Source organism: Mobula hypostoma, chromosome 30, assembly GCF_963921235.1.
Source record: "Mobula hypostoma chromosome 30, sMobHyp1.1, whole genome shotgun sequence".
NCBI classification, from domain to species: Eukaryota; Metazoa; Chordata; class Chondrichthyes; order Myliobatiformes; family Myliobatidae; genus Mobula; species Mobula hypostoma.
Window position 1 is genome coordinate 5,719,123 of NC_086126.1, and position 140,820 is coordinate 5,859,942.

A 140,820-nucleotide genomic window follows, 5' to 3' on the forward strand; every position below is an offset into this window, starting at 1 on the left:
GGTGGGTGGGGGGGGGGAGCAGGCCTATGGGGTGCAGGGTGGTGAAAACAGTTAATCAAGTGGACAGAACCGAGGCCAGAGACTAGGGGATACAGTACACACCCTTACAGAAGGACATCTCCCCCTCCCCTCCTTCCCTTCCCCTCTCTCCCTCCTTCCCTCCCCCTCCCCTTCCCCTCTCTCCCTCCTTCCCTCCCCCTTCCCTTCCCCTCTCCCCTTCCCCTCTCTCCCTCCTTCCCTCCCCCTCCCCCCTCCTTCCCTTCCCCTCTCTCCCTCCTTCCCTCCCCTCTCCCCTTCCCTTCCCCTCTCTCCCTCCTTCCCTCCCCTTCCCTTCCCCTCTCCCCTTCCCTCTCCCTCCTTCCTCCCCTTCCCTTCCCCTCTCTCCCTCCTTCCCTTCCCTCGCTCTCCCCCTCCTTCCCTTCCCTCACCCTCCCTTCCCTCTTCCTCACCCCTCCTTCCCTCCCCCTCCCCCCTCCTTCCTTTCCCCCTCTCCCTCCTTCCCTCCCCCTTCCCTTCCCCTCTCTCCCTCCTTCCCTCCCCCTTCCCTTCCCCTCTCCCCTTCCCCTCCCCTCTCCCTCCTTCCTCCCCCTTCCCTTCCCCTCTCTCCCTCCTTCCCTTCCCTCACCCTCCCCCTCTCCCTCCCTTCCCTCTTCCTCACCCCTCCTTCCCTCCCCCTCCCCCTCCTTCCTTTCCCCCTCTCCCTCCTTCCCTCCCCCTTCCCTTCCCCTCTCTCCCTCCTTCCCTCCCCCTCTCTCCCTCCTTCCCTTCCCTCTCTCCCTCCTTCCCTCCCCCTCCCCCCTTCCCCTCTCTGCCTCCTTCCCTCCCCCTCCCCTTCCCCTCTCTCCCTCCTTCCCCTTCCCTTCCCCTCTCTCCCTCCTTCCCTCCCCCTCCCCCCTTCCCCTCTCTCCCTCCTTCCCTCCCCCTTCCCTTCCCCTCTCCTCTCCCTCCTTCCTCCCCTTCCCTTCCCCTCTCTCCCGCCTTCCCTCCCCCTCCTTCCCTTCCCTCGCTCTCCCCTCCTTCCCTTCCCTCACCCTCCCCCTCTCCCTCCCTTCCCTCTTCCTCACCCCTCCTTCCCTCCCCCTCCTTCCCTTCCCTTGCCCTCCCCTCTCCCTCCCTTCCCTCTTCCTCGCCCCTCCTTCCCTTCCCTTTTCCCCCTCCTTCCCTTCCCTTCCCTTCCCACCCCCTCCCCTTCCTTCCTCACCCCTCCTTCCCTTCCCCTTTCCCCCTCCTTCCCTTCCCTCGCCCTCCCCCTCTCCCTCCCTACCCTCCCCCTCCCACCTCCTTCCCTTCCCTCACCCTCCCCTCTTCCTCACCCCTCCTTCCCCCAACTCCTTCCCTCACCCTCCCTTCCCTTGCCCTCTCCCTCCCTTCCCTCATCCTCCCCTCTCCTTCTTTTCCCTCCCCCTCCCTCCCCTCCCTCCCTCACCCCTCCTTCCCTTTCCCTTTCCCCCTCCTTCCCTTCCCTCACCCTCCCCTCTTCCTCACCCCTCCTTCCCTCCCCTCTCCTTCCCTCACCCTCCCTTCCCTCGCCCTCTCCCTCCCTTCCCTCGTCCTCCTCTCTCCTTCCTTTCCCTCACCGTCACCCTCCCTCCCCTCTCCCTCCTTTCCCTCCCCCTCCCCCTCCCTCCCCTCACCCTTCCCCTCCCTCCCTTCCCTCTTCCTCACCCCTCCTTCCCTTCCCCTTTCCTCCTCTTTCCCTTCCCTCACCCTCCCCCTCTCCCTCCCCCTCCCACCTCCTTCCCTTCCCTCGCCCTCCCCCTTTCTGTGCCCCCCATTTCCATTGCTCCTGCTACCCCCTCCCCACCACCTCCCTCTTTCCCTCAGCAACAGAGAACACACACACTCATTGGGGTGACAGATGTCTCGGTTTCTTTCCTACACACACACTCCCTCTCTACCCCTTCCCCGCTCCTCCTTCCCCCCTCTTCCCTCTCCCCCGCCGTGTGACCAAAGCCCCAATTCCACCCGCTGCCCAGAGGTGGAAGGTCCGTGCGGGAATACAGACTCGGAACAGGATGAGGGATTGTGTCTGGGTTCCTGCCCCTGAGGCAGGTGTAGGCGGTTCCCGCAGATGCTCCAAGGAGATGTCGACGTGGCAGAGGAAGAAACTGTCTGGGGTGGGGTGAGGGGGGTGAAGAATTGAGACGACTATTTTCCCGTCCAATAATACTTCAACCTGCAGAGGCAACGGCAAATGGGATTACTTGGAGCTTTTAAAATGAATGGGCTGGGCATCAGGAGGGAAATTACTTCAAAGTGGTGGGGAATGGGATTATGTGAGGGGGGCTAGCATCGAGCCGATGGGCTGAAAGGCCTTGATCACCAGGCTGAATCTGTCACTCCGGCTGCCTCCCGGAAGCGGGACGGGGTGTGTGACGTGTCTCCGATCCGCAGGAAAGCCAGAGACTGTGATCAGCATTAACCCTGCAGCCCAGATTACCAGCCTAGCCAGGAGCCAGGCCTGAGGAGATCATCTGTGCACTGCTCAACCGGGCGATTATTCCTGCTGAGACGGGGTTGGGCAGCCTGAGATAATCTCACAAAACCCACATCCTGTCCGGGTAGTCAGATTTCTCCACTGCCCCTGGGTCCTGGGTAATTTACAATCTCTTCCTTTTTTTCCTCTTCCTTCTCTCTCCCCACTCTGCACCTCTCCCCCACTTCTCTCCGTCTCCATTTGTGTGTGAGTGTATGTTTGTGTCTATCAGTCTCCCTCTCTTCTCTCCCTCCTCTCTCCCCTTCTCTCTTTCTATCCATCTTCTTTTTCCCTCCTCTCTCCTCCGCTCCCACTTTCCCTGCCTCTGTGTGTGTCTCTCTCTCTGTTCCCCTGTGTGTGTCTCTCTCTGCATGTGTCTGTCTCCCTCTGTGTATGTCTGTCTCTCTATGTATCCCTGTGTGTGTTTCTGTATCTGTGTCTCTCTGTGTCTGTCTCCCTGCATGTGTGTATGATTCTGTGTGTGTGTGTCTCTCTCTCTCTCTCTGTACCTGTGTGTGTCTCTCTCTCTGCGTGTCTGTCTCCCTCTGTGTGTCTGTCTCTGTCTGTCTCCCTTTGTGTGTGTGTCTATCTCTCTATGTGTGTCTCTGTGTGTGTTTATGTATCTGTGTCTCTCTGTGTCTGTCTCTCTGCATGTGTCTGTCTCCCTCTGTGTATGTCTGTCTCTCTATGTATCCCTGTGTGTGTTTCTGTATCTGTGTCTCTCTGTGTCTGTCTCCCTGCATGTGTGTATGATTCTGTGTGTGTGTGTGTCTCTCTCTCTCTGTACCTCTGTGTGTGTGTCTCTCTCTGCGTGTCTGTCTCCCTCTGTGTGTCTGTCTCTGTCTCTCTGTCTCCCTTTGTGTGTGTGTCTATCTCTCTATGTGTGTCTCTGTGTGTGTTTATGTATCTGTGTCTCTGTGTCTGTCTCTCTGCATGTCTGTCTCCCTCTGTGTATGTCTGTCTCTCTGTGTCTCCCTTTGTGTGTGTCTATCTGTGTGTGTGTGTTTCTGTATCTGTGTCTCTCTGTGTCTGTCTCTGCATGTGTGTATGATTCTGTCTGTGTCTCTCTCTGTATCTGTGTGTGTGTCTCTCTCTCTCTCTCTCTCTCTCTCTCTCTCTCAATTTCAGTTCATCCTGTCAGTCTCCACCTCTTCCCCCCTCACTCCCCTTGTCCAATGGTCTAAGATTCCTTTCCCACCGGGACCCCTCTCCCCTTCCCCCGGCTCCCCTCTGCCAGCGCCGCCTGTGACTCTCTCGGAGGCTGCTGACGAGTCTGGACGTTCTGTGCTGAGAGATTTGGAGTGGGACAGGCTGCTCCTGACAAGAGAGAGTTTGACCAGCTCCCCCACATACCAACTGCGTCATGTTTTCTGTCCTCCACACACAGAGAGGAGAGTTCTCAGCAATTAACGCCCGGGTCTTGATCAGATTAAATTTAACTATTGCAGGGCGTGGTGTGCATTGGGCGGGAACGGTTTCCGAAAGACTCCGGTTAGTTCAAAACACCTCACTGGGACACACACGGGCGGGTCTCAGACAGAGACACACCGACAATCACTAGGGGGACCGGTCTCACCCACACACGCGTGTACAGACACGCTCTCACTGGGAGATGGGTCTCTCACACACACACACACCCACCCCTTCACAGGGGGATGGGTCACAAACACAGATGCTCACTAGAGACAGGACACACACACACACAAATATAGAAAAGCCCAGCACAGAAGCAGGCCCTTCGGCCCATCTAGTCCGTGCCCAACCATTTAAACTCCCTACTCCCACGGTGATGGCACTGGGCGCAGGGAATGGGAGATTGTGTTGCAGTTGTACAGGTCGTCGCTGGTGAGGCGATTACAGGCAGCCGATTAACCTGCTAGCTGGTCTTTGGACTGTGGGAGGAAACCGGGTCACCCGGAGGAAACCCGCGCGGGAGCACGTGGAAATTCCTCAGAGGCGGCGGCCGGGGGAAGTGAACACGGGTCGCCGGTACCGCAAGGCGTCGTGCTCGACCGTGCCACTGGGACTAGAGGGCCGGAGTTAGAGGGGGAGGTGGGCCAGCCTAGGCCCTCGATTCCTCAGGACTCTGGAGAGTGAGGAAGAGGCGTTCAGAATTGAGCGAGTCTCAGGTGGAGTGGGGGGGGGGGTCGTAGTTTTTTCCCCGGAGGGGCAAGGGAGACCAAAGCTGGGGGGGGGGGCGTGGGCTGAGGACGGGAGGGGAGAGATGATGGCGTCTCAGATGAAATACTTAGTTGTCTACACCCTGATCGCAGTACGCACTGCCTGGCGTGACCGGCAGGACTGAGCGATGTTTTTGCACGGCGGCTGATGTGTGTCGAATGCAGTGTGAGACTTGCACACTTACTCGTGAGTGTGCGTGTGCGTGCTGTCACTAGCTAGTGTGACTTGCCCCCGGGCCGCTGTACAACACGGTGCGGTGTGTGTGAGACGTGTGCACCAGATTTCTCTGCACGCTTTGCTCACTCCGGGGCGACTGAGTTTTGCCGGCTGTGCACCGCAGGAGGGATCTCGCACGGGCTGGTGTGTTGGCGTGCAAGTTTCTGCGTGAGATTTGCACACTCAGGTGTGTGCTTTTCACGTGTGTGTGTGTGTGTGGGGGGGGGGAAGCGCTTTGCAGACACTCGGGGCGTGTGCTTTGCATATTCATGTGTGTGTGTGTGGGGGGAGATTTGCACGCCGGGCCTGTGCTGTGGTTTGCATAATATATACGTGAGGTTTGCACGCTCGGGTGGCCGCCGTGCGCTTGTCTGGGTGCGAGATTTGCACACTAGGGGAGCGCTGCCGTCTCGGCCCGGCGTGAGATTTGCACAGTTGAGTGTGTGTGTGCGTGAAGTTTGCACGCCGGCCACTTGTCCTCCTTGGTATGCACGGAGGGAGAGCGGTGTGCAGTTCGGCCGGCGGGGGGAGTCTGCGGTCCGCGGCTCGGCGCCGGGGCGAGCTTCTGCGCGGCGGCTCGCTGCTCTGCTCGGATCCTCCAGCAGGCTTCCGCTTCCTCTGCGTGTGAGAAGCCGGAACCCGTCGCCTGTGGCCCCGGGACTGGAGCGGCCGCCATGGCCGAGAGGCCCCACCGCTCAGCGGCGGGCGCCGCGCCCAGACCCGTGCACATGAACCTGTTCGCCACCTGGGAGATCGACCGCTCCTCGCCCAGCTGCGTGCCCAGGTAGGGTGGAGGGCGTCCCGTCCCGTCCGGTCCCGTCCGTCCGTCCCCTTCGCTCCGCAGTCCCCGCCTGCACACCTCCCCTCTCCTTCCCTCTATCCCTCCCGTCTCCCTCTCCTTCTTTCTATCCCTTCCCTCTATCCCTCCCCGTCTCCCTCTCCTTCCCTCTATCCCTCCTGTCTCCCCTCTATCCCTCCCCATCTCCCCCTTCTCTCTATCCCTCCCGTCTCCCCCTCCTTTTCTCTATCCCTCCCCGTCTCCCCCTTCTCTCTATCCCTCCTGTCTCCCCTCTATCCCTCCCCATCTCCCCCTTCCCTCTATCCCTCCCGTCTCCCTCTCCTTCCCTCTATCCCTCCCCATCTCCCCCTTCTCTCTATCCCTCCCCGTCTCCCTCTCCTTCTCTCTATCCCTCCCGTCTCCCTCTCCTTCTCTCTATCCCTCCTGTCTCCCCTCTATCCCTCCCCATCTCCCCCTTCTCTCTATCCCTCCCCGTCTCCCCCTCCTTTTCTCTATCCCTCCCCGTCTCCCCCTTCTCTCTATCCCTCCCCGTCTCCCCCCTCTGTCCACCCCCTCTCTCTGTCCATCCCTCTTTGTATCTCCTGTCTGTGTTCAGCTCTCCTCTCTCTCTCTCTCTGTCACCTTCTATCTCTCTTACCCGTCTCCCTCTCTGTCTTTCTCTTAACTGCCTCGCTCACTCCGTCCCTTTCTCTTTCCTCATCTCTCTTTCCCTCCGTCTCTCGCTCTCTCTCTGTCACTCTCCCCCATTCTGTCTCTTTCTGGCGCACCATCTTTCTCATCTGTCTCACTGCCTCTTTCACCCCTTCTCTTTCTTTCTATCTATCGGTTTCTCCCTCCCTCTGTGTGTCTGTGTGTGTGTGTCTCTTTCTCACTCTGTCTGTTTCTCTGTGTGTGTGTCTCTCTGTCTCTGCGCGTGTCTCTTTCTCTGTGCCTGTCACCCTGTCTCGCTGTCTATCTGTCCCTGTGCCTGACTCCCCCCCCTTTAACCCCCCTCCCCAAGACCTGAACCAGTTTATTGTCGATGATTTTCAGTACGTTGCGAAATTTGTCGTTTTTGTGACGGCAGTACAGTGCGTGACGTAAAAACTATAAATTACAACACAAGTATACACACTGTATGTAAAATACGGAGTTAAATAAATAAATAGAGCAGAAAAAGGTAAAAAAAATAGTGAGGTCATGTTCACGGGGTCAACGTCCATCCAGAAACGGGATGGCGGAGGGGAAGAAGCTGATCCTGAAACGTTTAAGCGGTTCCTGTCTCGGGTACTGGACGCTTGGAGACCGCACTTGGGAGTTTCGGCCGCCCTGTTGTAGGAAGGATGATCTCGGAGTGGAAAGGACGCTGAAAAGATTCGCCAGCACCTCGCGAGGACCTGAGTTATAGGGGGAGACTGGGACTTTGTTGGAGCGTACGAGACGGAGGGGTTGTTAAAAGGAGCTGAGAGGTGCATAGGCAGGGTGTTTTCGAACTGGAAGGAATGTGTTTATGTAGAGAGGGGGAGATTTAATTTAAAGACCCGAGTTGAGTGTATCATTTGTGTCAGTGATCGAGACAGTCCGAGGATGTGCGAGGGGAGGCGGGGGGGGGGGGTTCTAAAGCCGGTGTGGTGTGTCTACGGCTTACTAACCCTAGCCCGGACGTTGTCGGACCGTGGGAGGAAACCGGAGCACCCGGAGGGAACCCACGCGGAAACCCAGACTCTCACAGGCAGCGGCGGGAATCGAACCCGGGTGGCCTGCGCCGTAAACCGTCGTGCTGACCGCTAGGCTACCGTGCCGCGGAGGAGAGTCGTGAGCGGGGACATGTGGTTGCGAGAGTCTTTTGTGGGGGGGGGGGTGGTGAACATTTAGGTTGGAAACGCCTTTGCGCCTCTGGAATCCGCCGCTCCCCCCCCCCCGTGTGAGTGAAGTGGGGGTCCGAATCACCAGGTGTATATCAGGTGCAGGTTGGTAAATATCGGAAGACCGGGGGGTAACGGGGCGAGGCTGGGGGGGGGTGGGTATAGAGGCCAGACACGATCCCGCTGGGCGGTGGGATAGTCTCGAGAGGCTGAGTGGCCTGTTACTATTTCCTAGCGCACGGCCGGGGTGAAGTGCAGGAGTGGCCCGCGCTTCTCCCGGCTGCCAGAGGGGGGCGCTGCGGACGCAGGTACTTCCCTCTTTATCTCTCAGTGTTACCTCTCACAAAGTCGGTGACGGGGCGGGAGTTTGTCAAAGTTTCTGTAATGCTTTTGTATCCACTGTGCAGGGGGTGGGGGGCTGGCCCCGGGAGCAGCTTCAGCACAGACCTGTTGGCTGGCCGAAACCCCTGTTTCCACCTCTCAGGCCGGCAAGGTCGGGTTGGACTTTGAGAGGTGGAGCCAGGTATAGTAAACAACATTTACAAAGATAATTCAAACTGGGGGTTCCCGCCCTGTTTTATGCAGCGGACCCCAAATTAGAAAGTCCTGCCCTAAGGCGTCGGGGCAGAATTAGGCCGCTCGGCCCGTCGAGTCCGTTCCGCCAGATTTATTTTCCCTCTCGACCCCATTCTCCTGCCTTCTCTCCGTGACTTTTGGGCCGGATTTGGCCTCTTGCGCGGTGAGATTCCGCAGGCAGACGCGATCTCGGTTAGGTTGTTGCCTGCGTTGGTGTGCCGGGAGCGGGGGTGGGGGGGCCCCCCCGCAGCCGACGCGGGGAGGGAGCGTTTGCGGATGCGTTCAAAGGCGGACCCCGGCCTTTGCCTCCTCTCCGGATGCGTCCCGGCTCGGGACGGGAACCGCTCTGCCCGAGACCGCGAGGAACCGCAGAGAGTCGTGGGCACAGCTCAGCTCGTCATGGAAACCAGCCTCCCCTCCGTGACTCTGTCTACACTCCTCACTGCATCAGTAAAGCAGCCAGGATAATCAAAGCCCCCCCCCCAGACATTCTCCCTTCTCTCCCTCCCGTCGGGCAGGAGATACAAAAGCCTGAAAGCTCGTCCCACCAGGCTCAGGGATGGCTTCAGCGCCGACATTGTCAGACTCTTGTATGATAAGGTAGATTCTTGACCTCACAATCTACCTCGTTCTGATCTTCCACTTTATCGTTTACCTGCGGTGCACTCTCTCTGTTGCTGTGACACGTTATTCTGCATTCTGTTATTCTTTTACCTTGTTCGACCTCAATGCATCGTGTAATGATCTGGTCTGCGTGGACAGTGTGCAAGACAAGCTTTACCGCCGTATCTCGGTACCTGTGGCAATATTAAACCAATCCCAATTCACTCCTGTCTTCACCCGTTGTGGACGCGTAAAGGAAACACGGATGGTAGTTTGCCTCCCGGGTGCCCAGGGTTCGGGATGTTTCTGGACGTGTCCACAGTATCCTGCAATGGGAGGGAGAACAGCCGGAGGTCATGGTACATATTGGTACCAACGACATGGGAAGAAAAAGGGAGGAGGTCCTGAAAACAGACTACAGGGAGTTAGGAAGGAAGCAGAGAAGCAGGACCTCTAGGGTAGTAATCTCGGGGTTGCTGCCCGTGCCACGCGACAGTGAGTATAGGAATAGAATGAGGGGGAGGATAAATGTGTGGCTGAGGGATTGGAGCAGGGGGGCAGGGATTCAGATTTCTGGATCATTGGGACCTCTTCTGGGGCAGGTGTGACCTGTACAAAAAGGGACACAAGCAAAATGCTGGAGGAACTCAGCAGGCCAGGCAGCAACCATGGAAAAAGGATTGACATTTCGGGCCCAGACCCTTCGGCAGGACTGGAGAAAAAAGGATGAGGAGTAGATTTAAAAGGTGGGGGGGGGGAGAGAGAAACACAAGGTTATGGGTGCAACCGGGAGGGGGACGGATCGAGTGAAGAGCTGGGAAGTTGATTGGCGAAAGGGATCCCAGGCTGGGGGGGGGGGGTGGTCTGATAGGTGGGGACAGAAGGCCATGGAAGAACGAAAAGGGGTGGGGGAGCACCAGAGGGGGGCGATGGGCAGGCAAGGGGATAAGGTGAGAGAAAGAAAAGGGGATGGGACTGGTGACGGAGACGATGCCCAGGGGAGGGGGGCCATCACCAGAAGTTTGAGAAGTCAATCTTCATGCCATCAGGTTGGAGGCTACCCAGACGGAATATAAGGTGTTGTTCCTCCAACCTGAGTGTGGCCTCATCCCGACAATGGAGGAGGCATATCGGAACGGGAACGGGAAGTGGAATTAAAACGGGGGTGGCTACTGGGTGACCCCGTGCGTTCTGGCGGACGGAGCCTAGCTGCTCGGCGAGGCGGTCTCCCAGTCCACGCCGGGTCTCGCCGATATACAGGAGGCCACACCGGGAGCACCGGACGCAGGAGGTGACCCCCAACAGACCCACAGGTGAAGAGTCGCCTCACCTGGAAGGACTGCTTGGGGGCCCTGAATGGGTGTTGAGGGAGGAGGTGTGGGGGCAGGTGTAGCACTTGTTCCGCTTGCGAGGGTAAAAGGGAGGGGTTACACTTGAATCCGAGGGGAACCAATATTCTTGCGGGCAGAGCTGTCGGGAGTGGTTTAAACTAATCTGGCAGGGGGTCGGGAACCAGGATGACAGAGCTGAGGTTGACAAGTCGATGATGGACGTAACGTGAACGTAAGGAAGGACAAGCCAGTGATCGGTTACAAATGCAGACAGAGCAAAGAGCTGAATTGTACCACAGAGGCAAAATTCAAAAGGTCAAGGAATGCAGGATTGAATGTGCATCGGAATATCGTGGACAAACTCGTGCAGTTAGAGATGGGTCGGTGTGACATCACTGAGCCGTGGGTGAAAGGAGACCGTAGTTGGCAGCTTAACATCAAAGGATCTGCTGTGTATTGAAAGGACAGATTGGAAGGCATGGGCAGTGCTGTGGCTCTGTTGGTGAGAGATAGAATTATATCTTTAGAGGGAGGTGACAGAGGGTCAGAGGGTGTCGAATCTTTGTGGGTGGAGTTAAGAAACTGCAAGTGCGCTGGGGCCGGCTGCTGGCGCCGGACCCGGGAGCGGAGGTTCCCGGGTTCGCACCCAGTCACGTCCGCTCCCGAGCTCGCTTTCCATCCGTGCCGGGTTTGAGTGTCGAGATCGCAGCTCGGCCTCGTTAAATAAAAGGGAGAAATACTGCGAAAGTGTCTGTGCGGGGAGTGTCGCGCCACACGGTCTCTCTCTCTCGCTCCGCGCCTTGTGAAGGCCAGGAAAAGGACATCATCACGGACGCATGCGCACGCAAAAAAAGGAGAAGAAACTGCAAATGTAAAAAAAATACAGGAATCATATATAGGCCTCCAAATAGTAGCCAAGATGTGGAGTTGAGATTGCAAAGGGAGCTGGAAAAGGCATGTGATAAAGGTAATGACACAATTGTAACGGGGGACTTCAACGTGCAAGGGGATTGGGAAAATCAGGTTGGTGTCAGATTGCAAGAGAGGGAATTTGTTGAATGCTTTATACTTTATTGTCGCCAAACAATTGATACTAGAATGTACAATCATCACAGTGATATTTGATTCTGCGCTTCCCGCTCCCTGGAGAACAAACTGATAGTAAATATTAAAAATTTAAATTATAAATCATAAATAGAAAATATAAAAATGGAAAGTAAGGTAGTGTAAAAAAAACCGAGAGGCAGGTCCGGATATTTGGAGGGTACGGCCCAGATCCGGGTCAGGATCCATTCAGCAGTCTTATCACAGTTGGAAAGAAGCTGTTCCCAGATCTGGCCGTACGAGTCTTCGAGCTCCTGAGCCTTCTCCCGGAGGGAAGAGGGACGAAAAGTGTGTTGGCTGGGTGGGTCGTGTCCTTGATTATCCTGGCAGCACTGCTCCGACAGAGTGCGGTGTAAAGTGAGTCCACGGACGGAAGATTGGTTTGTGTGATGTGCTGCGCCGTGTTCACGATCTTCTGCAGCTTCTTCCGGTCTTGGACAGGACAACTTCCGTACCAGGTTGTGATGCACCCTAGAAGAATGCTTTCTACGGTGCATCTATAAAAATTAGTGAGGGTTTTAGGGGACAGGCCAAATTTCTTTAGTTTTCTCTGGAAGTAAAGGCGCTGGTGGGCCTTCTTGGCAGTGGAACTCTGCTTGGTTGGACCAAGTCAGGTCATTTGTGATATTGACCCCGAGGAACTTAAAGCTTTTGACCTGTTCCACTTGCGCACCACCGATGTAAATTTCTTCTGAAGTCAACAACCAATTCCAATGCCTACGAGATGGCTTTTTAGAGCCACTTGTGCTTGAGTCTACTAGGGAAAAGGCTATCTTAGACTGGGTGTTGTGTAATAACCCAGATCTTATTAGGGAGGCAGTGATCAGAATATGATTGAATTCATAGTGTATAAGTCACATGTGTCAGCATCGCAATGGAGTAAAGGGAATTACAGAGACATGAGAGAGGAGCTTGCCCAGGTGAATTGGAGGAGGGGACTGGTGGGGTAACGGCTAAAGTTTCTGGGAATAGTTCACAAGACATGGGATAGATATGCCCCACAGAGGAGGAAGTTCTCAAATGGCAGGGGCAGGCAACCGTAGCTGACAAGGGAAGTTAACGACTGCATAAAAGCCAAGGAAAGGGCATATAAGGTAGCAACAGTGAGTGGGAAATTGAATAATTAGGAAGCGTTTAAAGTCCAGTAAAAGGTAACTAAAAGAGAGCTATGAGAAGGGAAAAGATGAACTGTGAGGGCAAACAATAATATAAAGCAGGATACCAAAAGTTTTTTTCAGTTGTATAAAGGGTAAAAGAGAGCTGAGAGTTGATATTGAACCACTGGAAAATGATGCTGGTGAGGTAGTAATGGGGGACAAAGAAATGGCAAATGAACTTAATGGGTATTTTGCATCAGTCTTCACTGTGGAAGACACTAGCAGTGTGCCAGAGGTCCGTGAGCATCAGGGAGCAGGAGTGAGTGCCATTGCTATTACAAAGGAAAAAGTGCCAGGCAAACTGAAACGTTTTGAACTGGATAACTCATCTGGATCAGATGGACTACATCCCAGAGCCCTGAGAGAGGTTGCTGAAGAGATAACGATGCATTGGTCATAATCTCTCAAGAATCACTTGATTCTGACATGGTCCCAGAGGACTGGAAGATTATAAATGTCCCTCCACTCTTTAAGAAGGGAGGAAAAGAGAGGACACGATAGGCCAGTTAGCCTAATCTCAGTGGTTGGGAAAGTGTTGGAGTCCATTATTAAGGATGAAGTTTCGAGGTACTTGGAGACTAATGACAAAATAAGTCAAAGTCAGCCTGGTTTCTGTAAAGGGAAATTTTGCCTGACAGATCTGTTAGAGTTCTTCGAGGAAGTAACAAGCAGGGTGGACAAGGGAGAGGCAGTGGATATCATTCAATTGGATTTTCAGAAGGCATTTGATAAAGTGCCACGCACGAGGTTGCTTAACAAGATAAAATCCGATGGCGTTACAGGAAGGAAACTGGCACGGAGAGCGGGACGGCTAACAGGCAGGAGGCAGCGAGTGGGAATAAAAGGGACAATTTCTGGTCGGCTGCCCGTGACTAGTGGTGTTCCTCTGGGGTCAGTATTGGGGCCGCCACTTTTCACACTGTTTGTCAATGATTTAGATAATGGAATTCGTGGCTTTGTGGCAAAGTCTGCAGATGATAGGAAGATGGGTGAAGGAGTAGGTGGTGCTGAGGAAGCGATGTGATTGCAGCCGGACTTGGACAAATCAGAAGAATGGGCCAAAAAAAGAGGCAGATGGAATGCAGTGTTGGGAAATGTATGATAATGCATTTTAAAGGAACAATAGTGTGGAGTATTATCTAAATGGGGAGAAGGTTCAAACATCAGAGGTGCAGGGGGAGTTGGGAGCTCTCATGCAAGACTCCCAGGAGGTTAATTTACAGGTTGAGTCTGTGATAAAGAAGGCAAATCTGACATTTATTTCAAGGGGAGTAGAAACTAAAAGCACTATAAGACACTAGTCAGGCCTCTCTTGGAGTGTTGTCAACAGTTTTGGGCCCCAGATCTCAGAACGGATGTGTTGTCGTTGGAGAGAGTCCAGAGGAGATTCACAAGGATGATTCCAGGGGATGAAGGGGTCAACATATGAGGAGTGTTTGGCAGCTTTGTGTCTGTTCTCACTGGAATTTAGAAGAACGTGGGGGGATCTCATTGAAACCTACCGAATGTTGAAAGGACTAGCTAGGGTGGATGTGGAGAGGATGTTTCCTGTGGTGGGGGTATCCAGGACTAGAGGGCACAGACTCAGATTTGAGGGGTGACCCGTTAGAACAAAGAGGATTTTTTTTTTGGCTAGAGAGTAGTGAATCTGTGGAATGCTCTGCCACAGACTGCAGTGGAGGCCAAGTCCGAGGGTGTATTTAAGGTAGAAGTTGATCGTTCCCTGATCGGTCGGGATATCAAAGTACAGGACGAGAACGCGGGTGTATGGGGATGAGTGGGATCCGGGATCAGCCGTGATGGAATGGCAGAGCAGACTAGATGGGCTGAATGGCCTAATTCTGCTCCTATGTCTGACGATCTTGTGGTCTAAGCCCTCTCTCAGTGCCCTCTCGCGCGCCCCTCCCTCCCCACTGCTCCCTCTTCACCCTCTCCTCCCCCAGCACAGTGGGGGGGGGTGGAGAACAGCACTGCCCAGCTGGGGGGGCTGGCAGCTCTGGGTTTGCCCCACCCCCCCTCCCCGGTGGATGCCGGGGTGGCGCGGAAGGTTCTGGGGCCCGCGGGGATCGGGGAGCAAGGGGCCGCCCCTCCGGGGAGGACAAACACAGGATCAGTGGTAAACAAGTCGTTAGCTGAGGAGGGAAGCTCCCCGCGGAGTTGCCCTGTGTTCAAGTAAACACGCTGGCAGCAAACGCTGAGGGAGGGGGAGGGGGCGGGGAGCGCGTCCGTGGAGTGAGTTCCACCGCAGGGCGGAGGGGGTTTCGCCCGCCAAGCGGGGAGCCGGCCGCGGCTTGTCAGCGAGTTGTTGTCCCCCCGAGCTCGTGGGAGGTGGCAGAGTGCGCGAGGGGAAGGGGGGGCTGTAACGTGGGGGGAGAGATTGGAGGAGCCGAGGTCGCGGGAGGAGGGGAAGGAAGCCGGCGAAGTGAGAGGGGGAGGGAGGGGTTGCGAGGAGAGAGACGCCGGGGGTGGGGGGGGAGGGAAGAGGAGGTGAGGTTGTGGGGAGAGAGGGGAATGAGGGGGACAGAGGTCAGGGCGTGAGGCGTCACAGGAGGAGAGGATGTGGGGAGGGGGAGAGGGGAAGGGAGGACTCCGGAGGGAGAGGAGAGAAGAGAGAATGCAGAAGAGGGAGGGTCATGGGGGGAGAAGTTTATTTAAGCTATTCCTGTTTGCCTCCCAGATGAGCTATACCTGCCCCGAAGAGGGCGGGAGGGGTCTCGGCTGCTGTCTGTCGTGCAGCTCTCGCGTCTCCCTGCCCGAGGTGGACGGATTTGGGGACATCACGGGAGAGTGGCGTCGCACAGACCGGGCACGAGGGGCCGAGCGGCCTCCCCCTTTCAGCGTCTCCGCGCAGAGGAACGCGCACGCACTGTGATTGGGTGGGGGGGGAGGGGGTGGGCCGGGAGAGGCGAGCGTGCAGGGTGTTTGCTGTGGGACTGGGACGGGAGGGGGGAGGCAGTGAAACGGGATGGTTGGAGGGCGGGAGGGGTGACTGCAGACAGACCCCTGCCTCTCTCCGGGTGCGGAGCCTGTGAGGGACGGCATGGCGGCGGGCGCGGCGGGTAAGGCTGCTGGTTCCACGGCGCCAGGAACCCCAGTTCCGTCGATGTGCGTGTGTAGACCGTAAGACGAAGGAGCCTAATTGGGCCTCCTCTGTCCGCACTCCTCTCTGCCTCGATAAACCACCCACCCCAGACACTCTCCCTTCTCCCCTCTCCCGTCGGGCGGAAGATACAGGAGCCTGAAAGCTCGCCCCGCCAGGCTCGAGGACAGCGTCTAAAACCCCTGCTGTAAGAACAAAGTAAATTTATTATCAAAGTGACCGTAGACAATCCTGAGGTTCATTTTCTTGCGGGCATACTCAATAAATCTTTAAACGGAACCAAGTGCAGGAGGCAACAAACTCTGCAAAGAAAGAAATAATAAGAATAAATAAATAAGCATTAACTACCGAGAGCACGAGATGAACAGTCCTCAGAAGTGAGTCCAGAGGTTGTGGGAACTTTTTGAGTGAAGTTATCCCCTCTGGTTCAGGAGCCTGATGGCTGAGGGGGCAGTAACTGTTCCTGACCCTGGTGGTGCGAGTCCTGAGGCTCCTGGGCCTTTTTTACTGACGGCAGGAGCGGGAAGAGAGCACGGCCTGGGTGGCGGGTCCCTGACGATGGAGGCTGCTCTCTTGCAACATCGCTCCATGTAGATGTGTTGAATGGTTGGGGAGGTTTTCACCCATGGTGGACTGAGCTGTGTCCATTTCGTTTTGTAGGAGTTTCTGTTCAAGGGCAGTCAGAGGATTGAACGGTTCCCTACTTTGATAAATTGACCGCGTTCTGATTCTGCACCTTATTGTCTACCTGCACTGCACTTTCTCTGTCGTCGTTGAACTTTATTCTGCATTGTTATTATTTTACCTTGTTCTACCTCAATGCACTGCGTAATGATCTGATCTGTACGAACAACCAATTCAAGTCAAGTTGTTATACACATGTAACTGCTTAGTGTGCCCCCTAGTGGTCACAGTCTGTATATGCAGCTCAGTGTGCCCCCTAGTGGTCACAGCCTGTATATGCAACTCAGTGTGCCCCCTAGTGGTCACAGTCTGTATATGCAGTTGCTCAGTGTGCCCCCTAGTGGTCACAGTCTGTATATGCAGTTGCTCAGTGTGCTCCCTATTGGTCACAGTGTGTATATCAAAGTTGCTGGTGAATGCAGCAGGCCAGGCAGCATCTCTAGGAAGAGGTACAGTCGATGTTTCGGGCCGAGACCCTTCGTCAGGGCTAACGAAGTGACTAACCAGTGGTCACAGTGTGTAAATGCAGTTGTTCAGTGTGTCCCCTGGTGGCACAGTGTGTATATACAGTTCGTAAACACAACATGATCTGCTGATGCTGGGGTCAAAGCGACACTCACAACACGCTGGAGGAACTCAGCAGGTCGGGCAGCATCTGTGGAAAAGATCGGTCGACCTTTCGGGCCGGAACCCTTCGTCAGGACTGTAGAGGGAGGGGGTGGAGGTCCTATAAAGAAGGTGGGGGGAGGGTGGGAAGGAGAAGGCTGGTAGGTTCCAGGTGAAAAACCAGTAAAGGGAAAGATAAGGGGTGGGAGAGGGGAGGCAGGGAGGGGATCGGCAGGAAAGGTGAAGAAGGAATAGGGGAAAACACAAAGGGGAGTAGAAGGAGGTGGAACCATGAGGGAGGTGATAGGCAGCTGGGGGACGGGGCAGAGTGAAATAGGGATAGGGGAAGGGAGGGGGAGGGAATTACCGGAAGTTGGAGAATTCTGTGTTCATACCAAGGGGCTGGAGACTACCTAGACGGTATATGAGGTGTTGCTCCTCCAACCTGAGTTTAGCCTCATCATGGCAGTAAAGGAGGCCATGTATGGACATATCTGAATGGGAATGGGAAGGAGAGTTGAAGTGGGGTGGCTACAGTGTGCCCCCTAGTGGTCACAGTATGTATATACACCTCGTCCCACCCCGTTACTTTTAAAAATGTCATCCCCTTCTCTCAATTCCTCCGTCTCTGCCACATCTGCTCTCAGGATGAGGCTTTTCGTTCTAGAACGAAGGAGATGTCCTCCTTTCTTAAAGAAAGGGGCTTCCCTTCCTCCACCAACAACAGCACCCTCAACTGCATCTCTTCCCTTTCACACACGGCTGCTCTTAATCCATCCTACCAGGGATTGGATTCCTCTTGTCCTCACCTACCACCCCACCAGACTCCAAGTCCAGCACATAATTCTCCAAAACTTTTGCCACCTCCAACGGGATCCCACTACCAAGCACATCTTTCCCTCCCCCTGCCCCAGCTTTCCGCAGGAATCGCTCCCTGTGTGACTCCCTCGTCCATTTGTCCCTCCCCACTGGTCTCCCTCCTGGCACTTACCCTTGTAAGCGGAACAAGTGCTACACCTGCCCCTACACCTCCTCCCTCACTACCAATCAGGGCCCCAGACAGTCCTTCCAGGTGAGGCGACACTTCACCTGTGAGTCTGTTGGGGTCATAAACTGTGTCCGGTGCTCCCGGTGTGGCCTCCTGTACTTTGGTGAGACCTGACGTAAATTGGGAGACCGTTTCACCGAGCACCTACACTCCGTCCGCCAGAGCAAGCGGGATCTCCCAGCGGCCACACATTTTAATTCCACTTCCCATTCCCATTCCGACATGTCCATCCATAGCCTCCTCCACTGTCGCGATGAGGCCACACTTAGGTTGGAGGAACAAAACCTTATTCCATTTGGGTAGCCTCCAACCTGACGGCATGAACATCGATTTCTCAAACTTCTAGAAAAGCTCCCCACACCCCTTCACCATTCCCCATTCCCCTTTCCCTCTCTCACCTTATCTCCCTGCCTGCCCATTGCCTCCCTCTGGTGCTCCCCCCCCACTTTTCTTTCTTCCATGGCCTCCTGTCCCTTTCACCAATCAACTTCCCAGCTCGTTACTTCATCCCTCCCCTTCCCGGTTTCACCCATTACCTGGTGTTTCTCTCTCCCCTCCCCGCACCTTGTAAAGCTACTCATCTTTTTTTTTAACCTCCAATCGCAGAGGAAAAGGGTCTAAAGGGTCTCGGCCCGAAGCGTCGACTGTATTTTGTTTCACAGACGCTGCCTGGCCTGCTGAGTTCCTCCAGCATTTTGTGAGTGTGTGTGTTGCTCGGATTTCCAGCATCTGCAGGTTTTCCTCGTTATTTAGTTATACGAACATTGACTTCTCAAACTTCCGCTAATGCCCCACCTCCCCCTCGTACCCCATCCGTTATTTATTTATATACACACATTCTTTCTCTCTCTCTCTCTCCTTTTTCTCCCTCTGTCCCTCTCACTATACCCCTTGCCCATCCTCTGGGTTCCCCCCCCCTTTTCCTTCCCCCTGGGCCTCCTGTCCCATGATCCTCTTGTATCCCCTTTGCCAATCACCTGTCCAGCTCTTGGCTCCATCCCTCCCCCTCCTGTCTTCTCCTATCATTTCGGATCTCCCCCTCCCCCTCCCACTTTCAAATCTCTTACTAGCTCTTCCTTCCGTTAGTCCTGACGAAGGGTCTCGGCCCGAAACGTCGACTGTACCTCTTCCTAGAGATGCTGCCTGGCCTGCTGCGTTCACCAGCAACTTTGATGTGTGTTGCTTGAATTTCCAGCATCTGCAGAATTCCTGTTGTTTGTATATGCAGTTGTTCACTGTGCCTCCTAGTGGTCACAGTGTGCAAATGCAGTTGTTCACTGTGCCTCCTAGTGGTCACAGTGTGCAAATGCAGTTGTTCAACGTGTCCTGTATTTCAAAGTTCAAAGTAAGTTTATTATGAAAGTACATGTAAGACCTTAAGACATTGAAGCAGAATTTGGCCATTTGGCCCATCGAGTCTGCTCCACCATTCGAACTTGACTGATCCTTCTGGTCCTTTTCTCCCCCCTTAGCCCCACTCCCCAACCCTTTCCCCGTAACCTTTGATGCTGTGTCCAAACAAGAACCGATCAAGCTCTGCCTTAAATACACCCAATGACCTGGCCTCCGCAGCTGCCTGTGGTAACAAATTCCACAAATTCACCACCCTTAAAGAAATTTCCCCCACATCGGTTTTAAATGGACACCCCTCTATCCTGAGGCTGTGCCCTCTTGTCCTAGACTCCCCCACCATGGGAAACATCCCTTCTACATCTACTCTGTTGAGGCCTTTCAACATTCGAAAGGTTTCATTGAGGTCTTCCCTTCTCCTCCTAAATTCCAGCGAGTACAGACATTCCTCATATGATCACCCTTTCATTCTCAGAACCATCCTTGTGAACCTCCTCTGAACCCTCTCCAGTGCCGGCACATCTTACGTGAGGGGCCCAAAACCTGTTCAGAATACTCAAGGTGAGGCCTCACCAGTGTCTTATAAAGCCTCAGCATCACATCCTTGCTCTTGTATTCTCGACCTCTTGAAATAAATGCCAACATTGCATTTGCCTTCCTCACCACTGACTCTACCTGCAAGTTAACCCGAGGCGTTCTCCACAAGGACTCTCAAGTCATAGAACATGGAAACTTAGAAAACCTACAGCACAATACAGGCCCTTTGGCCTACAAAACTGTGCCAAACATGTCCTTAACTTAGAAGTTACCTAGGGTTACCCATAGCCCTCTATTTTTCTAAGCTCCATGTACCTGTCCAGGAGTCTCTTAAAAGACCCTATCATATCCACCTCCACCACCGTCACCGGCAGCCCATTCCACACACTCACCACTCTCTGCATAAAATAACTTAACCCTGACATCTCCTCTGTACCTACTTCCCAGCACCTTAAAACTCTGCCCTCTCATGCTAGCCATTTCAGCCCTGGGAAAAAGCCTCTGACTATCCACACGATCAATGCCTCTCATCATCTTGTACACCGCTATCAGGTCACCTCTCATCCTCCGTCGCTCCAAGGAGAAAAGGCCGAGTTCACTCAACCTATTCTCAGAAGGCATGCTCCCCAATCCAGACAACATCCTTGTAAATCTCCTCTGCACCCTTTCTATGGTTTCCACAACCTTCCTGTAGTGAGGAAACCAGAACTGAGCACAGTACTCCAAGTGGGGTCTGACCAGGGTCCTTTATAGCTGCAACATTACCTCTCAGCTCTTAAACTCAATCCCACGATTGATGAAGGCCAATGCACCGTATGCCTTCTTAACCATAGAGTCAACCTGCTCAGCAGCTTTGAGTGTCCAATGGACCCGGACCCCAAGATCCCTCTGATCCTCCACACTGCCAAGAGTCTTACCATTAATACTATATTCTGCCATCATATTTGACCTACCAAAATGAACCAGCTCACACTTATCTGGGTTGAACTTCATCTGCTACTTCTCAGCCCAGTTCTGCATCTTATCAATGTCCCACTGTAACCTCTGACAGCCCTCCACACTATCCACAACACCCCCAACCTTTGTGTCATCTGCAAATTCACTAACCCATCCCTCCACTTCCTCATCCAGGTCATTTATAAACATCACGAAGAGAAGGAGTTCCAGAACAGATCCCTGAGGCACACCACTGGTCACTGACCACCATGCAGAATATGACCCGTCTACAACCACTCTTTGCCTTCTGTGGGCAAGCCAGTTCTGGATCCACAAAGCAATGTCCCCTTGGATCCTATGCCTCCTTACTTTCTCAATAAGCCTTGCATGGGGTACCTTATCAAATGCCTTGCTGAAATCCATATACACTACATCTACTGCTTTACCTTCATCAATGTGTTTAGTCACATCCTCAAAAAATTCAATCAGGTTCGTAAGGCATGACCTGCCTTTGACAAAGCCATGCCGACTATTCCTAATCATATTATGCCTCTCCAAATGTTCATAAATCCTGCCTCTCAGGATCTTCTCCATCAACTTACCAACCACTGAACTAAAACTCACTGGTCTATAATTTCCTGGGCTATCTCTACTCCCTTTCTTGAATAAAGGAACAACATCCGCAACCCTCCAATCCTCTGGAACCTCTCCAGTCCCCATGACAATGCAAAGATCATTGCCAGAGGCTCAGCAATCTCCTCCCTCGCCTCCCACAGTAGCCTGGGGTACATCCCGTCCAGTCCCGGTGACTTATCCAATTTGATGCTTTCCAGCACATTCCCTTTCGTAATATCTACGTGCTTAAGCTTTTTAGTCCACTGTAAGATATCCCTACAACTGGCAAGATCCTTTTCCGTATTGATTACTGAAGCAAAGTATCATTAAGTACCTCTGCTATCTCCTCTGGTTCCATACACACTTTTCCACTGTCGCACTTGATTGGTCCTATTCTCTCACGTCTTATCCTCCTGCTCTTCACATACTTGTAGAATGCCTTGGGGTTTTCCTTAATCCTGTCCGCCAAGGCCTTCTCATGGCCCTTTCTGGCTCTCCTAATTTCATTCTTAAGCTCCTTCCTGCTAGCCTTATAATCTTCTAGATCTCTATAATTACCTAGTTTTTTGAACCTTTCGTAAACTTTTCTTTTCTTCTTGACTAGATTTCCAACAGCCTTTGTACACCACAGTTCCTGTACCTACCATCCTTTCCCTGTCTCATTGGAAAGTACCTATGCAGAACGCCACACAAATACCCCCTGAACATTTGCCATATTTCTGCCTCACATTTCCCTGAGAACATCTGTTCCCAATTTATGCTTCCAAGTTCTTGCCTGATAGCCTCATATTTCCCCTTACTCCAATTAAATGCTTTCCCAGCTTGTCTGTTCCTATCCCTCTCCAATGCTATGGTAAAGGAGATAGAATTGTGATCACTATCTCCAAACTGCCCTCCCACTGAGAGATCTGACACCTGACCAGGTTCATTTCCCAATATCAGATGAAGTACAGCCTCTCCTCTTGTAGGCTTATCTACATATTGTGTCAAGAAACCTTCCTGAACACACCTAACATACTCCACTCCATCTAAACCCCTCGCTCTAGGGAGATACCAATCGATATTTGGGAAATTCAAATCTCCCACCACAACAACCCTGTTATTATTACGCCTTTCCAGAATCTGTCTTCTATCTGCTTCTCGATGTCCCTGTTACTATCAGGTGGTCTATAAAAAAACACCCAGTAGAGTTATTGACCCCTTCCTGTTTCTAACTTCCACCCACAGAGACTCCGTAGACAATCCCTCCATGACTTCCTCCTTTTCTGCAGCCGTGACGCTGTCTCTGATCAACAGTGCCACATCCGCACCCCTGGGCATCTCAGATGTTTGGATTTCCTCCTTGTTTAGAAAATAGTCTGCGCATTTATTTCTTCTACCAAAGTGCATGACCATGCATTTTCCAACGTTGTTTTTCCTTTGCCACTTTCTTGCCCGTTCTCCTAATCTGTCTAAATCCTTCTGCATCCTACCTGTTTCCTCAACGCTACCTGCCCCTCCACCAATCTTCAGATAAACTTGGCAACAAAGCCGTCTATTCCATCATCTAAATCATTGATCTATGGCATAAAAAGAAGTGGTCCCAACACTGACCCCTATGGAACACCACTCGTCACTGGCAGCCAACCAGACAAGGATCCTTTTATTCCCACTCGCTGCCTCCTACCAATCAGCCAATGCTCTAACCATGCCAGTAACTTTCCTGTAATACCATGGGCTCTTAACTTGGTAGGCAGCCTCATGTGTGGCACCTTGTCAAAGGCTTTCTGAAAGTCCAAATATACAACGTCTACCGCATCCCCTTTATCTATCCTACTTGTAATCTCCTCAAAGAATTCCAACAGGTTGGTCAGGCAAGATTTTCCCTTAAGGAAACCATGCTGGCTTTGTACGATCCTGTCCTGTGTCACCAAGTTCTCTATCACCTCATCCTTACCAATTGACTCCAACATCTTCCTCATGCCTCTCCACAATCTCTACCGCTACCTCTTTCAGAACTCCAGGGCGCAGTTCATCTGGTCGGGGTGAATTATATACCCTTCAGTCTTCCAGCTTTTTGAGCACCTTCTCCCTTGTAATAGTAACTGCACCCACTTCTCTCACACCCTTCAGCATCTGGCACACTGCTAGTGTCTTCCACTGATGCAAAAATACTCATTTAGTTCATCTGTTATCTCCTTGTCCCCCGTTATTATTTCTCCGGCATTATTTTCTAGCGGTCCTGTATCCACTCTCATCTCTGTTTTTTTCCATACTTGAAAAAGCTTTAACTGTCCACTTTGATATTGTTTGCGAGCTCGCTTTCATATTCCATCTTTTCCCTCCTAATGATTCTTCTAGTTGCTCTCTGTAGGTTTTTCGAAAGCTTCCCAATCCTCTGTCTTATCACTAATTTTTGCTTTGTTGTGTGCCCCCTCTTTTGCTTTTGCATTAGCTTTGACTTCCCTTGTCAGCTGCAGTTGTACTATTTTGCAATTTGAGTATTTCTTTGTTTCGGGAATTCGTCTGTCCTGCACCTTCCTCGTTTTCCCCCAGAAACTCACCCCATTGCTGTCATCCCTGCCAGCATCTCCTTCCAATTCACTTTGGACAACTCCTCTCTCATACCACTGCAATTTCCTTTCCTCCACCAAGATATTGCAGGATAAACTGCAAGATTGCAGCTTAATGTGAAAAAGACTAAGGAGCTGGTGATAGACCTGAGGAGAGCTAAGGTACCGGTGACCCCTGTTTTCATCCAGAGGGTCAGTGTGGACATGGTGGAGGATTACAAATACCTGGGGATACGAATTGACAATAAACTAGACTGGTCAAAGAACACTGAGGCTGTCTACAAGAAGGGTCAGAGCCGTCTCTATTTCCTGAGGAGACTGAGGTCCTTTAACATCTGCCGGACGATGCTGAGGATGTTCTACGAGTCTGTAGTGGCCAGTGCGATTATGTTTGCTGTTGTGTACTGGGGCAGCAGGCTGAGGGTAGCAGACACCAACAGAATCAACAAACTCATTCGTAAGGCCAGTGATGTTGTGGGGATGGAAATGGACTCTCTGACGGTGGTGTCTGAAAAGAGGATGCTGTCTAAGTTGCATGCCATCTTGGACAATGTCTCCCATCCACTACATAATGTACTGGGTGGGCACAGGAGTACATTCAGCCAGAGACTCATTCCACCGAGATGCAGCACAGAGCGTAATAGGAAGTCATTCCTGCCTGTGGCCATCAAACTTTACAACTCCTTCCTTGGAGGGTCAGACACCCTGAGCCAATAGGCTGGTCCTGGACTTATTTCATAACTTACTGGCATAATTTACATATTACTATTTAACTATTTATGGTTCTATTACTACTTATTATTTCTGGAGCAACTGCAACAAAAACCAATTTCCCCCGGGATTAATGAAGTATGACTATGACTATATTGCTGGGTCAGACCTTCCTTTCTCCCTATCAAATTTCAAGCTGAACTCAACCATATTACCAAGTACAGCCCTGTGATTTGTTTCCTTGCATTCGGTTACATTTGTATGATTCTGGAACGCTCTAGCGCTGCATTATTTGAATAGGGTCTTCCTCAGTGGCGGACTCTTATCTGCGAAATTGAGTGGAAAGTTTCTTATCTATGTGTATATATGTAAAAAGAAAGTTGCCCCACATTGGGCGCCATCTTCTTCCTCTCCCTTTTTCTCCTTCTGTTTTCCTTCACTTTGTGGACCTCTATCGCTGTCTGTTTTTAATTTTCATTGTGCTATTGGTGCTTAATATGAGGACGGCGAACCCAGACGTTTCGTGCCTTTGCCCTGACTTCCAAAAGAACCCTGGAGTTAGAACATCAGAATCCAACAGTAGGAATCCAAAGAGCTGCAGCCTGTCTGACTTATGGTCCTAATGAAGGGAATTGGGGCAAAAAGTCCAGCATGGACATGATAGGCCGAAGGGCCTGTTTCTGTGCTGTTTACAACTGCACCTTCTACATTTCACTCTAGTCCCCTTTCTCACTCTCCTAGACACTTGGGGGGCGGGGGAGAGGGAAGGAGCACAAGATGGCAGGTGATAGGTGAGCGGGAAGGTTGGCTGAAGCGAGAAGCTGGGAGGTGATAGGTGGAAAAGGTAAAGGCCTGAAGGAGGAGGAATTTGATTGGAGAATAGAGTGGACCGTGGGGTGGGGGGGAGGGAGCGGAAGAGGAGGGGAACCAGAGGGAAGTGATGGGCCGGTGAGGAGAAGGGAAGAGGTGAGAGAGGGAACCAGTTTGATACATAGATTGATATACTTTATTGATCCTGAGGGAAATTAGGTTTCGTTGGGTAAAGGGGTAAAGGAAGAGGAGATTGAAGATGAAGAGGGGTAAATGGCTAAAGGAAGAGGAGAAGAACAGGGAGAAATTACCGTAATTGCTTTTGCTCCCCCTCTCTCTATTTCAATTTTATACCCTCCAGTAACTTCTGCCACTTAACCCAACATCCCCCTCACCTGGTCTCGCCTGTCATCTTCTAGAATCTAGCTTCTGCTCCTTCCCCTTCTTCCTCCTTCATATCCTGGCTTCTTCCCTCTTCCTTTCCCGTGTTGATGAAGAGTCTCGGCCCGAAACATCGTCTTTATTCATTGCCATGGATGCTTCCGGGCCTGCTGAGTTCCGCCAGCGTTTTGTGTGTGTGTGTGTGTGTGTGTGTGTGTGTGTGTGAGAGTGTGTGAGTGTGGCCGAACTCCCCAACTATCATCCCCTCCTCCTTCCCTCTCTCCCACGGTCCACTCTTCCCCTCCTATCAGATTCCTTCTTCCTCGGCCCCTTTACCTTTTCCGCTATCACCTCCCAGCTTCTTACTCCATCCCTTCTCCCACCTACCCGGCTTCACCTATCGTCTGCCATCTTGTCCTCCTCCTCCTCACCCCACCTTCTTATTCTGGCCTCTTTCCCCCATTCCTTTCCGGCCCTGAGGAAGGGTCTCGGCCTAAAACGTCGACTGTTTATTCCCCTCCACAGGTGCTGCCCGACCTGCTGAGTTCCTCCAGCATTTTGTGTGTGTGTGTGTATTTCCAGCGTTGGCACAATCTCTTGTGTCACCCTCAGGGTATCAGTTTGCCGAATCGCCAATTTTGGTTGCCTTCATCGACACTCATTTTTAAAATCCCGCGTTTATTTCGACAATTGTGTTTAATTCCCAGCTGTCATGGTGGGATTGGGATTCGTAACCTGGACTGTTAGCCTGGGGTAATTATCACCGCGCACGCCGCCCTGCGCCTAATTGAACCCCCCCCCGAACCCTAATGAGTGACCACGTTCGATGGGGTGGGTATTGAGGGGAGAGTGATTCTGAAGTAGGCCGTTTCTCCTGTCGCTGCAGGGAAACCGAGGTTTGGCTGGTCTGCTCTTTCCGTCGATAAGCTGATCCTCGGGTCTCCATTCACGTCTATCTTCTAGCGCCGGCGCCCCGGTTTCGATTTCCCGCCGCGGCCGCGGCCTCCCCATAACCGCGCGGGTTTCCTCCGGGTTTGGGTCCGCGGGCCGTGCTGCGCTAGTGGCGAGGGTGCGAGCTCTCTACGGGTGGCGGCGGGGACTGAGCCCGAAACGCGGGACCATGCTGCGGGAACGTCCAGCAGCTCCCTCACTCTCCCGTCTTTCTCCCCCCTCCCTCCCTCTCGCTCAGATTGTTCAGTCTGACCCTGAAGAAGCTGCTGGTGTTGAAGGAGTTGGACAAAGACCTCAGTTCGGTGGTGATCGCTGTAAAGCTGCAGGTGAGGCCCTCCGCCGACGGAAACGTCTCTCCGCGTCCACTCTTATCAATATGCGGTCCGTCAGCCTCCGCGTTAAATACCCCCCAGGACCTGGCCGCCACAGATACACCACCGTCAGCCTCAAGAAATCCCTCCTCACCTCCGTTCCAAATCCTTCTATTCAGAGACGGTGCCCTCTCCCGCTATCGGAAACATCCTCTCCACGTTCTCTCTGTCTTTGCCCTTACAATGCTCGATAAGTTTCAGTGAGGCTCCCCCCACCCAGCAAAAAACTCCAGCGAGTGCAGCCCCTCAAACGTTAACCCTTTCATTCCCAGCAGCATTCTCGCGAACCTCCTCTCCCAACGCCAGCACCCGCTTCCTCAGATAAAGGGGCCCAGAACTGCTCTCAGTTCCCCAAGTGCGGTCTGACCGACGCCCCGCCATCACACCCTTGCCTTTGTGTCTTCTCGTCCTCTCGAGATGAATGCTAACATTGCTTTTGCCTCCCTCCCCTGCCCACTCAACCTTCAGGGAAACCTGCGCGAGGAATCCCAAGTCTCCGTGCGCCTCGATTTTTGAATTTTCTCCCCGTTTGGAAAATAGTCTTTGCTTTTCTTCCTCATACAAAGGGCATGACCGTTCACTTCCCGACACTGTAATCCGCCTGTCACTTCTTTGCCCATTCTTCTAACCTGTCCAAATCCTTCTGCAGACCCCGCTGCTTCCTCGACTCTATACCTGACCCTTTACTTACCTTCGTATCGTCCACAAAGTTAACATACAGAGCGGGAAGTTGTGGTCCCAACTCTCCTGTCGGTCACCGGCGGCCGGCCTGAAAGGCTGGAGGCCTTGTACGCCAGGCAGGGTTGAGAGAGATGGGCCTGTAGAGATTGTATCTGCTGTCTTCCCCCTCCCCGTTAACCCCACCCCCCCCGCCTCTCTCCCGGACTGCAGGGTTCCAAGAGGGTGCTGCGATCGAACGAGATCCCGCTACTGGCCAGCAGTATGACGGAGACGGATCTGCAGCTGACCTTCTCCCTCCAGGTAGCCGTGGCAACCCTCCCCCTTGGCCGCGAGGCCTCTGGTGGAGGGCCGGGTGCGGGGGCGGGCGGGGAGGGGGGTAGGCGGTGGAGACTCTAATCCAGCTGTTCTGCTGTGGGGCGGCGGGAGACGTCCATGGCCTCCACGGTGGGGGGAGTGCAGAGCCGGACCCTGGGGGTGGGGGCTCACGGTGTTGCTGGAGGGGGATTGGGGGAGGGGGAGGAGATGGGGAGAGGCGAGGGCAGAGAGCTGGGTGGGAGGAGGAGAAGAGGAGGGGGACGGGGTAGATTAAAGGAGGGTGGGGGGGACGAAGGATTCGATGGGTGGGTCGGAGGTTAGGGGTCAGCTGGGAGAGGAGGAGGATGGAGACGGAAGGGCGGGGTTAAGGAGGGAGGAGAGTGGGGTGACGGAAGTGGGCCAGAAGCAAGAGTTATATTAGCGGTCGGGGTGGGGAGGAGGGGGAAGAAGGATGAGGGGTGGAATGAGATGGGTGGGTTACCCACTGAAAGAGTGGGGCTCTCAGGTCCAGAGGTGTCGGGTGGAGTGGGACGGGTGCTGACGTACTGGTGTTTCCCTGAACCCCTCCCCTCCCCTCGCCCTCACAGTACCCGCACTTCCTGAAGCGCGACGCCAACAAGCTCCAGATCATGTTGCAACGCCGGAAGAGGTACAAGAACCGCACAATCCTCGGCTACAAGACGCTGGCCGTGGGGCTGATCAATATGGCTGAGGTGAGGCCCGCGGATCCCTCCCCCCCCCCGGCAACAGGCCCCTCGGACTCCCCCCTCCCCCCCGGCAACAGGCCCCGCGGACCTCGCCCCCCCGGCAACGCGCCCCGCGGATCCCTCCCCCCGGCAACAACAGGCCCCTTAGGCTCCCCTCCCCACCCCTGGCAACAGGCCCTGCGGACCCCTCTCCCCCGGCAACAGGCCCTGCGGACCCCTCTCCCACGGCAACGGGCCCCGCGGGCCCCTCCCTCCGGCAATGGGCCCCTCGGACTCCCCCCTCCCCCCCCGGCAACAGGCACCGCGGATCCCTCCCCCCGGCAACGGGCCCCTCGGACTCCCCCCCCCCGGCAACAGGCCCCGCGGACCCCTCCCCCCCCGGCAACGGGCCCTGCGGATCCCTCCCCCCCGGCAACAGGCCCCTCGGACTCCCCCCTCCCCTGCAACAACAGGCCCCTTAGGCTCCCCTCCCCCCACCGGCAACAGGCCCCTCGGACTCCCCCCCCCCGGCAACAGGCCCCGCGGACCCCTCCCCCTGGCAACAACAGGCCCCTTAGGCTCCCCTCCCCACCCCTGGCAACAGGCCCTGCGGACCCCTCCCCCCCGGCAACGGGCCCCGCGGACCCCTCCCTCCGGCAATGGGCCCCCACCGGCAACAGGCCCTGCGGACCCCTCCCTCCCGGCAATGGGCCTTACGAACACCCCCAGCAACAGGCCCTCGGACCACCACCCCACAACAGGCCCCACTCTAGGACCGCCGATTCCCTCTAGATTCCAAGATCGATTCTCTCAATCCCGTCCAATTTCCACCCTCCCCAATTCCCCCCCCCGCGGTCATTTGGGACGTTCCCTGGGGGCAGCGTGGGTGTGAATGGGTTGGGGGCGGGGCATTAATTGGGCTTCAGGGTTGCGGTCAAAGTCTCCCGCTGACCGGTGAAGAATCCCGTATTCGCTCCGCCTCTGTAACACGCTGTTGTCCCAGTCGGGTGGCGGTTCGCACGGTCGCCTTGCAGCGCCGACGGTCGGGGTTCAAATCCCACAGCTGCTGGTAACGAGCTCGCGCTGTGACATCAGACTAGGATGGTGGGGCCCATCTGTAGCGTATCAGTTAGTGCCACGCTGTTACAGCTCGGGGCGTCAGAGTTCAGAGTTCAAATTCCCGCCACTGCCTGTAAGGAGTTTGTACGTTCTCCCCGTGACCGCGTGGGATTCCTCCGGGTGCTCCGGTTTCCTCCCACAGTCCAAAGACGTACTGGTTGGTAGGTTAATTGGTCATAGTAAACTGTCCTGTGATTGGACTAGGGATTGCCGGGCGCTGCAGCTCGAAAGGCCAGAAGGGCCTGTTCCATGTGGTATCTAGTAAATAAATAAAACTAGTTCTGACTTTAAGATCCTTGTGCTCCGGTTCGAATCCTTACCTGGACGTCCAGCCCTCTATCTCTGTAGGTAAACCCACGGGAATTTCTGCTCCAGTTTGTCAAAATACTCGGAGAGCAGTGTCCACCCCCCCTCAATCCCCGGGATTTCCGCCCCTCCCACACTCCGATCCCTTGAAATCTCTGCCCCCCCGATCGCACCCTCTTCAAAATCCCCTGTGATCTCTCTGACCCCTCCCTTTGGAAATCCCATAGGATCTCTGACCCCCCCCTCCAAATCCCACAGGATCTCTGACCCCCCCCTCCAAAATCCCCTGTAATCTCTCTGACCCCCCCCTCCAAATCCCATAGGATCTCTGACCCCCCCTCCAAAATCCCCTGTAATCTCTCTGACCCCCCCCTCCAAATCCCACAGGATCTCTGACCCCTCCCTTTGGAAATCCCACAGGATCTCTGACCCCCCCCTCCAAAATCCCCTGTGATCTCTCTGACCCCTCCCTTCGGAAATCGCACTGAATCTCTGATCCCCCCCCTCCAAAATCCCCTGTGATCTCTCTGACCCCTCCCTTTGGAAATCCCATTGGATCTCTGAACAACCCCCCCAAAATCCCACAGATCTCGGAACCCCCTCCAGAACCCCTGAGACATCTGACCCCTACCTTTGTCCTCTTCCCTGATCAGCCAGGATTTCTGTTCCTTGCCCTAATGCTCCAGGATCTCTTCCACCACCCCCCCCCGCCAAATCCCCAGAAATGTCTACCCATTCCCCACTCGCATCCCTGGGATATCTGCCCCTCTATCTGCAAGATTGCTGCCCCACACTTGAGATTCCCGGGATCTGTGCACCCCTCCTTCAAAATCCTCTGGGATCTCTGTTCCCCATGTGACCTCTGAACTCCTTACCCTTCAGTTCCCAGGGATCGCTGTCAAACTCCCCCAATTTTCCCCAGGATTTGCACCGCCAGCACCCCTCCCAATCTCTGGGATCTCTGCCCCCAGGTGAAAAAAAATCGAAAGTCCTTCCACTCCCCTACCCCCAGCAGACTTTGCGTTCCTTCAGACCCCAGCGTCTGCTGTCTTTGTGTGTCTCTCTGTCACACGGCCCGGAGTTTTGTTTGTTAATGCTGGGCGGGGGTTCTGCCGTGGTTCGGGTGACATATATCCAGCACCGACTTGCCCCTTGACCTTTGCACTGTTCCCAGGTCATGCAGCACCCCAGCGAGGGAGGCCAGGTACTTGGTCTCCACAGCAACATCAAGGAAGCCTCGGTTCTGGTGGCCGAGGTGAGGATTTACTCTCTGTCCAGCCAGCCCATTGACCACGAGACCCCCAAACTGAAGCTGTCAGGTGAGGCCATTCATTTCCTTCCTTCCTACCCCCTCCCTCCACCCCTTCACTCTGGGACACCCCTGTCTGAAAGGGAGTGGGTTCAACTGGAATTGAGCAGAAGGTTGGGGGGGGGGTGATATTTTCAGGGAGGTTCAAAGCTCAAAAAAGTAAATTTATTATTAAAGTACATATGTGTTGTGTTGGCCTCTTGTCAGTCAGAGTTAACCTAGCTGTCTAGGTACGCAAAAAGTCAGGGCAGTACGGTACGGAGAGCGAGCTGTTGCCCATGTAGCGGGCTCCCCCTCTCCAGGCATCCGATCAGCCCAAAGCACCGACGTGGTTTGGCACCAGGAGTCGCCCAGTCAGCATTGAACTCGGTGTAGGACCGCCTTACGGACTCCAGCTCCGAATTTTTCCCTCGAGGGTTTACTCCGGAAGCCTCCCTCGCGAGTGTGTGTCACTGCAAGGCAGCGGAGGTTTGAGATCAGAGATTTTGCTTCTCCTGGATGAGCTGCCAGCCACGGCAGGAGAGCCCCGTCATGTACGTCACCATCTACAACCCCGAGATTCGTTTTCTTGAGGGCATCCACAGTAAATACAAAGAGACCAGATAATAATTCAATATTATTCGCTACGAGAAGTGCTCTGACAGCAGTTGAGAATGAGACGGTAAACAGAGAGTTAAGCATTTACATCCTTGCAGGTGGATGAAAATATTGTGGGCATGGACATAGTCTGCGTGCTCTCTTGTACCACTCCACAAATTAGTCTTACTGCAAACCCCATTCAGAAGCGCATCTTCCTTAAGTACGGGGACCAAACCTGGATGCAAATTCCAGATATGGCTTCACGTAATTGCAGGGACACATGGATTCTTTCAGGAAGCACATTCTCAATAACAACTCCATGTGCAAAAAAAAAAGCTCCCCCTTCATTTCCCCTCCCGATTTTCATTCTCAATAACCCGCAATTCAAAGTTCAAAGTGAATTTTATTATCGAAGTACGAATATGTCACCCTCGGTGTTCCCTCTAATTTGTGAGAAAAAATCTTATGCCGTGCAGTTTTTTTGGTCCGGTGACAACAACGTGCGCGCACTGGATTTTTAAGTGGAAGAGCTATTCCACTTTAAACGAGCAAGCGGTTTTTGCTTCTCTGGAATTGGACCGTAGCGGATGGATAATTTCTTCAATAAAAACAATATAAGTAAGCCATTTCCAAACTCTGCAGACAAAATGTGGCAAGCTCCATGTTGTCAACACTGTCCGCACCGGAAACCGGAAAAGGAAATGTGATTGTGTACGATCGTGAAATATACTGAACAGGCCGGCGAGGGAGAGGGTGACACGCTGTTGGGCGCAATTTAAGTTCCCTTGTGCGCGCGTTCACGCACATCGTAGAGGGGGCATATGTTACCATATACAACCTTGAGATTCATTTTCTTGTGGGCGTACTCAATAAATCTATAGAATAGTAACTGTAAACAGGATCAGTGAAAGATCAGACAGAGTACAGAAGGCAACAGACTGTGCAAATGCAAGTATAAATAAATAACAATAAATGATGAGAACATGAGATGAAAAGTCCCTGAAAGTGAGATCATTGATTGTGGGAACAGTTCAATGTTGGCGTGAGTGAAGTTATCCCCTCTGATTCAGGAGCCTGAAAGATAGTAACAGTCCCTGAACCTGGTGGTGGGAGTCCTGAGGCTCCTGTACCATCTTCCTGATGGCAGCAACGAGAAGAGAGCATGGTCTGGGAGGTGGGGGTCCCTGATGATGGATGCTGCCTTCCTGCGACAGTGTTTCGTGTAGACGTGCTCAATGGTGGGGAGGGCTTTACCCGTGATGGACAGGGCCGTATCCACTACCTTTTGTGGGATTTTGAGGAGGGGAGAGAGCAGGGGGAGTGGGGCTGAAAGAAGAGTTCTTTTAAAGAGCTATCCCTGGTTCGATGGACTGAATGGCCTCTCTCTTGCTGTGAGCTTTGATGGTAACGAGGAACCAGTTTTGTTCCAGAGAGAGACTGGGAACAGAAACGCTTGCGTGAGATGTAAGTTTGCAGAAAGTGCTTGTTGTGGTTGACAGGATTGGGTTTTATCTGCTACAGATCGGTCCCCGGACATCGACAATTACTCGGAGGATGAAGACGACAGCTTCTCCTCAGAACAGGAAGTCAGTGATGACCCGATCCACGGCCAGGTAACTCCCGAAAACTACGTCAGCAGTGTTTGCAGTTGAATGCCTGAATTATGACCTGGGTGTGGGTCACACACACTGACCCTCATGGCGGGACGGACACACACACACACACACACACACTGACCCTCACTGGGGGACGGTCCCACACACACTGACCCTCACTGGGGGACGGTCCCACACACACTGACCCTCACTGGGGGACGGTCCCACACACACACTGACCCTCACTGGGGGACGGTCCCACACACACTGACCCTCACTGGGGGATGGTCACACACACACACACACACTGACCCTCACTGGGGGACGGTCCCACACACACACTGACCCTTACTGGGGGACGGTCCCACACACACTGACCCTCACTGGGGGATGGTCCCACACACACACACACACTGACCCTCACTGGGGGATGGTCACACACACACACACACACACACACACACACACACTGACCCTCACTGGGGGAACGGTCCCACACACACACACTGACCCTCACTGGGGGACAGTCCCACACACACACTGACCCTCACTGGGGGACGGTCCCACACACACACACACACACACACTGACCCTCACTGGGGGACGGTCCCACCCACACTGACCCTCACTGGGGGACGGTCCCACACACACACACACACACTGACCCTCACTGGGGGACGGTCCCACCCACACTGACCCTCACTGGGGGACGGTCCCACACACACACACACACACTGACCCTCACTGGGGGACGGTCCCACACACACACACACACTGACCCTCACTGGGGGACGGTCTCTGTCTCTCTCCCTCTCAGTTTCACTTACACGCAACTACGCACACACTATAACAAATAAAATTGATTCTGATTAACTGGACCAGCAGTTAATCAGGGCAGCCACTTATCTGAGACATCTCTTAAAGAAAAGCAGTCGAGAAATTAGCTGAGGTTCCGTTTGTTTAATTGCAACGCTATGCTGCTTAATTGAGATGGGATACTGTAGCCAAACAGTTTTTAACTCAAGTCAGTCATGTGCACTTGTGTGGGCGTTAGACACTACACCGTGCTTGCAGTGAACAGTTTTTAAACAGTGTTAGTTGCATGAGTTTGTGTTCAAGAAGCAGTGATTTTTGTTACTGATAGCTGTTGAGAAATAAGCATTCAGAACTCTTTTGCTCACTGCGGTTTCAAGCGTTCAGGCTTGGAGACGGTAGAAACAGCCCGGAGTGAAAATGAAACCATTTCGCTACTTAAACAAGTTAGGAACTACGAAGAATTTGAAGGTATCGGCAACCGCCTTGAATGTTGCAATGAAAATGAAGATTTGGGGGATGCAGTCATCAGTAGCATTGTATGAAGTCAGCCCATTATCTGCACCCAGTGTCTGTATTGGTTTTGCTCATTTGCAATCAATCAATAGAACACAACATCATTTGCTGAATTCCTCTGCCGATAACTGTTAGGAACTAATACACAGTTTATTGTGCTGTCGTAGTATAGGTAGTGTTCTAATTTAATCTGTATTTCATTTGAATACATATTTACCTAGTTAAACTGTAGTTTGAGGTTTTTAAATGTATTTTTAACTATTTCCATGAAAATTCGGCTAATTGGGACAGCGCTTAATTGGGCCAACTTGTACTGGTCCTGACGAGTCTCATTGAACCGGAATCGACTGTACTGGTATTTTATAATCGTTACACGACCGTGGCTCTCGCACGCACACGCACACTGACTGCCCTTGTCCTCGGCAGGATATATTTTTCGAAGACGAGGACATCACGAAACGCAAGAAGCCAAGGAGGAAGCTGCCGAACTCTTCCGGCATCTCCCGCGCGGGAATGAGCAACGTGAGTGGAGCCGTGTGCTTTGGCCGCCGGGCCCTGTGGTCTGGGCGTTGGTCGGGGCCGGCCCTGACATTCGTGCGAGGGGGAGGGCCCTTGGGCCAGAATCCCGGGGCCCCGTTCGGTCTGAGGAGGTGAAGATGGGTTTTTGGGGGCGGGTGTGTTCCTGGCTGTGAGCCTGTTTTGAAACGTGTATGGGTGTCGGGGAAAAGGAGGGGAATCCTATTTGCAGGCTGAGAATAAACGGGGAAGACATAAAACAATTAAACTTAGGAAGCTGGGTGACATCAGATGGCAGGTGCGACTTGGACATCAAAAGAAGAATAGGGATGGCAAAAGACACCTTTACGAGAATGAAGGGTATACTGACCAATACTAAACTAGGCATGACAACCTACCTCAGAGTACTGAAATGTTACGTTTATCCAGTTATGTTATGTGGCTCAGAATGTTGGACAATATCTAGTAACATGAGGAAACGAATTGAAGCAGCAGAGATGTGGTTTTTGAGGAGGATGCAAAGAATATCATGGACGGAACGAATATCTAACGAGGATGTCATGAACAGAGCAAGCACAAAAAGAGAAATAATGTATGAGATCATGAAAAGACAACGTAACTTCATTGGACATGAGATTAGGAAAGAGGAGTTAGAATGCACGGTAATTATGGGAAAGATTGTTAAGGGAAGAAAGCAAGAGGAAGACAAATGATGATGGAGACAGCAGCCAGAGAACTGGAAATGAATACCAATGAATCGATTCACTTGACCCGAAACAGGAGTGTGTTTGCATGGCAGTCAAAGCTCAAACTGGGCACGGCACCCGATGATGATGACCATGAGGGCACGGGTGATGGACCTTTCTTGAGGGCGAGGCGATTATTTAAAAAAAAACCCTCTCTCACGGCCTCCTCTACTGCCTCAATGAGGCCACACTCAGGTTGGAGGAGCAACACCTTGTATTCCGTCTGGGTAGCCTCCAACCTGATGGCATGAACATCGACTTCTCTAACTTCCGGTAGCTTTCCCCCCCGTTTTCCCCTTTTCAATTCAGTATCAGGTCTAATATCACTGGCATACGTTGTGAAATTTGTTGCCTTTGTTTCTGCAGTACGATGTGATCCATGAAAATAGAGAAAAATATGAATTGCAGTAAGAATATATTAAATAGTTAAATTAAGTCAGTAGTGCAAAAATAGAAATAAAAATGCAGTGAGATAGTGTTCATGGGTTCAATGTCCATTCAGAAGTCGGATGGCTGAGGGAAGATGCTATTCCTGAATCGTTGAGTGTGTGTCTTCAGGCTCCTGTACCTCCTCCCTGATGGTAGCAATGAGAAGAGGGCACGTCCTGGGTGGTGAGGGTCCTTAATGATGGACGCTGCCTTTTTGAGGCATCGCTCCTTGACGATGTCCTGGATACTACGGAGGCCGGAGCCCATGATGGAGCTGATAAAGTTTACAACTCTCTGCAGCTTATTTCGATCCTGTGCAGTAGCCCCCACCTCTCTCCCCATTCCACCCCCATACCAGATGGTGATGCAGACAGCTAGAATGCTCTCAATGGTACATCTGTAGGAATTTGTCAGTGTCCTTGGTGACAAACCAAATTTGATTCCCCGTTCTGGTTACCCTCTTTTCTTACCCCTCACCTGCCCATCACCTCCCTCTGGTTCCCTTCGCCTTCCCTTTCTCCCATGGTCCACTCTCCCCTCCTAAGGTAATTTTGAACACATTGATGAATGAATTAGTAATTATGGACTTCCTTGAGGGAAAAAAGTTGAGTCCTGAAGCTTATCTACAGTACTGTGCAAAAGTTTTAGGTATATGTAAAGAAAACTTCTGTGAAGTGAAGATGCTTTCAAAAATAATGAAAGTTTCTAAACTATCAAAAAAGAGCTGAAAAGTTTGAAAAAAGAACACTGAATTAAATTAATATTTGGTGCGACCACCCTTTGCCTTTAAAATGTTTGGAGGACGATTTAGGCGCTGGGCCAGGTTGAGAAGGTCAGAGTGTTGGGGCCCGAGGCGAGGGCAGGTCTGTTTGGCTTGCTGCTCCGCGAGGCTAACTCGACTCTGCGCGGAACTGAGGATCTGTGCACGGTCTTTCTTTTGTAGACTTGAATTCTGAACACTCTTTGCTCGTCTTCAATGTACGCACGATGTGTGTTTGTCTTTTCTCTCTGCACGTTGGGTGTTTGATGGTTTTTCTCTGTTTTTTTTTAATGGTTTCTTTGTGGCCATCCGTAAGGAAACAGATCTTAAGGTTGTATAAAGTATACGTACTTTGATACTGAATGTACTTCGAACTTTGAAAATCAGCTGGTAGGTTGACTGTACATCCACTCTTTTCCATAAATGCTGCCTGGCCTGCTGAGTTCAAACATAGAAAACCTACAGTAATATACAGCCCCTTCATCCCACAAAGCTGTGCCAAACATGTCCTCTCTTTAGAAATTACCGAGGGTTACCCGAGCCCTCTATGTTTCTAAGCTCCATGTACCTGTCCAGGAGTCTCTTAAAAGACCCTATCGTATCCACCTCCACCGCCGTCGCTGGCAGCCCATTCCACGCACTCACCACTCTCTGCATAAAAAAACTTACCCCTGACATTTCCTCTGTACCTAATTCCAAGCGCCTTAAAATTATGCCCTCTCGTGCTAGCCATTTCAGCCCTGGGGAAAAGCTTCTGACTGTCCACATGATCAATGCCTCTCATCGTGTTATACACCTCTATCAGGTCACCTCTCATCCTCCGTCGCTCCAAGGAGAAAAGGCCGAGTTCACTCAACCTATTCTCATAAGGCATGCTCCCCAATCCAGGCAACGTCCTTGTAAATCTCCGCTGCACCCTTTCTATGGTTTCCGCATCCTTCCTGTAGTGAGGCGACCAGAACTGAGCACAGTACTCCAAGTGGGGTCTGACCAGGGTCCTATATAACTGCAACATTACCTCTCGGCTCCTAAACTCAATTCCACTATTGATGAAGGCCAATGCACCGTATGCCTTCTTAGCCACAGAGTCAACCTGTGCAGCAGCTTTGAGTGTCCTATGGACTCAGACCCCAAGATCCCTCTGATCCTCCACACTGCCAAGAGTCTTACCATTAATACTATATTCTTCCACTTGCATATTTGACCTACCAAAATGAACCACCTCACACTTATCTGGGTTGAACTTCATCTGCCACTTCTCTGCCCAGTTTTGCATCCTGTCGATGCCCCGTTGTAACCTCTGACATAGTATAGTCATTCAGCACAGAAAACAGGGACCTTTACCAATATGGGTCCATCTTTGGACTGTGGGAGGAAAGCAGAGCACCTGGAGGAAACCCGCACGGTCACGGGGAGAACGTACAAACTCCTTTCAGATGGTGATGGGGATTGAACCCGGGTCACTGGTACTATAACTGCTATGCTCTATATTAAGCCTCTGTTGATACCTTATGGGGTGGCGTGGTAGCTTAGGGGGTTAGCACGACGCTTTACAGTACAGGCGACCCGGGTTCAATTCCCACAGCTGCCTGTAAGGAGTTTGTAGGTTCCTTCGCGTGGATTTCCTCCGGGTGCTCTGGTTTCCTCCCACAGTACAGAAACGTACCGGTCGGTCGGGAAATTGGTCATTTAAGTCGCTCCCTACGCGACTCCCTTGTCCATTCGTCCCCCCCATCCCTCCCCACTGATCTCCCTCCTGGCACTTATCCGTGTAAGCGGAACAAGTGCTACACATGCCCTTACACTTCCTCCCTCACCACCATTCAGGGCCCCAAACAGTCCTTCCAGGTGAGGCGACACTTCACCTGTGAGTCGGCTGGGGTGATATACTGCATCCGGTGCTCCCGATGTGGCCTTTTATATATCGGCGAGACCCGACGCAGACTGGGAGACCGCTTTGCTGAACATCTACGCTCTGTCCGCCAGAGAAAGCAGGATCTCCCAGTGGCCACACATTTTAATTCCACATCCCATTCCCATTCTGACATGTCTATCCACGGCCTCCTCTACTGTAAAGATGAAGCCACACTCAGGTTGGAGGAACAACACGTTATATTCCGTCTGGGTAGCCTCCAACCTGATGGCATGAACATCGACTTCTCTAACTTCCGCTAATGCCCCACCTCCCCCTCGTACCCCATCTGCTATTTATTTTTATACACACATTCTTTCTCTCACTCTCCTTTTTCTCCCTCTGTCCCTCTGAATATACCCCTTGCCCATCCTCTGGGTCCCCCCCCACTCCTTGTCTTTCTTACCGGACCTCCTGTCCCATGATCCTCTCGTATCCCTTTTGCCAATCACCTGTCCAGCTCTTGGCTCCATCCCTCCCCCTCCTGTCTTCTCCTATCATTTTGGATCTCCCCCTCCCCCTCCAACTTTCAAATCTCTTACTCACTCTTCCTTCAGTTAGTCCTGACGAAGGGTCTCGGCCCGAAACGTCGACTGCGCCTCTTCCTAGAGATGCTGCCTGGCCTGCTGCGTTCACCAGCAACTTTGATGTGTGTTGCTTGAATTTCCAGCATCTGCAGAATTCCTGTTGTTTGCGCATTTAAGTCATTATTGTGTACAGTTTTGGTCACCGAATTATAGGAAAGATGTCAACAAAATAGAGAGAGTACAGAGAAGATTACTAGAATGTTACCTGGGTTTCATCACCTGAGTTACAGAGCAAGGTTGAAAGGGAGTTGGGTCTTTATTCTTTGGAGCATAGAAGGTTGAGGGGGGACTTGATAGAGGTGTTTAAAATTATCAGGGGGATTGATAGAGTTGACGTGGATAGGCTTTTTCCATTGAGAGTGGGGGAGATTCAAACAAGAGGACATGAGTTGAGAGTTAAAGGGCAAAAGTTTAGGGGTAACATGAGGGGGAACTTCTTTACTCAGAGAGTGGTAGCTGTGTGGAACGAGCTTCCAGGTTGTTCTTTTGTCTTCATAGTGTAGTTTTCGCCAGGATACTGACTCAACAGCAGTTGGACTACCTTCTTCTCCTTCTGACTTTTAATGGCGACTGGCGGTCGAGCTTACAGGCGCACTCCTGCCACCAACTGGTCTGGAGTGTGGTGTGGAGCAGGGGTCCCCAACCTTGTTCGCACTGCGGACCGGTTTAATATTGACAATATTCTTGCGGACCGGTCGACCCAGAGAGGGTGGGGTGGCGGGGGGGTAGGGTTGCCAACGGGCAAAAGTAGCAGTCCAATACGTTGTGTTTACTCCGAGAAAGACTACAAAGATCACGAAGCCTTGCGCGGGCACCAGTGTGCATGCGTGTACGTGCCGATTTTTTTGTACAAATCGTTCTTGGCGATTCTATTCGGGCGGGATGGGGTGTTAATGCTATCGGAATATATATCGGTGATAAGTGGCTGGTACACTCAATTTCCTTTCCAAAAGGGTTTATCTAACAAATTTAATAATAAACACACAGCGCATATTTTCCTCGCATGAATATAGTGATAAGTCAATTATCAGGGGAGCTTGAAGTAAGTGTTGAACGAACTTCCTGTAGAAGTGGTAGAGGCAGGTTCGATATTATCATTTAAAGAAAAACTGGACATGGATGACGCGCGGGTAGTGACCTCGCGTGCGTTCAAGCTTAACAGTGCGTGACGGGGAATGAGGAAAGGTGCAGCTGACCCCTATCGCCAAATCATCTCGTTTCCTCGCGGCCCGGTACCACACGCTTGGTGGTTGGGGACCGCTGGTGTAGAGAGCTGGGAAATAAAACCTTACTCCTTTTTTTTCCAAGTGAAAACTCATCTCTTGACATTCAGTGGCGTCACCATCGCTGAATCCCCTACTATCGACAATGGGGTGACCATTGACAAGAAACTGAACTGGTCCGGCCATATAAGCCCCGTGGCTACCAGAGCAGGTCAAAGGTTAGGAATCCTGCGGGGTGTGACTCACCCCCTGACTCCCTCCAAGTCACTCACCATCCGGACTTGGAAACATAATCACCGTTCCTTCATTGTCATCGGGTCAAAGTCGCGGACTCCCCTCCCTAACAGCTCTGCGGTTCCAAGAAGGCGTCTCATCACCCACCTACCCAAGGGCAACTAGGGATGGGCAGTAAATACTGCCGACGCCCACGTCCCATAAATGAATGGAAAACGAGAAACTAAATTACCCTGAAAAGCCCTATAGATTTAAAATAAAAAGACAATATTGCGAATTAAATTAAAGTCACTTCCACGACTTAGTAAAGTTTTTAAGTAGAACCATAGAACATTACAGCACAGAAACAGGCCTTTTGGCCCTTCTTGGCAGTGCTGAACCATTTTTCTGCCTAGTCCCACTGACCTGCACCTGGACCATATCCCTCCATACACCTCCCATCCATGTACCTGTCCAAGTTTTTCTTAAATGTTAAAAGTGACCCTGCATTTATCACTTCATCTGACAGCTCTGATCCCTGTGGCACACCACTAGTCACAGGCCTCCACTCAGAGAAGCAATTCTCTACCACCACTCTCTGGCTTCTTCCATTGAGCCAATGTCTGATCCAATTTACTACCTCTCCTTGTATACCTATCGACTGAATCTTCCTAACTAACCTCCCATGCAGGACCTTGTCAAAGGCCTTACTGAAATCCATGTAGACAACATCCACTGCCTTCCCTTCATCCACTTTCCTGGTAACCTCCTCGAAAAACTCCAATAGATTGGTTAAACATGACCTACCACGCACAAAGCCATGTTGACTCTCCCTAATAAGCTATAAGTCTTTTATATTTGTAATTAATTTAGATCACTTTGTAGAGATCTGTTTTCACTTCGTCTTTATCTGTGGATCAGTATAAAAAAAAAGTCGAATTAAATCCATTGTGATTCAATGTTGTAAAAAAGTAAAACTTGAAAACTTCCAGGGGAGGGGGTGAATATTTTTTTACAGGCACTGTATGTATTTTTGATAATTTTTTGTGTTAATCACCTGGTGCTGACAGCCATTGTTGGCAGAATTTCAGATGGTGATGAGAGGGCGTACAGGAGCAAGATGTATCAGCTAGCTGAGTGGTGTCCCATGGAGGGATCAGAAGTGGAGAGAGTGAGCAACTTCAAGTTCCTGGGTGTCAGTATCTCTAAGGATCTAACGTGGGCCCAACATATCGATGCAGCAACAGCGAAGGCAAGACAGCGGCTATATTTCCTTAGGAGGTTGGGGAGATTTGGTTTGTCACCAAAGACGCTTGCAAATTTCTACTGATGTCCCATGGAAAGCATTCTAACTGGCTGTATCACTGTCTGGTATGGGGGCAGGGGGCTACTGCTCAGGATTGAAGTCAGCTGCAGAGAGTTGTAAACTCAGTCAGCTCTATCATGGGCACCAGCCTCCGTAGTATCCAGGACATCTTCAAGGAGCGATGCCTCAGAAAGGCAGCGTCCGTCATTAAGAACCCCCATCACCCAGGACGTGCCCTCTTCTCATTGCTACCATCAGGGGGGAGGTACAGGAGCCTGAAGATACACACTCAGCGATTCAGGAACAGCTTCTTCCCCTCTGCCATCTGATTCCTGGATGGACACTGAACCCATGATCACTACCTCACTACTGTTTTATTTCTGTTTTTTCACTACTTTCTTAATTTATATATCTATACCTTAATTTTTTTTCCTATTATCATGTATTTCATTGTACTGCTGTCGTAAAGACGACAAATTTCGCAACATATGCCGGTGATATTAAACCTGGTGCCTTGCTCAAGGACACAACACGTTCCCTCGGCTGGGGCTCGAACTCACGACCTTCAGGTCGCTAGTCCAATGCCTTAACCACTTGGCCACGTGCCCACGTCCACCTCTTTTATAATAATCACTATTAAAGCAGAGGTTGAAAGGTTCTTGATTAGCGAGGTTCTCCTCGCTGTCCTTACTAATGGAGAACCTGTCGACCTCTGCTTGAAGTACCCCCGATGAGGAAATTGGGGCACGCAGAGGGGTCACAGCGAGAACGCGTGGTCCCCGGGCGCGCGGCGCCGGAGGACGCAATTGAGTCCGGAGGAACTGTTGGAGCTTTGAGGCAGCGTAGCGACGGGATTTCACCACCGTGTCGCTCCATGCTCGCCCGGAAGGTCATACGTTGAAGGCGAGGGGGGGTAGGTTCTACGGGGACGGTGAGGGGTAAGTTTTTTTTAACTCAGAGTGTGGTGGATGTCTGCTGTGGTGGTAGAGTCAAATACATTAGAGGCTTCTAAGAGACGTTTGGATGGGCATGTGGATGTGAGGAAGATGGAGGGATATGGACATGGTGTAGGTAGGAGGGTTTAGCGTTTGGGCGTCATTGATGCTGGGATAGCACAACATTGTGGGCCGAATGGCCTGCTCCTGTGCTGTACTCTTCTGATGGGGTCAACTTAACCGTTTTAACGTTTCTTCTCTCAGCAGCAAAATATTAAGCAGAAGTTTGTGGCGTTGCTCAAGAGATTCAGAGTCTCTGACGAGGTGAGTGTCCGCCATCGTCTTGGTTTTCCCCACGAAAAATAAGGGGGGGCCCAATTGTAAGGTGACTTTGGAGGAAGGTACAGGAGGGACGACAGAGGTAGGGGTTTTACGCAGAGGGTTCAGGGTGCGTGCGACTCCCTGCCAGGGCTGGTGGTTGAGGCAGATACATTGGAGAACCTTAAGATGGATGATAGAAAAATGGAGGTCTACGTGGGAGGGAATGGTGAGGTTGATCTTGGGGCAGGGTAAAAGATCGACACAACATCCTGAGCTGAGGAGCCTGTACTGTGCTCTAGTAAGTTATAGGAGCAGAATTAGGCCATTTGGCCCATCGAGTCCTCTCCGCCATTCCATCATGGCTGATCCATTTCCCCTCTCAGCCCCAATCTCCTGCCTTCTCCCCCCGACCAGTCAAGAATCTATTAACCTCTGCTTCAATACACCCATTGACTCGGCCTCTGCGGCCGCCTGTGGTAACGAATCCCACAGATTCACCGCTCTCTGGCTAAAGAAATTCCTCCACATCTCCGTTCTAAAAGGACGACCCCTCTATTCTGAGGCTGTGTCCCCTGGTCGTAGACTCTCCCACCACAGCAAACATCCTCTCCACATCCACTCTATCGAGGCCTTTCAGCGTTCGATGGGTTTCAGTGGGATCACCCCTCGTTCTTCTGAATTCTGGTGAGTGCAGGCCCAGAGCCATCAAATGTTCCTCATATGACAAGCTTTTCAATCCTGATATCCTTTTTGTGAACTTCCTTTGAACCCTGTCCAATGTCAGCACATCCTTTCGTAGATGAGGGGCCCATAGCTGCTCACAATACTCCTGGTGAGGCCTCACCATTGCTTTACAACGCCTCAACATTACATCCTTGCTTTTGTTTTCTAGTCCTCTCGAAATGAATGCTAACATGGCATTTGCCTTCTATCTACTTTCAGCCTAGTCTGATAACCCAGGTCTGGAGCCCCCTCCCACAGCTGGCCCTCTCGGTTAGGCTGCATGCCAGGCCTAGTTTGGATGACGCATTTGTCCTCTCTGTCTCTCTCTCTCTCCCCCTCCGTCAGGTGCTCGCTCTGGAGAACGTGTCCACGGAGCAGATCCAGGAGGTGGAGGAGGACCTGGACCTCTTGTACGACAGCCTGGAACTGTATAACCCAAGCGACAGCGGCCCCGAGATGGAGGAGACGGAAAGCGTCCTCAGCACCCCTAAGCCCAAACTAAAGTACGTGTGGCCGCCCGCCCCGCCCAGCGTCGGACCTGACCCCAGCAATCTGGAGATGCTGGGCGTAGATTAAATCAGCCTTATTTGTCACACGGACACGGGAACACACAGTGAACTGCATCGTTCGCGCCGATGACCGACGCAGTCCGAGGATGTGCTGGGGGGAGGGTCAGCCCACAAGTGTCGCCAACGTAGCGTCCCCACGACTTATTAACCCTCACCTGTACGTCTTTGTAAAGTGGGAGGAAACCGGAGCTCACCCAGAGGAAACCCACGGGGAGAGCGTGCAAACTCCGCCCAGGCAGGGGCGGGAATTGAACCCGGGTTGCCGGCGCTGCAACGCGTCACGCTGGCCGCCGTGCTGCCGTGCTGCCCAACTCTTACTTGCAGATTCGATTTGGCTGCCTGGATCCCGGAGGTGACCAGGCCTCCTTGAGGCCTGTTACCATGGAAACGAGCAGGCCCGTTCCTGAGGGAATGGGCAGGCCTGCGCCCGTGGAACAGAGGAGGGGGAGGGAGGCAGTCTTGGGGAAACTGACCTGGATCTCGGCACCTCCTCCCCGGGTGCCGAGAGGGCCTCCTTGACACAATTACAGGAAATCAACAGGTCTCTTCGTAATCTACCTTCTCTTGTATGGCGATGGTTTGGGCTCAAACTCGAATTGTTCCCAGTATGGCTTGATTCACTTCCTGTGTCTGCTGCTCAGTCCATGGCCCCCGTTGGCCCCGAGATAAGAACTTAAAACATAGGAACAGAATTAGGCCATTTGGCCCATCGAGTCTGCTCCACCATTTCATCATGGCTGATCCATTTTCCTTCCCAGCCCCCAGTCTCCTGCCTTCTCCCCGTATCCCTTCATGCCCTGACCAATCAAGAATCTATTAACCTCCACAGCCGCCTGTGGCAAAGAATTCCACAGATTCACCTCTCTCTGGCTAGAGAGATTCCACCTAATTTCCGTTCTAAAAGGACGCCCCTCTATTCTGAGGCTGTGTCCTCTGGTCTTAGATTCCCCCACCATAGGAAACATCCTCTCCACATCCACTCTATCAAGATCTTTCACCATTCAATAGCTTTCAATGAGGTCACCCCTCATTCTTCTGAATTCTAGTGACTACAGGCCCAGAGTCATCAAACACCCCTCACAAGCCATTCAATTCTGGAATCATTTTTGTGAATCTCCTTTGAACCCTCTCCAGTTTCAGCACATCCATTTTAAGATAGGGAGGGGGGAGGGAGTGTCGACTCAGACCATGAGAGGCCTGTGTTTTCATGCCTTACGAGGCGCAGATTGGAAGTCTGTGTGGGGCGCCACTCCTCACACAGACACCAGAGCAATGTGTGGTTAAGTGCCTTGCTTAAGGACACAAACACGCTGCCACAGCGGAGGCTCGAACTAGCGACCTTCAGATCACTAGACGAACGCCTTAATCACTTGGCCACGTGCCCAACACACGTTTTAAGATGAGTGGCCCAAAACTGCTCACAGTACTCCAAGTGAGGCCTTATAAAGCCTCAACATTACATCCTTGCTTTTATATTCGAAATGAAATGAATGCTAACATTGCATTGGCCTTCCTCACCGCAGACTCAGCCTGCAAACTAACCTTTAGGGAATCCTGTACAAGTAATCCCAAGCCCCTGCACGCCTCTTTTTTTTTGTATTTTCTCTCCATTTAGAAAATAGTAGTATGTTTTTATTTCTTCCACCAAAGTGCATGACCATACACTTCCGGAAACCGTATTCCATCTGCCATTCCTTTGCCCGTTCTCCTAATCTGTGTAAGTCCTTCTGTAGCCTCTCTACTTCCTCAAAACTGCCTGCCCCTTCCACCTATCTTCATAGCTGATTTCTCTTTCCTCACTCGTGAAAATTGGATTTTGTTTTTTGTGGCGGCTGTGCAGTGCAATGTAGAAAATTACGACAGTGCTCCACAGAAGCCTTGGGCACCCGAGCTATATATACGTACGTGTGGGTGTGTGCGTGCGCGCGCTTAAGATGCTTGATTCTGACTCCCTCTCTCGCTCGCTCTCTTGGCCTTTCCTCCTCACACTCACTCTTTATCTCCTTCCTTCCGAACTGTAGACCCTTTTTCGAGGGGATGTCCCAGTCCAGCTCCCAGACCGAGTTCGGCAGCCTGAACAGCAAAGGCAGCCTGGGCAAGGAGCTCGCCAGCCCGGTAAGTGTTGACAGACTCCGAAGGCTGGGGTGTGGGGGGGTCCCGGTGCTGTGGCTTGTCCCGACTAATAACGACTCCTTTTCCTTTCCATCCCGGGGCTCCCCCTCGCCCCGCCACCGCCAGCCGGAGGCGGCGCCCAGTGAGAAGCTCAGAACATCCCGCGGCAAGCTCACGGACGACGCGGCCTCAGAGTCCGAGATCCCGGTAAAGTACTGGGTCTCCCAGCCGAGAGCTCGGGTCTCCCTTTCCCTGGGGCTAGCGGGCGAGCCCATTCCGCAGGAATCGTAATCCCTGCCAGGGTTTGCACTGCCGCGCACGGTTGTGGGGGGAGGTGCAGGGTTTGCGGGAGGGGGCGGCGAGGAGGGAGCGCTCCGCTCTAGGAGCGGTGAGGAGGGAATGCCGCAGTGTGGGAGGGGCGGAGGGAAGGGAGCGCCGTGCCGTGGGAGGGGCAGCGAGGGGGGTACGCAGCACAATAGGGTGGGGGTGGGTGTTGTTGAAAGATTATATCAATGCCAGGGGTATTTTAATTGCAAGCTGCAAATAATGTGTTTTATGAAGTCCAGAATACTGCATTCATTTCATTTTCATTTTAAAATCTTTTTATTAATCATCATTGAAAATCAACAACAAAAAAAACATTAAAATAATCAAGTCAACGTATCAATATGTATAATAAGAGTTAAACTATCAACCAAGCTAAACTGTATAGTAATGTATTTCTGTGATAATATAATTATTTGGATAAATTTTTGTGTGTATAAAAATTGGGCCAGGAAGGAGGGATTGCCATCCTCTGGGAAGAACAATGAGGAGGGTTTGCCTCACTCTGAGTTACAAATCCCTCTGCCTCTCAAATGCATTTGTAAGTCCCCACAGACAAGTAGAGAGCTTACCTCTGCGTGCCAGGCAACAGTGGTTTCGGAGCTAACGTTGCCTGGAGCAATTAGTTTGATCGTTATATCAAAGCCAGAACTGAGATCGTGTCCCACAGCTGAATGGTGTTCAGGACTGGAGATTGTTCATTGTCATTCAGAGGTTTCAAAGGTACATTTAGTGTCAGAGAAATGTATACAATATGCATCCTGAAATGCTTTTTCTTTGCAAACATCCACAAAAACAGAGGGGTGCACCCAAAGAATGATTGACAGTTAAATGTTGGAACCCTAAAGTTCCCCCTCCCCCGCTCCCCTCCCTCCCGCGTGTAAGTGGCAGCAAGCAACGATCCCCCCCCACCCCCACCGGCAAAAAAAAGCATCGACACCCGCCACCGAGCACTTAAGTGTGAGCAAAGCAACGGAAAAGACACAGACTTGCAATTATCCAAAGACTACCCGTTTCACCCGGTATTCGACATACCACAGGCTCTCTCTCTCCCTAATAAAGGAGAAAGAGATGTCCCTGTTTCACAGCGAGATCAGAATCAGATTTAATATCTCTGACATGTTGTAAAATTTCTTGTTTTTGCGGCGGCAGTACAGTTAAATACACAAAAGAACTATAAATTTCTTTAAGAAATGTATTGGACTCCGCTTAATTGGGACACATCTGAACTTTCATTTGCAAGTTTCATTTGGGACTGAAATTTCATGGAAATACTTAAGGTATATATAAAAAAAACTACTGTTTAACTGAGTAACAAATTATCTATTTAAATAAACTACAGAACAAATTAAAACACAACCTATACTATATAGTTTTTATACTTTATTGTCACCAAACAATTGATACTAGAACGTACAATCATCACAGCGATATTTGATTCTGCGCTTCCCGCTCCCTGGATTACAAATCGATAGTAGATATTAAAAATTTAAATTATAAATCATAAATAGAAAATAGAGAAATGGAAAGTAAGGTAGTGCAAAAAAACTGAGAGGCAGGTCTGGATATTTGGAGGGTACGGCCCAGATCCGGGTTAGGATCCGTTCAGCAGTCTTATCACTGTTGGAAAGAAACTGTTCCCAAATCTGGCTCCTGAGCCTTCTCCCGGAGGGAAGAGGGACGAAAAGTGTGTTGGCTGGGTGGGTTGTGTCCTTGATTATCCTGGCAGCACTGCTCCGACAGCGTGCAGTGTAAAGTGAGTCCACGGACGGAAGATTGGTTTGTGTGATGTGCTTCGCCATGTTCACGATCTTCTGCAGCTTCTTCCGGTCTTGGACAGGACAACTTCCATATTACTACAGTGCTATAAATCTGGGTATTAGTTCCTAATAGTTATTGACAGAAGATTTCGTACAGTGTATGCTAACATGTTCTTTTGATTGACTCTAAATGACCAAAATCAGTGCAGGCACCTAGTGAAGATAATGGACTGCCTACATACAATTTTTTTGACGATTGAATCCTCCAAATCTTCATTTCCATTGTAACATTTAAGATGATGGTCGATGCCTTCAAATTCCTCATAGTTCCTAACTTGTTGAAGTAGTGAAGTTGTTCCATTCCCACTCCTGGCCGTATCTGGCATCTCGAAGCCCGAATGCTTGAGCCCGCAGTGAGCAGAAGAGTTCGGAATTCTCTTTCTGCTGGCTTCTCGCAAACTTTCAGTGACAAAAATCGCCGCTTTTTGAGCACAAACACGCCCAGCCGACGCTGTTTTAAAAACTGTTCCCTCTAACTACGGCGTAGTACTTAATGGCCACACAAGCCTGACACTGGTTAGAAATAGTGATGCTCGGTGCAGGAGACTATCTGTCACTATAGATATCTGAACTCAGCGGCCACTCGTTAATGCAAACATCTCATCAGCCAATCACGTGGCGGCGACTTAACACATCAAAGCATGCAGTCACTGTCAAGAGGTTCAGTTGTTCAGACCAAACACCAGAATGGGCGGGTGGGGGGGGGAAGAAATGTGATCCAAGTGAACGGTGAATGATTGTTGGCGCCAGATGGGGTGGTTTGAGTATCTCGGGAACTGCTCACCTCCTGGGATTTTTACGCACAGCAGTCTCCAGAGCAGGGGTTCCCAAGCTTGGGGTACATGGACCCCTCGGTTAATGGCATAAAAAAAGTTGGGAATTCCTGCTCTATAGAGTTTACAGAGAACGGTGCGAGAAACGAAAAACGTCCAGTTAGCGGCAGTTCTGTGGGTGAAAACGCCGTGTTAACGAGAGAGGTCAGAGGTGAACGGCCAGACTGGTTCAAGCTGACAGGAAGATGACAGTAACTCAAATAACCACTCGTTACAACAGTGGTGTGCGGAAGAGCATCTCTGAACGCACAACACGTCGAACCGTGAAGTGGACGGGCTACAGCAGCTGAAGACCACAAATGTACACTCAATGGCCACTTTATGAGGTACAGGAGGTCACTGATAAAGTGGCCGCTGGGTGTTGATAGACTTGAAGCAAGAGAAACTCTCTTCTAGGTGGCTAGGTAGCAGCAGGACTGAAGGTCTGAGGTGTGAGGGTAAAGTACTGGTGCTTGGGGCAGAGGACGAAGGACGCTGAGGGGCTTTGGAGAGAAGTGGCTCAGGTGCAAGTATGATTATGAAGACGCGCAGTCCTCTTTTATTGTCATTTAGTAATGCATGCGTTAAGAAATGATACAATATTCCTCCAGTGTGATAACACAGAACACAGGACAGACCAAGACTGAAAAAACTGACAAAACCACTTAATTATAACATATAGTTACAACAGTGCAACAATACCATAACTTGATGAAGAAGTCCGTGAGCACGGTAAAGTTCAAAGTCTCTCAAATGTCCCACATCTCACGCAGACGGGAGAAGGAAGAAAAACTCTCCCTGCCATGCCGACTCTGGGTCATCCGAAAACTTCGAGCTCTGATCAGCTCTCCGACACCGAGTACCGAGCGCCATCTCTATCCAAGTGATTCGACCTCCTTCTCTGTCGCCAAAAGCAGGCAAGGCCGGGGATTTTGAGGCCTACCCTCTGAAAGATTCCCAACCACGCAGTAAGGACAGCAGCGAACGAGCGTTTCAGAAATTTCTCCAGATGTTCCTCTGTGCTTTCACGTCCATTCTCCATCAAATCAGAATTGTCCACGGCCCCTATTTAACAAATATGATATCATTTTCCACCGGAGGGCTGCGCACGCGTAGGCGTGCTGCCATCTTCTCCTCCCGCCTTTCCCAATATGCCCCTTAATTGGGACAGGAGACTTGCTGAACAGTTTCTAACTTAGAGCGAGCAGTTTTTAAATAGCGTCAGTAGCGTGTGTTAGTGTTTTTTAAAAAAAGCAGCGATCTTTGTCACTGATAGTTGACGGGAAATAAGAAGTACTACAATTTGGAACTGTTCTGCTCACTGTGGTTTCAAGCACTCAGGCTTGGAGATGCCAGAAACGGCCGGGAGTGAAAATGAAACAATTTCACTACTTCAACAAGTTGGGAACTACGAAGAATTTGAAGGTAGCAGCAATCATCTTGAATTTGCAATGAAAATGAAGATTTGGAGGATGAAATGGTCAGAAGCATTGTATGAAGATTATCTGCAGGAGGTGTCTGTGCTGAATTTATTCATTTGCAATCAAAATAACATGGCAGCATATGTTGAATTCCTCCTTCAATAAGTATCAGGAACTAATGCACAATTTTATAGTACTGTAGTAGTATAGGTAGTGTTCTAATATGTTCTATAGTTCATTTAAATACATAATATGTTACTCAGTTATAAAGGTAGTTTGCCCCTTTTTTTAAAATACTTTTAACTATTTCCATGAAAATATAGTGAACTGGGATCGCTGCTTAATTGGGCCGATATCTACTTGTCCCGATTCAAAGTTTCAAAGTGTGTTGATGATCAAAGAAGACATAAATTATACACCTTTGAGATTTGCAGGCAATCTTAAAGCAATTTATAGTTGTTTTTTACTGATACGTATTGTGTTGTACCACTGCTGCAAGGGCAACAAACTTCAGGACATAGGCCAGTGATATTAAACCTCAGGGTTGTATTTGGTGACATGGATACGTACTTTGATAAATTTACTTTGAACTTTGATGTCATGGCCATACCAATGGGGAGCATCTCACTGGTTCTTTCCCATTACACCGAAGGTTCATCTCGGGTCTGTTGTTGCCCTAGTCTGAGTACTCTTGTATATCCTCGGCCCCATACTGTAGTGGACACAAAGGGGAGAGTCTCTGGCACCCAGTAGATTGTTTGTTTGATTGTCTCTCCCTTCCCTGGGCCCTTTCTCCCTCTGCCCTCTGTGTGCTCGTGTTGGGATTTTCAGCGTGGAGTCTTTGGGGTGAAAGTCTGTTTTAACCCCCTGTTGAATTGTTGCCACAGGAATTGACGGAGCAGGAGGCGTTTGGGGAGCTCATCTCGACGGGGTCGAATTCCGATAGGTCCAAACCACTCGCGAAGAGCAGCAAATCCGAGAGTCAGACCTTTGCTTCTCCCAGGTGATTGGTCGCTCTGTCGGCACTGCCCAGTAACTGGCCTTACTGCCCACTCAGACTGACCCTCACTGGGGGATGGTCCCACACTCACACTGACCCTCACTGGGGGACGGTTCCACACACTCAGACTGACCCTCACTGGGGGACGGTCCCACACTCACACTGACCCTCACTGGGGACAGTCCCACATATACACACACACACACACTGACCCTCACTGGGGGACGGTCCCACACACACACTGACCCTCACTGGGGGACAGTCCCACACTCACACTGACCCTCACTGGGGACAGTCCCACATATACACACACACACACACTGACCCTCACTGGGGGACGGTCCCACACACACACTGACCCTCACTGGGGGACAGTCCCACACTCACACTGACCCTCACTGGGGACAGTCCCACATATACACACACACACACACTGACCCTCACTGGGGGACAGTCCTACACTCAGACTGACCCTCACTGGGGACAGTCACACACACACACACACACACACACACTGACCCTCACTGGGAGTGGGGACACACACACACACACACACACACACACACACACGCGCGCACCCCCTCACTGGGGGACGGTCCCACACTCACACTGACCCTCACTGGGGGACGGTCCCACACTCACACTGACCCTCACTGGGGACAGTCACACACACACACACACACACACACACTGACCCTCACTGGGAGTGGGGACACACACACACACACACACACACACACACACACGCGCGCGCACCCCCTCACTGGGGGATGGTCTCACACACTGACCCTCACTGGGGGACAGTCCCACACTCACACTGACCCTCACTGGGGGACGGTCCCACACTCACACTGACCCTCACTGGGGACAGTCACACACACACACACACACACACACTGACCCTCACTGGGAGTGGGGACACACACACACACACACACACACACACGCGCGCGCACCCCCTCACTGGGGGATGGTCTCACACACTGACCCTCACTGGGGGACGGTCCCACACACACACTGACCCTCACTGGGGGACGGTTCCACACACACACACTTACCCTCACTGGGGGACGGTCCCACACACACACTGACCCTCACTGGGGGACGGTCACACACACACTGACCCTCACTGAGGGACAGTCCCACAGACACACTGACCCTCATTGAGGGATGGTCCCACACACTGACCCTCACTGGGGGACAGTCCCACACACACACACACACACACACACACTCACACTGACCCTCACTGGGGGATGGTCCCACAGACACACTGACCCTCACTGGAGGACAGTCCCACACACACTGACCCTCACTGGGGGACGGTCACACACACACACTCTGACCCTCACTGGGGGACGGTCACACACACACTGACTCTGGGGGTGGGTCCTGCATGCCTGCGCGTGCACACGCGCCCCCGGGAAGTCGTTGACGCTGTGACCTGTGTTTTCAGTAAAGCCGATGCCAGCCACACTCCGAAGCACAGGCGGACTCCACTGAAGGATCGGCAGGTGACCCGGGCGCAGAACGAGCGGGCGAACAGCTCGGACAGTGAGAGGTCGCCAGAGCTCAGCATCCAGGTGAGGGAGCAGGCAGTTTCCGTCTTTCCCGGCGCGTGACCCCCGACCCGCCGAGTCTCACATTCCTGATGTGGTGTGCGGTTCCTTCGCCAGGTCCCTCGCAAAGTGGTTTACGACCAGCTGAACCAAATCCTGTCGGCGTCGGAGAGCAGCGTGCCGGAGACGGTCGTCATGGTGAGCACGGTGGACTGGCAGGGGCAGGTAGGCATCACCGGCGCCCGAGTGGAGGTACTTATTGAAAGCAGACCAGTACCCCCCTAACCTGGGGTACCAGAGTGTGTGTCTCCCTCCTCCCCCTCTCCCTCCCCCTCCCCCTCTCCCACCTTACCGTCTCCCCTCTCCCCTCTCCCCACTCCCCTCTCCCTACTCTCTCCCCTCTCCCCCTCTCCCTACTCTCTCCCCTCCCCCTCCCCTCTCCCTCTCCCCCTCTCCCCCTCCCCTCTCCCCCTCCCCTCTCCCCCTCTCCCCTCCCCTCTCCCCCTCCCTCCTCCCCCTCTCCCTCCCCCTCCCCCTCTCCCACCTTACCCTCTCCCCTCTCCCCCTCTCCCCACTCCCCTCTCCCTACTCTCTCCCCTCTCCCCCTCTCCCTACTCTCTCCCCTCCCCCTCCCCTCTCCCCCTCTCCTCTCCCCTTCCCCCCTCCCCTCTCCCCCTCCCCTCTCCCCCTCCCTCCTCCCCTCTCCCTCCCCCTCCCCCTCTCCCACCTTACCCTCTCCCCTCTCCCCTCTCCCCCTCTCTCCACTCCCCTCTCCCTACTCTCTCCCCTCTCCCCCTCTCCCTACTCTCTCCCCTCCCCCTCCCCCTCTCCATCCCCCTCTCCCCCTCTCCCATCCTCCCCTCTCCTTTCACCCCTCCCCCTCTTCCCTCTCCCCTCTGCCCTCTCATTCTCTCACCCTCTCCCTACCTCTCTCATTAACACTCACCCTTGCACTCCTCCCCTTTCCCTCTCTCGCCTCTTGCCCTCCCCCTCTCCCCTACCCCTCCCCCTCTATCGCCCTTCCCCTTTCCCTCTCCCTCTCGTTAACTCGCCCTCTCTCTCTCTGCACAGTACGTCTCCGAGCTGCTGCTGGAACAGAAGAGGGCCGTGGTCTGCACCTGCTCCATGATAGAGATTCAGACATCACTGTCAGCCATCCTCACCAGGATACAGCGCTAGTGAGTGTCCCCCCGAGTGACCTCCCTGTCTCCCCCGCATGATCTCCCTGACTCCCCCACGTGACCTCCCTGTCCCCCCGTGTGACCTCCCTGTCCCCCCGAGTGACCTCCCTGTCTCCCCCCCGAGTGACCTCCCTGTCTCCCCCCCGTGTGACCTCCCTGACTCCCCCACGTGACCTCCCTGACTCCCCCACGTGACCTCCCTGTCCCCCCGTGTGACCTCCCTGTCCCCCCCGAGTGACCTCCCTGTCTCCCCCCCGTGTGACCTCCCTGACTCCCCCCCGTGTGACCTCCCTGACTCCCCCCCGTGTGACCTCCCTGACTCCCCCACGTAACCTCCCTGTCTCCCCTCGTCTGACCTCCCTGTCCCCCCGTCTGACCTCCCTGTCCCCCCGTCTGACCTCCCTGTCCCCCCCGTGTGACCTCCCTGTCTCCCCTGTGTGACCTCCCTGTCCCCCCCGAGTGACCTCCCTGTCTCCTCCATCTGACCTCCCTGTCTCCCCCGTGTGACCTCCCTGTCACCCCAGCGTGACCTCCCTTTCTCCCCCGCGTGACCTCCCTGTCCCCCCCGCGCGCCGTGAGACGGTGGGTTCGATCCTCAGCCCGGGGGAACAGTGACCCTGGGATCCGTCCCAACGTTCGCAGTGCGGGGCTCCAGGTGGGAAACGATCCGTGTTTGATCCACTGGGCTTCTGATCCGGAGCTCTGAGGGAGGGGCTGTACTCTTTGAGGGAGCTCCACTCCTTTGAAGAGGCGGCACTGAGGGAGCTTGACCCTGCCAGAGGGGAAGCATTGAGGGAGCTCCACTCTGTCAAAGAGGTAGTGAGGGAGCTGCACTCCATTAGAAAGAGCAGGATTGAGGGAGCTCCATTGTGTCAGCATTGAGGGAGCTCTGCTCTGCCAGAGGGGCAGGATTGAGGGAGCTGCACCCGCTCAAAGGAATAGTGAGGGAGCTCCACCCTGCCAGAGGGGCAGGATTGAGGGAGTTCCTTCCTCTCAAAGGGGTAGTGAGGAAGCTCCACTCTGTCAAGGGCAGGATTGAGGGAGTTCCATCCTCTCAAAGGGATAGTGAGGGAGCTCCACCCTGCCAGAGGGGCAGGATCGAGGGTGCTCCACCCTGCCAGAGGGGCAGGATCGAGGGAGCTCCACCCTGTCAGAGGGGCAGGATCGAGGGAGCTGCACCCGTTCAAAGGGATAGTGAGGGAGCTCCACCCTGTCAGAGGGGCAGGATCGAGGGAGCTGCACCCGTTCAAAGGGATAGTGAGGGAGCTCCACCCTGTCAGAGGGGCAGGTTTGAGGGAGCCTCCACCCTTTCGAAGTGGCAGGACTGAGGGAGCTCCATGATGTCTGCAGTACAGCAGTGAGGGAGCTTCAAAGTGCTGGGCAGGAGTGAGGGATCTCCACTCTGTCAGAGGGCCAACCATGAGGGAGCTTTGCAGCGACAAAGGAAGGGGCTGCTGCCTTTTGTGCAAGGCCTTAAACGCGGACCTGCCCCTACGACTCGGGCGGCCGCTGAGATCCTTTGGGGTTGGGTTTGGGGTACGGCCGCAGCCTCGCTCTCCTGACCCCCCACCGTGCCCGCGTTCCTTTCCGCCAGCTGCAACTGTAACGCGCCAATGCCGCGGCCGGTGAAGGTAGCCGCCATCGGCGGGCAGAGTTACCTGGCCGCCATCCTGCGGTTCTTCGTGGAGCAGCTCGCGAACAAGACGTCGGACTGGCTCGGTTACCTGCGCATCCTGGTGGTCCCGCTGGGTGAGTGTCGCCCTCCGCCGCGGTGCGGGGGTGGGGTGGAGCGGGGTGGTGGCCGTTTTTGTCGGCGTCGCTGGCGAGGGACTGTATCGCTTTACGCTGCGGCGCTGGTGACCCGCTTTCAATTCCCGCCACTGCCTGTGAAGAGTTTGCACGTGCTCCCCCGTGACCGCTTGGGTTTCCCCTGGGGCGGGGGTGTGGCTCCAGCTCCCCCCCACCGTCCCAAAGACCTACAGGTTAGGGTTAATGAGTTGCAACAGGCCCTTCAGCCCATCTAGTCCATACCCAACTGTTATTCTGCCTAGTCCCACCACCATACATGGACCATAGCCCTCCAGGTCCCTCCCAGCAATGTACCTATCCAAACTTTTCTTAACTCACATCCACCGCTTCCTCTGTCAGCTCGTTCCACACCCTCACCACCCTCCGAGTGAAGGAGGTCCCCCTCACCTTCCCCTTAAAACTTTCACCTTTCACCCTCAATCTCTCCCTCAACGTTGCAAAAAACGAAGGAGCTGGTTGTGGACCACAGGAGGGACGGAGACAGGCTCACCCCGATTGACATGGACGGATCTGGGGTTGAGAGGGTGGAACAGCTTTAAGTTCCCCGGCATCCACATCACCGAGGACCTCACGTGGTCTGTACACACCGGCTGTGGGGTGAAGAAGGCACAACAGCGCCTCTTTTACCTCAGATTGTTGAAGAAGTTTGGTATGGGCCCCCAAATCTGCAGGGACACAGTTGAGAGCTTCTTGACTGGCTGCATCACTGCCTGGTTTGGGAACTGTACCTCCCTCAATCGCAGGACTCTGCAGAGAGTGGTGCGGATAGCCCAGAACATCTGTAGGTGTGAACTTCCCATGATTCAGGACATTTACAATGACAGGTGTGTAAAAAGGGCCCGAAGGATCATTGGGGACCCGAGTCACCCCAACCACAAACTGTTCCAGCTGCTACCATCCGGGAAACGGTACCGCAGCATAAAAGCCAGGACCAACAGGCTCCGGGACAGCTTCTTCCACCAGGCCATCAGACTGATTAATTCACGCTGACACAACTGTATTTCTGTGCTATATTGACTGGCCTGCTGTTCATACTCTTCATTATAAGTTACCATAAATTGCACATTTAGACGGTGACCTAACGTACAAATTTTTACTCCTCATGTATATGAAGGATGCGAGTAATAAAGTCAGATCATTTCAATCCAGCCCATGACCTCTAATAAGGCCGTAAGATCTAGGAGCAGAATTAGAGGACAACGTGATGCCCAGTGCACGGGGTGGAAGGGGGCAAGTGGTCTACTAACTATTGGAGCCTCCTCCATATTTCCACCTTTATTCTCCCCCTTCCAGGATTTCACCCTGTTGCCAAGTACCTAGCATCACTGGACAGCAAGTACAACACCCTCTTCCTGGACGCCGCGTGGACTGAACTGTTCAGCAAGATGGAGCCGCCCAGTACCGGTAAGACAGGGCAGCCGGGGTTGGCGGGGGGGGGGGGGGGCGCGCGCGAGGTGAGCCAGCTAGGGGATTAATCAGAATCAGGTTTCTAATTCCATTGTTTAAAAAGGGCTCTAAGAGTGAACCTAGCAATTATCGGCCTGTGAGTTTGACGTCAGTGGTGGGTAAGTTGATGGAAAGTATTCCTAGGGATGGTATATATAATCATCTGGATAGACAGGGTCCGATTAGGAACAGCCAACATGGATTTGTGCGTGGAAGGTCACGTTTGACAAATCTTATTGAATTTTTTGATGAGGTTACTAGGAAAGTTGACGAGGGTAAAGCGGTGGATGTTGTCTATATGGACTTCAGTAAGGCCTTTGACAAGGTCCCACACGGAAGGTTGGTTAGGAAGGTTCAATCGTTAGGTATTAATACTGAAGTAGTAAAATGGATTCAGCAGTGGCTGGATGGGAGACGCCAGAGAGTAGTGGTGGATAACTGTGTGTCAGATTGGAGGCCGGTGACTAGTGGTGTGCCTCAGGGATCTGTACTGGGTCCAATGTTGTTTGTCAGATATATTAATGATCTTGATAATTGGGTGGTAAATTGGATTAGTAAGTATGCTGATGATACGAAGGTGGAGTTGTGGATAATAAAGTAGGTTTTCAAAGCTTGCAGAGAGATTTAGTGAAGATTTGATAGATGTATACAGAACTATGAGGGGTATAGATAGGGTAAATGCAAGCAGGCTTTTTCCACTGAGGTTTGATGGGACTTCAACCAGAGGTCATGGGTTAAGGGTGAAAGGTGGGAGGTTTAAGGGGAACATGAGGGGAAACTTCTTCACTCAGAGGATGGAACGAGCTGCCAGCACAAGTGGTGGATGTGAGCTCAATTTCAATGTTGAAGAGAAGTTTGGATAGGTACGTGGATGGGAGGGGTATGGTCCCGGTGTGGGTCGAATGATTAAGTGATTCAGCACGGACTAAACGGGTCAAATTGTGCTGTACTTTTCTATGACTGATATACACTCATTGGCCACTTTATCCACTTTATCAGGTAACACACACAAAATGCTGGAGGAACTCAGCAGGTCAGGCAGCAGCTGTGGAAATGAATAAACAGTTTTGGGCCGAGTCCCTTCCTCAGGACTGGAAAGGAAGGGGCGGGGAGACAACAGAATAAAAAGGTGGTGGGGGGAGGAGGAGGCTAGCTGGAAGGTGACGGGTGAAGCCAGGGAGGTGGAAAAGGTCAAGGGTTGGAGAGGAAGGAATCTGATAGGAGAATAGGGTTGACTTTATTATCTACCTCCAGTAGCAGATAAAGTAGCTACTGAGTGTATGTTCGTGGTCTTCTGCTGTAGCCCGTCCACTTCACGGATTGATATGTCTTCAGAGATGCTCTTCTGCACGCTACTGTTGTAACGGGTGGTTATTTGAGTTACTGTCGCTTTCCTGTCAGCTTGAACCAGTCTGACCATCCTCCTCTGACCTCTCTCATTAACAAGGCGTTTTCGTCTGCAGAACTGCCACTCACTGGATGGTTTTAAAAAAAGTTTTTCTGCCCTGTTCTCTCCAAACTCTAGAGCAGGGGTTCCCAACTTGGGGTCTGCAGACCACTGGGTTAATGGTAGGGGTCCATCTCATTAAAAAAAAGTTTGGGAACCTCTGCTCCTGTCTGAAAAGAGGGTGCTGTCCAAGTTGCATGCCATCTTGGACAATGTCTCCCATCCACTACATAATGTACTGGGTGGGCACAGGAGTACATTCAGCCAGAGACTCATTCCACCGAGATGCAGCACAGAGCGTCATAGGAAGTCATTCCTGCCTGTGGCCATCAAACTTTACAACTCCTCCCTTGGAGGGTCAGACACCCTGAGCCAATAGGCTGGTTTCCATCTGGCATAATTTGCATATTATTATTTAATTATTTATGGTTTTATATTGCTATATTTATACTCTATTCTTGGTTGGTGCAACTGTAACGGAACTCAGTTTCCCTCGGGATCAATAAAGTATGTCTGTCTGTCTGTCTGTCAAAGACTGTTGTGCGTGAAAATCGCCCAGAGATCAACAGTTTCTGAGATACTCAAACCACCCCATCTGGCACCAACAATCGTTCCACAGTCAAAGTCACTCCGATCACGTTTCTTCCCCCCCATTCTGATATTTGGTCTGAACAACAACTGAACCTCTTGACCGAGTCTGCATACTTTGATGCATTGAGTTGCTGCCACGTGATTGGCTGATTAGAGATTTGCATTAACGAGCGGGTGTATCTGTTAAAGTGCCTACTGAGTGTTTCATGAAATTAGTTACTGTGTGGCAGCAGTACTGTGCAAGGCATAAAATACACTATGAAATACATATAAAAAGAGAAATAGTGCAAGTGAGGTAAGTCACACAAAGTGCTGGAGGAACTCAGCAGGTCAGGCAGCTTCTATAAAAATGAATAAGAGCCGACATTTTGGGCCGAGATCCTTCATCGGGGCTGAGGAGGAAGGCGGTTGGTGCCGGAACGGAAAAATGGGGGCGAGGGGAAGGAGGCTAGCTGGAAGGTGAGAGGTGAAGCCTGGCGGGTGGGGAAGGTCACGGGCTGGAGAAGGAGGAATCGGACGGGAGAGGAGAGCGGACCGTGGGAGAAAGGGTAGGAGGAGGGACACCAGGGGGAGGTGATGGGCCGGTGGGAAAAGGTAAGAGGCCAGACTGGGGAATAGAAGAAGAGGGGAGGTGGTCTCCCAGCCCTTTACTTTTCCGACTCACATGTTACCTTCTGGAGACCACCATGGTGCTGCCCTTGCCTACATCTCCTCCGTTTCCCAAACGTCCACGCTCACCCCATTTTCCACCATCTTAACAGTGACCAACTTCCCCTCGTCCTTCCCTCCACAACTTCTGCCACCTCCAAAGGGATCATACTGCCAGACGTATCTTTACCTTCCCCCCTCCACCCACTCCGCTTTCCTACCCCACCCCTAAGTTTCACCAATCGCCTTCTAGCTCGTCCCCCTCCCCCTCCCCTCCACCTTTTTATTCTGGCGTCTCTCCCCCCCCCCTTCCGCGATGATGGAGCACGGTCGCTCCTTTGTGAGTCCACGTTGGCCCGTCCCGCCCCGCTGACGGCTTGCTGTCTGCTCTGACGCCCCGCAGATCCGTTGGACGTGGTCGGGCGGGTCACGCAGTACATATCCGGCGCGCAGGTGTCTCACCAGCTCCCGATCGCCGAGGCCATGCTGACCTGCAAGCACAAGAGGTAATCGGGCACTCGCATAGGCGGGGGGGGGCACGGTCTCGGAACGGAGTGACGTCCCTCTGGAACGGAGCTGAGCGGGAATTTCTTTAGCCGGGGGTGTTGTATCGGTGGAGGCCAAGTAGGATATATTTAAAGCAGAGGTCGATAGGTTCTTGAGGGTGACGGGGGGGGGAAGGCAAGAAACTGGGGTGGAGGGGAATAATAAATCAGCCATGATGGAATGGCGGGGTACACTCAATGGGCTGAATGGCCTAATTCTGCTCCTCTGTGGGTGAGTGAGTGTTGGTTGGTGTGGCTTCCTGTCCTCTAACAAACTTCCCCTTTCCCTTCTCAGTCACGAAGATGATTCCTATCAGAAGTTCATTCCCTTTATTGGCGTGAGTACATCGTCACCTGACTATTGCTGATTTAACGGTTTGTGCTACGTAACCAAACACGGCCTCCCTCTCTCACCCTCGTCTCTCACACTCGGCCATTCTCACGTGCATAATCCTCCCACTCCCCTCCCCCTCAGCCTCGAACCCCTCCCCCCTCCGCCTCGAACCCCTCCCCCTCCCCCTCCGCCTCGAACCCCTCCCTTCAGCCTCGAACCCTTCCTCCCTCCGCCTCGAACCCCTCCCTTCAGCCTTGAACCCCTCCCCCCCTCCGCCTCGAACCCCTCCCTTCAGCCTTGAACCCCTCCCCCTTTGCCTCAAACCCCTCCGCCTCGAACCCCCATCCCCTCCTCCTCCATCTCAAACCCCTCCCCTCAGCCTCGAACCCCTCCCCCTCTGCCTCGAACCACTCCCCCTCCCCCTCCACCTCGAACCCCTCCCCCCTCTCCCCTCAAACTCCTCCCCCTCGACCCCCCCCTGTGCTCCCCCGCTTCCCTCCCGCGCTCTCCCTCCTGAAGGATGAAAGTCCGTGTTAATTTATGATATTGTTGATCCTGCAGGTGGTGAAAGTTGGAATTATTGAGCCCTGTCCCTCCGCCGCAGGTACGGATATCTCTGGGTCAGCCGATACCTGAACTTGCCAGTGTCGTCCTGCCTGCATCTCTGCCAACCCTCCCACCCCACTCCTTGCCTTTCTCTCTCTCCCCCTCCCTCCATTGCTTCCCTGCTCCCTCTCACCTTCAATTTCCCTCACCCTCCCTCCCCTCCCTCTCTGTGCCCCTCTCCTCCTCCCCCACCCTCTCTGTATGAAGAGGGGTGTTGGTGAAAGTAAAGGCGTGTATAATTAAGTCGGGTTGGCAGAGTTTAGGAGGGATTCGTGGCCAAATGGGACCAACTCGGGTTGGAATCTGGGTCAGCATTGATGATTTGGGCCGAATGGCCTGCTTCAAGCTTTTGTTTGTCACAAGCGCGCATGGGAACGCAGGGTGAAATGCATCGTTTGCATCAGTGACCGGCAAGTGTCGCCGTGCCCCCGGTGCTAACGTAGAACGCCCGCCATCCGCTAACCCTAGCCCCTACGCCTTTGGACTGTGGGAGGAAACCCACGCGGTCACAGGCTGCTTCCAGAGCAGGAGGTCACGCTTTTTTGTTCGTGCCTTAATTCTCTCTCTCTGTCTCTCCCCCCCGTTGCAGTGACAGCCGCCGAGCCGGAGGACGCAGCGTCGGCCGCGAGTTTCGTCCCCTCCACCTCCCCTCCCCACAGCGCGAGCTCTGCTCACGTCAAAGAGGCGCTGTCCACGCCCCCCTCCTCCCCGTCCATGAGCGGCGGCCTCTCGTCCACGAGGTGAGTGCGGGTGGCGGTGGGTGGGGCCCGGGCGGTGACCGGCACTGTCCTGGGGGCGGAAGGGCTAAAACGTGCGGGGGGGGGGGTTTTGGCGGCTCTGGTGGGGGAGATCTGATTCTGGTTCCTGTGTCTTGCGCAGCCCGGGCGGCAGCGGCGGGGAGGCCATGGGCCTGCAGGTGGACTACTGGCTCTCGCAGTCGGTGGAGCGGCGGAAGGAGGGCGAGAAGCGGGACACCAACGCCAAGAACACGCTGAAGAGCGCCTTCCGCTCGGTGCAGGTCAGCCGGCTGCCGAACGGCGGGGAGGTCACCCCCTCCGTCACCATGTCCATGACGGTGGTCACCAAAGAGAAGAACAAGAAAGGTGAGGGGGGCAGGAGCGAAGGGGTGTGTGTGGGGGGAGCGCGCGGGTAGTGAGGCCGATGGGAACAGGCCCAGTGGGACCTCTGAGCCCTGGGCTAGAGTGTCTGAAGTCGGAGCGGAGGAGAGGCAGACTGTCCATCTAAACCGAGAGCGAGGTTTGATTGATCTAAGCGGCAGGCCGATTGGATAGGTCGGGTACGTGGCAGCAGGGTCCAGGCCCAGAGTGTATCGATACGACAGGGCCCGGGGTCCTAGCGCGGGGAGCGGCCCGACGTATGGGCGATTTAAACACCGGGCTCCGGATGGGTTGAAAAGGCGGAGGCGAGGGTCGGGCCTGTTCTGCGCGATACTTACTCAGCTCTGCGCTGTACTGAGGCTGCGGCCTACTCCAGGCTTCGTGTCTGAAGGCTCACTTTCGTTCTAAATGCTATTTGCTTTTATTGTTTGCACGATTTTGCCGGTGGCCAAGTGGTTAAGGCATTGGACTAGCTACCCGAAGGTCGTGAGTTTGAGCCCCAGCCGAGGGAACGTGTTGTGTCCTTGAGCAAGGCACTTAATCACACATTGCTCTGCGACAACACCGGTGCCAAGCTGTATGGGTCCTAATGCCCTTCCCTTGGACAACATCGGTGTCGTGGAGAGGGGAGACTTGCAGCATGGGCAACTGCTGGTCTTCCATACAACCTTGCCCAGGCCTGCGCCCTGGAGAGTGAAGACTTTCCAGGCGCAGATCCGTGGTCTCGCAAGAGTAACGGATGCCTTAATTCCTCTCGCTGCACATTGGGTGTTTGACAGTCTTTTTCAAAATGGGTTCTTTTGAGTTTCTTTATTCTGTGGCTGCCCTGTAAGGAGACGAACCTCAAGGTTGTATAATGCATAAATACTTTGATAATAAATGTGCATTGAACTATCTGACCTCGTGCCTTGTGCTCCGTACCCCCATGTGCAAAAGCTCGGTCTCCAGTGAGAATTGCCTGCTTGGAGAGCTGATATCAGCCATTAATGGACCTCAACTGGTTGAAACGCCATCAACTTAGATTGAGGAGCGCCCTGTAGTTCAAAGTTTATCATCAGAGTATACAGGCCTGAGATTTGCTTCATCGACCCGCACCCAGACCTTGGCCCTCCACACCCGTCCCATCTGTGTACTGTACTGATCGAAACTTCTCTTAAATATTACAATTCAGCCTCTGGAAAAACTTTCCCCTCTGGTTTCCCATAAATATTTCACCTTTCACCCTAAACCTCTCGATCTAATCTCACCAAGCCAACATGTTGTCACCCTATCTATCTCCCTCGATTTTCGTACGCGGCCATCGAATCTGCGCTCCACGTCCTATAAATCAGATCCTCGAGTTCCGGCAACATCCTTGTAAATTTTCCCTGTGCTCTTTCAACCTTGTTTACACCTTCCCTGTAGGTAGGTGACCAGAACTGCACACAATAGTCCAAATTAGGCCTTGTCTGGCACAACTTCATCGTAACACCCCATCTCCTGTACTGGGTGCCCTGATTTACGAAGAGCAATGTGCCGAGAGCTCTCTTTACGCCCCTACCTGCCCGTGATGCCACTTGCAAGGAGTTACGGACCCGTATTCCCGGTCCCTGTCGCGCTCTTCGGAGCCCTGCCATTCAAAGATTCAAAGTGCATTTATTATCAAAGTATACAGCACTGAGGTTCGTCTTCTCTACAGACAGCCACGAAACAAAGAGAAAAAACCCACGAAAAGCATTCAGAGAGAAACATCAGACACACTCCTGCGCGCACAAAAAAAATCAGACAAATGACATTGAAAAAAAGAGAGAGAGAAAGACAGAACACATGTAACCCTGAGGTTTGGCTAGCGGCTTCATTTAGGGGAAGACAGCCTCTGGCCCGGCCAGACTTCTGAGAAATCTTGTTTGGGTGGATGCTACGTGATGAGTTCCCCTGTTACAAATCAGTACCCCGAAATAACAAACGGTACACGATATGCAATTAAACGATTGAGCTTTATAGTTCTTAACTTGACTGTAGGGTTGGTAAAGAAAAAGGGCCCATTGTCATGAAACAGTCTAACGTGTAACATTGGACTCGTGCTTTTCCCGTCTGTTCGTTCTCCATCGATTTCGTCCCCCCCTCAGGCGTTGACTCCTGACCCCATTCCACATCCATTCCGTCCTGCAGACTATGACTTCCCCTGTTCTGGCATCTTCTCCCTCCGTCTTCCGGCGAACAAAAGCCCGCAAAACCTTCGCTCGGGCGCACAAGAAAGGAAAGTGCCTCCCCCTCATTGGACGCCGCACATTCCAAAGCCCCCCGGTTATCCCTGGTCGTAACCCAAACACTGCTGCTACAGAGAAACCATCACATTAGCCGGTCGTTACACGTAAAGCGCCAATCCACAAAGGGAGTCCAGGCGTGTTCGGTTTCAGCTCGATCTAGCGCTGTGTCGTCCGTGAACTTCTCTGGCGCAATTCTCTGTAAACTCAAGGGACTGCTGTGGGCGAAATTCCCGGAAGATCAGCCGTTTCTGAGATACTCAAGCCACCCCATCTGGCACCAGCAATCATTCCACGGTCAGAGTCACTTGGATCACGTTTCTTCTCCCATTCGGATGTTCAATCTGAACCTCTTGACCGTGCCAGCGTGCTTTTAAGCATCGAGTTGCCGCCACGTGATTGGCTGGGTGGATATTTGCATTATCGGGTGTACCCAATAGCGTGGATACTCAGTGTAGATGGGAGAGAGGAAGTAAGGTTCAGTGTTGATGGACGGCATAGAGGTGATGGGCCGAAGGGGCTCTGCTGTACAATGCTGAGTCAATGATGGATTCAAATATAACAGGAGGTCATTTGGCCCACTGAATCCATACTAGCACGTAGAGTGGGGGGTGAAGCATACAGCCTCGTGGTGCTCCTGTTCTTGTTAATTATTGCTAATTATCTATCCTTGCACTGCTGCCATCAGGTAGAAGGTACAAGAGCCTCAGGACTCACACCACCAGGTTCAAGAGCAGTTACTACCCCTCAACCACCAGGCTTCTGAACAAAAGGGGTTAACTACATTCGCAACACACTGGAGGAACTCAGCAGGTCGGGCAGCATCCGTGGAGACGAACAGTCAACGGTCTTGGCCCGAAACATTGACTGACCGTTTCCACAGATGCTGCCCCACCTGCTGAGTTCTTCCATCGTATTGTGAGTGTTGCGTTGACCCCAGCATCTGCAGAGTATTTTGTGTTAACTACATTCGCTTGCCCCATCCATTGAGACGTTCCCACAACCAATGGTTTCACTTCAAGGACTCTCTATCTCATTATCTTATGTTCTCGTTATTCATTGCTGTTTATTAATATTTGCGTCTGCACGGTATATTGTCTCCTGCGTTCTGGCTCATCTTTCATCGATCCTGTTTACAGTTCCTATTCTATAGATTTGCTGAGTGTGTCCGCAGGAAAATGAATCTCAGGGTTGTATGTGGTGACATATACATAACTTTGGTAATAAGATTTACTTTGAACTTTGAGTTGAGGACGGCTGGCGCTTGTTTAAACCGCAAGGCAGAAGAGTGGGGAGGGACGGAGAGGCTCGGGAGAGCAGAGTGGGTTTAACTGTTCCTCGTCTGCAGTGCCGACGATATTCCTGAGCAAGAGACCAAAGGAGAAGGAGGTGGACTCGAAGAGCCAGGTCATCGAGGGCATCAGCCGCTTGATCTGCTCGGCGAAACCGCAGCAGCATAGCACGTTGAAAGGTCAGTCGGCGTGGCGGGGGGTGAGGTTTGGCTGCGCGAGTCTCCCATTGCCTAACCCCGCGTGACGTGTGTGTGTGTGTGTGTGTGGCGGGGAACGGGCACTGTGAACCAGATCTGGTTAGGGCGTCGCCAAAAGTTCTCAAAACCTTCAGGAGCGCGAGGCAGGAAGGCAACCCCTCCAGCCCGGTGGCCCAGAGTGGATCTTCTGAATTCCGACAGCCCTCAGGACTGGAAAAGCTACCACCACCCTCTGGTTCCCCCTCTCCCCCAGGTTCCACTCTCCTCTCCAATCAAATTCCTCCTCCTTCAGCTCTCTACCTCTTCCACCTATCACCTCCCAGCTTCTTACTCCATCCCACCCACCCACGTGCCCCCTCACCCGAGACCTTCCAGCTTGCATCCTTTCACCTTTCCCCACCCCACCACCACACCTTTTTCTGGCTTCCAGCACGCCCCCACCGCTTCCTTTCCAGTCACGACGTTTCCATGGGAATCCTGATGACCTGCTGAGTTCCTCCAGTATTTTGTGTGTGGTATGCTACAAAGAAAGAAAAAAAAAGATTGTTTTTGTCACACGTACATCGAAACGTACAGTGGGATGCATCGTTTGCGTCAAACCAGATTAGCAAAGCAAGTGGGGGGGGGGGGAAATGCCACCATGCTTTCTTAGAAACATAGGAACATAGACAAATAGGTGCAGGAGTAGGCCATTCGGCCCTTCGAGCCTGCACCGCCATTCAGTATGATCATGGCTGATCATCCAACTTAGAACCCTGTACCTGCCTTCTCTCCATACCCCCTGATCCCCGTAGCCACAAGGGCCATATCTAACTCCCTCTTAAATATAGCCAATGAACTGGCCTCAGCTGTTTCCTGTGGCAGAGAATTCCACAGATTCACCACTCTCTGTGTGAAGAAGTTTTTCCTCATCTCGGTCCTAAAAGTCTTCCCCTTTATCCTCAAACTGTGACCCCTCGTTCTGGACTTCCCCAACATCGGGAACAACCTTCCTGCGTCTAGCCTGTCCAATCCCTTTAGAATTTTATATATTTCAATAAGATCCCCCCTCAATCTTCTAAATTCCAGAGAGTATAAACCTAGTCGATCCAGTCTTTTAATCTTTTAATGTGGATAAATATTCATGACAGATGCAATTTAATGTGGATAAATATTCATGGCAGATGCAATCTAATGTGGATAAATGTGAAGTTATCCACTTCGGTGGCAAAAATAGGAAAACAGATTATTATCTGAATGGTGGCCGATTAGGAAAAGGGGAGGTGCAACGAGACCTGGGTGTCATTATACACCAGTCATCGAAAGTGGGCATGCAGGTACAGCAGGCGGTGAAAAAGGCGAATGGTATGCTGGCATTTATAGCGAGAGGATTCGAGTACAGGAGCAGGGAGGTACTACTGCAGTTGTACAAGGCCTTGGTGAGACCACACCTGGAGTATTGTGTGCAGTTTTGGTCCCCTAATCTGAGGAAAGACATCTTTGCCATAGAGGGAGTACAAAGAAGGTTCACCAGATTGATTCCTGGGATGGCAGGTCTTTCATATGAAGAAAGACTGGATGAATTGGGCTTGTACTCGTTGGAATTTAGAAGATTGAGGGGGGATCTGATTGAAACGTATAAGATCCTAAAGGGATTGGACAGGCTAGATGCAGGAAGATTGTTCCCAATGTTGGGGAAGTCCAGAACGAGGGGTCACAGTTTGAGGATAGAGGGGAAGCCTTTTAGGACCGAGATTAGGAAAAACTTCTTCACACAGAGAGTGGTGAATCTGTGGAATTCTCTGCCACAGGAAACTGTTGAGGCCAGTTCATTGACTATGTTTAAGAGGGAGTTAGATATGGCCCTTGTGGCTACAGGGGTCAGGGGGTATGGAGGGAAGGCTGGGGCAGGGTTCTGAGTTGGATGATCAGCCATGATCATAATAAATGGCGGTGCAGGCTCGAAGGGCTGAATAGCCTACTCCTGCACCTATTTTCTATGTTTCTATGTTTCTTCATATGAAAGTCCTGCCATCCCAGGAATCAATCTGGTGAACCTTCTTTGTACTCCCTCTATGGCAAGAATGTCTTTCCTCAGATTAGGGGACCAAAACTGCACACAATACTCCAGGTGTGGTCTCACCAAGGCCTCGTACAACTGCAGTAGTACCTCCCTGCTCCTGTACTCGAATCCTCTCGCTATAAATGCCAGCATACCATTCGCCTTTTTCACCGCCTGCTGTACCTACATGCCCACTTTCAATGACTGGTGTATAATGACACCCAGGTCTTGTTGCACCTCCCCTTTTCCGAATCGGCCATCATTCAGTGGCATTTGCGTGCTGGGCCCGGGATAAATTACTCTGAGGTGTTCACACCGAGGAATTTAAAGTTGCTGACCCTCCCCACCTCTGGTTCCCCCCCCTCCCCCGATGAGGACTGGCTCACACACCTCCGGTTTCCTCCTCGAGCTCCTTGGTCTTGAGGCGTAGGCCATTCAGCCTATCAAGTCTGCTCCGCATTGAGTCGAGAGGTTGCTGCTCCACGAGCCCCATGATTTTGGACAGCCTGGGGATTCCTGCCCCCTTTGCGCCGATGGCCACGTCTTCAGCTGCCAGGCTGGCCGAGTTCTGGAATTCCCTCCCCTTCCCCACTCCCGTCCTTCCGAAGGCATCCCTCCTTGACTTGTGCTCGTGCGTCCTGGCATCTCCTCCTGCAGTTCAGCTGCACCGAACAGCACAGCCCAGCACAGGCCCTTCGGCCCACAATGTTGTGCCAACCTTTAAACCTGCTTGTCAGAGCAATCTAACCCTTCCCTCCTCCATGACCCTCCATTTTACCATCATCTTGTTTCTATCTAAGAGGCTCTTAAATGTCCCTAATGTATCTGCCTCGACCACCACCCGTGGCAGGACGTCCCACACACTCACCATGCTGTGTGTTTGTGGAAAAAGAACTGACAACCCCGCCCCCCCATACTTTCCTCTAATCACTTTAAAATAATTAGATTTTTTTTTAGATTATGAGAACACTCAGTCCTCTTTTATTGTCATTTAGAAATGCATACATGCATTAAGAAATGATACAATGTTTCTCCGGGGTGATATCACAGAAAGCAGGACAGACCAAAGACTAACACTGACAGAACCACATAATTATAACATATAGTTACAGCAGTGCAAAGCAATACCATAATTTGATAAAGAACAAACCATGGGCACGGTAAAAAAAAAGTCCCAAAGTCCCCGAGTCGATCGACTCCCAAGTCCCCGATAGCAGGCGGCAAAAGGGAGAAACTCCCTGCCATAAACCTCCAGGCACCGTCAACTTGCTGATGCCTTGGAAGCAGTCGACCCCAGCTGACCCTGAGTCCATCCGTCCGAAAACCCTGAGCTTCCGACCAGCCCCTCCGATACAGCCTCCCGAGCGCCATCCTCTGCCGAATGACCTCTCCCCGGCCGCTGAAACACGCCAAAGCCGAGGATTTCGAGGCCTTCAGCTCCGGAGATTCCGGTTACCGCACAGTAATTATCGTTTTTTAAAAAATTCATTCATGGGAGGTGGGCATCGCCAGCTAAGCCAGCGTTTATTGCCCGTCCCTAGATGCCCCTCGAGAAGGTGGTGTTGAGCTGCCTTCTTGAACCATTGCAGACCCGGTAGCTACACCTTAAAATTCTGCCCCATATTAGCCATTTCCGCACTGGGGGAAAAATCTCTGGCTGTCTGCTCGATCTCTGCCTCTTATCACTTTCCTCTCTTCCCCCCCCCCCATCTTCCTTCACTCCAAGGAGAAAAGCCCCAGCTCGCTCAACCTCTCCTTGTAGGGCGTGCTCTGTAATTCAGGCAGCATCCTGGTGAATCTCCTCTGCCCTTCCACATCCTTCCCGTAATGAGGGGACCAATTCTTAAAACAAGGAGTGCAAAAATAGAAATTTAAAAAGTGGTGAGGTAGTGTTCATGGGTTCAATGTCCATTTAAAAATCTGATGGCAGAGGGGAAGAAGCTGTTTCTGAATCATTGAGTGTGAATCATTGATGGTAGCAATGAGAACAGGGGACGTCCTGGGTGGTGGGGGGACCTTAATGATGGACGCTGCCTTTCTCCTTGAAGATGGCCTGGATACTACGGCGGCCAAGTGCCCATGATGGATCTGACTGAGTTTACAACAATAAGTGTGGCCTAATCAGAGTTTTATAGACCTGCAACATTACCTGGCGGCTCCTGAATTCAGTCCTGGACTAGTGCCCGCGGGTCTGGTGTTCTCGATTATTTATTGCTAATCCATTTATCGTTAGGCACAATCTGTTCTCTCCTGTGCCCTATTCTGTCGTGGTTATTATTCCTGAGATGTATTGTGTGTGCTCATAAGAAAATTAATCTTACGGTAGCCTATAGTGAGGTATGTAACTTTAATAATACAGTTTGCGCCGGACTTTGAACTTTTAATGAAGGCCAGCACACCATTCGCCTCCTCAACCACCAGCGCGGTAACTTTGAAGGATCTGCTAATCTGTTCTATTTCTGATAAATCAGGGAGGGAAGTTAGTGAATTATCTGTGCTCTCTGTTTTTTGCAGTCTCCATCGACGGGCTGGATTGGAACGACGTTAAATTTTTCCAGCTGGCGGCCCAGTGGCCGACTCACGTGAAGCACTTCCCCATCGGACTGTTCTGCTACAGCAAGCCCGGCTGCTAGCTCACCGCGGAGGGGACGTTTGCACGGGTGCTCTCGGGGGCCGGGAGGGGCCCGGCGTCCGCCAGGGAGGACGCCTCGGGAGCGGGAACCAGAGCCGATGTTAAAGCTGCCCCACGCCTCTTCCCCTAAACCCTTCCCCTCGGTTTCTGAAAGGAATGTCGCAGGAGGCCAGCTGTGTAATGGTAGCGTGTCTGTGTGTCGGTCTGTGTCGGTGATCTCCACGTTCCGTGTGTGTGTGTGTGTGTGGTTGTCCCGTCAGTGGTGCTGGTCTACACGTCCGTGTCTGTGATCTGTGGTTGGCCCGTCCCTGCCTGTAGTCGCCCGATCTGTTTGGCCCACCTAAACTCTGGACGCCTTGCAGATGTAGCCGGGAAGGTACAAGCAGGGACCCCCTCCCCATTCCGTTCTCTCTCTTGTCGTTGGGATGCTACGAGGGCCGTCCTAGCTCCAGACGCCACAGATCAAGGGTCTGAGGATTAAAGTTTAGCTTAATAGGAGCGCCCGGTGGGAATTTGCGTGCAAAAACGCTCTACGCGCCGCGGCGGGATTTGAACCCGGCTCGCTTGCGCGTCACTGTGCCGCCCTTAGAGGGGCCTTGCCCTCCCCCCCTCCCCTCCCCCTCCCCCCATCCCCCTCCCCCTCCCCCTCCCCCCTCCCCCTCCACACTGCCTCAGCCGCCGCCAGACCCAGTTTCTTCAAAACTCAAGAGCACCTGGGACGCTTCAATCCTCCTTGCTGTCACTGGGAGGGCGTGACGGGACAGTGTAGAGCGGGGGTTGCCCACCATTTTATGCATGGACCGCTCATATTACCGTTCAGCAAGGGATCGGTGGCGCCCCCCCCCCACCCCACCCCACCCCGGTGCGGAGGGAGCTCTGCCCCGTGTCCAACCTGGGCTGCCCCTTCCTTCTCAGCGCTGCAGGGCCGGAGGAGTGCCGAGGGAGCTCCGTGCGCGTCTCCACGCGAGCTCGTCCCGCGCGTCGGGTGGGGGGGGGGGTGGGGGGCGGTGGGCTTCGCTTCTGGGTGGACGCGCGCCGTCGTTGCCCTTCGGAGTGCGTGACAGGGTGAGCTGCGTCCTGCGTGTTAAGATGTTTAAAAGACGAGGTCCGCGTGTGCGAGGCGGGTTGCGTGCTGGGAGATCGAGGGCAGCCGTCCGGAGGACGGAGAACAAATATCGAGGAGAGGGGAGAGCAAATTCTGAGCCACGATCGGTCCCGGGCCGCGGTCGGTCCTCTCAAAGCCCTCCACGCCCACTCCCCGTCGTACGTCCACAAAAAGTCTTGTGTTGCAAGCTGGTGTTTTGCCCCGTGTTGTAAATAGTGAGTCTTGTGTCCTGGTTGTTTTCGAAACTTCGTGCCCCGTGAGCGGCGGAACCCACGCGTCAGACGGAGATAGGGGGAAGCGCGGGGCGTTGATGGTGGGCCGCAGGGTCACTGGAGAGGCTACCCAAAAGCATCAGCTGGGCCGAAGTGCGGGAGGTACTCAGCAGGCCAGACAGCACCGACGGACGTTTCGGACCCAGATCCTTCCCATCAGGACCGGAAAAGGAATTGGGGGTCGGACCGGGAGAAGCCCAGGTTTGGGGTATCTGCAGAATCTCTTGTGTTAGTTTTAGGCAACTAGTGCGCAGTGGAAGAAGACTAGGTAGCAGTAATCGGGTCGAGTGTGATGTTCTCCGAAAGGGGGGTTGTCCGTTGGTGGGACTTCAGGTAGAGGCCGATATTCTGAGGGGTTTCCATTCCTCACAGTAACCCTCCCTTCACCACTTGACGGTCGCTACGTGAGTTAACCCGGGATGTCGGGGTCCCTTAACAGAGAACGCCTCAGCGTGAACTTTGTTCAACAGGGCGGGGGGAGGCTGATGCGGGCACAGTCGCCACGCGGTCCTTGACGGGGCGGGGTCGGGGTCCAGTGGCCTGGGGTGCAAGACGACCGGGGAGCCGCCCTCCGCCAGCCCCACCGTTGCGGTCTGGAACCTCCCCCTTGACCTTCCCGCGGGCCGCTCCCGCCTCGACGAGCCACTTGCGGCCGTGCGGTCCGATGTCGCCGCCGCCCGGTCCCGTGTGTCCGTGAGAGCTGGTTCGGCCGCGGTGGAGGCGGGGTGGGGGGCCACTATAGGGCGTGAACATCCACAGACTCGATTCCTCAAGTTTATACTCAGCTGCAAAACTGCCAAACGAAACAACATTCCTCCGGGCCCGGGGGTTGGGGGGACACAACACCGTGCGCATAGCTCGCACACGGAGTGGTATCACAACAAATGAATTAACAAATGCTGAAATATATTGCAGGAGGTTGACATTTAGTATAATGCTGCCGGTGCTTCATAGGCGATGAGACCAGGGTGGTGGCAGGGAAAGAAGTCTTGTTCTAAGGGATGATGTTTAACTCTTTGGAGGGATGGGGGGGGGGGTCACTGTTCCGTCTTCCTTCCCACGTTGCAACCAGGATTACACGGGGAATTACAGGCCTTCCCGAGGATCGGGGAACTCCCGCGTCAAGTCAAGGTAGTGAATGGCTTCAAAGCTCATTCTGTTCCAGACGGCCGCTCAGCCCGTCGTGTCTGCGCCTGATGTCCCAAAGAGCCCTCCGATCATCCCCACCGCCCTGATGCTTCCTCGAGTATTTATTGACTTCCAAGTTTGTAAACGTGCTTCCCTTCTCCCGGCGGTTCCGCGGGAGAGTGTAAATCGTCTCCGGCGTAACTTTCTCTGTGCTGTGTTCTTGGCTCCTTCGGGTAGTTAACAGCAGGCCTGTTACGTGTACGGAGGGGGGAGCGTGTGCCTCCGCGTGGGCTCTCCGTCCTCTGTCATTTGCTTCAGTATATAAAGTATTACAGACATTTTTTTTCTAATCCAAATAAAACCCTGCCGATATGAAAGACTGCTGTGTCACTGTTGCGTTCCCGGGATCGTGGCCGAAGAGGGCCACCTCGGGGGGCGAGGGGGGGGGGTACGAGATTTCTGACGCGGGGGGTGAGGTGTCGGACTTCCTGCTCGAGATTTTCCAGGTTTCCACAGAACGTAAAGCAGTTCCCTCGGCCCAGCATGTGGTGCTAACCTACACTCAGCGGCCACTTTATTAGGTACCCCGGAAACTTGCTCGTCAATGCAAATATCTAACTAGCCAATCACGTGGCGGCAACTCAATGCATCAGCATGCCGACACGATCAAGAGGTTCAGTTGTTGTTCAGACCAGATATCAGAATGGGGGAAGAAATGTGATCGAAGTGTTTTTGACCTGTGGAATGATTGTTGGTGCCAGATGGGGTGGTTTGAGTATCTCAGAAACTGCTAATCTGGGATTTTCACCGACAACAGTTTACAGAGGAAGGTTCCTTAGGGTGGTTATAGCTGGTGGGGGGGGGGTGGTTGGGGATAAGTTCCCACTACCTATTAAATGCTTCCAAGGGCATGCGCCTCTGACAACGAATCCAGCTCCTGGCCTTCACACGTGGCTTAGATACTAAGCCCGGTGGGACTGTTTCTACTGACAGGCGAAGGCGGGTTGCTGGCGCCTTGGGCAGGCGGGCCTCCTCGGCCGTGGTTGGCAGGTGAGGGAAAACTCTGATCTCAAACCTCCGCTGCCTTCAGGTCATGGGGAAGGCTTCGGGAGTGGAACCCCAGGGGAAAACGCGGAGCTGGAGTCTCTAAGGCAGTCCTACGTTGGGTTCAACGCTGACTGGCAATTCTTGCAATGCCGCTGGTGCCAATCTATGTCGGTCTCTGCCGTTCCTTTGGGTTCATCAGATGTGTGGAGGGGGGGAGCCTGCTACACATTCACAAATGGGTCACGGACCCACTCCTTTGCACGTCTCGGGTCACTGATGACCTCGCGTGCGTTAAAGTTCAACAGTGCGCGACAGGGACTGAGGAAAGGTGCAGCTGAGTTGTATCGTTTCATATCGCCAAATCATAGTGTTTCCCAGCGGCCCGGTGGTAGGGGACCACTCTTAGCACGAGGAGAGACCAATCAGGATGCTCGCTCTCCCTCTCAAAAAAATCTATTTCCGGGATAGTGTATATAATTTCCGGGCGTCAGGGAGTCACTGTCGATATGCGGGAGACTCCTGGAACTTCCAGGAGAGGCGGGATGATAGAATGGATGTGATGTGGAGAGGATGTTCCTCAAGGTGAGAAAGGGTACAGCCTCAGAATAGGTGGAGGTACTTTTAGAATGGAGATGAGGAGGAATTTCTTTCGTCGGAGAGTGGTGAATCTGTGGAATTCTTTGCCATGGGCAGCTGTAGAGGCTAAGCCTTTGTGTATATTTAAAGCAGAGGCTGATAGATTGTTGATTGGACAGGGCATCAAGGGTTACGGGAGAAGCCGGGAGACTGGGTTTCAAAGGAAAATTGGATCAGCCGTGATGAAATGGCGGCGCAGACTTGATGGGCCAAATGGCCTAATTCTGCTTCGTTATTTTATGGCTATGCGGGCAGCAGCTTGATCATACTGCCCTGACTTGCCTTATCACAGGTAAGACAGCTGAGACACAACATCCCAACCAACAGAGGGCTTCAACGTGCGGTATGTAGAATGGTACAGCCCATGAAGTTGTGCAGACCTGTATCAACCTTGATCAATCTAACCCTTCCCTCACACGTAGCCCTCCATTTTTGCTAGATCCATTTGCCTATCTAAAAGTCTCTTAAGGTGTCTCCAGCCAGGAACCTATCATTCTCTTGTCTAAAAAAGGTGCCCCTGGTGTTGGCCACTGCTGGAAAAAGGTCCTAACCATCCACTCTTTTGATGCTTCTTATCGTCTGAGACACCGCCTTTATCAAGTCGTCAGTCATCCTGTTCGCTCCAAAGAGAAAAGCCCTCGCTCTGCCTCTCCTCGTAAGACGCGCTCTCTAATCCAGGCAGCATCCTGGTAAATCTCCTCAGTGCCCTCTCCGAAGCCTCCACATCCTTCCGATAATGAGGGGACCAGAACTAAACCCAATACTCCAAGTGCGGGTCTAACCAGGGTTTTATAGAGCTGCAACATTACCTCGCGGCTCTTGAACTCAATCCCACACCCCCTCCCCCGGACTAATGAAGGCCAACACACCGTACACCTCCTTAACCACGCCATCAGCTTGTGCAGAAACTTTGAGGGATCTCTGGATGTGAACCCTAATGTGATCCTGACATTGTACTCTGCCTCATGTTTGAACTTCCAAAGTGAACCACTTCCAACTTCTCCAAGCACTTGGAAATCATGGTGTTTGGCGTCTATTCCTTCTGGGATATTTCCCTCGTTTCATAAGACATAGCTCTGCCCCGCTATTTGATCACGGCCGATCTATTAACCCTCTCAGTTCCATTCTCCCGCCTTCTCCCCGTAACCTTTTCCGCCCTGACTAATCAAGAAGCTGTCGACCTCCGCTTTAAAGGTATCCAATGACTTGGCCTCCGCAGCCGTGTCTGGCAATGAATTCCACAAATTCACCACCCTCTGGCTAAAGAAATTCCTTCTCTATCCTGAAGGGGTGTCTCTGTGTTCTGAAGTTGTGCCCTCTGGTCCGAGACTCCCCCTCTCCACGTTCACTGTCTCGGCTTTTCAATGTTCAATAGGCTTTCAATGAGATATTCTCTCCCCCCCCCCCACACTACCCGCACCTCATTGTAATGTACTCCAGTGCGTACAGGCCCAGCGACATCAAACACTGCTCATACATCAACCCTTTCATTCTCAGGAACCTTACCTTCTCCACTGTCAGCACATCCTTTCTTAGGTAAGGGGCCCCAAATTTCCCACAGTACTCCATTTGCGGTCTGACCAGTGCCCTAAATCCTCAACATTACATCCTTGTTTGTATGTTCTAGTCTTCTCGAAACGGATGCTAATATCGTATTTGCCTTCCTTACTAGATAGGTAGATACTTTATTGATCCCAAAGGAAATTACAGTGTCACCGTAGCATTACAAGTGAACAGATATAAATATTAGAAGAGAAGTAGAAAGAATTTTAAAAAAATAAGTTACCTCAAACAGTCTAATAGGAGGGGGGTCATCACTTCCCCGGCTACAAGTTGACTCATTATACAGCTCAGTTGCCGAGGGTAAGAATGATCTCATACAGCGCTCCGTAGTTGTCTTGGTCTATTACCAAAAGTGCTCCTCTGTTTAGCCAAGGTGGCATGCAGAGGGTGAGAGGCATTGTCTGGAATTGCCAGGATTTTCCGTAGGGTCCTTTGTTCTACCACAGCCTCCAGTGTGTCCAGTTTGACTCCTAAAACAGAGCCAGACTTTCTAATTAGTTTATTGAGCCTGTTGGCATCACCTGTGTTGATGCCATTGCCCCAGCATAGCACTGAAGAGAAGATTGTACTGGCGACAACAGACTGGTAGAACATGTGAAGGAGAGGCCTGCATACTCCAAAGGACCTCAGTCTCCTCAGGAAGTAGAGACGTCCTGGCCCTTCTTGTACACAGCCTCTGTGTTGGTGCTCCCCTCAAGTCTGACATCCAGGTGCATCCCCTTGTAGGTCCTCACCACGTCCACATCCTCACCATCATTAGTAACAGGGAGCAATGCAGGCTCAATCTTCCTAAAGTCCATCACCATCTGCTCTGTCTTACTGATGCTCAACCTGCAAGTTAACCTTTAGGGAATATTGGAATCCCCCATGACCATCCTAATATTATTCTGTTTGGCACGGTCTTTCTATCCCCCGTTGTAATTTGTACCCCACATCCTGGCCACTGCTCAGAGGTCTGTATGTAACTCCCATCGGGGTCTTTTTACCCGCTCCACTTGTCCCTACGTATTTTCATTTGCCCTTGCTAATGAATTGCGATTGGATTGGGCCACCAGAAAATGCAGAAATCTCGCCACCGCTCCTTTATAAAATCACGCTCTCAGACCTGTGAGTGGTCCCCCCTCTCCGGGCCGCTGGACAACCACCAAAAGCCAGCGAACCCGCCTTTTCAAAATTTCACTCAAGGACCTGCGAGGAGCCTCCTCGCTGGTTCCTGATTTTGACTGGGAAAAAAAGTGGTGGTTGAAGAGATTGTGGAGGAATTAGAAACTATCTTTCCGGGAATCACTAGATTTTGGAATGGTTCCAGAGTACTGCCAAACTGCAAATGTTACTCCGCTCTTCAAGAAGGGAGAGAGGCAGAAGAAAGGAAGTTATAGACCAGTTAGCCTTGTAATGAGGTCTTGGTACTTGGAGTCACATGATTAAATAGGCCGAAGTCAGCATGGTTTCCTTAAAGGAAAATCTTGCCTGACAAACCTGTTAGAATTCTTTGAGGAAATAACAAGCAGGATACACAAAGGAGAATCGGTGGATGCTGTGTACCTGGATTTTCAGAAGGCCCTTGACAAGGTGCCACAGGTGAGGCTGCTTATCCAGGTAAAAGCCCAAGATATTAGCATGGATAGAGCATTGGCTAGTTGGCAGGAGACAGACAGTGGGATTAAAGGGAGCCTTTTCTGGTTGGTTGCCCGTGACTAGTGGCGTTCCTCAGTGTTGGGACTGCTTTTTACATCATATGTCAATAATTTGGCTGATGGAATTGACGGCTTTGTGTCCAGATTTGCAGACAATACGAAGATAGGTGGAGGGGCAGGTAGTTTTGAGGAAGTAAAGAGGCTACAGAAGGACTTGGACAGATTAGGAGAATTGGCAAAGGAGTGGCAGATGGAATACAGTGTCGGGAAGTGTATAGTCATGAAATTTAGTAGAAGGAAAAGTGTAGACAGGCAGAATATTCAAAAATCCAAGATTCAAAGGGACTTGGGCGTCCTCGTGCAGGATTCCCAGAAAGTTAACTTGCAGGTTGTGTCAGTGGTGAGGAAGGCAAATGCAATGTTAGCATTCATTACAAGACTAGAATACAAAAGCAGGGATGTGACGCTGAGGCTGTATCAGGCACTGGTGAGGCCTCAGTTGGAATATTGTGAGCAGTTCTGGACTCCTTGTCTAAGAAAGGATGTCCTGACATTGAGGAGAGGAGGTTCACGAGAAAGATTCCAGGAGTGAAAGGCTTATTGTATCAGGAGAGTTTAACGGCTCTGTGCCTGTACTCGCTGGAAGTTAGAAGAGTGGGGGGGGGGGGGGGAATTCATTGAAATCTATTGATTGTTGAAAGGCCTAGACAGAGTGGATGTGGAGAGGATGTTTCCTATAGTGGAGGAGTCTAGGACCAGATGGGGGCAGTCTCAGAATAGAGGCACGACCATTTAGAATGGAGATGAGGAGGAATTTATTTAGCCAGAGTGTGGTGAATCTGTGGAATTCACTCAGTCAATCATCCACCCAACTCCGTCACCCACCCAACTCGGTCACCCACCCAATTCCATCACCCACCCAACACCCACCCAAATCCAACACCCACTCAACTCCGTCACCCACCCAACACCCACTCAACTTCATCACCCCCAACTCCATCACCCACCCAATACCCACCCAACTCCGTCACCCACCCAACTCCGTCACTCACCCATCTCCGTCACCCACCCAGCTCCATCACCCACTCAATACCCACCCATCTCCCTCATTCACCCAACTCCATCACGCACCCAACTCTGTCACTCACTCCATCACTCTCATACACGTTAACCAGTCATGTGGGTTGTGCCATCCCTCCTGGGATGGAAAAGGGGCCAGTAACATCATGAAGGATCCCACCCACCCTGCTCACGGACTGTGTGTCCCACTCCCATCAGGGAGGAGGCTACGTAGCATCCACTCTGGGACCACCAGACTCGAAAGCAATTACTTTCCCCAAGCAGTGAGGCTGATCAACACCTCCACCCACTAACTCCACCAATACTTTATTATTTCCTACCAAGTCACCTTATGTGCAGCCTGGCGTCACTTTAGGGACATACATACAATCAGCTATCTTGTGTATTTATATTTATTGTGTTTTTTAAAAAAATTGTTCTTTATCTTTTGTGCTGCAGCAGATCCAGAGTAAGAATAATTTCTTTCTTCTTTTCACTTGTGTCTAGGAAAATGACATTAACCAATCTCCAATCGTAAATCTTACTGGAAAACCACCACATACTCAAAAATGCTGGCGGAACTCAGCAGGTCAGGCAGCGTCTATGGAGAGGAATAAACAGCTGACGTTTTGGGCTGAGACACTTCGTCGGGACCTCACGTAGATGCTGCCTGCCCTGCTGAGCTCCTCCAGCGTTGTGTGTGTGTGTCTGTGTGTCGCTCTGGATTTCCAGCGTCTGCAGAACCCCTCGTGTTATTGGGAAACCACAGGTGTAATGCCACATCCTCCCGACAGAGGGAGCCAGAGTACAGCAAAGCACAGGCCGGATCACCCAACCATTGCCATTGGGAAAATGCCTGAATCCATTACTAATGAAATTATTTCAAAGCCATTTAGAAAATCTAAAACATCAGGAAAAAAAAGTCGTCATGATGTTATGAAAGGGATATAATCTTTGATAACTTAGCTTGTCAAACATTACCGGGGAACAGGTTTAATGATGGACGCTGCCTTTCTGATGCATCTCTCCTTGAAGATGTCCTGGATACTACGGAGGCCGGTGCCCGTGATGCAGCTGACTGAGTTTACAACTCTCTGCAGCATATTTCGGTCCTGTGGACTAGGTTAGATCCTCAGAGGTATTGACACCCAAGAACTTGAAACTGCTCACTCGCTCCACTTCTGATCCCTCTGTGAGGACTGGTGTCTGTGAGTGTGTGTTTCCTTGTCTCACCCTTTCTGAAGTGTGCCTCTTGCACCTAATAAAGTGGCCACTGAGTGTGTGTTCGTGGTCTTCTGCTGCTGTGGCCCGTCCTCTTCACGGTTAGACATGTTGTGCGTTCAGAGATGCTCTCCTGTACACCACTGTTGTAACGGGTGGTTATTTCAGTTACTGTCGCCTTCCTGTCAGCTTGAACCAGTCTGGCCGTTCTCCTCTGACCTCTCTCATTAACAAGTCACTTTCGTCCACAAAACTGCCGCTCACTGGATGTCTTTTTTTGTTTTTCACACCCTCCTCTGGATGAGTGGGTGTAGCTACAAGGCAGCGGAGATTTGAGATCAGAGTTTTCCTTCTCCGAGATGAGCTGCCAACCATGGCTGACGAGCCCCATCTTTCCGAAGCGACTGGTTTCAAGGCGCCAGTAACCCGCCTTTTCCCCTTCTCCTGTCAGTAGAAACGGTTCCGCCGGGCTTAGTAGCTAAGCCAGGTGTGAAGGCCAGGAACTGAACTTGGTTGTCAGAGGCTACTTGAGACGAACGCCATTAGGAGCATTTAATAGTAATGGGAGATTATTCCCACTACCACCTCCGGCTACAACAACCCTAAGGAACCTTTCTCTGTAAGCTCTAGAGACGGCTGTGCGTGAAAGTCTCAGGAGATCAGCAGTTTCTGAGATACTCAAACCACCCCATCTGGCACCACCCAGTCATTCAACGGTCAAAATCACTTAGATCACATTTCTTCTCCCCACTCCCCGTTCTGGTGTTTGGTCTGAACAACAACTGAACCTCTTGACCGCGTCTGCATGCTTTTTGATGCATTGAGTTGCTGCCACGTGATTGGCTGATTGGATATTTGCATTAACGAGATTTCTAGAAGCCCTAAAGGGCTCGGGATGGAGAGAGTGTGGTCTCAGACAGAGGACTGGATAACTAACAGGAGGCAGAGAGCAGGAGAGATGGGAGAAAGAATTGGATATGGCCCAGTCCATCACCACTGAGCCCATTTACAAGAAGCGCTGTCGCAGGAAAGCAGCATCCATCATTGAGGACTCCCACCACCCAGGACATGCTTTCCTCTCGCTGTTCCTGTCACTCCTGTGGGGCCTCAGGACCCACATTCCCAGGTTCAGGGACAGTTACTACCCCTCAACCATCAGGCTCTTGAACCAAAGGGGACAACTTCACCGAACTGTTCCCACAACCTGTGGACTCACTTTCAAGGACGCTTCATCTCGTGTTCTCGATATTTATTGCCTTTTTAAAAAATAAACTTTACGTACTTGCACGTTTTGTGGTCTTTTGCACGCTGGTTGTTTCTCCGTCCGGTAGGGTAGGGTCTTGACGAAGTTAGTCCTGACGAAGGGTCTCGGCCCGAAACGTCCACTGTACCTCTTCCTAGAGATGCTGCCTGGCCTGTTGCGTTCACCAGCAACTTTGATGTGGGTAGGGTCTTTCATTGGTTGTATTGTGTTTCTTGTATTTTCCTGCACTAAAATGGACCTCGGGGTTGTATGTGGGTGACATGTATGTACTCTGATAATAAACTTACTTTGAACTTTGAATGGAAAGTCACACAGTCTCGAGGGGCTGAATGGTCTCTCGATTCTCCTTCAAAAGTTATATCTTTACCCGGCCCCTGCCAACTGAAGAGTTGGTGACCAGCGGGATATGCCTGGTATAGAGACACCAACGCCCTTGAACGTAAAATTCTGGGGATTGGACTGTAGTTCGCGTTATGATGTGTGTCTGGTTCCTGGCCGTTCCCTTTTTTTTTGTTGTTGCTAGTTTGGGCGACTTTGAATTGGGGCCTTTTGATTTTGTGTTTTTTATTCTATGTCTCTCTGTTTTTCTTTTGTTGATGTAGGCGTGGGTTTTTTTTTACCGCTGGGGTGGGGGTTTGTTTTATTTTGAGTGGGTTCCATAGTGTTTATTTGTTTTGTGACTGTGGGGAAGTCGTTGGATAGTGCATAGATTTTTTTTTCCCTGTTATACTGCTGGTGTTCAGGGCAGAAATGACGGTTCTTCATCTCTAATCCTCATTTAATACAGCTGCCCTCCAATCCCCCATTTAATGCTGCCACCCTCTAATCCCCCATTTAACGCTGTCACCCTCTAATCCTACATTTAACGCTGTCACCCTCTAATTCCCCATTTAACGCTGTCACCCTCTAATCCTACATTTAATGCTGTCACCCTCTAATCCTACATTTAATGCTGTCACCCTCTAATCCTACATTTAACGCTGTCACCCTCTAATCCTACATTTAATGCTGCCACCCTCCAATCCCCCATTTAATGCTGCCACCCTCTAATCCTACATTTAACGCTGTCACCCTCTAATCCCCCATTTAACGCTGTCACCCTCTAATCCCCCATTTAACGCTGTCACCCTCTAATCCTACATTTAACGCTGTCACCCTCTAATCCTACATTTAACGCTGTCACCCTCTAATCCTACATTTAATGCTGCCACCCTCCAATCCCCCATTTAATGCTGTCACCCTCTAATCCCCCATTTAACGCTGTCACCCTCTAATCCTACATTTAACGCTGTCACCCTCTAATCCTACATTTAATGCTGCCACCCTCCAATCCCCCATTTAATGCTGCCGCCCTCTAATCCTACATTTAACGCTGTCACCCTCTAATCCCCCATTTAACGCTGTCACCCTCTAATCCTACATTTAACGCTGTCACCCTCTAATCCTGCATTTAATGCTGCCGCCCTCTAATCCCCCATTTAATACTGTCACCCTCTAATCCTACATTTAATGCTGCCGCCTCACGCCGGACACGGACTCAGACAACGAAGGGCCGTAGTGCCGGAGTGTCACGGTGGTACCTGGCGCTCCAACCCTTCAAGTTCTCCATCCACCGGAGAGCAGGGAAAGGAGGTGTTACCCGTCTCGGCTGCCGAGCATCGTCGCCGCGGGGGAGGGTGGGGTGGGTAATGCGATGGAGAGCGCTCGGTGATCACACCCGGTACACGTGTGCATTTGAACACTGACACGCTCACGCACACAAACATTGCCTCGTTACGCTGAGTGTGCGCACTTAACCGTCTTTCCCCGGTATATCAGGAAACTCCAGTCCATAACCCATCACTTCGGGATGTCAGACCGGCGCTGTCTCACTGGCGAGGGGGAGAGAGACAGAGAGAGAGTTCGCTCCTGTAACGAACGGGAGCAGGAGACCAGCGGCTCGCCGTTTCGATGTTACAATCGGCCGCGTCGCCTCTCCGAGGACCGCCAGCCCCTCACTCACTTTGAAAAGGGAAAAAGAGGGCGAGGGTTTCCTCCCGTGCAGGATCCTTCTTCCGACAGCAGCGCACACCGCCCGCTGTCTCTAAGATTCAGTCTCCTGCAACAGTTCAACAGGGAAATGATCAGAGATTTATTTATGTGTAATGAGGGTTTGTTGCGATACAGCACAGAACAGACCTTCCGGCCCTTCGAACCGTGCTGCCCGGCGATCCCCCGATTTAACCCGAGCCTAATCACGGGACAGTTTACAATGACCAATTAACCTACCAACCGGTACGCCTATGGACTGTGGGAGGAAACCGGGTCACCCGGAGGAAACCCACGCGGTGACGGGGAGAACGTACAAACTCCTTACAGACAGCGAGGATGAGGGGCGGTGTTATGATGGCGCTCGACAGTGACTCCTTCGAGCTCATCAGTGGGAACAGCTTAATTTCTACCTTTGATGTCCCCTTTCCCTCTTCAAGGTGGATGGGGTTCTGTCGGAGACCCTGACCTACAGCTACTCTCAAACTTCGGTTCTTTGGGGCGTTGGGACCCGCTCCCGGGGGCTCACGACCGGCTGTTATCCCGAGGACATGGCCGAGAAGAAGAGTGCCCCTTCGGGGGTCCGAGGCTTGGGTGGTGGGGGAGAGCTTATTGCCGATTCTTGAGTCGCAGAACAAGGACAAACAAACGCGGCAGACGTTAACACCGTAATCAGCGAGTTGTTTGTCTTAGGTCGTCTCCCCTCTCGCTGTGAAAGGAAGGGGGAGCACCCCTCTGAGCCTTTATTAGGAAGAGAGGGAGGGAGCCTGTGGTATGTCGAATTATCGGGGGAAAGATTAGTTTTTGTTCTGCAGGTCATGGTCTTTCTTGGGGGCTTTGCTATTGCTTGCTTGGTGTGCGAAGGGTGCAAATGCTTTTTTTTGCTGAAGTACGTTGGGGGGGGGATTCGTTGCTTAGCTGCTGCTTGTGTATGGGAGGGGCGAGTGGGGGGGGCTACAGGGCTCTAATATTTTAACTGTCACTCATTCTTTGGGGGGGGCACTCTTCCGTTTTGTAGATGTCTGTGAAGAAAAGGAATATCAGGATGTATATTGTATACATTTCTCTGCATAATAAATTGAACTATTGACAGAATGCTCCTCTTGCAGGATGTGGGAAGTCAGGGAGCCCTCCGGTGTCCCTGACAATGACACCTGCAAGAAGTGCACCCAGCTGCAGCTCCTGACAAACCGCGTTAGGGAACTGGAGCAGGAGCTGGATGACCTGCGGATCATTCGGGAGAATGAGGAGATTATAGATAGTAGCTACAGGGAGGTAGTTACGCCAAAGGAGCAGAGGACAGGAAATTGGGTCACTGTCAGGCGAGGGAAGAGGAAAGGGCAGGCAGAGCGGGGTTCCCCTGTGGCCATTCCCCTCAACAACAAGTATACCGTATTGGATACTGCTGGGGGGGATGACTTACCTGGGACTAGCTGCAGTAGCCGGATCTCTGGCACTGAGTCTGGCTCTGCAGTGCACAAGGGAGGGGGGAGAAAGAGGAGAGTGGTAGTGATAGGGGACTCGATAGTTAGAGGTACAGATGGGAGGTTCTGTGGTCGTGACAGAGAATCCAGGATGGTTTGTTGCCTCCCAGGTGCCAGGGTCAGGGATGTCTCTGATCGCTTGCATGACATTCTGAAGTGGGAGGGTGATCAGCCAGATGTCATGGTGCACATTGGTACCAATGACATAGCAAGGAAGAGTGAGGAGGTCCTGGACAGTGAGTATAGAGAGCTTGGTAGGAAGTTGAAAAGCAGGACCTCGAGGGTGGTAATCTCAGGATTGCTACCAGTGCTAGGTGCCAGTGAGGGTAGGAATAGGATACTCTGGAGGAGGAACAAGTGGCCGAGGAACTGGTGTAGGGAGCAGGGTTTCAGATTTCAGGATCATTGGGACCTCTTCTGGGGCACGTGGGACCTGTACAAGAGAGACACGTTACAGTTGAACTACAGGGGGACCAATATCCTTTCAGGGAGGTTTGTTAGTGCTATTGGGGAGGCTTTAAACTAGATTTGCAGGGGGATGGGAACCAGAGTGCCAGAGCTGACAGTGTGGCTGGGGTGAAAATAACTGATGTTAAAAGTTCAAGCAAATCCACTGATAGAAAGGTTGTGAGTGGTGGTAAAAATCTTCTGAGCTGTATATATTTCAATGCTAGGAGTATTGCGGGGAAGGCGGATGAGTTGAGGGCATGGATTGACATGTGGAATTATGACGTTGTAGCAATTAGTGAAACTTGGCTACAGGAGGGGCAGGACTGGCAGCTTAATATTCCAGGGTTCCGATGTTTCAGATGTGATCGAGGCAGAGGAATGAAAGGTGGGGGAGTAGCATTGCTTGTTAGGGAAAATATTACAGCAGTGCTCAGGCAGGACAGATTAGAGGGCTTGTCTACTGAGTCCTTATGGATGGAGCTGAGAAACAGGAAAGGTATGGCCACATTAGTGGGATTGTATTACAGACCACCCAATAGTCAATGAGACTTGGAAGAGCAAATCTGCAGAGAGATAGCAGGCAACTGCAGGAAATATAAAGTTGTGGTGGTAGGGGATTTTAATTTTCCATACATTGATTGGGACTCCCATACTGTTAGGGGTCTAGATGGTTTAGAGTTTGTAAAATATGTTCAGGAAAGTTTTCTAAATCAATATATAGAGGGACCAACTAGAGGGGATGCAATATTGGATCTCCTGTTAGGAAACGAGTTAGGACAAGTGACGGAAGTCTGTGTAGGGGAGCACTTTGGTTCCAGTGATCATAACACCATTAGTTTCAACTTGATCATGGACAAGGATAGATCTGGTCCTAGGGTTGAGGTTCTGAACTGGAAGAAGGCCAAATTTGAAGAAATGAGAAAGGATCTAAAAAGCGTGGATTGGGACAGGTTGTTCTCTGGCAAAGATGTGATTGGTAGGTGGGAAGCCTTCAAAGGAGAAATTTTGAGAGTACAGAGTTTGTATGTTCCTGTCAGGATTAAAGGCAAATTGAATAGGAATAAGGACCCTTGGTTCTCAAGGGAGATTGCAACTCTGATAAAGAAGATGAGGGAGTTGTATGAAATGTATAGGAAACAGGGGGTAAATCAGGTGCTTGAGGAGTATAAGAAGTGCAAGAAAATACTTAAGAAAGAAATCAGGAGGGCTAAAAGAAGACATGAGGTTGCCTTGGCAGTCAAAGTGAAGGATAATCCAAAGAGCTTTTACAGGTATATTAAGAGCAAAAGGACTGTAAGGGATAAAATTGGTCCTCTTGAAGATCAGAGTGGTCGGCTATGTGCGGAACCAAAGGAAATGGGGGAGATCTTAAATAGGTTTTTTGCGTCTGTATTTACTAAGGAAACTGGCATGAAGTCTATGGAATTGAGGGAATCAAGTAGTGAGATCATGGAAACTGTACAGATTGAAAAGGAGGAGGTGCTTGCTGTCTTGAAGAAAATTAAAGTGGATAAATCCCCGGGACCTGACAGAGTGTTCCCTCGGACCTTGAAGGAGACTAGTGTTGAAATTGCGGGGGCCCTGGCAGAAATATTTAAAATGTCGCTGTCTACGAGTGAGGTGCCGGAGGATTGGAGAGTGGCTCATGTTGTTCCGTTGTTTAAAAAAGGATCAAAAAGTAATCCAGGAAATTATAGGCCGGTGAGTTTAACGTCGGTAGTAGGTAAGTTATTGGAGGGAGTACTAAGAGACAGAATCTACAAGCATTTGGATAGACAGGGACTTATTAGGGAGAGTCAACATGGCTTTGTGCGTGGTAGGTCATGTTTAACCAATCTACTGGAGTTTTTGAGGAGGTTACCAGGAAAGTGGATGAAGGGAAGGCAGTGGATATTGTCTACATGGATTTCAGTAAGGCCTTTGACAAGGTCCCGCATGGGAGGTTAGTTAGAAAAATTCAGTCGCTAGGTATACATGGAGAGATGGTAAATTGGATTAGGCATTGGTTCGATGGAAGAAGCCAGAGAGTGGTGGTAGAAAATTGCTTCTCTGAGTGGAGGCCTGTGACTAGTGGTGTGCCACAGGGATCAGTGCTGGGTCCATTGTTATTTGTCATCTATATCAATGATCTGGATGATAATGTGGTAAATTGGATCAGCAAATTTGCTGATGATACAAAGATTGGAGGTGTAGTAGACAGTGAGGAAGGTTTTCAGAGCCTGCAGAGGGACTTGGACCAGCTGGAAAAATGGGCTGAAAAATGGCAGATGGAGTTTAATACAGACAAGTGTGAGGTATTGCACGTTGGAAGGACAAACCAAGGTAGAACATACAGGGTTAATGGTAAGGCACTGAGGAGTGCAGTAGAACAGAGGGATCTGGGAATACAGACACAAAATTCCCTAAAAGTGGTGTCACAAGTAGATAGGGTTGTAAAGAGAGCTTTTGGTACATTGGCCTTTATTAATCAATTATAAGAGCTGGAATGTTATGATGAGCTTGTATAAGGCATTGGTGAGGCCGAATCTGGAGTATTGTGTTCAGTTTTGGTCACCAAATTACAGGAAGGATATAAATAAGGTTGAAAGAGTGCAGAGAAGGTTTACAAGGATGTTGCCAGGACTTGAGAAACTCAGTTACAGAGAAAGGTTGAATAGGTTAGGACTTTATTCCCTGGAGCATAAAAGAATGAGGGGAGATTTGATAGAGGTATATAAAATTATGATGGGTATAGATAGAGTGAATGCAAGCAGGCTTTTTCCACTGAGGCAAGGGGAGAAAAAAACCAGAGGACATGGGTTAAGGGTGAGGGGGGAGAAGTTTAAAGGGAACATTAGGGGGGCTTCTTCACACAGAGAGTGGTGGGAGTATGGAATGAGTTGCCAGATGAGGTGGTAAATGCGGGTTCTTTTTTAACATTTAAGAATAAATTGGACAGATACATGGATGGGAGGTGTATGGAGGGATATGGTCCGTGTGCAGGTCAGTGGGACTAGGCAGAAAATGGTTCGGCACAGCCAAGAAGGGCCAAAAGGCCTTTTTCTGTGCTGTAGTTTCTATGGTTTCTATGGAATCGAACCAGGGCCGCTGGTGCTGTAAAACGTTGAGCTAAGCTCTCTATGCTACTGTGCCACCCCGATAGGGGCCAAACGAGGGCAAAAAGGACGAGCTTGGGTGGAATGGGCCGAAGGGCCTGATTCCATGGTGACAGCTACTCCCCCCTATCCTGGAGCTCTCCTATTTATTAGTGGGCTCTCCCCTAATTACACATATACTGGGGCCCTCCCCTAATTGCCCGTTGACTCTCTGCCTATCGCCAGTACACGCACTCCGTCACCAGGGGGACTCTCCCCTAAATCACAATTAACTGACAGGACCGTCTCTTCGCACAGGGAATCTTGTTCGTGACAATATACACGGGGCGGATGTCCCCGAGGGTATACACAGGGACAGCTACTTCACATGGACAGTCCCCGTGTATAAAGCGGGGAAAGGTGGCCCATGTGTTTCTTGTAGGGGACAGCAGTGTAGAGGGAGCTTCACTCTTTGTCTGACCCCGGGGGTGTGTGATGGGACGGTATGGAGGGAGCTTCACTCTGTGTCTGACCCCGGGAGTGTGTGATGGGACGGTGTGGAGGGAGCTTCACTCTGTGTCTGACCACGGGAGTGTGTGATGGGACGGTGTGGAGGGAGCTTCACTCTGTGTCTGACCCCGGGAGTGTGTGATGGGACGATGTGGAGGGAGATTCACTCTGTGTCTGACCCCGGGAGTGTGTGATGGGACGGTGTGGAGGGAGTTTCACTCTGTGTCTGACCCCGGGAGTGTGTGATGGGACGGTGTGGAGGGAGCTTCACTCTGTGTCTGACCCCGGGAGTGTGTGATGGGACGGTGTGGAGGGAGCTTCACTCTGTGTCTGACCCCGGGAGTGTGTGATGGGACGGTGTGGAGGGAGCTTCACTCTGTGTCTGACCCCGGGAGTGTGTGATGGGACGGTGTGGAGGGAGCTTCACTCTGTGTCTGACCCCGGGAGTGTGTGATGGGACAGTGTGGAGGGAGTTTCACTCTGTGTCTGACCCCGGGAGTGTGTGATGGGACGGTCTGGAGGGAGCTTCACTCTGTGTCTGACCCCGGGAGTGTGTGATGAGACGGTGTGGAGGGAGCTTCACTCTGTGTCTGACCCCGGGAGTGTGTGATGGGACAGTGTGGAGGGAGTTTCACTCTGTGTCTGACCCCGGGAGTGTGTGATGGGACGGTCTGGAGGGAGCTTCACTCTGTGTCTGACCCCGGGAGTGTGTGATGAGACGGTGTGGAGGGAGCTTCACTCTGTGTCTGACCCCGGGAGTGTGTGATGGGACGGTGTGGAGGGAGCTTCACTCTGTGTCTGACCCCGGGAGTGTGTGATGGGACGGTGTGGAGGGAGCTTCACTCTGTGTCTGACCCCGGGAGTGTGTGATGGGACGGTGTGGAGGGAGCTTCACTCTGTGTCTGACCCCGGGAGTGTGTGATGGGACGGTGTGGAGGGAGCTTCACTCTGTGTCTGACCCTGGGAGTGTGTGATGGGACGGTGTGGAGGGAGCTTCACTCTGTGTCTGACCCTGGGAATTGTTGTGATTGGGGTTCTCGGTGTAGAAGCGCCCCAGTATCCCCAGCCAAGACCTCAGATCTGATACTAAAACCACGAGCTAGTTGTTCGTCAGTCTGTCGATTTGTGTTAATTAGTTCTCTCCAGCTCCTCCCGACAGCTCGGAGCTCTCTGTAAATAGCTACGATTTAGCCTGTACAGGGTGCTCTGTGTTTAGGGAGCGCCTGTCATCTGGTGATTTGCGCCTTAATCCTCTTTCGGAAAAGGAATTGTTGTCAAATTCGCTCACACACGCACTCAGCCCAGCCTCCCTCCTGCATGAGTGCTGACTCACGTTTGAATTCCTTCCCAGTTCCTGCACGCAGAGACGTTCAAAGTTCAGAGTAAATTTATTCAAAGTATGCATTTGCCACTTTCTAAGACCCTCAAGCCAGGCTCCTGAACCACAGGGGAAACCTTCACTCACCCCCAACACGGAACTGTTCCCTCAAATTGTGATGGGATAGTGTAGAGGGAGCTTCACTTTCATAGACTTTTCATCTCATGTTCTCAAATCGGAATGCTTATTTTTTTATATTATAATTTCATTTTTTTTCCCTTTTTGTATTTGCACAGGTGTGTTGACTTTTGGGCGTGGGCTACCATTAATACTTCTGCGTTTCTTGGATTTAGTGCCCAAGAAAATAAATCTTTTTTTTCTCAGGAAAGTCATTCCTGCCTGTGGCCATCAAACTTTACAACTCCTCCCTTGGAGGGTCAGACACCCTGAGCCAATAGGCTGGTCCTGGACTTATTTCCTGGCGTAATTTACACATTACTATTTAATTATTTATGGTTTTATATTGCTATATTTATACTCTATTCTTGGCTGGAGCAAATGTAACGAAAACCAATCTCCCTCGGGATCAATAAAGTATGACTATGACTACAAATCTCAAGAGTTGTATATGGAGACACATATGTACTCGGATAATAAAATTTACTTTGAAGTTTTGAGAGTTATATTCTCGCCTCTGCATCTCTGGTTGGACTAACGGCAGTGATGTCGTCAGCAAACTGAAATCACAGTTTTTGGAGTTGCCTCTGATTTGGCCCACGGTCAGCAAGCTTGAATATGGCGTGGGAGCCTTGCTCGGCCTCACCGTCGCTAAGCGAGCCGAGCGGGGAGAGCGGGGAGCGCCAAGCACAGGGCCCTGCGGTGTACGCGACGCTTACTCAGCTCTACACTGAACTGAGTGTCTGTGTGGCCGCGCTCTCTTTCGTGGGCTTCAGATCAGGACGCCATTTCCTTGCTTTTACCGTTTGCACGATTTGTTCTTTTTTTCTCTCTCTCTCTGCACATCGGGGCTTTTCCTTAATGGGCTCTATTGGGTTTCTTTGTTCCGCGGCAGCCTGTAAGGAGACCAATCTCAAGGTTGTCTGATGATTAGTAGATGAACTTTGAAGTGAGGAAATGGAGGATCCAGTTGCACAAGGAGGCACTGAGGCCCAGGTCTTGGAGCTTATCGATTAGTTCCAAGGAGATGATGGTGTTGAATGCTGAACAGCGTCCTGATGTACATCTGCATTGTCACTGCCTAGATTTTCCGGGGCTGAGCAAAGAGCCAATGAATTGACATCTGCTGTGACGGCAGACAAATTGGAGCGGTTCCAAGTCGCTCCTTGGGCAGGAGTTGATACGTTTCATCACCGACCTCTCAAAGCACTTCATCATGTCCAAAGGTCCAATTTAATGTCAGAGAATCTGTACAGTATACAACCTGAGATTCTTACTCTTCACAGACACCCACGGTTCAAGAAACCCTCAAGAATGAATGACAGAGAAACATTGGAACCCCAAAGGCCCCCTCCTTCTCGCACATCAAAACATCAAATCTTCCCCCTCCCATTTGTTCCAACAGAAAGCATCAGCCCTCCTCCCCACCCGCCGTACAAGCAAGAGCGAAGCCCCCAAAAAGACCATGACCTGGAGTCCATCAAAACAACTACTGACCATCCCCACACTTTGATATCCCGCAGACTCTCCCTCTCTCTTACTAACAAGGGGGAGAGCGGTATCGTGAGAGGTGAGGCCAACACCTTGCTGTTTTGATCTTCTTGTTCCAACAGCAGCGTTACACCGCTGACTCGGTGTTCCGATCTCCCGCGACGCTTCTGTCGTCAACGCCGGCGAGGGATCGGGTCGCCCACAGGGCTGCAGGTCTGTGCCTGGCTGCTCCGGGAGTTGTCTGAAACGCCGGGCTGCTCAGCGAGCTCTGGTAGCCGGCTCCCGCCGCCATGACGAACCGCGGTTTGAACGCTGTGCTGTACATCACGGACCCCCAGCCGGCTTGGGAAGGAAAGGAGAGACATCAGGGAGAAGTTGTCGAACTGTTTCGTGAATGAACTGCAAGAGGTCGCCCTGTGGCACCACCTTTAGCTCCAGTGAGGTCAGAGTTCATGGTACTCGTCCATGGGTCGGCCCACCATCTACCTGCCCTCACAACAAGGTTCACCAGTGCCCTCAAAGTTTAACCCCTTTTATTTTTGTTTTATGCAGCAATAAAGCACAGTAATAGGCCCTTCGGCCCAATGAGGCTGTGCTGCTCATTTACACCCGTGTGGCCAATTAACCATTAACTTGTACATCTTTTGTCCCACTTGATAAAGAGTGAGATCATTGGTTGTGGGAACATCTCAATGGATGGGCAAGTGAGTGTAGTTATCCCCTTTTGTTCAAGAGCCTGACGGTTGAGGGGTGGTAACTGTTCCTGAACTTGGTGTTGTGAGTCCTGAGGCTCCTGTACCTTCTACCTGATGGCAGCAGCGAGAAGAGAGCATGGCCTGGGTGGTGGGGGTCTCTGATGATGGATGCTGCTTTCCTACGACAGTGTACGCTGTGAGGTGGTCACAGTGTTGCTGTACTGAGGTGGTGATGAGGGTCATGCTTGTCGGTTCAAGGACCGAACGGGTGAAGGGAAGAGGCAGTTCCTGAACCCGGTGGTGTGGGACTTCAGGCTTCTGTACCTCCTGCACGGTGGGAGCTGTGAGAAGATGGCACGGCCTGGGTGGTGCTGGGAGGGTCTTTGATGCTGGATGTTGCCTCCTGTAGATAATCCCGATGGAGGGGAGGGATGTATGGGAGCGAGTCCACTACTCTCTGTAGATTCTTACGTTGAAACCCAATTGCATGGCACGGTCAGGATACTTGCAAAAACATTTTAGAGGCAATTAAGAAACTTTTAGAAAGGGTCCAGAGGAGATTTACCAGGATGCTTCCTGGTTTAGAGAGTATGGATTACGATCGGAGATTAAGGGAGCTAGGGCTTTACTCTTTGGAGAGAAGGAGGATGAAACATAGAAACATGGAAAATAGATGCAGGAGTAGGCCATTCGGCCCTTCGAGCCTGTGCCGCCATTCAGTATGATCGTGGCTGATCATCCAACTCAGAACCCTGTACCTGCCTTCTCTCCATACCCCCTGATCCCTTTAGCCACAAGGGTCATATCTAACTCCCTCTTAAATATAGCCAATGAACTGGCCTCAACTGTTTCCTGTGGCAGAGAATTCCACAGATTCACCACTCTCTGTGTGAAGAAGTTTTTCCTCATCTCGGTCCTAAAAGGTCTCCCCTTTATTCTCAAACTGTGACCCCTCGTTCTGGACTCCCCCAACATCGAGAACAATCTTCCTGCATCTAGCCTGTCCAATCCCTTTAGGATTTTATATGTTTCAATAAGATCCCCCCTCAATCTTCTAAATTCCAGCGAGAATAAGCCTAGTCAATCTAGTCTTTCATCATATGAAAGTCCTGCCATCCCAGAAATGAGAGGAGACATGATAGAGGTGTACAAGATATTAAGAGGAATAGATAGAGTGGACAGCCAGCGCCTCTTCCCCAGGGCACCACTGCTCAACACAAGAAGACATGGCTTTAAGGTAAGGGGTGGGAAGTTAAAGGGGGATATTAGAGGAAGGTTTTTTACTCGGAGAGTGGTTGGTGCGTGGAATGCACTGCCTGAGTCAGTGGTGGAGACAGATACACTAGTGAAGTTTAAGAGACTACTAGACAGGTATATGGAGGAATTTAAGGTGGGGGCTTATATGGGAGGCAGGGTTTGAGGGTCGGCACAACATTGTGGGCCGAAGGGCCTGCACCGTGCTGTACTATTCTATGTTCTATGTTTTAGATGGATGATGGAAAATGGAGGGCTATGCAGGAGGGAGGGTTAAATTGACCTAAGAGTGGGTTAAAAGTTCGGTACAGTAACACAGGTGTTTTGTAATGTTATATGTTCGAGGAAGACATATAAAAGCCCAAACACATACCACCTGGCTGAAGGACAGCTTCTGTCCCGCTAACACCATTGAATGGCCCCCGCGTACAATAAGCCGGACTCTTTTTGTTTTATATTCTGTGTTTTCACCCGTTTTTTTTTGCTTGCTACCATCCGAGCGATTTAATTTTGTGGGGTGGTGGGTTGGGGTTTGATTTTCTTGCAGTTGGCCTGATTTGTTTTTCTCTGTGTGTGTGGGGGGGGGGTGAGGGGGTTGATGCCTTTGCAATCTAAATTTGGGGCGATTTGTGATTTTTGTTTTTGTGCGACGGTGGTGGGTTTGTTGTTTTTCTTCGAACAACCTCCCATGGGTTTTTTTTTGTGGCTATCTGGAGAAGACGAATTTCGGAGTTGTGTGCTGCCCAGGTTCTTTGATAATAAATGAACCTTTGAATATTCGAGCCTTTTCTTGACCTCACAGTGCACCTCGTTTACCCGTTGTTGAACAATGAAGTCTCTGTACACTCCACTCTGAATTTATCTCGTTCTACCTCAGTGCACTGTGAAATGATTACAGCAGTATACAAGACAGACTTCTCACTGTTTCTCGGTACCCGTGACAACAATAGACCAATACTATAACCATAAGTAGGGGGCGCAGGTTGAAGGCGAATAGAGCAGGAAAAGATTTAGAGTATCTGAGAGACGAGAAATAATCTTTACGCATTGCGCAGCAAAACAACGAATTTCGGGTAGTCTGGTGTCCCTTTCGGTCCTGAGAAGGGTCTCGGCCCGAAATGTCGACAGTTTATTCATTTCCACAGACGCTGCCTGACCCGCTGAGATCCTCCGGCCTCTGGTGTGAGTGTGTGCGCGTGTGAGTGTGTGAGTGTGTGTGTGTGAGTGTGTGCGCGTGTGAGTGTGTGTGTGTGTGTGTGTGTGTGTGTGTGTGTGTGTGTGAGTGTGTGTGTGTATTTCCGGCGTCAGGTGCTTAAAATTTCCAGCAGCGACTGACACCAGGTTCTGTCTTGCAACTTTCTCCGGCAAGAGGAAGCAGCGGCGGCGGGCGCGTTCGCCGCTCCCGTCGGGCAGCCGGTATCCGAAGCCTGAGGTCGGGCGCCACGGCTCGGGGGCGTCCCAGAGTTCGGAGTTCGATTCCGGGGCCGGCCGTAAGAAGTCTCGGTACGTTCCCTCCCCCGCCCCGCCGTGACCACACGGGTTTCCTCCGGATGCTCCGGTTTCCTCCCACAGTCCAAAGATGTACCTACCGGTTAATTGGTCAGTTGACCTATGATTAGCCTAGGGTGGGTTGCTGGACTTGTTGGGTCGGAGGGGCCGGTTCCACAAATAAATAGATAGATTAATTAACAACGTTTAAAAGGCACTTCTATAGGTGCACGGCGGAGAGATTTCGAACTGGTGCGGAGACACCGATGCCCAGCAATAGAAAAGCCGACAGAAAGTAGTGGGTCAAGCCCAGGCCGTCAGGAGCAAAACCCTCGTACCATCGAGCACACTTATGAGGAGCCTTGACACGAGAAAGCAGCGTCCACCATCAGTGACCCCCACCCCCTCCCACCACCACCCAGGCCGTGCCCTCTTCTCGCCGCTGGCAGGAGGTACAGGAGCCTCAGGACTCGCACCACCAGGTTCAGGAACAGTTATTACCCCTCAACTATCAGGTAGAAGGTACAGGAGTCTCGGGACTCGCACCACCAGGTTCAGGAACAGTTATTACCCCTCAACTATCAGGGTCCTGAACCGGTGTGGATAATTTCACCCACCTCAACTCCGAACTGATTCCACGACCTATAAACTCACTTTCAAGGACTCTCTAATCATGTTCTCAGTTCTATTTTTATCTGCACAGTTTGTCTTGTCTTGCACATTCTCTCAGTCTCCGTCTGTTTGCGGATAAGTCTCCCCCCCCCCGTAAATTCTATTGTATTTTCTTCCCCGTGAACGCCTGCAAGAAGATGAATCTCCCTGTAGTAATGTTACAGTAACAGTAACGCCGGGGGGAGGTGGCACGGTAGCGCAGTGGTTAGCACGACGGTTTGCGGTACTTGTGGACCCGGGTTCAATTCCCGTGAGGAGTTCTCCCCGTGACCGCGCGTGGGTTTCCCCCGGGCGCTCCGGTTTCGTCCCACTGGTAGGTCAATTGTAAATTGTCCCGTGATTAGCGTTAAATCGGGGGATTGATACACTTCCGCGTTGTATCGCTATAAATAAAATGTCTACATTTAGATAATAATTTTACTTTATTTTAATAAATTTGCTTTAAAGCTGGGGTTTCCAACCCTTTCTTTAAACGCCATTAAGCAAGGGGTCCTTGGACCCCAAGTTGGACACCCCTCGTTCAGAGGGACGTTGGCCGAACAGGCAACTGGGACTAGCCCTGTGGGGACCACGGCTAGCACTGACGAGTAGGACCCTGTCGAGTCTTTTAGATTCTCCTGATGAAAAGACTTTCCGTAGCTGAGTTCCTCCAGCACCTCGTGTGTGTTTACCGGGATTCGCTTTGGACTCCCCAGTGACTCCAAAGTCCATCATAAACCTCAAACACGGGGAATGCCTATCCCACGTACGCGCTTCCTTTCTCTTCCTTCTCACCCTGATTCAACCTTCCCGCGGATGAGAGGGCGTTTCCCTGCCCCAGGTCCCGTCCCGGCTGCCGCGCCTGCGCAGAGGGCGGCTGTCTGTCAAGAAAAGTTTTCCCGGGAGTGGCGGACGGGCGGAGAGACCCTGCGGCACCCTCGCGGAGCAGCCGCCGTCCGAGGGCACAGCAAGAGTCCAGGAGCTACAGGTAACTCGCCGGGGGAGGGGGGTGTGTGTGGGGGAGGAGGGCGTGTAGGTCCTCCTCCCATGGGATCGGATCCCCGAGGAATCGACAGGAAGGCCTTCCGCGATTGGGAGAGAGAGAGAAGGAGGGAAGGAGGGAGGGAGAGAGAGAGAGAGAGAGAGGAAAGGAGGAAAGCAGAGAAAGAGGGTGGGAAAGAGAGAGTAGGGGGAGGAGGAAGGGAGGGAGTGGGGAAGGGAGACAGAAGGAGGGTGGGAGAGAGGAAAGGGGTAGGGAAGGACAGAGGGTGGGAGAGAGTGAGAGATGGAGGGAGGGAGAGAGGGGAAGAGGGGAAGGAAGGAGAGAGAAGGAGGGAGGGAGGGAATGGATAGGGAAGGAGGGTGGGAGAGAGAGGAGGTAGGGAGAGGGAAGGAGGGAAGGGAGAGAGGACAGAGAGAGGGGAGAGAGGGGAAAGAGGGAGCGAAGAAAAGGAATGAGAAAGGGTGAAAAGAAAGGGCGATGGAAGTAGAACTAGAGGGAGGGAGTGAGGGGATAGGTAGAGGGAGGAGAAATAGGAGGCTGAAAGAGAAGTAAGAGGGAGGGAAGGGGGAAGAGAAGGAGAGTGCGGGCGAGAGTGGGGGATGGAGAGAGAGGTAGAGGAGGCAGGGGAAAGAGAGGAAGAGGGTCAGTGAGGGGGGGTGAGATGGATGGAGAGAAGGAGGGAATGAAGGAGAGAAGGATAGTAAGCAAGGAGGGCTGGGGGAAGAGAGAGGGGGAGATGGGAGGGAAAGGTATGGATCTCTCTCTCTCTCTCCCCTCTTTACCTCCCCCTCCCTCCCCTCTTTCCTGCTCTCCCACCTCTCTTTACCTCTCTGCTCCCTCCCTCTCTCGCTCTCCCCCTCTGCCCTCCTCTCACTCCCCTCCCCTCCCTCCCCCCCTCTCCCCCTCTCTCCCCCTCTCTCCCCGCTTCTATCTGTGCCCCCTCACTCTGCCTCTCTCTCCCTCTGACCCCCGGCTCTGATTTGGCCCCTCCCTCCTTCCCGCCGTTCTGCCCGTCCCTGATTCACTCGCCCGTTGGCTGTGACTCAGTCACCAGAACTTCACACTGGAACTGCAGCCCTGCCACGTGACCGCGTTTCCCCACCCCCCACACACACCACCCAACACCTCCCCTGCGGTCAAGCACCGGGGACACCTCACGTATTTCGCCCCCCCACCCCGCGCCCAGAGGTCAGGCAGTGGCCGTTCGGCCCGTCCAACCGTTTCCGCCATCCATTTCCCTTTCGGAAGACCCCGTCGATCACCGGTCCCCCGGCGCAACACAGTAGCGTGGAGGCGAGCACTCTGCTGACCCCAGTTCGATTCCTGATGCTGCCTGCGAGGAGTTTGTACGTTCTCCCCGTGACCGGGTGAGTTTCCTCCCGCAGTCCAAAGACGTAGGGGTCAGTAGCTTAATTGGTAAATTGTCCTGTGATTAAATTGTCCTGGGTTTCATTGCCTAAGTTACAGAGAAAGGTTGAACAAGTTAGGTCTTTATACTTTGGAGTGTAGAAGGTTGAGGGGGGCTTGGTAGAGGTGATTAAATTGTCCTGGGTTTCATTGCCTAAGTTACAGAGAAAGGTTGAACAAGTTAGGTCTTTATACTTTGGAGTGTAGAAGGTTGAGGGGGGCTTGGTAGAGGTGTTTAAAATTATGAGGGGGATAGATAGAGTTGACGTGGATAGGCTTTTTCCATTGAGAGTGGGGGAGATTCAAACAAGAGGACGAGTTGAGAGTTAAAGGACAAAAGTTTTGGGGTAACATGAGGGGGAACTTCTTTACTCAGAGAGTGGTAGCTGTGTGGAACGAGCTTCCAGCAGAAGTGGTTGGGGCAGGTTCGATGTTGTCATTTAAAGTTAAATTGGATAGATATATGGACAGGAAAGGAATGGAGGGTTATGGGCTGAGTGCAGGTCGGTGGGACTAGGTGAGAGTAAGAGTTCGGCACGGACTAGAAGGGCTGAGATGGCCTGTTTCCGTGCTGTAATTGTTGTATGGTTATATGTTATATTAGGCTGGGGTTAAATAGGTGGGTTGCTGGGTCATTGGGCCAGAAGGAGCTTATCTCTCTCTCTATAAATAAATGAATAAATAATATTACTTTCATTGATAACAGCAAAATGGATTGCAAGGGACAAATTTGGTCCTCTGCAAAGATCAGAGTAGTAATCCATGCGTGGAGCCAAAAGAGGCGGGCGGGATCTCAAATGTTTTCTTTTGCGTCCATACTTACCCGGGAGACGGGAACAGAGTCAGGTGAAGTGAGGCAAAGCAGCCGGCGAGGGTCACGGACACAGAGGAGGAGGTGGTGAGTTCTGCCCTGAGGCAGATCGAGGTGGACGGTTTCCCAGGGCCCGACAAGGTGTTCCCTTGGACCCCGTGGGAGGCAGGTGCAGAGGTAGCCAGGGCCCGAGCAGAGATACTTAAAACGTCCTTAGCGACGGGTGAGGTGCCAGATATTGGAGGTGAGCCAATGTTGTCGCACTGTTTAAAAAAGGCTTTAAGAATTAACCAGGAAGTTAAAGGCCGTAAAGGAGTATGAAATCAGTATAGGGGAGAGTTATTATTTGAAGAGACTGGATATATGAGTATTTGGAAAGACGGGGATAGGGTAGGGACAGTCTGCATGGCTTTGTGCATGTAGGTCGTGTCTAACCAATCGCATGAGGACGTTACCAGGAAAGTTGAAGGTAGGGCAGTGGATGTTGTCCACATGGACTTCAGGGAGGCTGGTTAAGAAGGTTAGTCGCTCGGCATTCAGGATGAGGTAGTAATCTGGATTAGACATTGGCTTTGTGGGAGAAGTGAGGGAATCTTGGGATCTGGAATTGCTGGAAAAATGGCAGCTGGAACTTAATGCAGCCAAGAGTGAGGTGTTGGACTTTGGGAGGACCAACCGGGGTAGGTCTTACACGGTGAACGGTCGGGCACTGAGGAGTGCGGTAGAACAGAGGGATCTGGGAATGCAGGTCCATAATTCATTGAAAGTGGCGTCACAGGTAGACGGGGGTCGTAAAGAAAACTTTTGGCACGTTGGCCTTTATATATCAAAGTATTGAGTACAGGAGATGGGATGTTATGTTGAAGTTGTATAAGACGTTGGCGAGGCCTAATTTGGAATATTGTGTGCAGTTTTGGTCACCTACCGACAGGGAAGGTGTAAATAAGGTTGAAAGAGTGCAGAGAAAATTTACAAGGATGTTGCCAGGTCTGAGTTATAAGGAAAGATTGAATAGGTTAGGACTTTATTCCTTGGAACATAGAAGATTGAGAGGAGATTTGATAAAGGTATACAAAATTATGAGGGGTATAGATAGGGTAAATACAAGCAGGCTTTTTCCATCGAGGTTGGGTGGGACTACAACCAGAGGCCATGGGTTAGGGGTGAAAGGTGAGAGGTTTAAGGGGAACATGAGGGGAAACTTCTTCACTCAGAGGGTGGTGAGAGTGTGGAACGAGCTGCCGGCACAGGTAATGGATGTGAGCTCGATTTCAATGTTTAAGAGAAGTTTGGACAGGTGCATGGATGGGAAGGGTAGGGAGGGCTATGGTCCCGGTGCAGGTCGATGGGGGTAGGCAGCTTAAATGGTCCAGCATGGACTAGATGGGCTGAAAGGCTTGTTTCCGAGCTGCCACTTTCTATGACTCGATGGTAGGGGTATTGAGTATAGGAGTTAAGAAATGGCACTGCGGTTGTATAAAACATCAAAGTTCAAAGCAAATTTCATTATCAAAGTGTGCATACCTCACCATAGACAACCCTGAGGTTCATTTACCTTCGGGCACTCTCAGTAGCTCCAATAACCACAATAGAATCGGCAAAAGGCCGCACCCACCAGGGCGGGCAGCCAGTGTACAAACAGAATAAAAACAGAAATAATAACAATATATAAGTAAATAAGCAATAAAGATCGAGAACATGAGATAAAGCGTCCTTGAAAAGGATGAGGGAACATTTTAATGACGGACAAGTGAAGCTGAGTGAGGTTATCTATTGTGGTTCAGGAGCCTGATGGTTGAGGGGTCGTAACTGTCCCTGACCCTGGTGGTGTGGGCCCTGAGGCTCCCGTACCTTCTACCCGACGGCAGCGGCGAGAAGAGAGCATGTCCTCGGAAGTGGGGTCCTCGACGGCGGAGGCTGCTCTCCCGCGACAGCGTTTCTCGCAGGCGTGCTCAGTGTCGGGGAGGGCTTCGCCCGCGATGGGCCGGGACGTACCCGCGGCTTCATGTGGGATTTTCCGTCCGAGGGCACTGGCGTTCCCCGTACCAGGCTGCGGTGATGGAACCAGTCGATACACTCTCCACAACACATCTATAGAAGTTTGCCAAAGTTTTAGAAGTCGTGCCAAATCTCCGCCAACGGCAAAGGAAAGTAGCTGTCTTCGTAATTGCACTTGTGCGCTGGTCCCGGGACAGGGCCTCTGAAATGATAGCACCAAGGAATTTAAAGTCGCTGACCCTCTCTGCCTCTGATCCTCTGATGAGGGCTGGCTTGTGGATCTCTGACTTCCCTGTCCTGAAGTGAATAATCAGCTCCTTGCACTTGCTGACATTGAGTGGGAGGTTGTCGTTGTGGCACCCCTCAGCCAGATTTTCAATCTCCCTCCTGTAGGCCGACTCATCACCACCCTCGATTCAGCCAAGGACAGCGGTGTTGCCAGCCAGTTTGAACGTGGCGTCGGGGCTGTGCTTAGCCTCACAGTCAGAAGCGTAAAGGGCGCAGAGCAGGGGGCTAAGCACGACGACCTTGACTGTGGTGGAAGAGGTGTTGTCGCCAGTCCGAGCAGTCCTGAGCCACAGGGAGATATTGAGGCCAAGGCCTTGAAGCCTATTGATTAGTCTTGAGGGGGTGCCGAGGGATGACCTGATCAGAGCTATTGAAGCAACATACATAAAAGTTTCTGGTGAACACAGCAGGCCAGGCAGCATCTCTAGGAAGGGGTACAGTCGATGTTTCGGGCCGAGACCCTTCGTCAGGACTAACTGAAGGAAGAGATAGTAAGAGATTTGAAAGTGGGAGGGGGAGGGGGAGATCCGAAATGATAGCAGAAGACAGGAGGGGGAGGGATGGAGCCAAGAGCTGGACAGGTGATCGGCAAAAGGGATACAAGAGGATCATGGGACAGGAGGCCTAGGGAGAAGGAAAAAGGGGAAAGGGGGGAAGCCCAGAGGATGGGCAAGGGGTATAGTGAGAGGGACAGAGGGAGAAAAGGGAGAGAGAGAGAGAAAGAATGTGTGTATATAAATAACGGATGGGGTACGAGGGGGAGGTGGGGCATTAGCGGAAGTTAGAGAAGTCGATGTTCATGCCATCAGATTGGAGGCTACCCAGATGGAATATAAGGTGTTGTTCCTCCAAGCTGAGTGTGGCTTCATCTTTACAGTAGAGGAGGCCGTGGATAGACATGTCAGAATGGGAATGGGACGTGGAATTAAAATGTGTGGCCACTGGGAGATCCTGCTTTCTCTGGAGGACAGAGCGTAGATGTTCAGCAAAGCGGTCTCCCAGTCTGCGTCAGGTCTCACCAATATATAAAAGGCCACATCGGGAGCACCGGACGCAGTATATCACCCCAGCCAACTCACAGGTGAAGTGTCGCCTCACCTGGAAGGACTGTCTGGGGCCCTGAATGGTGGTGAGGGAGGAAGTGTAAGGGCATGTGTAGCACTTGTTCCACTTACAAGGATAAGTGCCAGGAGGGAGATCGTTGGGGAGGGATTGGGGGGACGAATGGACAAGGGAGTCGCGTAGGAAGCAATCCCTGCGGAAAGCGGGGGAGGGGGAGGGAAAGATGTGCTTAGTGGTGGGATCCCGTTGCCAATCAACTGTCCAGCTCTTGGCTCCATCCCTCCCCCTCCTGTCTTCTCCTATCATTTTGGATCTCCCCCTCCTCCTCCCACTTCCAAATCTCTTACTATCTCTTCTTTCAGTTAGTCCTGACGAAGGGTCTCGGCCTGAAGCGTCGACTGTACCAGTTCCTAGAGATGCTGCCTGGCCTGCTGCGTTCACCAGCAAGTTTTATGTGTGTTGCTTGGAATTCCAGCATCTGCACATTTCCTTGTGTTTGCAGAACGTGGCCTCAAAGAGTTTCTGCTAACGATCTGCTAAACCGGAGACCGTTCTCAGATAAGGAGACGTTTGTTGTGGAAAATGGCAGGGGGACGTTAGTCAGACCACACTTGGGGTACTGCGTGCAGTTCCTGTCGCCCCGCGGCAGGGAGGATGTGGAGGCTTTGCAGGCGAGGTTCGCCAGGATGCCGCCTGGATTAGCGAGCCCGAGCCACAAGGAGAGCTTTGGACGAATTTAGCAACGCCCACAAAACGCCGGAGGAACTCAGCAGGCCTGTATTCTCTGGAGGGGGAAATCTGAGAGCAGCTCTTTAAACTATGGGATGGTCGGTCAGAATCTTCCTCCAAGGGCAGAAATGACAAACCTCAAGGGGCATGGTTGGAAAGGGGTGGGGAGAGTTTAAAGGCGAGGCGTGGGGCCAAGTTTTTTTTACGCAGTGCCTGGAATGGGGTACCAGGGATAGCTGAGGAAGCAGGTAGCTTGGTGGGGTTTTAAGAGGCTTTTAGATATAAGGGTCTGGAGAGATCGGGAGGGCATTTTGTATGAACTTGCTTTGAGATTGGCAGGGTGTTGTGGGCCGCCTGGCCTGCCTGGTGCTGTACTGCTCAGGTGGGTTTGGTCTCACCCGGACCCACTAGTCCAGAAGGCACTTTCTGAGGAGATTGAGACCTGCAAATCCCCCCACTTTCTGATAACTTTCTGCAGGAGGGCCATCGAGCCCGTCCTGTCTGGCTGCACTGACCGCAAGGCCCTAAAAATTGCAGGGAGAATCACCCCCCCGCCCCACTGCTCGTGACATTTACTGGGACTGGGGGCATCGCAGGTGAGGCGCCTGATCCCCACCACCCACCCCGCTACCGTCTGGGAGGAGGTACAGGACCATCAGGACGAGTGGCCCTGAGGAACGTTGTTTCGTTTGGCTGTATACACGTACTTGAATTTGAACTTCCCTCCTGCTTGGAGGCCAATCGAAGATCTGTCCTATGAACGCAGGGGCAGAGTTTCGTGGGTGAACGTCCAACTGGAGGCCGGGGTCTCTTGGCCCCACTCGCGCTGACCCTCGACCCACCCCCCGCCGTTGTGTTACCTAATACCTTACCGACCCTGCCCCGGTGTCAGAGTGCTCCGCTGGCCGCTGAGGCTAGTCCCACAGGGCAGCCAATTGCAATGCCGACGCAGGGCCCTGCATGGCAAGTTCCCAACACTGTGATTGGTTCCTGGCTGCGACGAGTGACGCAGGCCAAAGGGGCTTGCGTTTCGCATGCTTGCCCCTTCCCTCGGAGCCGTGATCTCTCCTCGCCGCCCCTCCCGCAGCGATTCCCTCCTCGCCTCTCCTCCTTCCTCACCACCACCCCCCCCCTCCACGGCGCGGCGTTCCCTCCTCGCAGCCACGGACACACGCTGGGAGCCGCGTTAGTCTAGCTGCCTGGCGGGCAGCTCGGTCACGCTTTGTCTCCCCTGAGGCCCAGGCCCACAACTTGCTCTGGAATCGGAGGTGGTTCTGGGGAGAGGGGAAGTGGTCGGGCCGGATTAGAAAGGGACACTATCTGGAGGTCAGGACCTAGGACAGGAGGGAATTTCATTGAAGCCTCTATTGCTCCCTCTCTTTCTAACTCTTTCTCTGTCTCTCTATCTCAATCTCTCTCTGTCTCAATCTATCTCTCTCCCTACCTCTCTCTTTATCTCCCTCTCTGAGGGGCAGGTATCTGATCGAGAGGGTTGGCAGTAATGATTAACTTTGACTAATTTTTGTCGCGCGCTCCGGGGAACAGTGGAAAAACTGTGTTTTGGAAGTCGTATGTACAGATCGTTTCGTCACGTCAGCGCATCGAGGGGAAAGGATTAACGGAACGCAGAGCAAAGTGTTACAGTCACAGGGGAAGGGCAGTGCAGGCTGACAATGGCGCAAGGGCTACAATGAGGTTGTGGGGTCGAGCGGTGACCTTCCAATAGTCTGATAATGTCGGGGTAGAGCCGCCCCTGAGCCTGGTGGAACAAGCTTTCAGACTTTTGTATCCTCTGCCCGACGGGAGAGGGGAGAAGGGAGAGTGCCTGGGGTGGGTGGGGGTGGTGGTCTTTGATTACACTGACTGCTGTACTGGGACAGTGGGAAGTGTAGACAGAGTCCACGGAGGGGAGGCTGGTTTCCGTGATGAGCTGAGCTCTGTCCACGACTCTCCGCGGTTTCTCGCGGTCACGGGCAGAGCGGTTCCCGTCCCGAGCCGGGAAGATCCAGCTGGATAAAAATGGGTGGGGGGGGGTCAATGCCTTTAACCTGCTGAGGAAGTAGAGGTGTTGGTGAACTTTCTTGGCTGTGATAGCCACGTGCTTGGACCATGATAAGCTGTTGGTGATGTTTACTCCCAGGAATGTGACATTCTCAACCCTCCTGACCACAGCACCACTGATGTCGGTATTAATTGTGCAACACTCTCTTCTCTGAGGTGACTGACTAAGTTAGCTGACATTAATGGAAAGATTGTTGTCATGACATGAAGTTACCAGGCTCCATATTTCCTTCCTGCTGTCCTACTCATCATTATTTCATATGCGGCCTACTGCGGTAGTAGCATCTGTGAGTTTAGAGCAGGACCAGGCCACACAGTCGTCAGTGAACAGGGAATGTAAGGGAGATGTCCTGTGGTGAAATTCGGATTAATTTTCCTCTCCTCTTATTTTCCCACTAGCACCCGACCCAAATTTTCTGCTTGTCATAACCTGTACGGTGCGCAGAAATGTAGGCCCAAGCCAGGTTGCTATGGAGACGGCAGCTTAATTGGCTGGTTGGCATCTTTTGAGTCAGTGTTCCAACCTTGACGTCTTGGCCTCCGGTTTGTGTGGCGTGGGACCCTCCTTTCTCACTCCCAGGGCCCAGGGGTTCTGAGGGCAGGTCAGACTGAGGTGTTACTGTGCAGCACACATCTGGAGGCAGATGTTCCGGGCCTTGTCGCCACTCTGAAACCTTCCCTGCTTCACCGACAGAGGCCGAGTCTCCCTCTCCCCTCCCTTCCTCTTTCTCTCTCCCCACACACACGCGCAGTCATACAAATGCTCACAGACACAGAAAGACACACAAACACAGACACAGACACACACACACACACACACACACACACACACACACACACACACACACACACACCTGTCTCTGTAACCCCATCCGGCCCCTACACCCCTCCCTGTCTCTGTAACCTCCTCCGGCCCCTACACTCCTCCCCGTCTCTGTAACCGCCTCTGGCCCCTATACCCCTCCCCGTCTCTGTAACCCCCTCCGGCCCCTACACCCCTCCCCGTCTTTGTAACCTGCTGCAGCCCTACACCCCTCCCTGTCTCTGTAACCCCCTCCAGCCCTTACACCCCTCCCCGTCTCTGTAACCCCCTCCGGCCTCTACACCCCTCTCCGTCTCTGTAACCCCCTCCAGCCCCTACACCCCTCCCTGTCTCTGTAACCACCTCCAACCCCTACACCCCTCCCCGTCTCTGTAACCCCCTACGGCCCCTACACCCCTCCCCGTCTCTGTAATCCCCTCCAGCCCTTACACCCCTCCCCTGTCTCTGTAACCCCCTCCGGCCCCTACACCCCTCCCTGTCTCTGTAACCCCCTCTGGCCCCTACACCCTTCCCTGTCTCTGTAACCCTCTCCGGTCCCTACACCCCTCCCCGTCTCTGTAACCCCCTCTGGTCTGGTCTTGTGTGACGGGAGACAGTGTCTGCGACTGACCCATGCCATGCTGACACATGTGCTGGGAGCAGGTGGCGTGAGAGGATGTGGCGAGGGATTGTGTAATGCAGTGCGTCACTCTGCCGGGCGTGGTTGGTGTGTGCTCTCAGTTCTCCCACCACACTCTGACCCACACGATCTCACTTCTCTACAATTGTACTTCGGGACACCTTTGTGTCCCGATACTGAATTCTCATTTCCTTCCCCCGCTGAGGGATGAGGCACATTCCACTGCTCAGTAGGACAGTGTTCAACCCTCTCTGTATTCAGCGGGGAGTGGGACACAGAGGCTAGAAGGGGCAACAATGGGGTGAGAGGCAAACTCGGTGAGACGCGGGGCGCCGGGGCCAGAGGGAAAGCTGTGTGGATGCCAGTTGTGGGTCAGCCATCAATGGGACAGCATCTGCGAGGGGCCGAATGGCTGTCTCCTGCTCTGTTTTTAAAGGGGTATTGAGCCGGGGTTGTGGGATTGTGATCCATGTCTGCTGGGAGTGCGGACGGTGGAAGTGAATGGGACGGGGTGGGGTCCCATTGGGAGTGTGGACGGTGGGAGTGAATGGGAAGGGGTGGGGTCCCATTGGGAGTGTGGACAGTGGGAGTGAATGGGAAGGGGTGGGTCCCATTGGGAGTGTGGACAGTGGGAGTGAATGGGAAGGGGTGGGTCCCATTGGGAGTGTGAACGGTGGGAGTGAATGGGAAGGGGTGGGGTCCCATTGGGAGTGCGGACGGTGGGAGTGAATGGGAAGGGATGGGTCCCATTGGGAGTATGGATGATGGGAGTGAATGGGAAGGGATGAGGTCCCATTGGAAGTGTGGACAGTGGGAGTGAATGGGAAGGGGTGTGGTCCCATTGGGAGTGTGGACGGTGGGAGTGAATGGGAAGGGGTGGGATCCCATTGGGAGTGTGGGCAGTGGGAGTAAATGGGAAGGGGTGGGGTCCCATTGGGAGTGTGGACGGTGGGAGTGAATGCGAAGGGCTGGGGTCCCATTGGGAGTGTGGACAGTGGGAGTGAATGGGAAGGGGTGGGGTCCCATTGGGAGTGTGGACCGTGGGAGTGAATGCGAAGGGCTGGGGTCCCATTGGGAGTGTGAGCAGTGGGAGTAAATGGGAAGGGGTGGGTCCCATTGGGAGTGTGGACGGTGGGAGTGAATGGGAAGGGGTGGGTCCCATTGGGAGTGTGGACGGTGGGAGTGAATGGGAAGGGGTGGGTCCCATTGGGAGTGAATGGGAAGGGGTGGGTCCCATTGGGAGTGCGGACGGGGGTGAATGGGGAGAGGGGTGGAGCGACGTGCCTCTCCTGGGCCCCGTAACTGACTGGCGCCCTCTCCGCAGTATGCAGGACGACCCGGTGTATGATGCCCCGAACACCCCGACCGGCCGGCAGCCGCCCCACAAGTGCTCCCTCACCAAGGTCAGCATCTTGGATCGTCTCATCTTCACCCACTCAGTGTGGCTGCAGCTGAGCATGAACTCAGCGACGGCCCTCCACATCCTGCAGCGGGAGCAGCCCGGAGTGAGTACCCCGACACCTCCCCGTCCCCTAACGGCGACTCCCTGTTTCCCAAACCTTACCAGCTTCCAATGCCTCTTCCAAGTTCCAGGTAATCTTAAAAGTACAGACAAGTCACCATAGGCAACCTTGAGAATAATTTTCTTGTGGGCATTTGCAGTAAGTACAAAGAAACCCAATATGATCGATGAAAGCTCACAACGAACAGAACTGGTGTGGAAAACACAACAAACTGTGAATACGAAAATAAATTTTTTTAAATTAATAAATAAAAGCCAACGAATATCGAGAACGTGAGACGAAGAGTCCTTGAAAGTCAGTCCAGAGGTTGTGGGAACAGTTCAGTGTTGGGGTGAGTGACGTTATCCCCTCTGGTTCAGGAGCCTGATGGTTGAGGGGTAGTAACTGTTCCTGACCCTGGTGGTGCGAGTCCTGAGGCTCCTGTACCTTCTACCTGATGGCAGCAGCGAGAAGAGAGCATGACCTGGGTGGTGGGGGTCCCTGATGCTAGATGCTGCTTCCCTGTGAGAGCGTTTCACGTAGATGTGCTCAATGGTGGGGATGGGCTTTACCAGTGATGGACTGGGCCGTATCCACTACCTCGTGTAGGATTTTCTGTTCAAGGGCACTGGTGTTTCTGTACCTGGTCACCAACTCTTCAGTTGGCAGAGGCTGGATAAAGATATAACATTTGAAAGAGATTTAAGAGACCAATCAGCCCCTCGAGATTGTTCCATGGGTCAATAAGATTATGGCTGTGCTCAATACTACTTTCCAGTCAAACCATATATAACCATATAACAATTGTGGGCACGTGGCCAAGTGGTTAAGGCATTGGACTAGTGATCTGAAGGTCGTGAGTTCGAGCCCCAGCCGAGGCAGCGTGTTGTGTCTTTGAGCAAGGCACTTAATCACACATTGCTCTGCGACGACACCGGTGCCAAGCTGTATGGGTCCTAATGCCCTTCCCTTGGCCAACATCGGTGTCGTGGAGAGGGGAGACTTGCAGCATGGGCAACTGCTGGTCTTCCGTACAACCTTCCCCAGGCCTGCGCCCTGGAGAGTGAAGACTTTCCAGGCACAGATCCATGGTCTCGCAAGACTAACGGATGCCTTTAATATAACAATTACAGCACGGAAACAGGCCATCTCAGCCCTTCTAGTCCATGCTGAACTCTTACTCTCACCTAGTCCCACCGACCTGCACTCAGCCCATAACCCTCCATTCCTGTCCTGTCCATATATCTATCCAATTTAACTTTAAATGACAACATCGAACCTGCCTCAACCACTTCTGCTGGAAGCTCGTTCCACACAGCTACCACTCTGAGTAAAGAAGTTCCCCCTCATGTTACCCCTAAACTTTTGCCCTTTAACTCTCAACTCATGTCCTCTTGTTTGAATCTCCCCCACTCTCAATGGAAAAAGCCTATCCACGTCAACTCTATCTATCCCCCTCATAATTTTAAATACCTCTATTAAGTCCCTCCTCAGCCTTCTACGCTCCAAAGAATAAAATAAATTAATTACCCCAGTGCATATATGTCAGCCTGAGGTTCATTTTCTTGTGGGCATTCACAGTAAATAGAAGGAACACAACAGAGTCAATAGGAGGCCATACCCAACAGGATAAACAACCAACCAATTTTCAAAAAGACAATTCAAGAGCAGTTACTACCCCTCATCCATCAGGCTCTTGAACAAAAGGGGATAACTATGCTCATCCATTGAGATGTTCCCACAACCAGTGATCTCACTTTAAGGATTCTGTCTCATGATTTATTGATATTTGCATTTGCGCAGTTTATTGGCGTTCACGGGGAGAGCGTACGAACTCCTACGGACAGTGGGGTGGGGGGATCGAACCGCGACCTCCCACTCGCTGGCCCTGTCGATGGTGGTGCTGCGCTGCCCTCTGCTGGCCGGAGCTGGCCTAGCAGCTCAGGACTCGCTCTCAGGGACTACCCCGGAACCCCTGGGAGGGAAGCAGGAACAGTCAGCGTCCGCCGGCTGTTCTTCGCCCCCCCTCCACAGACGCGGCCTGCCCCCCGCCGAGTCCCTCCGGCACTTTCCGGTGTTGTTCCAGAGTCCAGAATCAGATTAATTATCACTGAACAGGGTTATAGGAAAGCACAGTGTAGAAACAGGCCCTTCGGCCCCTCTAGTCTGTACCGAGCCATTTAAACGGCCTCCTCCCATCGAGCTGCAGCGAGACCACAGACTTCCATACCTCTCCCATCCGTGTACCTATCCAAATTTCTCTTCAGTGTTGAACCACTCGTGCTGTGTCTGCGCTGACTCTCACCACCCTCCTGAGTGAAGAACTTTTGCCCTCGTGTTCCCCTTAAACTTGTCACCCTTCACCCTTAACCCATGACCTCTGGTTGTGGACCTATGTTGTGAAACGTGGCAGTACATTAAAAGTCACTGTTAGTTACAAAACCGATCAGTAGTGTTAGCGTTTTACTGACACGTGCAATGAAACCCGTTCTGTTGCAAATACTATATGTTATCGAAAGGAAAAGAACGACGTAGCGTTCTTGGACCATTCAGAAATCGGACGGCAGAGGGGAAGAGGCTGTTCTTAAAACGTTGAGTGTGTGTCTTCAGGCCCCTGTACCTCCTCCTTGATGGTAGCAATGAGAAGAGGGCACGTCCTGGGTGATGGGGGTCCGTAATGATGGACATCTTGGGGTGTCACATCTTGAAGATGTCTTCAATGATCAGCTTCCTCTGATCTTGTGCAGCAGCCCTTCTGTACGAAAGGGTGATGTAGGCAATTCCAATGCCTGTCCGTAGAAACGTGCTGGAGTCTTTGGTTCATCAGAATCGGGTTCATTATCACCAGCATGTGACGTGAAACGTGTTAACCTAGCAGCAGCAGTTCAATGCAATATATAATCTAGAAGAAGAAGAAGAAAATAATAATAAATAAATAAATTGCAGTATATTGAATAGATTAAAAATCATGCAAAAACAGAAATTATATATATATATATATGTAGTGAGATAGTGTTCATGGGTTCAATGTCCATTCAGGAATCGGATGGCAGAGGGGAAGAAGCTGTTCCTGAATCGCTGAGTGTGTGCCTTCAGGCTTCTGTACCTCCTCCCTGATGGTAACAGTGAGAAAAGGGCATGCCCTGGGTGCTGGAGGTCCTTAATAATGGACGCTGCCTTTCTGAGACACCGCTCCCTGAAGATGTCCTGGGTACTTTGTAGGCTCGTGCCCAAAATGGAGCTGACTAGATTTACAACCTTCTGCAGCTTCTTTCGGTCCTGTGAAGTAGCCCCTCCATACCAGACAGTGATGCAGCCTGTCAGAATGCTGTCCATGGTACAACTATAGAAGTTTTTGAGTGTATTTGTTGCCATACCAAATCTCTTGAAACTCCTAGTGAAGTATACTCGCTGTCTTGCCTTCGTTATAACTACATCGATATGTTGGGACCAGGTCAGATCCTCAGAGATCTTGACACCCAGGAGCTTGAAATTGCTCACTCTCTCCACTCCTGATCCCTCTGTGAGGATTGGTATGTGTCCCCTCGTCTTACCCTTCCTGAAGTCCACAATCAGCTCTTTCGTCTTACTGACGCTGAGTCCCAGTGGCATACCAAGCCCAATCAGAGGCCTGATGAAGTCTAACTGTCGCCCTCTTTGTAATTATAGTGAAATGTAGATCTTCGGGTAAGTTGATACCCAGGAGCCAGAGGACTGGTGTGTGATCCCTCAACTTCCTCTTCCTGAAGTCCACAATCAATCCCTCGAGTGCAAGGTGGCTGTTCAAAGTTCGAAGTAAACCTATTGTCAACGTACATACGTGTCACCTCTTACAACCCTGCGATTCGTTCTCTCGCGGGCATTCAGAGTAAATCCAGGCGAAATCAGTACAATCGGCGAAAGACCACACCCAACGGGACGGACCAAAAAAAAAATAAAAGCAATGTTTAAAAGACAACAAACTCAAGTGCAAGAGGAAATAAATAAATAATAAGTATCGAGAGCATGAGGTGTAGGGTCCTCAAAAGTGAGTCCCCTGGTTGTGGGAACAGTTCAGAGAAAATGGAATCTGAGATGAAGAGTTGCAACGCCACTCAACCAGCTGATCTGTCTCACTCCTGTGTGACAACAGACAATAGGTGCAGGAGTAGGCCATTCGGCCCCTTCGAGCCAGCACCGCCATTCACTGTCATCGTGACTGATCATCCACTATCAGTATCCAGTTCCTCCCTTATCCCCATAACCTTTGATTCCGCTATCTTTAAGAGCTCTATCCATCTCTTTCTTGAAAGCATCCAGAGACTTGGCCTCCACAGCCTTCTGGGGCAGAGCATTCCATATATCCACCACTCTCTGGGTGAAAAAGTTTTTCCTCAACTCCGTTCTAAATGGCCTGCCCCTTATTCTTAAACTGTGGCCTCTGGTTCTGGACTCACCCATCAGCGGGAACATGCTTCCTGCCTCCAGCGTGTCCAATCCCTTAATAATCTTATATGTTTCAATAAGATCCCCTTTCAGCCCTCTAAATTCCAGAGTATACAAGCCCAGTTGCTCCAATTTTTCAACAGGTGACAGTCCCGCCATCCTGGGAATTAACCTTGTGAACCTACGCTGCACTCCCTCAATAGCAAGAATGTCCTTCCTCAAATTTGGAGACCAAAACTGCACACAGCACTCCAGGTGTGGTCTCACCAGGGCCCTGTACAGCTGCAGAAGGACCTCTTTGCTCTTATACTCAATTCCCCTTGTTATGAAGGCCAGCATGCCATTAGCTTTCTTCACTGCCTGCTGTACTTGCATGCTTGCTTTCAGTGACTGATGCACAAGAACACCTAGATCTCATTGTGCTTCCCCTTTTCCTAACTTGACTCCATTTAGATAATAATCTGCCTTCCTGTTCTTACCACCAAAGTGGATAACCTCACATTTATCCACATTAAACTGCATCTGCCCACTCACCCAGCCTGTCCAAGTCACCCTGCATTCTCAGAACATCCTCCTCACATTTCACACTGCCATCCAGCTTTGTGTCATCGGCAAATTTGCTAATGTTACTTTTAATTCCCTCATCTGAAACATTAATATATATTGTAACCAGCCGTGGTCTCAGCACTGGACCCTGCGGTACCCCACTGGTCACCGCCTGCCATTCGGAAAGGGACCCGTTAATCACTACTTTGTTTTCTGTCAGCCAGCCAATTTTCAATCCATGTCAGTACTCTGCCCCCAATACCATGTGCCCTAATTTTGCCCACTAATCTCCTATGTGGGACTTTATCAAAGGCTTTCTGAAAGTCCAGGTACACTACATCCACTGGCTCTCCTTTGTCTATTTTCATAGTTACATCCTCAAAAAATTCCAGAAGATTAGTCAAGCATGATTTCCCCTTCGTAAATCCATCCTGAATCCTGTTACTGCTATCCAGATGTGTCGTAATTTCATCTTTTATAATTGACTCCAGCATCTTTCCCACCACCGACGTAAGGCTAACCGGTCTATAATTCCCTGTTTTCTCTCTTCCTCCCTTCTTGAAGAGAGGGACAACATTAGCCACCCTCCAATCCACAGGAACTGATCCTGAATCTATAGAACATTGGAAAATGATTACCAATGCGTCCACGATTTCTAAAGCCATCTCCTTAAGTACCCTGGGATGCAGACCATCAGGTCCCGGGGACTTATCAGCCTTCAGACCCAACAGTCTATCCAACACCATTTCCTGCCTAATATAAATTTCCTTCAGTTCATCCATTACCCTAGGTCCTTTGGCCACTATTATATCTGGGAGATTGTTTGTGTCTTCGCTAGTGAAGACAGATCCAAAGTACCTGTTCAACTCGTCTGCCATTTCCTTGTTCCCCATAATAAATTCACCCATTTCCGTCTTCAAGGGCCCAATTCTGGTCTTAACTACTTTTTTCCTTTTCACGTACCTAAAGAAGCTTTTACTATCCTCCTTTATATTCTTGGCTAGTTTATCTTCGTACCTCATTTTTTCTCCGCATATTGCCTTTTTAGTTACCTTCTGTTGCTCTTTAAAAATTTCCCAATCCTCCAGCTTCCCACTCGTCTTTGCTATGTTATACTTCTCTTTTATTTTTATACTGTCCATTGCTTCCCTTGTCAGCTACAGCCTCCCCTTACTCCCCTTAGGATCTTCTTCCTCTTTGGAACAAACTGATCCTGCACCTTCCGCATTATTCCCAGAAACACTTGCCATTGCTGTTCCACTGTCATCCCTGCTAGGGTATTGTTCCATTGAACTTTGGCCAGCTCCTCCCTCATAGCAACATAGTTCCCTTTATTCAACTGTAATACTGACACTTCCGAGTTTCCCTTCTCCCTCTCAAATTGTAGAGTAAAACTTATCATATTATTGTCACCACCTCCAAATGGCTCCTTTACCTCGAGGTCCCTGATCAAATCCAGTGTGCCTCCTCAATGCCATCTGAGATTTTGCCAACAACTCTGGCGTCTCTGGCGAATTTGCAGGTGCCCTTTCGTAGGGAGTTCGCGAGTTCTCCCCGTCACTGCTGGGGTTTCTTCCGGTTTCCTCCCAGATTCCTGAACTTGGTGTAATTGGGCAGTGCTGGCTATCTGGACCGGAAGGGCCTGCTATTGCCCTTGTATCTCTACGGTAAGGGTGAACTAGCAGGCTGCGCCCTCAAAATGCTGGGGGAGCTCAGCAGGCCAGGCAGCATCTGTGGAAAAGAGTGACCGGTCGACGTTTCGGGCCAGAACCCTCCGGCGGGACTGGAGAAGTAATTTAATATTTCAGTAATATTTGAGTCATTTTGCCCAGCAATCTCCTCCCCGATTTTAATCACAGGACAATATACAATGACCAATTAGCCTATCAACCAGTACACCTTTTGGACTGTCGGAGGAAACCGGAGCACCCGGAGGAAACCTACACAGTCGCGGTGGGGCGGTGGGGGTGGAGAACGTACAAACTCCTTACAGGTGGCGGTGGGAATTGAACCTGTGTCGCTGGCACTGTAGAGCGTTGTGCCAACCACTGTAGCTACCATGCCGATGTTTGATTAAACATTCTAGTTTGTTTAAATAATTCGTTACAGGTTATGCGTACAAATTGCACACGGCTACCACGAGATATGTGCCCGCCTTGGTTAAAGTAAACACAAAGTTAGACGCCAGTTGCTGTGGTGGTTAATGGGTTAATCCCATGCTACTCAGCTGGCCGCTCCCACATGGGAGGAGTTCAAATACCGTGCAAGCAGAGTTGTCAATAAAGTTTAGTTGAATATCTTGCACGCTGGAGTCCCGGGTGTGCTCTGCCCCGTCCCTCAATAATGAACACAGCGCACTTGTCTTCCTTTGAATGAGTTTCATGTATTGAAGTTACGAAACTTAACATTTTTGGACTCGAAATTTGACGGCGGTGAACGGTCCGGGGAGAGGGGGGTGCGGGATCGAGGGCTGAGAGATGTAGGTGGGGAGGGAGGGAGGGATCCCTGTGCTGATCATGGGAGGACCGTGAGGGGGGTGAAAACGTGTCTGGCACCCTGAGGGAGGACGTGTCAGAGAGATCTTCCGAAGAGCAGCTGGGGAACTGAGACCAGGGATCAGATAATTCAAACTCGTACAGTATGGTTGAGGGAGGGGCGGAGGGGGGGAGCATCGTGCTGGAGGAGGGGCGGCAAGGGAGGTCCGGGTCTGTATACTGACTGCTCTCCTCCTCCCGCACCCCCCTCACCGGCTGCAGATATTCCTGGTGCGCAAGTCGGCCACCTCCCAGCGGAAGGTGCTGTCGATCCGCGTGCCCGACGACAGTGACCCCTCCTTCGTCCAGGACTTCCCCATCCTCGAGGAGTCTGACAGTACTGGTGAGTGAGTGGCCTCACCCCCACCCTCTCCCTTTCAAACCCACCCCTTATCTTTCTTCCCCCTCCCCCCAACTCTCTCCCTCTCTTCCCACACCCCTTCCCTCTCTTACCCCCTCTATCCTCTCCCCCACCTGCTTCCCTTCCCCCGCAATTTTATCCCTCTCTCCCCACCCCTATCCTATCCCCACACCCCCTTCCTTCTCCCCGACTCTCTCCCCTTCCCTCTAACTTCTCACCCCCACCTTCTCACTTCTCTCCCCCCACCCTCTCAACTCTCTCCCCTCCCCACCCTCTCCCTCATTTCCCCACCCCTCCCCTCTCTCCCACCGTCTCCCTCTTTTCCCCACCCCTCCCCTCTCCCACCCTCTCCCTCTTTTCCCCACCCCTCCCCTCTCTCCCTCTTTTCCCCACCCCTCCCCTCCCCACCATCTCCCTCATTTCCTCACCCCTCCCCTCTCTCCCACCGTCTCCCTCTTCCCCATCCCCTTCCCTCTCTCCCCACCTTCTTCTGTCTCTTCCCCACTCCCTTATCTCCCCACCCCATCCCTCTCTTCCCCACCCCCTTCCCTCTCCATCTCTCCTTCTCACCCTAAGCTTTACCTGTTCCCTTCCCACCTCCCCTCCCTTCTCCCTCCATACGACCCCCCCCCGCTCTCCCTCCTCCCTCCCCTTCGCCCCTCACCCTCCCGGCACACCACTGTCCAAGGCGGAGTCTGTGTGTGGGTCCGCGTGTTCAGTGGGACCAGGGTGGGGATGTGTGTGTGTGTGTGTGTGTGTGTGTGTGTGTGTGTGTGTGTGCTCCTGAGTTTCGGGGTCTGCGTGTGGACCCCACCGGCTGCCTCAGACCTACCCCTCTGGCGGCCGGCCCAAGTACTGACCCTGAACTCTGCTCTCTCCCCCTCCAGCCTTCTCCCTGGAGGGCTCGTCCGTCACCTTTGAGGACCTCTTCCACCTCATCTCCTTCTACTGCGTCAGCAGGTGAGTCCGGCCCCCCCCCCGGGGAACATCCCCCCCGCACCCCCGGGATCCATTCCTCCCACCCTGATCCCGCAGGAACTGTCCCCTCTCCTCAGGATCCATTCCTCCCCTCGTGATCCATTCCTCCCGATTCAGGATCCGACCCCATCCCCTCCTCTTGGGATCTGGCCCCTCCGTTCGGGATCCAGACTTTCCCTTCGAGACCCAATCCCCCCCCCCGAGTTTCATCCACTCCTGTTGGGATTACCCCCACCCTGAGGAATTCAGTCCCAAATAATAATCTCCCTCTGCCCCTCCTCCTTCTTCCTTTCTCTTCATCTCCCTTATCCCCCTCTCCCCTCCCCTCTCCTCTCCCCTCATCCCACTCTCCCTTCCCCCTCACCTCTCCCTTCCCCTCTTTCCCCCACACCTCTCTTCCCCCTCACCTCTCCCTTCCCCTCTTTCCCCCACACCTCTCTTCCCCCTCACATCTCCCTTCCCCTCATCCCCTCCCCTCATCCTCCTCTCCTTTCCTCCTCTCCCTTCCCCTCATCCCCCTCTCCTCTCTCCTCCCCTCTCCTCTCTCCTCCCCTCTCCTCTCTCCTCCCCTCATCCCCCTCCTCTCCCCTCCCTTTGTTCCCCCTTCCTCTCCCCTCCCCTCATCCCCCTCTCCTCTCCCCTCCCCTCATCCCCCTCTCCTCTCCTCTCCCCTCATCCCCCTCTCCTCTCCTCTCCCCTCATCCCCCTCCCCTCTCCTCTCCCCTCATCCCCTCTCCTCTCCCCTCATCCCCTCTCCTCTCCCCTCATCTCCTCTCCTCTCCCCTCATCCCCGCTCCTCTCCCTCTCCTTCTCCCCATTTCCCCTCTCCTCCCCATCTCCCTCATCTGCCTCCTCCATCTCCCACTCCTCCCCAGACACAAGTTCCTGTGTGTACACGTATGTATATATACACACACACACACACACACACACACACACACACACACACACACACACACACGACGTCCTGCCCGGATACAGGGAGGGGGGCAGCATCGATTTTAACCTGTTTCTCTCTCTCTGTCCTAGGGATATCCTTCCATTCACTCTAAAGCTCCCCCAGGCCATCGCGAGCGCGCGGTCCCACAAGAAACTGAAGACAATTTCACACCTGGGGATAGGTGAGTAATCCTCTCCTCTCCGACATCCCCCCTCCCCACTGAGGTTGGGGGAGGCTGGAACTTGAGGTCATGGGTTAAGGGTTAAAGGTGAAATATTTAAGAGGCACATCTTCGCTCAGGGGGGTGGTGAGGGTGGGGAAGGAGCTGCCGGCGGAAGTGGTGGATGTGGGTTCGATTTCAACATTTCATGGAGTCCCAGGAAAGTATCCTCGTCTGGTTGGCTGCCAGTGACTAGCGGTGTTCCGCAGGGGTCCGTGTTGGGGCCACTGCTTTTTATACTGTATATCGATGATTTAAATGATGGAATAGATGGCTTTGTTGTCAAGTTTGCAGGTGATACGAAGATTGGTGGAGGGTTAGGTAGTGTTGAGGAAACAGGTAGGATGCAGAAGGACTGAGCCAGATTAGGAGAATGGGCAAGAAAGCGGCAAATGAAATACAATGTTGGAAAATGCACGGTCGGAGAAATAAATGTGTGGACTATTTTCTAAACGGGAAGAAAATCCAAAAATCTGAGATGCAGAGGGACTTGGGAGCCCTTGTGCAGAACACCCTGAAGGTTAACTTGCGGGTTGAGTCAGTGGTGAGGAAGGCAGATGCCATGTTAGCATTCATTTCAAGAGGTCTAGGATGCAAGAGCAGGGATGCGATGCTGAGGCTTTATAAGGCCCTGGTGTTGTGAACAGTTCTGGGCTCCTCATCTTAGAAAAGATGTGCTGGCATTGGAGAGAGTACAGAGGAGGTTCACAAGGATGAGTCCGGTGAAATGCTCCAGTTTCGTTGGCTGCGTAAGCCTCGAGAAGACAATCTCTGGCCACACCAAATGTGTGAGATTGAGGTGGGAGCCCACCCCGAGACCCTCCATTTGTGCGGATGCTGCGTGATTCGTTACCGTTACAAATCAGTACCATCAAATAACAGTCGGTACACCGCAAACAATTGAAAGATTTAGCTTTATAATTCTTAATTCGACTAAAGGGTTAGTAAATAAAAAGCAAAAAAAAAGGGGCCCATTTTAATGGAACAGTCTGATGTGCACAAGTTGGAGCTCACGGCTTAACCGTCGCTGAACCTCCTTCAATCTCCCCGGGCTTTATCGGATCATGGGCCCCACTCCGGGTCAAGTCCTATGACCTCTTCTCTCTGGCACCTTCTCCCTTCATCTCCCGCCGAACAAAAGACCCAGCTCACCCCGGTGTCAGGTAAACAACACAAAAAAACACACTCCCTTCATTGGAGGGCTCACATTCCAAAGCTCCCATTATCTCTAGCCAGAACCCAAACAGAAAGACCATTACGTTATCAGTGAAACCTTTCCCAGGGTTTTACACCGTTGAGTGAAAGGGTTATCATATGAGGAACGTTTGGCGGCTCTGGGTCTGTACTCGCTGGAGACTGGAAGGATAAGGGGTGATCTAATTGAAATCTTTTGAATGTTGAAAGGCCTAGACGGTCTAGATGTGGAAAGGATGTTTCCCATGGTGGGGGAGTCTAGGACAAGAGGGCACATCCTCAAGTCCATTCAAAACAGAGATGCAGAGAAATTTCTTCAGCCACAGGGTTGGCGAATTTGTGGAATTTGTTACCACAAGCAGCTGTGGAGGCCAGGTTGTTGGGTGTATTGAAGGCAGAGATTGAGAGGTTCTTGATGGGACATGGCTTCAAAGGTTACGGGGAGAAGGCCGGGGAGTGGGGTTGATGGGGAAAGAGGATCAGCCATTATTGAACGGCAGAGCAGACTCGATGAGCCAAATGGCCTAATTCTGCTCCTATGTCTTGTGGTCTTATACAGCATAAAAACAGGCCCTTTGGCCCATCTAGTCCATGCCAAACCATTTAAACAGCCTACTCCCATCGACCTACGCCAGGACCATAGCCTTACCATCCATGTACCTATCCAAACCTTTCTTAAAACGTTGAAATCGAGCTCGCATCCACCACTGGTGCTGGCAGCTCGTTCCACACTCTCACCACCCTCTGAATGAAGAAACTCCCCCCTCATGTTCCCCTTAAAACTTCTCACCTTCCACCCTTAACCCTATGACCTCTGGTTGTAGTCCCACGCAACCTCAGTGGCAAAAGCCTGCTTGCATTTACCCTATCTGTACCCCTCATAATTTTGTATACCTCTGTCAAATCTCCCCTCAATCTTCTACCCTCCAAGGAATAAAGTCCAAACCTATTCAATCTTTCCTTGATAATTCAGGTCCTCCAGACCTGGCAACTACTTTCAAAAGAAGTCTGGTTAAGCACAGGGGTGGCAGGGTTATGGTCCGGGAGATGTAGAATAACAGCTCAGCACAGACTAGGTGGGCTGATAGGTCTCCTACTGTGCTGTAGTGGAGATGAGTAATATTAGTAACAGTTATATTAGGAATGAGGCAAGATAACGGATTGAGGGGAGATTTGATGGAGGTATACAGATGAGGGATATAGATAGGGTAAACGCAAGGGCGAGACTGGAAATAGAGGTCATGGGTTAAGGGTGAAAGATTGCAAGATTTCAGAGAAAATTTACAAGGAGGTTGGGGGAGGCCAGAGGCAGAGATCACAGGGGCCTGGTCACCTACCTACAGGAAAGATCGAAAGAGTGCAGGGAAAATTTACAAGGATGTTGACAAGACTTGAGGACTTGGGTTACAGGGAAAGGTCGAATAGGTTTGCGAAGTGTGCCCGCAGGAACCGAACCTCAGGGTTGTACGTGGTGACGTGTAGGTACTCTGATAATAAATTTTACTTTGAACTTTGGACTTTATTGCCTGGAGTGCAGGAGAATGAGGGGGGAGCTGTACAAAATTATGAGGGGTATAGGTAAGCAAGCTGATTTTCTCCACTGAAGTTGGGTGAGATTATCCGTGGGTTGGATGGATGTGCGGGAGGGGGTTTATGGTGGGGTGGGGAGCACAGGTGGGACAGAATGGAAGGGTGGGGGTCTGGGGGTGGAGGGGAGGTGGTCTGGGTGTTGTTCAGGCTTTGGGGGAGGTGGGAGGAGATGGTGGGGAAGGGTTTAGTTTACGAGGTGGAGGGGTGACCCTGTATTGCCTGGCTAACTGACCCTCCTCTCTCTCTCCTCTCATCCTTTACCCCTCCCCAAACACTGCTGACCCCTCCCTCCCGCTCTCTCTCTCTCTCTCTCTCTCTCTCTCACCCCATCCTACTCCCTGGCTGCTGGCCATCCTACCACCCCCTCCATAACTCTCCCCTCCCTCTCCCTCCCCCCAACTCTCCCCTCCCTCTCCCTTCCCTTAATTCTCCCCTCCTTCTCCCTCCCCCTCAATTCTCCCCTCTCCCTCCCCCTCCCCCTCCCCCCAACTCTCCCCTCCCTCTCCCTCCCCCAACTCTTCCCTCTCTCTCCCTCCCCCCCAACTCTCCCCTCCCTCTCCCTCCCCCAACTCTCCCCTCCCTCTCCCTCCCCCAACTCTCCCCTCTCCTCCCTCTCCCTCCCCCAACTCTCCCCTCCCTCTCCCTCCCCCCAACTCTCCCCTCCCTCTCCCTCCCCCTTAACTCTCCCCTCCCTCCCCCTTAACTCTCCCTTCCCTTTCCCTTCTCCTCCCCACCCTTCCCTCCTTCCCTCTTCTCCATCCTCTCCCTCCCCTCCCCCTCTCCGTCCCTCTCCCTTCTCCCACTTCCCACCTCCTACCCCCTCTCTTCCTCGCGCTCCCCCCTCCATCTCCCCTCCCTCTTTCCTCCCCCCTCATAGAGTTCTGGAACTCAGCCCTGAACGTACGGGACACCCCACCGGCCGACCCCCCGGAGGACCTGGGCCACGGGGCCTGGCCCCAGGAGCTGGGCAGCCCGGGGTGGCCGGAGCCGCCGCTGCGGTCGGGGCCCCTGCAGACCCGCTGCCCGACCGAGGTGTGCCTGACCGGCCCGGGCGGCGCCCTGGCCTTCCTCAACCCGCTGTTCGAGGCGCAGGAGTCGTGCGCCGGCCGCCGGGGCCAGTTCAAGCGCAGCTTCAAAGTGCGGGTCTCCACCGAGACCTCCAGCCCCCTGTCGCCGCCCTCGCAGCCTCCCCCGCCCATCCCGGCGTCCGCCGGCGCCCGCTGCCCGCAGCCCAGCTGGGCCCCGTCCTCCGACAGCGACGAGGCCCCCCACACCCCGCCCCGGCCTCCCGTGGCGCCGCCCCGCCTGAAGAAGAAGTTGCGGGCGGCCGCCGCCGGGGTCGGGGTGGGGACGGGGGCCGGAGGCTTTGGGGCAGAGGGGAGAGGGGATGCGGTGCGAGGCCGTGGAGGAGGGGAGGGAAGGAGGGGAGAGATAGGGGAAGGTGGTGGTGGAGTCGCGGTGGAGGGAGGAGGGGGTGTGAGAGTAGGTGGAGGGCGTGAGGGGGGAGGAGGAGGAGAAGGGAGGGTAGTTGGAGAAGAGCTACTAGGAGCAGACCTTGCGGGTTATCAGGTGCCAGCCCCCTCCCCTGAACTCTCCCCTGTCCGCTCCTTTGCAGGCCCCTCCCTTGGCCGCTCCTGTGCCCCTTCTCCTGACCCCACCTCCGCCAACTCCCCTCATCGCGCCTCCTTCTCTGCCCCCTCCTCGCCTGACCCCTCCTCCAGTCCCACCTCTGCCCCCTGCCCCGACCCCTCCTCTGCCCTGCTCTCCTGTCCCTCCTCTTCCTCCTCCGACCCCACCCCTGGTCCCTCCTCGGCCGCCTCCTCCGCCCCCTCCTCACCCCTCCACTCGGCCCACCACAGGGGCCTGGCGCTGACCCTGATTCACCCCCAGCTCAGCGAGCAGTCCTGCAGCTCGGAGGACGAGGGTCTGGGGCAGCTGCTCGGAGACCACCCTCCCCTCCTGCAGCACCTGCCCTCGCAGTCCCTCAGCAGCCTGGAGGGGGAGGAGGACGAGGAGGAGGAACAGGACCCGGACGACCGCCAGCGACCGCCCTCCTGGACGCAGACCACCCTGCGGGGGGTGGGCTGGATGATGAGGGGGCCCCTCCGCAAGGTGCTGAGCTCCCTGGGCAGGCCCGAGAGGAGGCTGGTGAGGGCGGTGGAGGAGCGTTCGAGGGACGGGGGCACCTACTTCGGCGGGCTGGTCCAGGACTACCTGTGCCTGGTGCGAGAGGGCCGGGCGGGCCACACCTCGGGCACCGAACTGCTTCAGTCCGTCCGCCAGTTCATGAGCCACATGAAGGCGTTGCTGGTGGACAGCTCCGAGCTCGATTCCGCACACGAGGCGCTGGTGGAAGAGGCGGAGAGAGGTGAGGCGGGGGGAGAGCCGGTGGGTGGGGGCCTCGGTTTCGTCTGGCAATTCGGTGGGGTGGGTGGAGTTCTCACGTCTACCAAATCCCCTCCTACAGCTCACGGACACTCTCCCCATCACTGACTCTCCCCCACACACCAAATCCCCACCCACAGCCCACAGACACTCTCCCCACCCACTGAATCCCCACCCACAGCTCACAGACACTCTCCCCACCCACTGAATCCCCTCCCACAGCTCACAGACACTCTCCCCACCCACAACTCACAGACACTCTCCCCACCCACTGAATCCCCTCCCACAGCCCACAGACACTCTCCCCACCCACAGCTCACAGACACACTTTCCCCCATCACTGACTCTCCCCCACCCACTGAATCCCCACCCACAGCTCACAGACACACTTTTCCCCGTCACCGACTCTCCCCACACCCACTGAATCCCCTCCCACAGCTCAGACACTCCCCATCACTGACTCTCCCCCACCCACTGAATCCCCTCCTACCGCCCACAGACGCTCTCCTCCATCACCGACTCTCCCCACACCCACTGAATCCCCACCCACAGCTCACAGACACTCTCCCCATCACTGACTCTCCCCCACCCACAGCTCACAGACACACTTTCCCCTGTCACCGACTCTCGCCCACCCACTGAATCCCCTCCCACTGCCCATGGACACTCTCCCCTGTCACCGACTCTGCCCACACCCACTGAATCCCCTCCCACACCTCATGGACACGCTACCCCATCACTGACTCTCCCCACTCTGACTGAATCCTCTCCCACAGCTCACAGACACACTCTCCCCCACCCACCGAATCCCCTCCCACCGCCCAGTGTTGGCAGGAATCGCGTTCTCACCCGAAAAGTCCTCACCACCTCCCCCCCCCCTTGGCTCTTCCCGCCCGCAGATCGACTGCTGGAGTCGGCCATGCACAAGTGCGTTCTGAAGCCCCTGAAGCCGTCGCTGTACAGCAGCCTGCGCCAGTTCCACGCGGCGGACGGGTCCCTGGAGCAGCTGAGGGATAACCTGCGTCGGGTGCGGAAGGGGGGTCCCCAGGGGATGGGAGTCCGGGCCAGCCTGCCCGACCTGGGGACCCTGGAGAAGATCAGGCTGAAGTTCGGGCTGATGCAGAAGACGTACTCGCCCGTAAAGAAGGTTTACCTCCTGCTCCACGTCTGTAAACTCATTTATGAGCGGCTACGGACACCCCAGGGTACATTTTTTTTACGTATATTATAAATTTGAACCCCCACATTAACGTACAATCATGTTACAAACAAAAGCAAAACAAATCATAGCTAACACAGGTTAAACTAATACCTCCTCGTTAAGTATTTATCCCCACGGTGCCCAATGGTCTTGAGATACTTGTCGATCCATGATACCAGTTGCTGATTGGCCGGAGGCACAGAGTGGGAATAAAAAAGGGCATTTCTGATTGGCTGTTGGTGACTAGTTGTGTTCCACAGGGGTCAGTGTTGGGTCCCATTCTTTTTACATTATATGTCAATGACTTGGATAACGGAATTGATGGTGTTGTGGCCAAGTTTGTGGAGGATACAAAGGTAGGTGGAAGGGCAGGTAGTTTTGAGGAAGCAGAAAGGCTATAGAAGGTTAGATTAGAAGAATATAGAAGCGAAGAGGTCCTTCTGCAGCTGTACAGGGCCCTGGTGAGACCACACCTGGAGTATTGTGTACAGTTTTGGTCTCCAAATTTGAGGAAGGACATTCTTGCTATTGAGGGAGTGCAGCGTAGGTTCACGAGGTTAATTCCCAGGAAGGTGGGACTATCATATGTTGAAAGATTGGAGCGACTGGGCTTGTATACTCTGTAATTTAGAAGGATGAGAGGGGATCTGATTGACACATATTAAGGGATTGGACACGCTAGAGGCAGGAAACATGTTCCCGATGTTGGGGGAGTCCAGAACCAGAGGCCACAGTTTGAGAATAAGGGGTAGGCCATTTAGAACGGAGTTGAGGAAAAACTTTTTCACACAGAGGGGTGTGGATCTGTGGAATGCTCTGCCTCGGAAGGCTGTGGAGGCCAATTCTCTGGATGCTTTCAAGAAAGAGTTAGATAGAGCTCTTAAAGATAGCGGAGTCAAGGGATATGGGTAGAAGGCAGGAACGGGGTACTGATTGTGGGTGATCAGCCATGATCACAGTGAATGGCGGTGCTGCCTCGAAGGGCCGAATGGCCTACTCCTGCACCTATTGTCTATTGTCTATAAGTGGTAGATAGATTACAGTGTCGGGAAGTGTATTGTCATCCACTTTGGCAGAAGAAATAAAAGGGGTAACTGTTTTCTAAATGAGGAGAAAATTCAAAAATCCGAGGTGCAAACTGATTAGGTAGTCTTCATGCAGGATTCCCTGAAGTCTAATTTGCGTGTTGAGTCTGCGGTGAGGAAGCCAAATGCGATGTTAGCTTTCATTTCAAGAGGACTAGAGTATGAAAGCAAGGATGTGATGTTGAGGCTTTAATAAAGCACTGGTGAGGCCCCACTTGGAGAATTGTGACCAATTTTGGGCCCCTTACCTCAGAAAGGACATGCTGAAACTGGAGAGGGTTCAAAGGAGGTTCACAAAAATGATTCCAGGATTGAAAGGCTTGTCATAGGAGGAGTGTTTGATGACTCTGGGCCTCTACTCACTGGAATTCAGAAGAATGAGGGGTGACCTCATTGAAACCTATCGAATGGTGAAAGGTCTCGATGGAGTAGAGTGGAGAGGATGTTTCCTATGATGGGAGAGTCTAAGACCAGAGGCTCAGACTAGAGGAGCGTTCTTTTAGAATGGAGATGAGGAGGAATTTCTTTAGCCAGAGAGCAGTGAATCTGTGAAATTCTTTGCCACAGGAGGCCAAGTCACTGGGTATATTTAAGGCAGAGATTGATAGATTCTTAACTAATCAGGGCATGAAGGAATACACGGAGAAGGCAAGGAGATAGAGGCTTAGAGGATAAATGGATCTGCCAGGATGAAATGGTAGAGCAGACTCAATAGGCCAAAAGCTCCTATATCTTGTGGTCTTATAGATTCTGCATGACCCAAGCACAGAGATACCCCCTGAACATTGTTGGGCAGGACCCACGGACAACTATCTTAGTATGTCTACTGTGTGATAGTCTCTCTGATTTGTATCATTACACACTCCCAGGGTCAGACACAGAGTGAAGCTCCCTCCACACCGTCCCATCACACACTCCCGGGGTCAGACACAGAGTGAAGCTCCCTCCACACCGACCCATCACACACTCCCAGGGTCAGACACAGAGTGAAACTCCCTCCACACCGTCCCATCACACACTCCCGGGGTCAGACACAGAGTGAATCTCCCTCCACACCGTCCCATCACACACTCTCGGGGTCAGACACAGAGTGAAGCTCCCTCCACACCGTCCCATCACACACTCCCGGGGTCAGACACAGAGTGAAGCTCCCTCCGCACCGTCCCATCACACACTCCCGGGGTCAGACACAGAGTGAAGCTCCCTCCGCACCGTCCCATCACACACTCCCGGGGTCAGACACAGAGTGAAGCTCCCTCCGCACCGTCCCATCACACACTCCCGGGGTCAGACACAGAGTGAAGCTCCCTCCGCACCGTCCCATCACACACTCCCGGGGTCAGACACAGAGTGAAGCTCCCTCCGCACCGTCCCATCACACACTCCTGGGCTCAGACACAGAGTGAAGCTCCCTCCGCACCGTCCCATCACACACTCCCGGGCTCAGACACAGAGTGAAGCTCCCTCCACACCGTCCCATCACACACTCCCGGGGTCAGACACAGAGTGAAGCTCCCTCTACACCGTCCATCACACACTCCCGAGGTCAGACACAAAGTGAAGCTCCCTCTACACCGTCCCATCACACACTCCCGGGGTCAGACACCGAGTGAAACTCCCTCTACACCGTCCCATCACACACTCCCGGGGTCAGACACCGAGTGAAACTCCCTCTACACTGCCCCATCCCGGGGTTAGGGGTAGGGTAAGAGTGACTTGAGGCGTACAAGATGATAAGTGAGTGAACAGCGGAGACTTTTTCCCCTGGGTGGAAATGGCCAATACGAGGGGCTTGTTTCAAGGTGATTGGAGGAAAGTATTGGGGGTGGGGTGGGGGAGGATGTCAGTGGTAGGTATTTTCACACTGAGAGAAGTAGGTGATTGGAACACGCTGCCAGGAGTGGTGGGAGAGGCAGCCACGTTAGGGACATTGTAGAGACTCTGTGATAGGCTCACAGATAAAAGAAAAATGGAGGGTTATGTAGGAGGGAAGGGTTAAGTTGATTTTGGAGGAGGTTAAAAGGACAGCACAACACGATGGGCCGAATGGCCTGCACTGTGCCGTAAAGTACTGTGTTCCAACAGTTTGGTGGAAAAGCTTTCCACTGTATCTTGGTACACCGGCAGCCCGGGTTCAATTCTCGCCACTGCCTGTAAGGAGTTTGTACCTTCTCCCCGTAATCGTGTGGGTAGGTTGGTAGGTTTAATGGTCATTGTAACAGGTGGGAGGGAGGGCTAGAGGTGAAGGGGTGTGGATACGGACTGGCCCCTGTCTAACGGTGTGTCCTGGTGCCTCTCTCCCTTCCCCCCCCCCCACCCCGAGCAGGTGAACCGTGCGGGGCGGACGAGTTCCTACCGGCGCTCTCCTACGTGGTGGCGCAGTGCGACCTGCCGGATCTGGCCCTGGAGCTGGAGTACATGATGGAGCTTCTCGACCAGTCCGAGCTGATGGGAGAAGGTGGGCAGCACGCGCACGCATGACTCCCACCCGGCCCCCTCCTCCACGCTCTTCTAACCCCTTCAACTGCCCTCACTCCCCCCCCATTCCTTCCCCTACCCCCCAAACTCCTAATCCCACAACTCCTCTCGCCCTCTCCCTCCACCCTCCCCCTCTCCTCCCCTCTCTCCACTCTCCCCTTTCCCTCCCTCCATCCGCCTCCCCTCTCCCCACTCTCTCAAACTCTCCCTCTTCTTCCCTTGCCATTCTCTATCACCCCTCTCCATCTCGCCCAGTGGAGCCCTCATTCTCCCCTCCTTCCCCCATCGGTCGCTCAGTGTAATCGTCTGTCCCAGAACGCCTTTTGGGGGGGGGGAGCCCTCAGTATATTCTAACGCTCAGACGGATGGGGAGCCCAGAACGAGCCTCCTTGGCCGCTGATAGCGGGAGTGCGGTTTGCGCCGTGACTCTGCGTGAAGTCATTTGCCTTCGAGAAGTCAGCCTCGTCCCTTCCTCCCCACAGGTGGATACTATCTCATTAGCTTCTACACCAGTATGTTCGAGCTGCAGAATTATCACCTCAATCAACCCATGGTGGGGATGAGCAGGGAGATCAGGCACTCCCTGAAACGGTGGCACAAGCGAAGGCAAACATGCGAACCCCTGCCCTCCATCAGCGACTTCCAGGTCAGTCGGGGAGGGAGCTGGCAAGCCTTTCCTACTTCTAGCCACCAGGAAAAGCCCAGGCCCACGTCCGGCCTGCGGGTGCGACGAGGAGGAGAAACAATCCCGATATTTGGGGAAGTTGGTGGGGGGGGGGAGCGTGGGAAGGGCAGTATTTCAGTGCGGCGTTAAGGTGGTATCTCTGGTTCGATCCCTGCCCCCGCCGCTGACTGCGTGGGCTGCTCCCCCAGATTCTACGGTTTTCTGCCGTGCCCCAATGACGTGAGGGTTAATTGGGCCCTGGTGCGTAGGTGAGGGATGGGAGGACAACACGGGATCAATGTAAGTGGGCCAGCACAGACTCTGTGGGCTGAAGGGCCTGCTTCTGTGCTACTAAGAGTCTCGGGGACTGCGGGAAGTTTAAGTTCCTCGGGGAGGGGGTTCTGGGCCTGGTGCGGCTGGAATCCCCCTGGAGTGGAGGACAGGGGTGGGGTGCCTACGCACGCTGGGGGAGGGGCTGCGAGGAGGGAACGCTGTGGAAGGACCGGTCAGGGGGTGACCTGGAGCCCTGCGCAGTGGGGGTGGGGGGGGTGTTGGGTGAGGAGGGAGCCTCACGTAGTGGGGGAGAACCCGTGGGAGGGGTGGTGAGGAGAGTGCCCCGCACAGTGGGAGAAACGGTGGGGAGGGGACGGAGGGGGGAGTGCCATGCCCTGGGAGGGGCGGCGAGGAGGGAACTTCAAACCGTGGAATGGGGGGTAAGGGGAGAGTGCCACTCTGCGAGAGGGAGGAGCGCCACGGGAGAGGCCGTGAGGAGGTAGCCTTGCACCATTGGAGGGGCAATGAGGAGGGAGCCATGAACTGCAGGACGGGTGGTGAGCAGTGAGCTCTGCACCACGTAGGGATGGGCCTTCTCAGATTTCCCAGTTCTCCATCAGAGATCCCACGATCACTGTGATACGTCCTTGCACCTGTTGGTGGGATCTTTCTGTGCCCCTATCGTTGGGATCAGTCTGTGCCTCCTGTTGGCAGGATCTTTCCATACCATATTTGTTGGGGTCTTTCTGTGTCCCCTTCACAGGATCTTTCCATGCCTCTGGGAACAGGGCTGCCTTGGCCCATTGCTGCTTCTCCCCCGGGGACATCCTGATTTAGGGTGAGACCCACACACACCCCCCATATCCATTGTAGTGATCCCTATTCTCTCTCTCCCTGCTCTGGCTAGAACTTCCTCCGGGTGGCCTACGAGGACCCCAACCATGGCTGCACGGCCAAGACGCTGGTGGTGCGGCCTACGGACACGGTGGCCGACCTGTGCTGTCTCTGCGCCAAGAAGTTCAACGTGTCCGAGCCCGCAGCTCACGGCCTGTACCTGGTGGAGGACGACAGCTGCCGGCCCCTGCCCTCAGACTCACACCCCCAGCTCATCAAAGCCGAGCTGAGGACCCAGGAGGGCCCCGGTCACCAATACTGCTTTGTCTATGGCCGCGTCCAGCAGAGATCGCCTGCCCGGGCCCATCGCCAGCTCCGGCGGGACAACGCCTTTGACCTGGAGGATGTCCCACCGCTCTAACACGTGAATCAGGGTTCCCAGCAAGCCTGCCATGGGGAAGGACGACAGGGCCTACCTGTCGCCATGGCGACGGGTAGGCCCGTTGAAGCCTGGAGCTGGATTTGAAAAGGTTTGGGTTTCTTTTTTGAGGATCCGGCTCCTGTTGCCGATGGATTATACTTTAGGAGGAGGGGGTCGGGAATGTGAATTGGAGTGGTTCAGGGTGAAGCTCATGGTGATATGTACAGGTGCAATGAAAAACGTACTTTGCAGCAACATCTCAAACAAATAGCATCAGATGCACAGAATTCGCAAGAAAAATATCAAGTACGCACAATTTTTACAAGGAAGAACACAACTGGAACAAAGAAACCAAAGTCTATTGTAGATACTACTGATGTTGGGAAGGGAAGTACTTGCGACATATTGGACAGAGTCAGCTATTTTGTGCATCTTCTTATGTTCCTGTGCCTTACCATAGCACGATGGATCCAGTCTGGATGCCTTCAACTGTATGTATATCTATAAGTTCAAGCGTTCGGTGACAAGCCACTCCTCTTCAACTTTGTAAGAAAGTAAGGGAGCTGGTGCACTGGTTTTTTATATCGGAGACACTTGGCCCCTGGTTCTGGGTCACTGGGACTGCAACTGGCCCTTGTCCCATTGCTCCTTGTCCTCCGGCCTTAGAGATGCTGGGGAGGTGGGGTTCAAGGCACGCTATTGCCGAATATCTAGCTACAGCTGGTGGGACGAACACAATGAGGACACACTTGGGGAAGGGAGTTATTTCCCAGGGCGGGTTGAGGTCGTCACTTCCGGTACACCCTCCCATCTCAGGCCAGGCTGCCCCGATGGGGGTGGTGTCGGTTGGTGAGGAGGGGAAGATGCCGGGGGGGGGGAAGATTCAGAGCCTTTTCGTGCGTTCTCCTCAACCCCATCTGCCTTCTGCTCTTCCCTGCCCCCGCCCTGCCCCACATCACCCACCAAACCCCTGCCCGGCTCCAATACCTCCCTCATGGTTCCGCCTCCTTCTACTACCCATTGTGTTTTCCCCTATTCCTTCTTCACCTTTCCTGCCTATTCCCTCCCTGCTTCCTCTCCCCCCACCCCTTTATCTTTCCCCTTTCTGGTTCTTCACCTGGAACCTATCAGCCTTCTCCTTCCCACCCTCCCCCCACCTTCTTTATAGGACCCCTGCCCCTTCCCTCTTCAGTCCTGACGAAGGGTTCCAGCCCGAAACGTTGACTGATCATTTCCACAGGTGCTGCCCGACCTGCCGAGTTCCTCCAGCGTGTTCTGAGTGTTGCTTTGACCCCAGCGTCTGCAGAGTATTTTGTGTTTCCGATACTTCGTGCCTGCTGGGGTGCGAATGAATCCTACAACTTGAATTCTCTAGGAAGTTCTTAACTCCTTTGTCCTCCACACCTATGTATGTCTGTGAGATTTTGCGTGTCTGTGTTTTGCTATTTTCCTGTGGTTTTTGACACCCAGTGGTCACTGTATTAGGTACACCTGCTCGTTAATGCAAATATCTAATCAGCCAATCACGTGGCAGCAATTCGGTGCATAAAAGCATGCGGACACGGTCAAGAGGTTCAGTTGTTGTTCAGACCAAACGTCAGAAAAGGGGAGGAAGTGTGATCAAAGTGACTTTGACTCTGATTGTTGGTGCCAGATGGGGTGGTTTGAGTATCTCAGAATCTGCTGATCTCCTGGGATTTTCACGCATAACACTGTCTGGAGTTTACAGAGGGTGGTGCGAGAAACAAAAAAAAATCCAGTGAGCGCAGGTCGGTGGGTGAAACCGCCTCGTTAATGAGAGAGGTCAGCAGAGACCGGCCAAGCTGTCAGGAAGGCGACAGTAACTCAAATAACCAACAGCGGTGTGCAGAAGAGCATCTCTGAACACACAACACGTCCAGCCTCGAGGTGGATGGGCTGCAGAAACAAAAGACCACAAGGACACACACTCAGTGGCCACTTTATTGGGTGGAGTAGGTACCTATTAAATTGGCTGCTGAGTGCAGGCCAAACAAGGAAAAAATCTGCCGGTGCTGGAAATCCGAGCAACACACACAAAATGCTGGAGGAGCTCAGCAGGCCAGGTAGCATCTGTGGAAAACAGTGCAGTCGACGTTTCGGGCCGAGACCCTTCGGCAGGACGGGATGTCTTTGGACTGTGGGAGGTAACTGGAGCACCCAGAGGGGGAGTGTCTCTGTTTTTCTACGTCTGTGTCTCTCTCTGTCTATGTGTCTCTGTTTCCCTTTGTCTGTGTCCGTGTTTTTCTATGTCTCTCTCTCTCAGTCTGTTTTTCACGTCTGTGTCTCTGTCTGTTTTTCTGTCCATCTCTCTTTGTCTCTCTCTGTCTGTGTCTGTGTGTCCGTGTTTCTCTATTGTCCGTTTTGCCGAATCTGCCTGCCTGTGTCTTTCTCTGTGTACTTGCCCCGTTGTTAAGGCAAACTCCTATTCTCCGTGTGTGGATTTGTCTGGGTAAAGCGCCCCGATCTGCATGGTATGTACGTTTGTGGGTGAACTTTTCCACTTCCCTGTGCTTTCTGCACATTTTTCTGAGTGCCAGTCTTCTGGAGATAAGTTCACAAGCATGTGAGGAATGCACACGTGTTTGTATATGGGCGTATGTGTACGCACACCTCCGCGTGGGCGTCTGCATACAGATCTTTCCTCATCTCTGCTTATGGGTACTTGGACCAAGTGAAAATTTGCGTCCTAAAAATTTATAAAACTACGGTAGAAATTCTAATATATCTCCCGTCCATGTTGTAACCCTGTCCCAGGGTGCAGGTTTAAAGTTTGGTTTAAACTGTATGTATAAGATTTTTAATTAATATAATGTGAGCAGGCCTCACGGAACTTTACAACTGATTATCTTGGGGGATTTTGTATCGTTTAAAGTTTTATATTAACACAGAAAACAGAATGATCCTACTCCCTCACTCCCCCCCTTAAACTTCACCTAAATCCCGACACCGTGGCCACTGTATTAGGTACACCTGCTCATTAATGCAAATATCTAATCAGCCAATTATGTGGCAGCAACTCAATGCATAAGAGCATGCAGACACGGTCAAGAGGTTCAGTTGTTGTTCAAACCAGACATCAGAATGGGGAAAAAATGTGATCTAAGTGACTTTGACTGTGGAATACTTGTTGGTGCCAGATGGGGTGGTTTGAGTGTCTCAGATACTGCTGATCTCCTGGGATTTTCACGCATAAGAGTCTCTGGGATTTACAGAGAATGCTTCATGGGCTGAAATAACCATATAACAATTACAGCACGGAAACAGGCCATCTCGGCCCTTCTAGTCTGTGCCAAACTCTTACTCTCACCTAGTCCCACCGACCTGCACTCAGCCCATAACCCTCCATTCCTTTCCTGTCCATATATCTGTCCAATTTAACTTTAAACCACAACATCGAACCTGCCCCAACCACTTCTGCTGGAAGCTCGTTCCACACAGCTACCACTCTCTGAGTAAAGAAGTTCCCCCTCATGTTACCCCTAAACTTTTGCCCTTTAACTCTCAGCTCCTGTCCTCTTGTTTGAATCTCCCCTACTCTCAATGGAAAAAGCCTATCCACGTCAACTCCCTATCAATCCCCTTCATAATTTTAAACACCTCTATCAAGTCCCCCCTCAACCTTCTAGGCTCCAAAGAATAAAGACCCAACTTGTTCAACCTTTCTCTGTAACTTAGGTGATGAAACCCAGGTAACATTCTAGTAAATCTTCTCTGTGCTCTCTCTATTTTGTTGACATCTTTCCTATAATTCGGTGACCAGAACTGTACACAATACTCCAGCTTTGGCCTCACCAATGCCTTGTACAATGTCAACATTACATCCCAACTCCTATACTCAATGCAGTGAAAAACAAACGCAAATAACCACACATTACAACAGTGGTATGCAGAAGAGCATCTCTGAACACAAAACACATCGAACCATGAAGTGGACGGGCCACAGCAGCAGAAGACCACAAACATACACTTAGTGGCCACTTTATTAGATACAGGAGCCCAGACAGAACCACAGACACCGTACCATACTTGGAGTGTTCATACTGGACCTGGGGGCTGGGTTGGTGATGATATTAATGCCCCAAAATCTGTAGTGTCTTTTGATACTGCTGCTTGGATTAGATTGCATCGGCTAAAGAAGCAGTCTGACAAACTTGTTTTTTCCCTCTCCCTCCTCTCCCACCCCTCCCTCCCCTCCCCCTCTCTCCCCTCCCCCTCTCTCCCCTCCCCCTCCCCTCTCTCTCTCCCCCCCTCTCTCTCTCTTTCCCCTTTCCCCCTTTCCCTCCCTCCCCTCTCCCCCTCTGACACTGGAGAGGGTCCGGAGGAGGTTCACAAAAATGATTCCCGGATTGAAAGGCTTGTCATATGAAGAGCGTTTGATGGCTCTGGGCCTGTACTCACTGTAATTCAGAAGAATGAGGGGTGACCTCATTGAAAACTATCAAATAGTGAAAGGCCTGGATAGAGTGGATGTGGAGAGGATGTTTCCCATGGTGGGGGAATCTAAGACCAGAGGACCCGGCCTCAGAATAGACAGTCGTCCACTTAGAACGGAGATGAGGAGGAATTTCTTTAGCCAGAGGGTGGTGTATCTGGGGAATTCGTTGCCACAGGCAGCTGTGGAGGCCAAGTCATTATGTATATTTAAGGCAGAGGTTATTAGATTCTTGATCGGTCAGGGAATAAAGGGATACGGGGAGAAGGCAGGAGATTGGGGCCGAGAGGGAAAATGGCCTAATTCTGCTCCTATATCATATGGTTGAACATTTTGTGTGTGTGTGTTTTATCTCTGGAGCATCGAAGGCTGAGAGGGAGACCTAATGGCTTATTAAATTATGAGATACTGATAAAGTAGGTGGGAATACAGATAGGATAGAAACATCGGATGACAGGGGACAGAGCACTGAGGTGAGGGGATTTTGAAGGGGATAGGTGGGCAAGTTTTTGACAGAGTGGAACGGGTTTACCAGGGTTGTGGGTGATGGAAACATACGGCAAAGGCCTGTCACCGTCCCAGCTTCTCACTTCATCCCCCCTCCCCACCTTCAACCTCATCTGGTCTCACCTATCGCCTGCCAGCTTGAACTCTTTCCCCTCTTCCCCCCTTCTTATTCTGGGCTTCTCCCCCCTATCCTTCCCAGTCCTGACGAAGGGTCTCGGCCCGAAACGTCGACTATTTATTCCCCTCCATAGACGCTGCCTGACCTGCTGAGTTCCTCTAGCATTGTGTGTGTGTGTGTTGCTCTACATTTCCAGCATCTGCAGAAGCTCCTGTGTTTACACACGACGTAGAACACAGAACAGGAGCAGGCCATTCGGCCCACAATGTTGTGCTATACCAGCTAAAAAAACAGATCTCAAGCACCCAAACACTAATCCCTCCTGCCTACACCATGTCCATATCCCTCCATCTTCCTCACACCCGTGTGCCCATCCAAACGTCTCTTAGAAGCCTCTAATGTATTTGCCTCCACCACCACAGCAGACATCCGCCACTCTTTGAGTAAAAAAAACTTACCCCTCACGTCCCTCTTGAACCTACCACCTCTCACTTCCAATGAACGCCCTCTATCAGACATTTCAACCCTGGGAAACAGACACTCTCAGTCCACACACATCAAAGTTGCTGGTGAACGCAGCAGGCCAGGCAGCATCTCTAGGAAGAGGTACAGTCGACGTTTCGGGCCGAGACCCTTCTTCAGGACTAACTGAAAGAGGAGCTGGTAAGAGATTTGAAAGTGGGAGGGGGAGATCCGAAATGATAGGAGAAGACAGGAGGGGGAGGGATGGAGCGAAGAGCTGGACAGTTGATTGGCAAAAGGGATATGAGAGGATCATGGGACAGGAGGCCTAGGGAGAAGGAAAAGGGGGGGGGAAACCCAGAGGATGGGCAAGGGGTATAGTGAGGGGGGCAGAGGGAGAAAAAAGGAGAGAGAGAAAGAATGTGTGTATAAAAATAAATAACGGATGGGGTATGAGGGGGAGGTGGGACATCAGCGGAAGTTAGAGAAGTCAATGTTCATGCCATCAGGTTGGAGGCTACCCAGACGGAATATAAGGTGTTGTTCCTCCAACCTGAGTGTGGCTTCATCTTTACAGTAGAGGAGGCCGTGGATAGACATATCAGAATGGGAATGGGACGTGGAATTAAAATGTGTGGCCACTGGGAGATCCTGCTTTCTCTGGCGGACAGAGCGTAGGTGTTCAGCAAAACGATCTCCCAGTCTGCGTCGGGTCTCGCCAATACATCACTCTATCTATGCCTCTCATAATCTTATAAACCTCTTTCAGATCTCCCCTCAGTCGCCGATGCTCCGGGGAAGACAACCCAAGTTTATCCAGTCTCACACCCCCTAAACCAGGCAGCATTCTGGTAAATCTCTCCTGCACCCTCCCCAAAGCCTCCACGTCCTACAGCAGGGCGTCCCGACCTGTGCGCCGTTACGATAGAGGCTGCCAGAAGCGGGAACGTGGAGGGAGATGGAGCACATGCCGGTGTAGTGTGGTGTTGTGTCCGGCAGGGATCCCGTGGACCGACTGCCCTCTCCCTGCGCGGCACTGACCCGCGGTCTGCGTTTCCTCCGGCGGCTTGCTGCTGGCTCCCGTCCCGACGCCAACCGCAGCTGAAAAGAGGATGCTGTCTAAGTTGCATGCCATCTTGGACAATGTCTCCCACCTACTACACAATGTACTGGGCGGACACAGGAGTACATTCAGCCAGAGACTCATTCCACCGAGATGCAACACAGAGCGTCATAGGAAGTCATTCCTGCCTGTGGCCATCAAACTTTACAACTCCTCCCTTGGAGCGTCAGACACTCTGAGCCAATAGGCTGGTCCTGGACTTATTTCCTGCCGTAATTTACATATTACTATTTAACTATTTATGGTTTTATTACTATTTATTATTTATGGTGCAACTGTAACGAGAACCAATTTCCCCCAGGATCAATAAATTATGACTAGGGGCTCCTGCGGCAGTTGCGGACCCTCCTCTCGGGTGGGGGAGGGATTCAAAGCGTTTCCGGGCGGCCCGCAGGTCAGGAGAACACTCAGCGCTCGAACGCATCTCCTAATCTATAAAATCAACGCTCAAAGTAAACTTCGTTATCAGAGTACATACACGTCACCATATACTTTCCCGCGGGCGCCCTCAGCAAATCTACAGAATCGTAACCATAAAACAGGATCAATGAAAGATCGGCCGGCGTGCAGAAGTCAAACAAACCGGGCAAATGCAAATATAAATAAATAGCAGTAAATAACGAGAACGTGAGGTAAAGCGTCCTTAAAGTCAGATCATTGGTTGTGGGACAATCTCAGTGGATGGGGCAAGTGAGTGTGGTTATCCCCTTTTGTTCAGGGGCCCTGATGGTTGAGGGGGTAGTAACTGTTCCCGAACCTGGTGGTGCGCGGACACGCGGGCGTTGGCCCTTTGAATACCTGGTGGACCTGGAGACACCAGTATTCTGTCAAACCCTTGGTTATCGAGCGTCTCTTTACTGGCGTCCTTTGAAAGAAAGCACCCAAAAATTGATCAGCTGTGCTTTGAGCTGGATTTCCCAAAAGATTTATAACCCCAGTCTGAATTTCACAAAGCTTCTGGATTCAAGATATCTTGAGCAGAGCATGGGACAGTGGGATTAGTGTGGGGACTGACGCAGGGCTGTGTGGGGAGAGAGTGAGACAGTGGGATAAATTTGAGGACTGACACAGGGCTGAGGGGAGAGAGTGGGACTGTGGGATTAGTTTGGGGACTGACACAGGGCTGTAGGGAGAGAGTAGGACAGTGGGATTAGTGTGAGGGTTGATACAGGACTGTGGGGAGAGAGTGGGGCAGTGGGATTAGTTTGGGGACTGACACAGGGCTGTGAGGAGAGTGGGACAGTGGGATTAGTGTGAGGGTTGATACAGGACTGTGGGAGAGAGTGGGGCAGTGGGATTAGTGTGAGGGTTGATACAGGACTGTGGGAGAGAGTGGGACAGTGGGATTAGTTTGGGGACTGACACAGGGCTGTGGGGAGAGAGTGGGACAGTGGGATTAGTTTGGGGACTGACACAGGGCTGTGGGGAGAGAGTGGGACAGTGGGATTAGTGTGGGGACTGACACAGGGCTGTGGGGGGGAGAGTGGGGCAGTGGGATTAGTGTGGGGACTGACACAGGGCTGTGGGGAGAGAGTGGGACAGTGGGATTAGTGTGGGGACCGACACGGGGCTGTGGGGAGAGAGTGGGACAGTGGGATTAGTTTGGGGACAGACACAGGGCTGTGGGGAGAGAGTGGGACTGTGGGATTAGTTTGGGGATGACACAGGGCTGTGGGGGGGAGAGTGGGGCAGTGGGATTAGTTTGGGGACTGACACAGGACTGTGGGGGAGAGTGGGGCAGTGGGATTAGTTTGGGGACTGACACAGGGCTGTGGGGAGAGAGTGGGACAGTGGGATTAGTGTGGGGACCGACACGGGGCTGTGGGGAGAGAGTGGGACAGTGGGATTAGTTTGGGGACAGACACAGGGCTGTGGGGGGGAGAGTGGGGCAGTG

At 52.3% G+C, this 140,820-nt stretch overlaps 2 protein-coding genes across 8 annotated transcripts; both read left to right on the forward strand.

The window, feature by feature from the left end:
- The first annotated feature begins 5,238 nt into the window (after window positions 1-5,238).
- On the forward strand, window positions 5,239-72,297 carry LOC134339705 (phosphofurin acidic cluster sorting protein 1-like). Of its 4 annotated transcripts, none has more exons than XM_063036428.1 (24): window positions 5,239-5,657; window positions 26,807-26,894; window positions 27,831-27,920; window positions 28,523-28,648; window positions 31,221-31,365; window positions 33,456-33,547; window positions 35,285-35,380; window positions 43,753-43,809; window positions 44,875-45,032; window positions 47,120-47,213; window positions 47,337-47,417; window positions 52,475-52,590; window positions 54,044-54,170; window positions 54,264-54,371; window positions 55,218-55,324; window positions 56,922-57,076; window positions 58,430-58,540; window positions 61,672-61,774; window positions 62,109-62,151; window positions 62,709-62,751; window positions 63,343-63,493; window positions 63,633-63,856; window positions 67,466-67,588; window positions 72,162-72,297. In XM_063036428.1, the coding sequence occupies exons 1-24, from the start codon at window positions 5,548-5,550 to the stop codon at window positions 72,278-72,280; spliced, it is 2,667 nt and encodes an 888-aa protein (XP_062892498.1). In that variant the 5' UTR covers window positions 5,239-5,547; the 3' UTR covers window positions 72,281-72,297. The 4 variants fall into 4 exon arrangements, with proteins under 4 accessions (XP_062892498.1, XP_062892497.1, XP_062892500.1 ...); XM_063036427.1 differs by having other exon boundaries at window positions 5,240-5,657; window positions 43,750-43,809; XM_063036430.1 differs by lacking the exon at window positions 5,239-5,657 and adding an exon at window positions 10,611-10,993 and having other exon boundaries at window positions 43,750-43,809.
- Window positions 72,298-96,773: 24,476 nt separating this feature from the next.
- On the forward strand, window positions 96,774-135,432 carry rin1b (Ras and Rab interactor 1b). Of its 4 annotated transcripts, none has more exons than XM_063036426.1 (11): window positions 96,774-97,195; window positions 98,673-98,819; window positions 109,957-110,035; window positions 117,862-117,982; window positions 118,888-118,960; window positions 120,008-120,099; window positions 123,800-125,290; window positions 126,207-126,512; window positions 129,920-130,051; window positions 130,554-130,717; window positions 131,916-135,432. In XM_063036426.1, exons 3-11 carry the CDS (start codon window positions 109,958-109,960, stop codon window positions 132,261-132,263), a joined length of 2,805 nt encoding a protein of 934 aa, XP_062892496.1. In that variant the 5' UTR covers window positions 96,774-97,195; window positions 98,673-98,819; window position 109,957; the 3' UTR covers window positions 132,264-135,432. The 4 variants fall into 4 exon arrangements, with proteins under 4 accessions (XP_062892496.1, XP_062892493.1, XP_062892494.1 ...); XM_063036423.1 differs by having other exon boundaries at window positions 96,775-97,195; window positions 109,957-110,137; XM_063036424.1 differs by lacking the exon at window positions 98,673-98,819 and having other exon boundaries at window positions 96,775-97,195; window positions 109,957-110,137.
- Window positions 135,433-140,820: the final 5,388 nt, after the last annotated feature.

Excerpts from the sequence above, each read along its gene's own strand:
- LOC134339705 (XM_063036427.1), top strand. The coding sequence starts at position 5,548 with ATGGCCGAGAGGCCCCACCGCTCAGCGGCGGGCGCCGCGCCCAGACCC. Across the intron at positions 33,548-35,284 it reads ATGACCCGATCCACGGCCAG|GATATATTTTTCGAAGACGA; the intron begins GTAACTCCCGAA and ends TGTCCTCGGCAG. Across the intron at positions 63,494-63,632 it reads GGCGGCCTCTCGTCCACGAG|CCCGGGCGGCAGCGGCGGGG; the intron begins GTGAGTGCGGGT and ends TGTCTTGCGCAG.
- rin1b (XM_063036423.1), top strand. The coding sequence starts at position 109,958 with ATGCAGGACGACCCGGTGTATGATGCCCCGAACACCCCGACCGGCCGG. Across the intron at positions 125,291-126,206 it reads GGTGGAAGAGGCGGAGAGAG|ATCGACTGCTGGAGTCGGCC; the intron begins GTGAGGCGGGGG and ends TCCCGCCCGCAG. Across the intron at positions 130,718-131,915 it reads CCTCCATCAGCGACTTCCAG|AACTTCCTCCGGGTGGCCTA; the intron begins GTCAGTCGGGGA and ends TGCTCTGGCTAG.